A 114,988-nucleotide genomic window follows, 5' to 3' on the forward strand; every position below is an offset into this window, starting at 1 on the left:
GCGCAGGCAAGCTCCCGCCCAGGACGCCTAGAGCAGCCCTGATCCGCGGGGAGCCCGGCGGACTGAGCCGGTGGAGCGGGGCCCCGCCGTGACGCGGCAAAGCCGCGGGTCCCAGGAGGAAGGACCGAAGCAGCCCCGGGGACGTTGGCCGGTTTATGGCGGACCAAGGCGGGGAGAAGTGGTAGGGCAAGTGTGTCGTGACTCTGCCTCCGCCCCGGGATCGGCCGCGGCGCCCGCAGAGAGACCTGAGAAACGCCACGTCTGGAGGCAAGAGAACACCTGCAGGTGCAACCTCACCCCAGGAGAGTTCGGGCCTGCTGGTCAACCAGGGGGAGTAACGGTCGGGGAGCGCGTGCGTTCGGTTGTGGGACCAGACGACGAGAGGCTGAGCAAGGTGGGGATGGAGGGACGAGAGGAGGGAGGAAACGGAGGGGATGGAGGGGATGGAGGGGATGGAGGGGTGGGGGGATGGAGAGGATGGAGGGGTGGGGGGATGGAGGGGTGGGGGGTAGGGAGGAAACTGACGGGATGGAGGAGATGGAGGGAAGAGGGGTGGGGGGATGGGGGATGGGGGATGGAGGGGTGGAGAAGGAAGGAGGGCTGGGGAGTTTGGGAGTGTAAATGGGGAACACCTCGGAGCAACCCCGCTCTTGTTTCTCAGCAAATCCCATCCTTCCGCCTGGGGCCAGGGGTGCCCCTTCCCACCCCTCCCCTCCCCCCCCACCCTTCCCTTCCCCTCCCCCGCTCTCCTCTTCCCCTCCCCCGCTGGTCTTCCCCTTTAAGGCGGCGGGGGAGGGGGCAGCACCCTCCCCTTCCCTTTAAGGCCCGCGGCGGCGGCGATCGCGCAGGCGCGTGGGTGGGCGCGGGGGCTGCCGGGAGAGGCGGCGATGGAGGCTGCGCGGGCCGTGCGGGGCAGCTGAGGCCGAGGAGGCCGGGCCGGGGCCGGGCCAGAGCTGGGGTTGGGGCCGGGGTGCGCAGGTGAGCGGGGGCAGGGCGGGGCGTCGTTCCGGAGAGAGGACGGGGGACCGGGAGCTCCTCCCGCCTGTGCCTCGGGCGCCCCCTGCGGGGCGGGGGGCTCCCCGCTCTGGCCCGGGGCACCCCTCGGGGAACCGGCAGGGACCGGTCCGGGGCATCTCCGGGGGAGGCGGAGCTCCCCTCTATTACGGGGTGCCCCGGGGGAAGGTCTACACTAGGAATAACTCCACACCTGCTACAAGTTGTCTGCCGTCTAGAGGGAAGGGGTGGGAGTGGAGATCACTCACAAGAAGGGCCTTCATCCCTAGGGGATGGACCAGGCAGGTCGGTGTGGTCCCTAGGGCCCAACTGGACCGGGGATAGGCCCCCATACAGCCCCAACCATCGGGGGGCTCCTCCCCCCCATGCTCCCTCCTCAGGGTCCCGGGGTGGGGGCTAAGAGGCCGAGTCCCCACCGCATTGCGTCTGGGAGGGAGAGCGGCCGCTGGAGACGCCCCCTGGAGGCCGCTGCAGGAAGTCCGGCCGAGCCACAGGCAGGACCCCCCTCCCGGCTGGGAGCCCCCCAGGCTGTCAGAGCCCCAGAGTTCTCGTCCTCCCCCTGCAGGGGCCTCCTCCCAAACCCGAACCCTCCGACCATGTCCACCCTGGTGATGTCTCGGGAGGAGAAGCCGAGCCAGGATGAGATCGTGCTGGGCACCAAGGCGGTCATCCAGGGGCTGGAGACCCTGAGGGGCGAGCACCGCGCCCTGCTGGCCTCCCTGCTGGAGAATGTGGCCGGGCGGGAGGCCGGCGAAGCCGAGCCCGGAGCCCAGGAGCGCTCGGGACTCCTGCGCCGATCTCTGGAGGCCATCGAGCTGGGACTCGGAGAGGCTCAGGTACCCGGGGGCCTGGGTCTGGGGGAGGCGGGGCCAGGAGTCCAGTGCCCCTCCCCCGGGCCCCCCTTCAGCCTTCTCTCCTGGCCGAGGGGCCGTAGGTGATTCTGGCACTGTCGGGCCACCTTGGGGCCGTGGAGTCAGAGAAGCAGAAGCTCCGGGCTCAGGTGCGCCGCTTGGTGCAGGAGAACCAGTGGCTCCGGGAGGAGCTGGCCGGGACCCAGCAGAAGCTGCAGCGCAGCGAGCAGGCCGTGGTCCAGCTGGAGGAGGAGAAGCAGCACCTGCTGTTCATGAGCCAGATCCGGAAGCTGGACGACGACCCTTCTGCCAACGTGAGCCCGGACCCTCCTCCGGCTGAGTGGGCTCCCTTTTCCTGGCACCCCTCTCCCGCCCCACACATAACCTACTCAGGGGCTCCCGCCCACAGGGCCGACTCTGGATCCCCTCCCTTCAGACCCTCCTCCACTGCTTTTCTCCCTTGTGTGATTTTTTTCTTTCGGGTTGCTGATTCATCCCTCAGGAGGAGAAGGGGGATGCTTCCAAGGATTCTCTGGATGACCTGTTCCCTAATGAGGATGAACAGAACCCAGGTAGGGAGATGGGGAGAAGTGGATCTCTTAACTTTGGGCCCTGTGACTGGTCAGGAGGTCTCAGTCCATGAGGGTGACCACATATATGCTTCTCAGAAGCAAGGGGGAGGAGTGTGTGACTGCATTGCCTGAGGACCCAGAAGTATGCAGATAAGGGGGAACCTCCCAAGACTCCCAAGTATGTGCTGCTGACTCTGTCCCAACCCCAGAAGGCCCTGGGGCCACCTCTGAACTCCTGCCTTCCTCCAGCTCAGGGCTCTGGGGCCGGAGATGCAAGCACCCAGCACGGAGGCTATGAGATTCCAGCCCGGCTTCGGACCTTGCACAATCTGGTGATTCAGTATGCCTCCCAGGGGCGCTATGAGGTCGCTGTCCCCCTCTGTAAGCAGGCCCTGGAGGATCTGGAGAAGACCTCAGGGCATGACCACCCCGATGTGGCCACCATGCTGAACATCTTGGCTCTTGTATACCGGTAAGGGGACGTCTGGACCTTGGGGAAGGGGCAGCTAGGTGGTGAGGGGAATAGTGTACCGGACCTGGAGTCAGGAAAACTCCATGAGTTCAAATCTAGCCTCAGCCATGTGGCTCTGGGCAAGTCACTTCACCCTGTTTGCCTCAGTTTCCTCACCTGTAAAATGAGCCGGAGAAAGAAATGGCAAACCACTCCAGTGTCTCTGCCCAAAAAAAACTCAAGTAGGGGCATGAAGGGTCAGGCAAGACTGGAAAATGACTAAATGAGAGGCAGCCTTGGATTCTGTACAAAGTAGGCTCTCCATAGGATTGACCCTACCCCAGGTGAAGAAAGGAGGGGCCGGTGTAGGTGTATGAACCTAGAAAACCCACACTGGTGCCTGAAAGCCCCTCATTGGCTCATCACTCCTCTGAGGTCAGCCTTCCTCCCCTCGAAGCCCCTCACAGAAGCTGAAAATCTCCCTGTGGCCCAGCAGGCAGAGTCCTGGCTCAAACTGGCAGCAGCCTCATTTTATAGATGGGGAGCAGGAAGTTGACCAGCAGTCCTTCCCCTGCCCCTCCCCCACCTCCTTGTCTTCTCAGTGATCAAAATAAATACAAAGAAGCTGCCCACCTGCTCAATGACGCTCTAGCCATCAGAGAGAAGACCTTGGGCAAGGACCATCCAGCTGTGAGTGAGGCCCGGCTCCCTGGGCTGGGGGTGTGGGGCGAAGAGGACCCTTGGCTGGCCAGGCCTCTGCAGCCGTTTTCCTCTCTTTGCCCTGGACCCAGGTGGCAGCTACCTTGAACAACCTGGCGGTTCTGTATGGCAAAAGGGGCAAGTACAGAGAAGCAGAGCCCTTGTGCAAACGAGCCCTGGAGATTCGAGAGAAGGTAGAACCCATCTGGGGGCCCCTGTCTCCCTGGGCCTGGGGGAGGAGCTGGGGGGGGTGCGTCAGGGCACAAGTGAAAGGAGCCTCCACCTTCTCCTAGGTGCTGGGCAAGTTCCACCCGGATGTGGCCAAGCAGCTGAACAACCTGGCCCTCCTCTGTCAGAACCAGGGCAAGGCCGAGGAGGTGGAGTACTACTACCGGCGTGCTCTGGAGATCTATGAGGCTCGGCTGGGTCCTGATGACCCCAACGTGGCCAAGACCAAGAATAACTTGGTGCCTGATCCAAGGGAGGCACTGGGGAGGGACAGCCAGGGCGCACTGTGGGCCCAGCATGGTAGGGCGGCTGGGGCCTCACTGTCTCCCTGTCTCCCCCTTCCTCAGGCCTCTTGCTATCTGAAGCAGGGGAAATACCAAGATGCAGAAACCCTGTATAAAGAGATCCTGACTCGTGCCCATGAGAAGGAATTTGGCTCAGTCAATGGCAAGTGTCCCCCCAGCCCATCCTGCCCTTTGGAAGGGGATGAACCTTTTAACCTGGTCTTGGGGCTCCAGGGCCTTGTGACAGCCCCTCCTTTCTGTCTTCCCCAGGAGACAACAAACCTATCTGGATGCACGCTGAAGAGAGGGAGGAAAGCAAGGTATGGGGAAGGAGAAACTCAGAGCTCAACTCCCCTTGGGGCTTGGCCCTTTCCTTCCCCAAGGTTTCACTTTTCCTCCCCTTCAGGAGAAGCATCAAGACGCCACCCCCTATGGAGAATATGGCAGCTGGTACAAGGCATGTAAAGTGGACAGGTGAGAGGAAAAACTGAACCCTGGGGGGTCTCGGGGGCTGGGGAGCAGAAACCGTGAGAACCCCTGGCTCATGCCCATTTTCTCCAGCCCCACGGTGAACACCACACTTCGGAGCCTCGGTGCTCTCTACCGCCGGCAAGGGAAGATGGAGGCAGCTCACACCCTGGAGGACTGTGCCACTCGCAGTAGGAAGCAGGTTGGCACAGGGCCTGGGAGGTCAGGGTAGGAGGCATCAGGGGCTTCTCAGCTTCACCCCCACCTCACCACTCTCCTCCTATAACCAGGGCCTGGACGCCATGAGCCAGACCAAGGTGGTAGAGCTGCTGAAAGATGGTGGTGGGCGAGGAGACCGCCGGAGCAGCCGAGAGGTTATTGGTGGCACAGGATCTCGAGCTGAGCCGGAGCCGGAAGATTTGGGGCCCACGGTCGAGTGGTCTGGGGTGAGGGGGCCATTGGGGATCATTGGGGGAGGTTAGGGTTAGGGTTTGGGAGGGGCAGGGACAGGAGAGCAGGCAAGCACAGCGTAGTGGTTCCTCTGCCCCCAGGATGGCAATGGTTCTCTCCGGAGAAGCGGTTCTTTTGGGAAGCTCCGAGATGCCCTGCGGCGCAGCAGTGAGATGCTGGTAAAGAAGCTGCAGGGGGGCGGCCCCCAAGAGCCTCCCAACCCCCGGTGAGAGCCCTCCCCCACCTGGCCCCCCTAGGCCTAGCCTCCCCTCAGCTGCCCCCCACTCCTGGGGATGTCAGCTCCTCCTCTCCTCCCACAGGATGAAGCGAGCCAGCTCCCTCAACTTCCTCCACAGGAGTGCAGAACAGACCAGCCAGGTGAGGAGGGCCTGCCCAGTCCATGGCACTATCACCAGGGGACCGTTTGTGACATGGGGTGCCAGGAGCCACAGTCCTGGCTGTGGGACCTTGCTCAGTTGGTCTCCTTGCCCATTGCTCTGGCTGATTCTCAGAGCCTGGTGCCACTTTGCCTTGCCTGCAGGAGATCCCTCAGCCAGCACCAACCTCTGCCCGATAAATGCTTCTCCAGGCCAACAGCCAAAGGTCTGACCGCTGCCCCAGCACCTTTTCTGCGGGGCCTTGGCCAGACATCCCCACGTCCTCCAGACCTTTCACCTGACTCGGGGTGGTTCCCACATGCAAAGACTCCAAGGACTAGCGGGAATGAGGTGGGTAGATCTTCTTCTAACCTTCCCTGTGTTTGCCCACAGTCCGACGCCAACCTGTCCGACAGCCGAGTGCTCAGCTCCAGCTCGCTTGACCTCTCTCGTCGGAGCTCTCTTGTTGGCTAAGAGGGAGGACTGGGAGGGCCTGCCCCCTCCCCAGCTCCTGGACCCTCCTTGGCTGCTCGTCATATCCCACGGGGATGGGGGGGATGCAGGGGGAGACCTGACCTCAGCTTTCCTCCTGCCCTGCTTCAGCCGCCCTTCCCCAAGGCTGTTTCCCACAGGCCCTCCTCCCCCACTGATTTTTTGTTTGATCTCAGGGTAACCTCTCCCGTGTCATTTCAGGCTTAGCAGCTAAAGGCTTATTCCCCTGCTCCCTGTCCTGTCTAGCACTGTTAGTCACACTGGGGACAGTGCAGAGAGGAGCCAGGATCCCCACCTCCTGTATTTATTTCTCTTCCCTTCCTCCCCGTGGAAGCCAGGAAAGTGAAGACCGGGCCCCTGGAGCCTCCGGCCCGGCCCACCTGGCCTTGGGGAAAGACAACACTAGGAACCTCCCCCACCCCGCTTCCCCAGGCCTCTGCTTCTGTATATAGAGAAATAAGTTATTGGCCGCTCCCTTCCCCATGCCCTGTCCGTGGTACCTTCCTTCACCCTTCCCCTTTCCTGGCCTTAAGCCCTTGCAGACAAGGTGTTGGACGCGCAAGTGCAGAAACCGGCCCCCCGTCCTTCCCACAGGGTGGGAGCCTGCCTTCTCGCCCCTGAAGCCCAGCAGCGTAGGACCCAGGCGCCCTGTCTCCGTCTATAAGAGCTGACACCGTTTTCTTAACTTTTCCCCTCTTTGTTGATCCTGGGCCTTAAAAACATGTCCTTTGAGCCACATTCCAGGGCCTTCCTGGCCCTTCCCTGCCCCCTCCCCAGGTACCACCTGCTGAGCCATTCCCGGACTCCTGCTGCTCCCAGGTCCCCCCCACCCCACCCCGGGCTCTGGGGGAGGGGACTGCAGTCCCCGCTTCGTGGCCGGGGCGGGGCGGGGAGCCCACATGCTTTGTTCAGACGTTGCTGTAGAAATAAAGACGGTTTGAATCCAGACGAGCCCAGTGTCTCAGTGGAAGCGGGGCCCTCGTGTTCGGGGGTGCGGGGGGGGGTTCGGGCAGCCGGGGGCTCGGGAACTCCATTGTCTCTGCCTTCCGTGGGGGCGGTCTGAGAATCAAACGAAGAAATACGGAGGTTTGGGTTCCAGCCCCCCCCCCCCCCCCCATTTTCACCGGAGAAACCTGAGGGTCGGGGGATTGTGGTAGGTGACGTGCTGAAAGGAAGGGGTGGAGCAGGAGATACGCGTAGGCTGAGGCTGTAGGTGCGAAGATTCTGGCTCCAATTGCCCCGGGAAAAGCCCCTTCCGATTGGGGGAGGGAGCAGGAAACTACAAATCCCAGAAGGCGGTACGGTGACGGGGGCGGTCCAAGCAAGGAGGCACGCTTGCGTCGCGGCGTCCGGCCGTCTGCGCAGTCGGGAAGGGGGAATGAAGTCAGGAGAGAACTACAAGTTCCAAGAGGCCGCGCTGTGCGACAAAGAGAAGGGAGGGCCTGCGCCTGCGCCTGCGCAGGGGGCGGAGTCTCGGGGGCGGAGCCGCCGCCATCTTGGAGCGGGAGGCGGAGCGAAGCAGACAGGGAGGGAGCGACCGACCGGGGCCGCTGCCGCCGCCATGAACCCCGAGTAGTGAGTGACCCTTGTCCGAACCCCAGCCCCTCGGACCGGGGAGGCCTCGGGCCCCGCGTCCGTGACTTGTCCCCATCCCCTCATCGGGCCCCCGCCCGGGGTCCCCGCTGCCCTTCTCCCTGACATCCGGGTTCCTGCCCTCGGTGACCCCCCCCCCTCACATCCGGGTCTTGCAGGGAGGGGGTGCTTAGCCTGGACCCCCCACGTCCCCCTAGCCTGAGCTGGGACCGAGAAGGATGCAGTCCCCGCTCTCCCTCTCTCCATCCTCTTTCTGTCCCCCCAACTCCCAGGAGTTGGGAGGGCCATGGGGGCCCTGGACTTTTCTAGGTTCAGGCCGAAGCCCCCCAAACAGACCCACGTCCCTCCGGGCCCCCCCATGTGAGCATAGCGGGAGCCCCCCTCGAATCTCGTCTCCCTCCAGCAAGGGGGCGTGATGGGGGGTGGGGGGCCGGACGCCCGGAATGCCCATCAGGCCCTCCCGGTGTGGACCTGACTTACTGGTGTCTCCAGTGTAGACAGAACTTGACTCCTCTACAGCCCCAAGTGTGGACCCGGCGCTAAAAATTGTGCCGAAGTCAACCTAAACCTCAGCAAGCATTTATTAGACGCCTACTGTGTTCCAGGCACCCAGCAGACAAACGAGATGCTCCCCTCGAGGGCCACGTAATCCCCTGGGAAGAGACACATTAAGTGAATGCCAAGCAAATTCAGAGTGATTGAGAGGGCCCTGCCCTCTGAGGACAGACCCCCAAGGCCTCCCAGCCCAGGACCCCTCCCTCCCCTCCCCCACCCAGACTCGGGGCTCAGTCCCCCTCCTCTCCCCATACCCCAGGCCGGGACCATTGCAGGACCTGTTGGTGGGGTCCATCCTCCAAACGGAGGATGCCACCAAAGGGATTTTCCTAAAGCTAGGGTCTCCCTCCCCCCCTCCCAGTCAGTTACAGAGGCTCCCTGTCACCTCCAGGATCAAATAAAAGCTGTTTGGTATTCAGAGCCTTCCTAATCAGCCCCCTGGCTCCCTTTCCAGGCCCTCCTGGCCGCTCCTCCAACAAGACCCGCCATCTCTGGACTCCGAGGCTCCAATGCTTGCCCCTCATCTCTGACCACTGACCCCCATGGCTTCCTGCAGGCCTTCCCTGGGAGGCTAGCCCCAGTGCCATCCTCTCTACATTTTGTCTACTTGGTTGTGTGGCAGGCTGTCTCCTGGGCAGGATCTAGGTTATTGTGGGCCTTCGTATTCCCACAGTTCCTGGAACACAGTAGGTGCTTAATAAACACTGCCCTGGTGAGGAAAGAGTATCCTCCAGGCTTGGGGAAGGCCTTTGCAAAGGCAGGAGAGCCATGCCAGGTTGGCAGGCTGGGGCAGCCTCGTTGGCAAGATGGAGGGAAAGGAACGAGAGGGTAAAGGAGGAAGAGGAGCTTGGAAACCTGTGCCATCCTAAACATGTGGAGAGATGAGTGTGATAGAACTGCCCTTAGGGCTGGATCATCTGTATCATGGTGATGATTGAACTCATGGGAGCTAGAGAGAGAACCAACAGGCTTTTCTATTAAGTACCATGGCCAGGCCAGAAGTGGACCAGTCCCTGCCCTGTCTGGGGGGAGCATGGATAGAGGTGTGCTCAAATGTATACAAAATGGAAATAAGGTCACCTGGGGGAAGGGTCCTGTAAAGCTTTGTGCATTAGGAGGAAAGGCCTGGGCATAGCCAGTGCAAGGTAGGGGGGAGGCTCAGAGAGGTTTGTGAGCAGGAGTAATGGGCTGAGGCTGGAAAGGGACGTGAGGGCTAGACTGGGAAAGGCTTTATTTCCAAATGATAGGAGTCTACATTTGAGCTGAGAAATATTAGGGAAGCAAGAGGGACTTAGCTTTGGCAGCTGGCTGGAGGCTGGATTGTGGTGAGGAGAAGCCGTCAGGAGGATGGTGGCCACGGCAGGGAGGGGTGTATTTAGGCCAGGACAGAGCCCTGGGGCACACTCACCAAAGAGCCATGGAAGGAGGCTAAGGAAGAGGACCATGAGAGGCTCAGAGAGTCATGTCCCTTCCTGCAAAGACCTCTGTGGCATGAGAGAGCAAAGCTGTTGGCTTGAGCAGACATGAGATGATTGTCCAGGGGTGACACCTCTGGCCAGACCCCAAGGGGTTAGGAATGACTGAATGGTAGCAGAAGGAGGGGACCAGAAGTAGATACTTCACCCTTTCTTGGAGTTTGGCTGGAAAAGGGAAGACAGAGGATGAATGTTTCCATAGGGAAAGTGAAGGAGAATCTGAGATCTGCCCCCATACTCTGGCTGCCTCAGCAGCCCCTGCCTCCTGCCCCCATCTTTACTTTCACTCCCTTTTGGGTGCCTTCACCACTTCTGAGGCTCCCAGGGCCAGGAATCTTAGTGAACTTGCCAGGGAGCTGGAGCCCTGATTGCAGCCTCTGCCCGGCTTCTTCCCCTGCTTGGTGCTGTGAACCTGGGCACACAAACAACCCCATCTTTATTTTCACTAACCTTTAAGCAATATTGAGCATCTCCCTTCATTATTTACAAATGCTGTTCTGAGAAAGGGTCTGGGGGCTTCGCTGAGCTGCCAAAGGGTCCATAACACGAGGCTACAGGCCCTGGGTCAGAGCCTTTCCTGCAGACCCTACACCACATGGAGCCTCCTCCTTTAGTACACACCAGTTTCTTCTTGTCCTTTTCAGTAGTTTTTTCTCTTATTTTTAAGTCATGATATTTTTAAAAGCTGATCTGTCCCTTCCACTAGCCCTCCCCACCATGACTCCCTCCTCCCATCCCTTCATCGTCTAAGTGCACGTGTTTGGGGGATGTTCAGCCCCTCACACAACAGCCAGACCAGGCCTCAGCTGCCCCACGGGCCATTTCCCACAGGCCTTCTGTCATTTTCTCTTTCTCACTGTCTTTCTTCGTCCATCCTTCTGAAGTGGCCTCAAGCCTGTGAGGCTTGGCTTCTTAAATGCTAGAAAATGGGGAGGTGGCAGCCCCCCTGCCTGGCCAGCGCTGCCCCATGGAGGTGGCCTGGCTCTGCCCTGACTGACACTTCAGCAACTGCTCTGCAGCTCCTCACTCACTTTTCCTGAGCCTCAGTTTTCTTCCCTGTACATGGGAATGGCACCAGTGGTATTAGTTCCCTCCTAGTCCCTATGATGGCTGCTCACCTTGTCCTGGCTGGCTCCTGCCCTTTGCCCTCTGCCAAATACTTGGGAGGTGCCCCCTCTGGCCATTAGTGCACAGCCTTCCCCTTCCTGCCTCGCACCAGACCTTTGTGGTGAGCTTTGCCCATCAGGTCCCACTGGGGCTCCTCTGAGTTCTGATTTTGTTAGCAATTCTGCATCCCCTGCTCTGTTAAATTTGGAAAATAAGGCAGGTTTGGTGGTATAGTGAGTAGAGTGTGTCACTTGGAGTCAGAAAGACCTGAGTTCAAATCCTGACTCACATTTACTTGTACAGTCAACGCTCCAGGCCTCAGTGCCCTCAATATCTGATGACACCTCATGGACCGGTGGCATGAGGCCTGTGTATGGCCATGTGCCTCTGAGCCTCTGCCTTAATTCCCAGCAGCCTCCTCTCCCAGCCTAGTTATGGGGACCCGTGGGAGGGGAGAGAGCCCCAATCCCTCTTTCTTAGCGGTTCTTGGATTCTCTTTCCCCCTTTACCAGGAAGTACACTGCGCCCCTCCCTGCTTCTGTCTCCACAGTTTTCCATGTGAGCATTCTTGCTCTGTCTCCTGTTTTCTCTGGGAGATAGAGCAGGCTCTGGGCCCTGATGAGAGCACAGCCTTTCCTGGGCTCTCACGCTTTCCCCTTCCTCTCCCTCCAGCGATTACCTGTTTAAGCTGCTCTTGATCGGCGACTCAGGCGTAGGGAAGTCCTGCCTGCTCCTCCGCTTTGCTGTGAGTCTCCTGTCCATCTTGGTACCTTGGTTTCCCATCTTGAGTTCTGGGTCTGGTCTACATTAAGGCAACTGAGGGAATGCCGCTGCCCTCTGGCTGCTCAGAGGTGCAGGGTGGGCTGCGCCAAAAGGACCAGAGTGAACTGGAGGGGTGGAGGCAGAGCCATGTTGGTTCTTGCAGGGAGGTGTTCAGGAGGCTGGAATGTTCCAGCTGGGGCAGGACTCCTGGGTTCTCAAAGGCTGTGCACTCTGGCATTCCCAGGATGATACATATACCGAAAGCTACATCAGCACCATTGGGGTGGACTTCAAGATCCGAACCATTGAACTGGATGGCAAAACCATCAAACTTCAGATTGTGAGTGCTGCTTTCCCCTGGAGGGGCAGGGGTCAGGGAGTACCCAGCCTAGGGCCCCTGACCACGTTCCTCTCCGGCCCTATCTTTTGTCTCTTGCCTTAGTGGGACACAGCAGGTCAGGAGCGATTCCGGACCATCACGTCCAGCTATTACCGAGGGGCCCACGGCATCATCGTGGTGTATGATGTCACTGACCAGGTAACTCAGCCTTGCCAGAACCCCAAGGTCTTAGTCTTTCCTGGCAGCCCCAGGCCGGACCCTGCAGTGTTCCAGGAGGAAGAAAGCAGATGGGCCTTGGGTCATCTCCCAAGGTTGGCATGGGCCAGAGACTGTGGAGCAGGCCCTAGGCCAGGGTCTCCCAAAGCTGTGACAGACAGACAGAACATCCCCCGCTCCCCTCCAATTCTCCTGTGGTAGGAGAGGCCAGGATTATCCTCTGGGCAAATAATTTTCTTGTGATGAGACTTTCATTTACTCCTATGTAGAAAAATGTCCTTGCTTTCTTCTGCCCACATACTTCCATTCTACAGATAGAGAATCTTGGGCCCAGCTTAGGGTCACATGGCCTGGGGCTGGGGGTGCTTGGTTAGACAGTGATGGAAGAAAATCTTCCCAGCTTTTATGCCCCTATAGACTCTTGGTTCCTACTCAAAACAAAGTCAAGTGCAAGTCATATCATTATTTCTCTGATGGCGTGGTCTTCTTCGGCAATGAAGGACGAACACACATCAGGACATTGTAAAATGGGCTGCTGAGGTCTGAGAGTCAGTGACCTCTGCCCTTCTGCTTCAGATTCTCAACCTCTCTCTCCATGTCGGGGGTCTAAGAATCCTACTAAGCATCCTTCGATCTGACCTCTCCTCCCTCTGGGCAGGGAAGGTTGGCGCCATCTGCCCCCCCCCCACTTTCTGTTCCAGGCGGGGGCTGGAGGGAGGGGGCCTTCTCACTCTCAGCTTGAAGGGTGAATGAGCCTCTGATGGCACCATCTCCTCTAGGAATCCTATGCCAACGTCAAACAGTGGCTGGAGGAGATTAACAGATATGCCAGTGAGAATGTCAACAAGTTGTTGGTGGGTAATAAAAGTGACCTCACCACCAAGAAGGTAGTGGACAACCCAACGGCCAAGGTGAGGTGTCAGTCTGGGGACAAGGGGGTGTGTGTGTGTGTCTGTGTGTGTCTGTGTGTGTCTGTGTGTGTCTGTGTCTGTGTGTGTCTGTGTGTGTGTGTGTGTGTGTGTGTGTGTGTGGCGCTGCTCAGAGGGGTCTCTCTGAAGCCTCTGACCTGCCTCCCCTTCTCTGGCTTTCCCTTAGGAGTTTGCTGACTCTCTGGGCATCCCCTTTCTGGAGACCAGCGCCAAGAATGCCACCAATGTGGAACAGGCATTCATGACCATGGCAGCTGAGATCAAGAAGCGAATGGGTCCTGGGGCTGCCTCGGGGGGCGAGCGACCCAACCTCAAGATTGACAGCACCCCAGTGAAGCCAGCCAGTGGAGGCTGCTGCTAGGGGGCCAAGCTGTGGGGCTGGGGGAGGTTGAGAGGGCACTTCTCAGATGATGCCCCTGAGGTAGGAGGCGGAGCCCCAAGCCTGCCTCCCCTCTCCCCCCACCTCCACCAAGGGGCATTTGATTCTGTGGCTTGTGGGCAGTGAGTCCTCTCACCCACTCCCACCCCGACCTCCCTCCCAAAGCTCTTGGTCAGATCTGTGCAGCCAGTAGGGGCTGGGCAACCTGCACAGAGCCTCCCAAGGCCTTGAAGGGCCCCTTCCTGCCTCCCCAGCCCCTGTCCTCTCCCCAGCCTTCTTGGGAGGAGTCTGCCTTGCTCCCTGCTTCCTCCCCCTGCTTTCCCTCAGAGCTGCAGTGAGTCCTGGGGAGCCCCTGTGCCCCAGGAGCAGGGAGCCTTTTCTGCCGGACCCCAGGCCCAGACTGTGGGGAAGGAGGGTCCTGGGGAGGATGGGCCAGACCTCAGGAGGGAGCGGCCCTGGGGAGCTCTTCCTGCATCCCCTTAGCTGCCCTCTTGCTGCTGCCAACCAGTCCTGGCCTCGATAACCCCTCCTGGCCTCGAGCTTTCTGCTCAATCCGTCCACAATGGCTGGGGAGGTGGGGGAGAGGGAGTGAGGCTTTGCACAGAGGCCCAAGTGGGTGGGCAGCAGCATTTTTGGATTTGCGTTTGGGCTTGGAGGGGGGCTGTTGTCAGTTCATTCTACCCCTGGTGTACCTCCCACCTCTCCCCTTCTTGGCCCCAGGAGGCCGTGGAGGTGGAAGGCCTCTGCCTGGCTCAAGCTGGGAGCAGAGCTCTAACCTGCTGGAGGGCAGGCAGGCAGCCAGGCTGGGGGGCTCTGCTGCCCCCGACCACCTGAGGATTGTCCCCCTTTCCCCCATACAGGTGGCTTACTCACTCCTGGTTTTTTTCCTTCCACCCCAGGATAGAGTAAATGGTGTTTCTTGCCTTGGTTCCATTATTTGTGTGCTCTACCCCCCCCCCCCCCCCCATATTTCTTCCTTTGTCACAGTCCCCTTTTCTCAATCAGCTTGAGTGCTTCAGTCCCAGTCAGTGTTGGCTAGGGATGCATAGTCTCGAGCCCCTGGGACTCTTTCAGTGGAGGAGTCCATTCACGGTTTTCCTTTCTTGTCCCGTGGCCCCACGGTCAGTGTGACATACACGAACATGCACATATACACAAATGTGTTTTTGCTTGTATTGACGCTGCAGGGTGGGGACCCTTACAGGGCAGCCCTCCCTTGGGGATGCCACCCACCCCCATCCTTGTCACATTTTGTCCAGTGTTTTGCAAGGAAAAGCCACTTGGGGAAAAGAAACAAGGACAAAAATAAATCCTCAATAAATCTCTAGTGGCCTCGGGAAAGCCCCTTCTCAGGGGGGTTTGCAAGGAAGTTGGCTGCCAGCCAGTGTGGTTTGTGGGCTGTGCCCAGTGGGGCTCCCTGCAGTTGGGCGAAGGTGTATATGGGGTGGCTGCGGGAAGGCATCTCGAGCCAGAGCTAAGGTCCATGGCACATTGACCTGACGAGAGGTGGGTTCTTGACCCGCTTCCTGCCTCTGGGGAGGGGGTCCTAAGGAGCTCCAGCTCCTGACACAAGGGTCGGAAATGGAACCGAGTGGTAGGGAGCTGGGGCTGTTTGGTAATGCATGAAGACAGATGGGGAGGTCACGGGAATGCCCCAGCCAGTTCTTTTCCTACCTGTCACCGCCCCCGCCCTTCTTCATGCCCATCAGGTGGCGAAGACGTGCACACACCCCTAGAGCCAACTGCGTGGGGACTCGGTAAGCGGTAGCCATTCAGCCCAGCTCTAGAGCATTGTCCCTTACTCCCACCTAGGGCCCGCGAGCGAGGCCCCCCCCGCCCTCGGTGGCAACGTGCGTGGGTGCGTGTGATTGCATTGTCGGCCTAGGGTGTATGTGTGTGGAAGGGGGGAAGGCGGGGAATCGGAGAACTGCAAGAGTTCGGGGTGTCTTTTGTGCTCAATCTTGGCAGCACGATGGATGTGGGGGGTGGGAAGGGGAACTGTCATTTGTGAGTGCGCGCGGGTGTCTACGGGGGCCGGTGCCAGGCCCGGTGTGCTGGGCAGGATCGCCCCAACTAACGTGGGCGCTGCCCCCCGTGCCGCGGGACCTTCGCACGTCCCGTCCAGTTCCGTCCTTCGCCCAGCGGACCCAGTCGATGGTCCCTTCCCCAGCAGCCTGCTAGCTTCTGGGCTGTGGGCCCGCCCGCCTGGAGGCCGGGCCTGCCCCTTTGTGGGGGAGCCCCGCCCCGGCTCCGCCCCCCCCAGCTTCCCGGGCTGGAGAGGGAGCCGCGGGGCGAGCGCAGGATGAGCGAGAGGGGCAGGAGCAGCCGCCAGCGCCAGCGGACGCGCCCCCCGAGCCGCCTGCTCGCCCCGCGCTCCCCGAGCCCCCCGCGGTCGGGCCGGCCGGCTGGGTGGGCGCGTCTCTTTTCGGGGTTCGCCTGGGCGACCCCCTCGGCCATGCCAGGCCAGCGCTGAGCCCTGTGGGGCGGGGTGGCTGCCGGAGCGGGAGCCGGGCCGGGCCGGGGCCCCCCGGCGACGGGGCCACCCGACGGCGTAGGCTGGCGCCCCCCGGCCTGGCGCTGGGCCCCGGGGCCATGGCGTTCACCTTCGCCGCGTTCTGCTACATGCTGACGCTGGTGCTGTGCGCATCCCTCATCTTCTTTGTCATCTGGCACGTAAGGCCGGGGGCCGGGGGACGGAACCAGACCGGGGCAGAGGGGTCTCCGGCTCCGGGCGCCCGCGGGGGCGAGGGCACTGCACGCTACGGAGGGGGAGGGGCTTGTCAGGGCAACGAGGGGAAACTTGCCCACTCTTATTCCCTCCCCCCACCCTTGGCCTCTTCCTCTGTCCCCAAATACCTGTCTCCTCTCCCCATTCTCCTCTTTTTCCCATCCCCCAGTTTTTGTCTGTCCCCCATGCAGCTGGGTGGGAAGCGGGGGGTGGGGAGGTTTCGGGGGCTAAATTTCTTCCAGTATAGCTCGCTTCCTGGTAGGGCATCTCTCCAATTCTCCCTCTGTCTGTACCCAGGTCTGTCTGTCCCCCCTCCTCCCTTCCTCTCCATTGTGGGTTTTTCCAGCCGAGTGATGGAGCCAGTTGCCATAGCAACTGCATCTGTTTACAAGTCCCACATCTACCGGAACCTATTAACCCCTTCCTTTTCATACCCCGCCCCACCACCACACACACAAATGTGGGTGAAGGAAGGGTCTTAGTGGGACCGACCTCCCCATCTTCACCTACCCCCTTGATCCTGTTGCCTCCCCACCCCCTGCCCACCCATTGATCATTCCTCTCTGAGACTCCATCCTTCCTCTGGCCTGATTTTTCTCAGAACTGTTCAACTCTGCTGCTTACTGTCCAGGGTCCTTATTAGCTCAAGGACCACGTAGCGCTGGGATCGTGGGGAAGAGTAGAGGGAGTCTCTTTTTTTTACCTTCCACTTTCTGACAAGTCTTTGCTATCCTCCCCTCCCCACAAACCTCCTCCACGTCCCTTTCTGCTCCCCACCCCCAGTGTCTCTTCACTCCTAACCTCCTTTCTGTGGCTTTGTTTTATTCTCTCCATTTCTTTCTCATTCTTCAGTTTTCTAGCACCCTCCTCCCATTCACTCACTCATTCATTCCATTCATTCACTGAACAAATGTTTCCTGGGCACCTGGACTGGGCATTGGGGGGGAGGGGGGTCTGGCACTCGATAGAACGTGGCTCCTACCCTCAGGGAATGCACATGTACCCCACGTCCCCAAATCCACACCCCCTCTTCTGTTCCTCTGCCATCACTTGCAGGCACATCTGTGTTCTTTCATGTGCTTTCAAGCTCTACTTCCCACATCTCTGTCCTCATCTCTCGCCTTTCTCTAGCTCCACTTTACATCTTTTGCTATTTCTCTCATCTTCCCTTCCCTCTGTACTTCCTGTCTCACTCATCTCTCTCCCATATGTCTATGTCTCCATCTTTGTCATCCTCTCCATCTGTTTCCCCCTCCTCATTTCCTCTTCTCCCCATGTCAGTCTCTTATTTCTCTCCCCCTTCTTCCCCTCTCTCTCTCTCTCTTCCCTCCTCTCTCTCCTCTCCCTCCCTCCTCTTTGTTCATTGTCTCCCTTCTCGTTCTGTTCCTCTCTTGCTCCCGTCTGCTTCTCTCCTTTTCTCCACTCCAGTGTTCTCCTCTTCCCCCCCACCCCCGCCCCAGCTTGTCTCTGTCCCTCATTCTGCATCTTCCTCGGTATCTCTCTTCTGCCTTTCCCTCTGATACTTCGGCCTCTCTCATCATCTGTTTTAACTGGATCTTTTCCCCCATTCCTGATGTACTTCCTTTTCCCCACCTCCGTCCTCTCTAAACCTTTCCCCGTCCTTCCCTCCATTCCTGTCGATCCTTTTCAACCAAATGTCTTTCTTCTCCTCGTATGTCCCAGCTGGTTTCTTATCTTTCCTAATCCCTTCTCCCCCTCCTGGCTCTTCTCTCAGGTCTTTGCTCACATTCCCATCCATTTCTCCTCATTCCTGTATCTTGGGCTCTTTGTTTATTCAACAAGTATTTAATGCTCCCCAATTATGTGTCACACCCTGGATTGGGTATTATAGCTTTTTTGGTGCCTGTTTCCTCTTCCATTCTCTTTTTCTATCTCTGTATTTCTCTTTCCCTTCTCCCCACCCCTGTGATCATCCCTACTTCTCCTATCTGCATGTATGTATCCCCTGCCTCAATCTCCTGTCTTCCCCACTCCCTTACATGAGGTCAGGTGAGGGAGGGAATAAACATTCATATAGCACTTACTATGTGGGTGATATGCTAAGTAAGGGGCTTTTACAAACATCTCATTTGATCCTCACAACAATCCTGTGAGGTTGATGTTAACATCCCCATTTTTACAGTTGAAGAAACTGAGGCAAATAGAGGCTTTAGTGACCTGTCCAGGGTCACACTGTCTGAGACTGGATTTGAACTCAGGGCTTCTTGACTTCAGACCCAGCAACACTCTAGCTACCATCCCAGTGGGCAGTAAAATTTGGGGAGGAGCAAGAAGAGACAGGCCCTGGAGTGGAATGAGAGAAGGCCCAAGGGAGCTAAGGCAGACAGATTTTAGAAGACACAATGTCTTTAGGGAGCAGAGCCTGTGTCCAGGAAAGGGGGTGGGGTAAGAAAAAATTGTGGTTGAGGGGGCAGAGATCTTGGAACTGAAACTGGGAGTTTGAAGATTGGGAAGGTGGGGCTGTGGATTAGGGCAGCTGGGCTAAAAGAAGGGCTTCCCAGGAACCTTCCCCCATTTTCTGGCCACCTAGGCTGCCAGGGTTTCTGCCCCACCCCTGCCAGTTCTCATTGAGGGCCTCCCAAACTCCAGGGGTCCCATCTTCCAGAACTGAGCAGCACCAGGCTCCCTGCCTGGCTAGGAATTTCCCACAAGATATAGACTTGCTTCTCACCAAGAAAGGATGACCAGGTGGGGTGTGTAGGGTAAGAGGAGAAGCAAATCACCTTCCCTCTCTCAAGGGAAGGGCATTAGTGCCAGAGCAGAGGAAGGCTGGCATCCAGGGAGGCAGAAGCCTCCTGATCTTGAGTTTACAGGGACAGGTCTGAGGGGAACAGGGAAAAAGAAGTTGAATGGAATTCCAGGTTGGTGCTGCCAGGGGAGAAACATCTCCCCCATGGAATCCCTTCTCTCATTTTACAACAGAAGAAAGGGAGGCCAAGGGTGGGAAAGCCAGGAGCCCAAGGTCATACATATGGAGAACAGTGGCAGAGCTGGGCCTGCTGGAACCAATTCCGATTCCTCACATCCCAGCCCTAGGCTCCTCTGCTGCCTCTCCCTCCATCTGGACCCCCTTCTGCCTCCCAGTCCCACACCATGTGTGCCGAGAGGGTGAGGAGGTGGTATTTGCAGTTGCTAGGCAAACCTAGGGCACCCCAGTCTCTTGACAGGTTCATTGAGTGAATGACAGATGTCAGTCATTGGGGAAAGGGGATTTGTTTATTCCTGTGGGACTGATGTGGGGAAGGGGGCACTCTGGGCCTGGCCTTGGGATAAGACACAGGAGGTTATCTCTGCCATCTCCCCTGCCTGGACCCGATGGCACCCTGGGCTCCAGATGGCACCCTGGGAAACAGGAAAGGCAAAATGTTCCCTAGCTCAGAACTATCCACCCTCCCCCCACTCCAGGCTGCGGAAGGAACACACAGAGGGGTCTCTCCTACCCCCATTCCAGTGTAGCCCCACTGGGCTAGCACCCCTGGCTCCAGCTTTAGTCCTACCCTGGCAACAGCCCCCTAGGATGACCAGCTCAAATGGTGCAGAAGAAGGCCACCTGGCGGGAAGGCCCTGGGGGCAGAGGTCACAGATCCCCCGACTCTGGGCTTCCTCTTAGCTGTTTGATCCTGGATCAGTCAATTTCTCTTGCCCAGTTTGTCTCCTCACTTATAAAATGGTTTCTTCCTGGATTGTGGGGACAAAAACCAGCTCCCCACGTGAGAATTAGTGCTGAGCCTAGGAAGGTGATGCATAAAGCGGGGCTAGGAACAATCCGAGGGGTTGCCTCCCCAGGGGTCCAGGGTGGGGCATTCTCCTCAGGCACCCCCAGCCTGACAGGCCACCCCCTCACCAGATCATCGCCTTTGACGAACTGAGGACCGACTTCAAGAACCCCATAGATCAGGGCAACCCGGCGAGGGCAGTAAGTGAATACATGTGATGTGCCGAGGTGTGTCCGTCAGTCTGTCCGTCTCTGTGTTGGGGCTGGGCAGAGGGCAGATCTGCTCAGCAAGGTGTGGGTCTCGTAGGGGAGGGATCTTGGGAGGGCTGGTTGGACTGGTGACCGTCCAAGGGGGTGGGAGAGGAGGCCCTGCCTACTGTCTTTGACTCCGGTGTCAGACCCTTTCCGGGTCTTCCCACATCCCTCCGGGGGTGGCAAAGCCAAGCCCCCCGGGTGTCCCGGCCGCCGAGGTCTCTGGTTGATCAAGCCCAGGTCGTTGCCGGGGAGATCCGGCTGAAGTGCCTGTCCTCCATGGCGACAGTTGCCATGGGAACGGCGGCGCCTGCCTCTCCGTGGTGACATCGCCATGGAAACAAGACTTAAGTCCCCGTGGCTGCGGGGAGCTGGGCTCCCTGGCATAATGGGGGAGGTCTTGTCCGCCCCCCGGGGAAGCTGGCCCTGGTGCGCCTCACCCCTCGACTCCCTCCTACATCCATCCCTCCTCTGGCTGGCTCAGCCTGACCCTCCTCTCCTCCCCACAGCGAGAGCGTTTGAAAAACATTGAGCGGATCTGCTGCCTCCTAAGGAAGGTCAGTGGGAGGTCTTGGGGGTCACAGGACCCCACCCTTGTCTGTCTGGTCATCTGCCCACAGCCCTGAACGGGGATCTACCCCGATCTACCACTTCCATTCCGTGTCTGTGCGTGACTTCTTTCTGATCTCTCGGTCTTGGGCCGGTTGGGCCTGGCCTGGTATTCCGGCCCAAATTCTGCCTCTAGGAGGATCCCCAGTCTTTGGCGCCTCACTCCTCCCTCAACTCCCTTTGCCCCAGGAAAGGGGGTGGCGGGTCGAGATGCAGTACAATGAGATGCAAATTAGGCACCCCTATGCAGCCCTTCTCTTCCCAGCAGGCTCAGGGACGCCCCAACCCCGGACCCCTACTCCCTCTCCCAGCCCCAGGACCACAGACCAGGTGGGTTAACAGAGCCCAAAGACCTGCCCTCGGGGCGGCACCCCCTCCTCCCGGGCCTGGCAGGGAAGGGTGGGCCCCGCCCCCTCCACGGGACCAGAGGGCAGACCCTGACCCGTCCGTGCTTCCCCCTGGCCCTCCTCTAGCTCGTGGTCCCCGAGTATTCTATCCACGGCCTCTTCTGCCTGATGTTCCTGTGCGCCGCGGAGTGGGTGACCTTGGGGCTCAACATCCCCCTTCTCTTCTACCACCTATGGAGGTGATCAGGCTGCGGACCCGGGGTGCTAGGGCTGTGCTTGGGGGGTTACTGCCGGGAGGGTTTCTGGTGTCGGTTCAGCGGGGCCCTCAGGCCTGGGAGAGCAGGAGAGCCCCCAAAATCAGCCTTCTGGAAGGTAGATTTCAGTCTACTGGAAGTCACAACTGTCCCAAAGGAAAACGGGCCGTTTTAGAGGTAGCGACCTGCACGTACCATAAAGTCTCCGAAGCCTCGATGATGACTTAGTTGTCCCCGGGAGGGTTGCCCTCTCACCTGCCATTCCAGGAAGCTGCGGCGGCTCTCCCGGCCCTACTCCCGGCTCCTTTTGCCCCCTCCCCTTCCCCCAGGTATTTCCACCGCCCTGCAGACGGCTCCGAGGTCATGTACGACGCCGTCTCCATCATGAACGCAGACATCCTCAACTACTGTCAGAAGGAGTCCTGGTGCAAACTGGCCTTCTACCTGCTCTCCTTCTTCTATTATCTGTACAGGTGAGCTCCGTCCCGCCTGGGGGTAGGTGGGGCGTGAGGGGAAGGGCTCTGACCTGCTGCCCGCGACCCCAAACCGTTCCTTTCTCCCACAGTATGGTTTATACGTTGGTGAGTTTCTAAAGGGGGAAGCCGGCCAGGGAGTGAAGCCCGAGAACGGACCGGACTCCTGTGTACCCCATCCCCGCGGCCCTTTGGGACAGCAAAGAACCTCCTCAGCCCCTGCCCCCCCCAACTGCTGCTATGGGATGGCCCGCCCCTCCCCGCCTCCCCATCTCGGCCCCTGTCAGAGCGGCGCCTCCCAGAGGCCGCCAGCTGCAGCCCCGACTTGGAAAGCCTACTACTACGGGAGGGATCTTGAGTCCTCACCCGCTTTGGGGCTGACTGGGCGGCAGGAGAGGGACAGAGCTCGGGAGAGGGGAACTGGGCCCCTCCCACTTCCAGAACAAGCGACTAATCATCCCTTTGGCCCTTTCCCAGCGACCCCAGGGCGTCCCCCAGGGTTCGGTAAACTGGCCCGGGAGGCAGAGCCCCGGGGAGGGGAGGGGCGTGAGCAGGCTCAGCCGGGGGCTCCTCCTCAGCCCCACCTCCCGCTCCCTGCTCTCCCTCTGCCCTTCCCCCCCAGCCTTTTCTCGGCTCTTTCTTCTGTGTTCCCCCTTTGCCACGCCCCCCGCCCCCGTCCTTGTCTCTCCCTGTACCCCGGTTTTCTAAGGCGTTGGGGGTCTGGCCCTTTCCAGCGCCTGGGGGAGTTTGTGTGTAAAACCCAAGTCTCTCTAGGCCAGTCCTGGCCGTTTGTGACTGAATAAACAATTGCAAAGATTCGAGGGCCGGGGTGTGGCGATGGAGAGGCCCTGAATGGCAAAGCTAGCTAGCAGTTAAGTACCCATCACACTCGCCCTCTTCCCCTGCTCTCCCCCAAGCTCAAAGGGCAGTCCCGAGTCCCTTCCCCGGTTCTGGTCACTATCCTCTGGTGGATGGTCAGAGAACACCTAATGCAACCACTTTGTGTAGAGATGGCAGAAAGGCCCTTTCCCAAATTCACCATGCAAAAGGCAGGGAATGAGACCACCATGTCTCAGGCCTCCCCAGCTGGGGCTCTGACATTGAAGCTGGTGACCTCTTCTCCCATCAGTTGTCAACGTTCTCAGGGTACAGAACTGAGTCTTTTGGAGTAGTCTTGTTCAATATCCTCACGTCATAAATGAGGGAACAGGCCTGAAGAAAGGCAATGAGTGTCCCAAGGTCACACAACTGAGGGGCAGAGCCAGAGATCAGGGCCAGGTTCTTTGATCCCAGGGCCACTATTGGCCCCTCTGCCTGCAACATTTAGCAGAGTATCCACTCTGGGTCTAAGGCCCAAGAGAGTCCAGGATCCTTCCTCAAAGAGCTGAGAAGCTAGTGTGAGATTCAGAAGGAATAAATGAATGCCAGAAAAGAATGAAGACTGTTCCAAAGGGGAATGGGCAGCTTCCTAGGGAGATGGTGAGCTCCCCATCAATAGAGCTCTTCCAGTAGGATGGCCTTTTGTCAGACAACAGGTCAGACCAGATCCTCAGAAGTCCCTCCCAACCCTGAGATGCTACAGGGTTCCCAGTGGAGTTGATGGATCACCAGATTCAGAGTTAGGGGACCTGGGTACAAATTCTAGCTCTCCTGCTTCCTACTTGTGTGGCCTTGGCTTCCTTCCTATGTGCCTGTTTTCTCCTCAATAGAACAAGGGCACTGGGCCAGATGTTTCAGCTCTGAACCCCTTGATGCTTCTTTGGGGGTAGGACGAGGCCCAGAGGACTGAACAAAACAAGCCCCAAGCTGATTGGAAGCCCATCTGCCAGCCCTGCTTACCTTTGGGGCCTTCTTGCCCTACTTGGGATTAGGAGCAAGAATCTAGCCTCTTCCCTCAGAGGGGCTTGGATGGCCTCACCTCCCAGGGCTGCCTCTGGCCCTGCCGGAGCTCACAGGAGGGAAAAGAGTGGAGTAGCAGGGCCAGAAAAGGACAGGGGAGTCAAATTAATCAGAGACCCCATCTCTGGGATAGCACTGGGCTTGGGGACCCTGGCTGAGTGTGCCTGGTGAGCTGCTGGTCTCCCTCCCTCCTGTCTGGGCAAGATTGAGCACCAAGTAAGACAACATATGTAAAACGCATAGCAAGCTTTAACTGAGGCCTGAAAAAAATGTTAGCTCCTCTTAGCTAACTTAACTGGAGCCGCCCCTGGAGCAGCTGCTCCAGAGACAGGAGGCATCTAATGGGGTCCCTCCCAGGTTGCAGGCCCCAAGGGCTCCTCTGCCTTCCCACCTCCTCAGACCATTTTAAGGTCCTGTCCAGAGCCTTATTCCCAGGAATGAGGGGACAGATGTGGCTGAAGCAATTAAAATCTTCAATATACAGGCCAAAAACCATCATCATCATCTTCATCAGTCTTCTTTGGGGAGGAGGGGAGACCCCAATCACAGGGTCACCGGACCAGGTGAAAGGTCAGCCAGTAGATAATCATTGGCTGGAAGGCAGCCTCAGCCAGAGTCAGGTAGAGCTGGAGGCGCTGCCGGGGGGCAGGACCCCCTACCCCATCAGTGCCCATAGAGGTCATTCGCAGTGAGCGCACCTGTGGAAGACAGACCTTCAGGAGGGGTCGGGGAAAGGGAAGAGGGCAGGGACCAGACCCAAGCTGAGTGAGGGCCCTTCCCCCAGGACATGCCTTGTCACATGCCCATCTTCCTCATAATCTGATGCTCCCTGTGAGGGGGGAGCAGGGAGGAGGGCAGAGGTGGGGGTGAAGGCTGAGCAGGCCAATATGCCCCAGGTCTCAGGACTCACAATGAAATACATGAGGGCAACCGAGGTCCAGGCCAGGGCCACGTAGTAGCCATCACTGCCGAAAAGCAATCCAGTGAGTACGCTCAGGATCATGCTAGGGAGCAGAAGAGGACAATCAGGACCCTTGGGTGGCCCAGGCCTGACGGTGGGCCAGGGGGTCGGGTCCACAACCGGACTTGTTGTAAGGGCAACACTACCCAGCAAGCCAGTTTTTCCTCCCTGGGTCTTGGATTCCCCATTAGTCAAATGAGAGAGTTAAACAGATATTCTCTGGTTTCCTGAACTCTGACATTCCCTGTTCTAAAGCCCTCCAAGCTCCGCCCTGTCCAGTCTGGCCCAGGCCTAGCCCTGTGTTGTTCCACTGCCCACCCTCTTCCTCATCCCCAGGCATGAAACTCACCCCACATATTTATAGCCACTGTAGGCAAGCAGGTGGAAGGTACCCAGATCACTGCGGACTGTGGCCAGGTAGAGGCCAAGAAGCAGGGCCAGCACCTCGATGACGACCCACACCAAGGCTGTGCTCGCACACAGGCCAAGCACCTCGGGGGAAAACCTGGTGTAGAGTGGGGTGGGGTTTGGGGAGGCCCTGCTCCTCAGACTGCCCAGGGGAAGCACGGCATGAGCTATCAGACTCAGAGACCTCAGCCCTCTGACAGAGGTGGTGGATGACAGGTATGGAATGAGGCATACTTCTCAGACATGGACAAGGGGTTAGTTTGTTGCTTAACTGCAAGTCTTTGTTCCTAGGGACAGTTCTCTCTGGGGTGGGGGAGGGGGCAGTGAGTGGAAGATCAATGACCCTTTTTTCCTGATCATGCCTGTCCTCTCCCAATTCCAAGGGTCAGAGAGTGTCCCCAGCCAGGGTCCCAGGAGGGGGGTGGTGAGGGGTGAGGACCAACCTTTTCTGAATCCCCAGCGCCATCCCAGCCAGGAGGATGTATGTGATAAAGGCCATTGCTGCAGAGAGACATGCAGAGCCTCAGTGCAGGCCCCCTCCCCAGCCCTGGCAAGGCATCAGGCTCCCCTCTACCCATCCCCACCAGCCCACCTTATCATCAGACCCTTTCCCTCTCCCAGGACTGATACTCACTGGGGATGTAGAGGTCGGGGGCATTGAGGTCCTGCCGAGGAGGGAGAGGCACGTCCCGGCTGTACTGAACCTCCCAGTTCTCAGGGGCAGAGATAACAGAGAGACAATGTCAGGGCCCAGGAAACGGCTGAGCTAAAGGCACATTCTCCCGGCCCAAGGGGAACTAAGAGCCCCAGAGAGGCCAGGGGCCAGGTCAGGGGCCGACGTCACCTCACCTGGTGTGTGTATGGGAAGACGAGCAGGCTCAGCTTCCTGGCCACATAGGAGGTGTCCACCGCAAAGAAGTGTTTGAGCTTGTTCATGGACACAAACCGGTGAAGCTGGAAAAGAGAGGTTACTGAGGGGAGAAGTGAGGCATCTGGGGCCAAGATGGTTCCAACACGGAACCAGGAAGGCCAGGACTGGGAAGGGCCAGGAAAGCCAGAGTGGGAGGACACCTTGGAGACCATCAAGTCAGACTCTTTTATTTTATAAAGGAGAAAACTAAAACTGCAAGAAATAAGCTGCTCAAGGCAGGGAGCCACAGAAGCAGAATTGAATTCAGTTCCTTTCTCTCTAATCAGGCCGTATTTCCACAGGCTTCTTGCAGTGCCTCTGCCTTAGCCCTATCCTAGGCCTGTGACCACGAGTCAGTCCCCTGAAGAGCCCTAGGAAGTCAGGGCAGATCAGCGGAGGGAGCTTGCAAACCCTTGGACAAGGGACCTGATGTGCCCAGGCCTCAGTTTCCTTATCTGTCAAAAGGGCTGAAGCAGATCCAACATCCCCTAAAGAGCCCATTCCAGCTGTAAAGCTGCAGGCTCCAGGGCCTCAGAGATCACTTACCTCTTTGTGCATCATGTCCTTGCCCTGGGAGGCAATGGAGCTGCCATAGGCCATGGCGACATTGGCCACGGGATCCCCAAGCAGGTGGTTGACATTGAAGGCCACATCTGAGCCCTGTGATGGGTAAGCACCAGGTTGAGCTGGGTAGCCACTACTGGTGTCATCAAAGAGTGGAGGTGGCTCTGGGGCTGCCCTGACTCGGTGCTTGGAGCCTGAAGGGGAGAAAAGAGAAAGGGTAGATGGCAGAGTGAAAGGCCCTGAAGCAGTAACTTAACAGATCTGGGCTGGAAGGAACCACAGACACCAGCAAGGCCAAGCTGACCTGAAATCCTCTCCACCACATGTCCAAGGGGTCATCCAAGCAAGGAGAGCCTGTCTGACCCAGATGGAACAGGCTCCAAAGCCAAGGGCTCCATACCTGCCAAGAACTGACAGCAACTCTTTCCCCAGTGGCCAAGACTTGGGATATGGTTAACAAAGGACAACACGGGAACTGAATGAATGGAATTGTGTCATGGTGTGTGGAAAGACTTATAGAAATGGATGCAGAGGGAAAGGAAAGCCAGAACGACTGTGTGAACAATGACGGGATAATGAGGGAAAGCCCAGCCCCCAAAGGACACAAGAAGACAACTCCCCACATCCTTGTGGCCTCCTGGACACCCTGACCCCAGGAAGCATGGAAGGGATGGAGGACTACCAGGGCTTAGTCTCTGCCCTGCCCAGGAAGTGCCCATGCCCCTAAGGCTTCCCTTTAGATGTCCAGGCCTTGCCATCCACTCTGCATTTGAGCTCTAGAATCTCCTCAAAGAGACAGAGAAGATATTTATTTAACCTTTGCTATGTGCCAGGGGCTGGACCAAGCACAGGGGCTTCTTCAGTTTTTCTGTCTGGATCCCCCTCTTGGCTCTTTCATGTGTTCACCCATGAACAACATGGCCATGAGATGGGTCCATGGCTTAGACAACTCTGCCTTCCAGCAGCCCCAGGTTGCAGGGTACATGGCCCAGGACGAGGGTGGGTATGTTGGATCCAGCCCTTGGCTGATCCACTTTGGACATCTGCAAAACGAGGGGTGGACTAGACAGTCCAATTTGAATTGCTTGGCCCAAATTGAAGAAGGGTGTTCCTGGGCTAAAGGCATCCAGACAACAGAGTAGAGAGGAAAATGATCAAAAAGCCGGCCTCCTGTGAATGAACTGGGGATATTTAGCCTGAAGGAGAGAGTTTATTTAGAAAGGAATCATTATAGTGGCCCTGGAAGGAGCACTGGGAGAAAGGGGATATAAATTTAGGGGTGACATGTGTACTTGTGGGGCAACTGTGGGAAAGTAAAGTTTGAGGACTAGAGTTATGTCTACAGAGGAGAGACATCTTTGAGGGCCCTTAGAACTGGGGATATCATAGCTGAAAGGGGCCTTAGAGAAGGGGGTGGAAGGGCTAGGAAGGGCTTTAGAACAGGGGATGTCAGGGCTGGGAGGGCCCTTGAACAGGGAATGGCAGGGCTGGGAGGGCCTTAGAACAGGGGATGTCAGGGCTGGGAGGGCACAGATCAGGGGATGTCAGGGCTGGGAAGGGCTTTAGAACAGGGGATGTCAGGGCTGGGAAGGCCTTAGAACAGGGGATGTCAGGGCTGGGGGGGGCCTTAGAACAGGGGATGTCAGGGCTGGGAAGGGCTTTAGAACAAGGGATGTCAGGGCTGGGAAGGCCTTAGAACAGGGGATGTCAGGGCTGCGGGGGCACAGAAGATCAAAGGGCATCAGGAGAAGTAAGTGGCCAGGCTCTGCCGGCTTCGCCCCCGGCAGCTTTACGTGCCACCCAAACAAGGGCCTCCAGTTCATCAGAACTGTTCTGCCTGGGGATGGGCCACTTCTTTGTCAGCTAGTGAGCTCCCCGTGCCCCGTGCCCGTGGCTACGCAAGCCTAGTCCGGTCGGGAACACTCAGGATCCTCGGGGGTTCCTGAGGCCTGGCAGGGGGATGGGGATGGGGGCAAAGGTAAGAACCCTCGCGTTGACGTCACGGCCCGGCCCCGCAGGCCCCGTCCCTTCGGCGGACGTAGGGCGCCGGCTTCCTGGCCGGCCCCGGCCCCTGCCCGTGCCGCCCCGCGCTCACCTTGGGCCCCGTACCCCGAGTGATACGCCATGAGCGAGACGCCTACCGCCGCGAGGCCTGGGCAGGAAAGCTAATGGTGTCGCGGCCGCGGGCTCAGGAAGCCAACTGCCACTACCGGCCGCCGGACACGTCTTCCCGCGGACTAGCCGCAGCCGCCATGGCCATAACGTCACTCTCTCCGCCTCTCATTGGCCACCGCTCCACGTGATAGGTGCACCGCCCCCTTTCTCCATTGGCTATTGGCTTCTCATCAAGCCTTGGATTCGATGAAACCTGACTTCCGGAAGCTGCGGAGGGGCGGAGCCAACAGCTCGGCTGCCTGATTGGACAATAGGACGGTCCCAACGTGACAAAACAATCCAATGAGCTTGTCTGGATTGAGTGGCTTAGAGGAGTCGTAAGGAGTCTGCGCAATGGAGCGGATGAAGGTCTCTGTGCCACGACTGCATAGGCGGTAGGAGGGGGGAGGGGGCGGGGCCAGACACCTGGGAGCTTCTACTGCCTTGGCCTTGCTCTCGCTCCGGCGTCCTCTCCTTTCTTCCTCTTCCTCTTCTCTCCTTGCTCTTCACCCCTCCCTTTTTCCTTTGCTTCTCCCTTTCCCCTCCTTCTCCCCTTGACCTTCACCTCTCTCTCTCTTTTCCTTCCCTCTTTTCCCGCTGCTCCTTCCCTCCCTCTTCTCTCTAACTTTTCTCCTCCTTCCCCTTCCGCGCTCTACTTTTCCCTTCTTTCCCACCTCCTCCCCTTCCCCCTTCTCCCCACCCCCTCCCCCGCCCCTGCTTCCTTTGTCGAGTTTTCTCTCTACCCTTCCTACCACTCCTGATTTCCCTGCTCCCTGCCACTCACCCCTTCTCCCCTTTTCCCTCCCAGCTCCGGCCTTAAGGTTCACAAAGCTCTCTCTTTGCACACTCTCTTTGCCGCTTTGTGAGAGGTAGTGCGGGTAAGGCTCAGGAGAGAGGACACATGGCCTGCTCCCCACATACCCCGCTCCTCCGCAGGGCCACTCCCCTCCCAGGACCTGGAGCTTTACCATGAATAAGGAGCTCTCCCCAGAAGTGGGAACTAGGGGAGATGTCACAGCCAAGCCCATGAGCTGGGCGGAGCGAGTGCCCTGGGGCTCAGATACAGCTGGTGTAAATGGAAGTCTTTCAGTTCGGACTGGCATCTGCCTTTGGCCAGCCCTCAGACCTTCCCTGGTCCCCTGCAGTGCTTCTAGCGTCCAGCCTGGCTCACAGTAAACACTGAGAAAATGGTTGTTGACTTGACTTCTCAGGGCATCCTATGGGGTCACCTCCTGTCCTGAAGACCTGGGAGCTGTCCTAGTGCTGAAATGAGTGTTCCCGAAGAATCTGAGTCGGAAGGGGCCTCAGAATGCATCTAGTTCTAAACCAGCAACCTCTTGGCAATATTCCCAGCCAGTGGTCACCCAGGCCTTGTTTACAGACTTCAAGTATTGGAGAACTCATACCTTCCCCCTCAGCAGCCTAGCCTGCTTTGAACAACTGCTTAGGGAGGTTTTCCACATATTAAACGAAACCAGCCCCATTAATTACTCCCAGTTCTGACCTTTGGAGCCAAGCAGAACAAAGCCGAGCTGTCGTTTGTAAGGCTGACCTTCAAATACCTGGAGAGAGCAGTTCATTCTCCTCTTCGAAGTCTGCAGGCTCCTTCCCACAGAGTCAGCTCTGAGCTGTTCCCACATAGTTGTTCGCATATTGAATCCCCCCTTCCCCTCCGCTTTAGATTGTGAAATTCTTGAAGGCAGGGTCTGTTTTGGTGTATTCCCAGCACCCAACACAGAGCTAGTAGTAGGTGCTTAATAAATGTGAGTGGAATAAATAAAAAGGATCAAGAAAAAAACCTGTCTGAGCTGAGTCCAGTGATCAATCAGTAAACATTAAGTGCCTGCTGTGTGCGGGGCACTTTGCTGCGAATATAAAGACAGAACTGAAATCTGGACTCCAAAATCCCCAGGACTGAGCTGTGAGCCCAGAACCCCGGCAGGATCCTATCATAGAAAATCATCTTGGCCTGACTGGATCCAAAGTCCGGGAGCCTGGAGGTGGTGGGGGGTGGGGGAAGAAATGGAGAACTCAGTCCTGTCATCAGAGACGCCAAGCTCCTTAAGGGTTGGGTCTAATGCCCTTAGCATCACAGCCCCGCAGTGTGTCTCTGCCCCATCGCGGCCTAAAGCACCTAGTGTTTGCCACTGGCCTTTCCCTGACTGTCCCTCTGGGGCCCGCAGAGTGGGAGACCGTAGGACAAGATGTGCAGGGGGGAGGGGGGGGGGGAGTGCTGCAGCGAGTTCCCAGGGTTTTAATTTGTTTTCTGAGAGCCTCCAACCAGCTGATACCCAAACCTCCCAGTCCTGACACCCCCACCCCAGCCAAAACCTCAGGGAGGGGAGTGCTAGAGACAAGGGACCGCAGGAGGAGGGAGGAGAAAGAAGAGGAGGAGGAGGGGAGAGGAAGGAGCCTGGCGTGAAGGAAGTGTTTTGCTCTCTGTGCTCCCCCCATACACACATACTGAGGAGACTTGCTAGAGAGGCGGGCTCTGATACTCTCGGGGAGGGTGGGGCAGGCGGGGAGGGGCGAAGGTTGGGCTTTGGTGCCAGGCGCTCCCGGCGGCGCCCGCCGGTGCAGCGGGGGCGGAGTCAGCGGGCGGGCGGGGCTGGGCTCTGGCTCAGCACTCCCTCCGCGGCCGCCGAGGCGAGCGGATGCCCCTCGCCTGGGGCCCATCTCCCTTATCATGACCGGGCCCCTGGAGGTGACGGCACGGACACGATGCCCCAAGGAGAGGCAGAAGGCGGCGTAGACGGCGGCGGCGAAGGCGGGGAGGTGCCCACGCTCATACCAGACGGGGAGCCGCTGAGGGAAGAGGTAAATAACGGGGGGCAACGTACAGGGCCCGCACATAGAACCGCGATGCCATTGGTCAACCCCTCCCCCCGAGACGCCCTGCGAAGATCCCTGAGGGCTGGAGGTGTGGCTTTCTTGGCCATTCCCCTGCTGCAGAAAATTGGGGGGAATGGGGGTCCTCAGCCCCAAGTACACCCCCAGGTTCGACCCCGCCCCCATCCCATGACGTCAGGGCAAGAGGAAGCCACCACTCACCCTCCTTAATTGGCCAGAGGGGGCGGCTTGGGTGGAAGGGGCTCAGGGAGTGGGGCTTAGGTCCCCCCAGGACAGGGTCACCCCTTTTCCTCTCATTGTTGGCTCAGGAGCCCCAGCCTGCAATGCAGCACGAAGTCTGGGGCTGAGGCTGAGGCAGGAGTCAGGGAGGAGGAGGCGGGGAGAGGGAGGACAAGGGAGAAACCTCTGGATTTTACCTGCTGCTCTAACCCCTCCTCCCCCAAGGGGAGGAGGAAGGGGGGAGGTAAGGAGAGGAATGAGGCTCTGAGGGTTGTGGGCAGCAGGAGGAAATGGCATTGACCCCCAGGGTTTCCCCCTGGGACCTACCCAGAATCAGGGAGACTGAGACAGGCAGCTTTTGCAGTGTACCAAGGTTGGAAGATTGGGGGGGTTATGTGTATGGAGGTTTGTGTGTCTAAGTTGTGTGTATGCATGTTATGTGCGTGTTATCTACAGGCAGTGTGTGAGACCTGAGGGATGCAGTGTCCATGATGGGAGAGGTTTTCTCTCCTTGGGCCTCTCTTGGCCTTCTCTCACCCCATTGTGTGAATGTGTATGGAAGGGGGTTGCTGGGGTTGTTTCCCCTGCAAATGCTTGGGGAGTCATCATCATGTTCTCATCCCTAGTCCCTGCTTCTTCTGTCTTCTTTTTGCCTTCTGTTCTCTCATCTTCCTTTCCCTTAGCCACCTCCACACACTCAGCCCCTATCTCCCTTCTCCTTAGGCATATCTGCCTTTATTTCCAGTCCTTTTCCCCTCAATATGTGGTGTGGTGTAGTGTGGTGTGATGTGGTGTGTGTTTGATGGGGAGGGGATCTGGAACTTGAGGAGGACAAGGCTCTCCAGGAGTTCAGCTAGGCAGAGGGTTTGCCAGGTGTTCTCTTGGGTGGACCAGCCTTTCCCAGGAGAATTGGAAGCGGGGGAGGAAGGAGTGGGATGAACTGACCAACAAACCCAGCTTGTCTGTTGAATCCCTCCTCCCCATTGCACTGATAGATCCATCGGCTGCTCTCCCAACCCCCAGGCCTATTTGTCTGGTCCCCAGACTTGCCACCTCCTTTCCTGTTCTGTCCTTCCCCTGCTCCCATCTCTGTCCCCTTTCTGGAATTCTCTCTCAGCCCTAGGGTGGCAGAAAAGGGTCCCTTTCCCCCAGCCTCCTTTGGTTTCTGTGCCAGCCTGACTGCCACCTCCTTCTCTCTCTCTCTCTCTCTCTCTCTCTTTCTTCCTGTTCTCTTTCCCACGCCTCCTCCTCCCCCACTCCCCCCCCCACAGCAGCGGCCCCTGAAGCAGTCTTTGGGAGTTTCCCTTTGTCGGGAGTCCCATTGGAAGTGCCTGCTGTTAACCCTCCTCATCCATTCGTGTGGGGCCGTGGTGGCCTGGTGCTGGCTGGCCACTGTACCCCGGCTGGCCATCGGTACTGGCCTTTCCCATGGGACCCCTGCCACCTACCAGGCCAGCCCCTGCTCGGATGGCTACCTATACATCCCACTGGCGTTTGTCTCTCTCCTCTACCTCCTCTACCTGGCTGAGTGCTGGCACTGTCACATGAGGGCCTCCAGGGCACCACGCACAGATGTGGTCACAGTGCTGGCCTTGATTCGTCGCCTCCAGCAGGCCCCGCCCTGTGTCTGGTGGAAGGCCACCAGCTACCATTATGTTCGAAGAACCAGACAGATAACCCGCTACCGCAATGGTGATGCATACACCACCACCCAGGTCTACCACGAGCGGGCCGATAGTCGGACAGCACGGGGCGAGTTCGACTATTCTGCCCATGGTGTCCGAGATGTGTCCAAAGAGCTGGTGGGGCTGTCAGACCATCCGGCTACCCGCCTGCGCTTTACCAAATGTTTCAGCTTTGGGAGTGCAGAAGCTGAGGCAGCGTACCTTACTCAGAGGGCCCGCTTCTTCGGTGCCAATGAGGGCCTTGATGACTACCTGGAGGCCCGGGAAGGGATGCATCTGAAGGATGTGGACTTCCGAGAGTCACTGATGGTGTTTGCAGATCCCCGCAGCCCCCCCTGGTATGCCCGGGCCTGGGTCTTCTGGCTGGTATCTGTGGCCACGCTATCATGGCCTCTCCGTGTGGTGGCTGCCTATGGCACGGCCCATGTCCACTACCAGGTGGAGAAGCTGTTTGGGGCCACTTCACCCCCACCTGGCCATGCCCCTGGAGGCCCATCACTTTCCCGAGTAGCCACTGTGGACTTCACAGAACTGGAGTGGCACATTTGCTCCAATCGGCAGCTAGTGCCCAGCTACTCAGAGGCCATGTTGATGGGCCCTGGCCCCACGGCCTACCTCAGAGGCTGCCAACGCTGTCGCCGCTCCGTCAGCAGCAACTCGCTGCCCCCGTCCCGGGCCAGTGGACCTCGCCTGCCCTTCAGCCGAAGCCGTCTCTCTCTGGGAGGTGGGAGCCGGGCCACGACAGGGGTTTTCCGAAGTCTGAGTGGGGGGCCACTGGGTCGTCGGGGGGAGGACACAGAGCCCTTGGAGAGCCCCCCCTGCTACCAGGATGCTCTTTACTTCCCTGTTCTCATCGTTCATGGAGATGGAGGTTGCCGGGGGGGTGGGCAAGATGCAATCTGAGCTTCTTAAGCAAAAGACAGGTGTTGTGGCTATAGGGCACAGGAGTCACACACCCAGAACCAAGATGAGGGATTGATTCTGTATAAACCAAAAGGGCAAAAGCACCAGGCATCTAGAGGAGCAATAGTCCAGTGTCTGTAGAAACCCATGCCCAGGTGCCAGTGCTTCTGTTCATCTAGGGGAAGGGACTGGGAATGAGCAAGGTGGCAGCGAAGCAGACCTTCCCTCAGTCACCACTTGTTCCCTCTCTCCTGAGGGCATTCTTTCCCTTAAAGCTAAGGGACCATCTGAGTCCTCGCTATTGGTGACCAGAACAAGTACTGAGGCTGTCTTGGGGTGGGGTGTGGGGGTTTCTAGGGAAATGTTTGCTCCTCTTGGGGCCGAGGGCTCATTTACCCCCAGGAAAATATCCCCTTTGTAGTTGGGACTAGAAGTGGCTGCCAAGAAATTCAAGCCAGGGCAAAGGGAAGCCCCCCCTGAACTGGGAGCTGAGAGCTCTGTTCCCCCCCAAACTTCTGCTTCCTTGGTTCTTTGGGGACAGCGCCCCACCCCTCTCCCTTACAGTTCTATCCTCAGAGAAGCACAAAAGGAGAGGAATGGGGGAAGGGGGGTGAAGAGAGGCTTGACCCAGCTGGCCCAGAAGACCTCGCCCAATGGCCTATGACTATGACCCTAGGGGTCAGTACTGGTGACAACCAGTACCAGAATCAGAGGCCTTCTGCAGACCCCACCTCTGCCAGAACCACATCAGCTCCTATGATCTCAGAGCTGGCTAGCCTTCCAGCACAGGCTAGGGGGATTAGAGCCAACCCAGGAGGCACTTACCTAGGTGCCCTGATAGGGAGGGGCGGTGGAATAAGGTGGCAGGAGGTGGGCCGCAATCCTACCTCTCTCCAGTTCATACTGTCTCCCTTCCACTTGGCATCCAAACACTCAGTCTCCCCAGGAGGCCCCTTCTCAGCCTCTTCCTGAAGCTCTCAGCCCCTAGCACCCCATTCCCTCACCAGGAGGCCCTCAAAGGTCAGCATTGCTTGTCTTTTTCCTCCTGCCCCTTTCCACCTGCCTCCTTCCTGTTCTCTCCGATGGGACACATTTTCCCCTCTCCTCTCCTTTGTCATGATGCTCTTTCTCAACTGTCTTCTCTACCCCACCTATGGGGTGGGGGGGGAACTGGGGCAGCATGTGGGCCACTGAAGGCTCTGAAAGCCCCCTCCCTTCTTTAATGTCCCCGTCCCCCGGGTGGACCCTGGCATAGCTGGAGATGTCTCTCTCTCCTTGGACGATTCCTTTTCCTGTCCAAGGGTTGTCTGGATGTCACACGTTCCTGGGAGAACCCTCTAGCAGTACTCTACCACCCCTTCTGGGGAAACCTGGGCATCAGCCCAGGATGAGGGTTACAGACTACAAGGGACAAATAAAAGGTATGAAACAGCTGTGCTTCAGCTCCTGGTTTCTGAGGGCTGGGCCAAAAAGAGGAGCCAGGGGAGGTTCACAATAAGTTGAGGAAAAGGGAAAACTGAGGCCAGGACTAGAGGCAGCTCTCCTCTGACTCTGGTGCCTGGCCACCCCTCCTCTCTCAGTCTCTGTGGAGGGCTTCATGTGGTCCTCTCCAGGGATGCAAGCCAGTGACCTGGAAGGGAAGGGGAAGGCCCACCGAGAGATATTTGCCTTGCTTCTCATCTAGACTAGGCAGGCAAGGGAAAAGGTGAGGCAGCCCCTAGCGAGGAATGTTGTCTATAGGGAGGCTGTTTCTAGTCACAGCAGAGCAAGCCAGAACTCTGGGCTTCCCTTCACATAGGATATAGAACTTTATACTTAGGACATCTAGTGTCAGAGAACTGGGGAGGAATCTTAGAACAGGGAATGTCAGAGTTAGGAGGGGTCTTAGAACTGAGAGCACAGTAGGTCAGAGTTGAATGCAGAGCCATAACCAGGAACCTGAGGAACTAGGGCAGACTCCGTTTAGGTATATCAGAGAAGACATAAGGGATAGGTGCTCTTGTGCATGTTTGAGGAAGACATAGGCAGTGATCTTGGAGCCAGGGATCACAAGAGGGAGCAGGGCCTTGAGGTCATGCAGATGCGGACCCAGCCTGGAGGAAACATTAAAAAGGAGGGAGGCTTGCTGAACGACTCTGGAGGTGGCTGAGGGTGGCAGGGCATGTGCTGAGCTGGCCCTCTTGACTCATGTCACAGGTGGGAGAGAAAGGCTAGTCAGCTGTGGGGCCAACATCCGACATCTTCAGGAGACAGTTAGGTTTCCTCCAATTCCAGAAGATGAAAAGAATGAGGAAGAGCTCCAGGACAGAGGACAGAGCTATAAAGGATAGATACAGGGGAGGGGAAAGTGGTCATCCTGGGAGCCCATTCCTCAGACCAGGCAGCCCACCTCAGAGGGAAGGCAGCCCAGGGCTAGGCTGGAGACCTGGCCAGTCCAGTAAAAAGATTAAAGGCCCAGCTGTCCCATGCCAATCCCTGCTCTGGCTAGAAGGGACCTTTGAACAGGGACTACTAGAGTGTAGAGGGGCCTGGCAGACTCCCTGTTTCATCCCAATTTATTTTACAGATGGGGAAGCTGAGGTCAATAGCGCAGAGACTCCAAGGGCTCTCTCCAGGTCTTTGGCAGACACATGGATGGTTGTACACATGTCTGGCCCCTCCAAGAGGCAGGGCAATGGAGATACAGACCATCCACTTCATGCTGTGAGAGAGTTAGGAGCCAGAGGTCCCCCGGTCAGGACACCGAGAACAAGCATTGTTAGATGAGATGCTGCTGGGCTTGGGTCCTCTACTGTGTGACCTTGGTCAACTCACTTTTCCTCTGGTAGCCTCAGTTTCCCCATCAATAGAATGAAACTGGATTAGATCTCCCAGGATTTTTCCAGCTCGTATCAGCGGGTGAGTGGCAGGAAGAGGAGGCTGGAACAGAGGTGAAACACCCTGCTCCACTCTGGGTGCAAATTCTACCAATTGTGACCTGTGGGACTTTGGACTGGTCAGTTCTCTCTGGGTCTCAGTTGCTTTCTCTAGGACAAGAAGTGGTCTCTAAATTCTCTTCTAGCTCTAAAGGTAGTGGTGACCATGAAGCTTCCCAGTGATTTTTGATGCCCTGGTACTTGGGTCAACCAACATGCCATCTACGGGGAAGCCCCAAGTCTCCCAGGCCTCCCCTAGCTAGGTTAGAGAGTCCTGTCCTTTAAACACTAGCCAGTGGCTAGTTGCCCCCCATAATCAAAGCATTTATTGAGTACCTACTGTGTGCTGCCCCTGTGCCAGGCACTGGAAAAACCAAGTCAAAGCATACAGCAGTATGCTGCACTGCAGGATTTGGAATCTGGCAGTCCTAAGCTGGAATTCTAGTTTGGCCACTTGTGTGACCTGGAACAAATCAGTCAGTCAGTCAAACTTTATGAAACACCTACTAAGTGCTGGCCAGAACCGGTATTAAGCCCTGGGAATACAAAAGACAGCTGCTGCTCTCCAGGAGTTTTCAATCCAATGTGGGAGGCTATAAAGAAACAAACCTATAGTACAAACAAGCTGTGTGCGAGAGAAATGGAAGTGAAAGAAAAAGGCACTAGAATGAAGGGGGATTGGGAGGGCTTCCTGTAAGGAAGGGGTCTTAGCTGGGACGTCAAGGAATGGGGGGGAAAATCCCCCAGACAGGGGGAATGGCTGGAGACAATGCCTGCAGTCAGAAGAGACCAGAGACCACACAGTCAGGAGGCCAAGACCCTGGATAGAAGAGGATGTAGAGGGAGCAGGGGGCTTTGAAGCCCAGATGTAGCTTTGGAACCATTGGCGTTCATTAAGGAGTGGCGCGGTGGTCAAACACAGGCTTTACGGATCCCATTAACGGCTGAATGGAGGACGGAGTGGAGTGGGGAGAAACCTGAGGCACACAGGACTGCCCCCCGCGCCCAGCAGCCATGGGATGGGGAGGGTCCACACTAGAGGGTAGCGGTGTCAGAGGACAGAGGGGGCGTGTCTGAGAGATGTTACCTAGGTGAAAGTGACAGGCCCGACCGCAGCTCGGCTGAAGCTCCAGGGCATCCGCTGACATCAGCCCCTGCGTGGCAGGCATCCGTGTGCAGTGAGCTGGGGCTGAGCGCGGCCGGATACCTGGCTGATGGAGGCAGTGTGAGCAGGCGGTGGCGACAAAGGCTCACTGTCGGGGGCACCGGAGCCCCGCCCCGCCCCCAGCTGTCTGGCCTAGTTTACCCCACTCCCGTAGGCGCACAATAAATGTTTGTTGAACTGCGTGAAATTTTCGTTCGCCCAAATCTGGACTGTTTGACCTGCTCCCCAGGAGCTGAGCGGGATGGGGGGGGGGGTCCCTAGAAAAGAGAAAAGTTCAGACGGGTTCTGCTTGGCTCGTTGGAGCAAAACACCGTGCCCGGGACTAGAAAATTCCCCAACAATCAGGGAAATAGCCCTGTAGGGAGTGAGCTCCCCGTAACGGGGTGACTGCAAGGAGAATGGCGCCCAATTGAGAATCCCTGCTCCGACTGGGCTAGGTAGCTTCCGAAACCCTTCGGCTCTGGAGTCCCCCGAGCCCGGGTCGGGGATCCGAGACCATTCCCCCACAACCTAAGAGAGGGGGCGGGGCCTGAGGGCTGCGGAGGCTCGGTTTTCTGGGGGTGGAGCCTGTGGGTTCCAATGGAAGAAAATCAGGGTTTCGGGGCGGGACCCGATGTTGGGGAGGAGACGAGTGCTCGGGGCCGCACGCCACCCCGCATCTGGTGCTCATTAGGGGATGACAAAGAGCTCTCCGAGGCTCCCTCCCGGCCCCCTCCCGGGCCCCTCCCCCTCCAGCTCGGGCCTGGGCCGAGTTAACTCCTTGGTGCCCTCGGGGCGTCCCCAGGCGTCTTTGGAGCCCAAAGGGGAAGGACCCCACGCACGCCCCTCGGACGCTGGCCCCGCGTCCCGGCCTGGTCCAAGACCTAGGCCCGTTGCCTCCCCTCCCTCTTCCCCTCCTCCCGGCCCACTCCTGTTTCTGCCTCATCCCCTCCTTCGACCCTCGGCCCTGTCGCTGTTTTCCCATCCCTGCCTGTCTCTTATCCTGTCACTGTCCCTGTCCCTACCCACGACCCGAATCCTGATTCCTTCCTCTGGACTGGTCTTAGTCCTGGCCTGTCCCGGATTCTGCCCCTGGCCAGCCCAGCTCTGCTCCCGCGGTCCCTGGAGCTGTCCCCTGTCCCTGCCCTTACCCCGACCTCTGCTCCTTTCCCTACCTCGGCTGCTGTCCTCTCCTCTGTCCTGGCCCTGGGTCCTCCTCCTAGCCCACCACTCAACCCTAACCTCCTTCATCCCTGTCCCGGGCTCCCGGGCTAGCCTTGAGCACGACCTCTCCTGCCATCCCGACCCCCAACGCCCGGTGTCCCAGACCCTCCTCCTCAGGCTTCCTGCCTCCCGGACTCCAGAGCTTGTCCTGGGACCAGTGAAGAACGTGAGGGGGGGGGGCGGGGCATCTTCTCCGCTCCACTTCTCTGTCTCTCCTCTTCTCTCTCCCCTTCCTCCTTCTTTCTGTCTGTTTTTCCTTTTCTCTCTTCCTTCCTCTCCCTCCTTTCTGTTTCTGTCTCTGTCTCTCTCCTCTCTCTCCCTCCTCCTCCTCCCCTCCTTCCTCCATCAGGCTCCAGGCTGGAATCCCACGTTAGAAACTTAGGCCGGATCTGGGGTCTGGAGGCATGTCTGGTTTCAGTTAGGGGAACGTGAGAGCAGAGGCAGCCTGGGTCCAGGCCCCTCCTTCTCTCTGCTGGGGGCCTCAGCAGCCCCCCTCCCATCCTGGCCCCTGCTCAGACTCCCCTGCTGTGCCCTGTCCCCTCCCCCTCCCAGACGCCCTCAGGGAGGCCTCCCTGGGGACCTTCTGGTCTGCCTTGTGAAGGCCAAGCAAATCCCAGGCTAGGGCGGGGGGGGGGGGGGGGGGGGGGGGGAGTGCTCCAGGTCCCCTCTCTTCCCTCTGCTACAGACCTGGGTCTCTCAGGCTCCCATCCCCACTCTCATGGGAAGGGGATGGAGGGGGAGGAGGCGGGGCTGTGGCTGAGATTCTCAGCCCTGCTTGTAATTAGAGACCCCTAGATGTTAGGATTGGGAAATTACAGGGACTGTGGGGGACCCAGGCGCCGCAGCCTCCTCCCCTCTTGGCCTACACTCCCCCCCGCCCAAACAAATCAGCCCTCCAGGCTGGGTCCTGAACTTGTACCAAGGCTCTCCTTGCTTTGTGCCTCAGTTTCCCCCTCTAAAACAAGGTCCAGAAATGGCAGGAGTCTCTGATTCTCCCTCCTCAGACCCCTGAATTCCTAAAGCTCCATTTCCCTAGGCCCACTCCTTCTTCTCAGCTGAGGGTGAGTTAAGGAGGTCCAAGACCTTAGTCTTGGGAAGGCTTAGGCTCTGGGAAGGCGTTTGTTGAGGACTGGTCAGCCAAATCAGGGCTGGAAACAAACTCCAATGTGTCTTTCTGCCATCTTCCACTCTTTTCTACTAAGCTTGGCCTTCACTGCAATGTCCCTGGTCCAGGGTGCCTGACCTAGAAGGGGAAACAGGGCAGGCTCCCGGGGTTAAGTGGGAACTAGCCAGAGAGCGTTGGGCTATAAAACTCAGCAAATCTGCAAAGAATGGGCAGAGTATGTCATCTGGGGCACCCAGGTCCCCTTTTTTTCACATCTGTCCAGATGTAGGAGAGAGGAGTGGGAACTCCCCAGCAGCATGGAGATAAGGGAGCCCCAAGTCCAAAGCCCCAGTTCCCGACTTCCCTCCAAATCTCTGTCGCAGCCTCCCTGTTTATCTTTCCCAGACCAGAGTCCTGTGGTGGTCAGAATGAGAACAGAGTGCTAAACTTCTGAGTTCAAATCCCAGATCTGCCCACACCATGTGACCTTGGGGAGGTCCCCACCTCTCTTGGGGACTCAGTTTCCTCATTTGTAAGGTTTTTCATTCTAGTCAGGGGTGGGGAACTTTCAGTCTTGAGGCCACATGTGGCCTTCTAGGTCCTTGGGGTGCAGCCTTTTGACTGTCGAAGTGCTTTGTCCCTCCAAATCCTGATCCTGGAACACTCCTTCCCAACCTCTCTATGCCAGACACTCTTTGAGTCTTGGAGGGAAGGAAACAAGAAACTCTGTTTCTCCCTACTTTGTCCTCCTCTGTTCTCCCACCATGCCCTGTCTCTGGGCATGGGCCTTTTCTTGCCTGCCTCTCTTCTAGGCCCTCCTCCTGGGGGCCTCAGTCCTGGCCCCAGCCCCCATATGAAAAGCAGAGCTAAGGGTCACCACCCCATTTATTGGAAAATATTCCAGGACCTGGCCAGTCCAGGTGAGGTTCCCTCCCACCAAGCCTCCCCGAGCCCTGACAGGGTCCTAGGGCCAAGCAATTTCCACTGGGTAGGGAGACTTGCAGGTGGGCCTAGGGATTGGAAAGGTGTGAGCAGAGAAGGCAGGGCAGAGCAAGAGGCCTGGTGCCCCACAATGAGTGCAGTGGGCTGATGCCTGGGTCCTGGCAGGAGAACTGGGCCAGGTGTGTCTTGTCAAAGGCAGCAGTGTCCACAGAGGCGAGCTAGGGGTGGGGGGGGTAGCATACCTGGGTTCCCCCAACCCTACGGGGAGTAGTAGTGAGCTTTGAGCCGAAGGGGACAGCTGGTTTCCCCACCAGTCCCGGGGTGCAGTTTCCTGGGCTTCAGTCTAATAGGGGTCTCCCTACCCCCAGTTCCATGGGAGAGGGGCTAGCTCCTTGTAGGTCCAAGGAAGGAGGGGTTCCTGTCCTCCTCCTTCCCACCAATCACACACTGGTTCTGCAGGTCATGACCCCTGATAGGCTGCCCCCCTTGGGCTCAGTCTCCCCTTTGGCCCCCGAGTTTGTGATCCAGTGGTAACAGTCTGTAATGCTTTTGTTGGGGGCTCGGGGCCCAGAGCGGGTGCAGTACACAATCCCTACAGCTAAAAGAATCACCAAAAACACACAAGTGGGCACCAGGAGGGCCACCAGCAGCCAACGGTCATCCCTGCGACTCCTGCTCCGGGCTGTGGGAGATGGCCAAGAGGGTCCCAGAATGTCCAGAGCTGGGCCAGGGTCTGGGGGACTGCTGGGGGGATGGGAAGGGGTCCCTGGGGGCTGAGGAGAAGGGGCAGGAGAGGCTAGAAGCTTGCTGAGAACTTTAGGAGTAGAAGGGGCTGGGGTTGGGGGGGATGAAGTTTGGGGCCTGAGTGATTGGGAAGTGGGGGGCTGTGGGGCCTGGTCCGTGGGAAGGGGAAGAGGGGGAGAGGGCCGGAGAGAGGACTGTGTGGCAGCAAGCCCAGGAGATGAGTGAGCTGGGTGCAGAGGCCTGTGGGGGGCCGTGATCAAGGCAAGTTGAGAGGTAGAAGCTAGAGGAGGTTTGGTTGAAGAAACCAGAAGGGGCTGCTGGGCAGAGGGTACAGGCCGATGGGTACCACTGGCTGAAGGGGGTCTGTGAGGAGGAGGCAAAGGGGGAGGGTTGGTAGGAAGGCTAGGGAAATGCTGGGTAGGCAGCAAAGGAGTTTTGGTGGCAGAGTGGGCAGGGAGCTGGTGTGCAGGGGGCATGGGAAAGTGGGTGGTGGAACCCACTGGAGGTTTGTGGACTGGAGGCAAAGGGGGTCGGGAAACAAGGATGGCAGGAAGCTTATGAGCAGGAGGGTGGGTAGCAGAGAAGACAGGGAGCTGGTAGTCTGGGGGCAGAGGGGGACGGGTCGCAGGGATCATGGGGAGCCAGTGGGCTGGAGGCAGTGGGTAGTGTGTGGAGGGAAGCCTGGGGGGCCGGGTGACAGAGAGTAGTGGGGGTCGGTAGGGATGTCTAGGGGGGCTGATATGGGGAAGCAGGGGTCTGTAGGGCGGGTCAAAGGCAAGTGGTGGTCTTGTGGGGTCCAACCACAGGGGCCCCACTGACTCAGTCCAGCCCCCATCGAAGCTGTCCCAGGCCTCGTCGTCCTCGTCCTCGTCCTCGTCCTCGTCCTCCTCCTCCTCCTCCTCCTCCTGCGTCTCCCCGCCCAGGGCCCCCTGCCCTGCTCCCAAGGGGCTGCAGCTGATGCCATCGGGCTCCAGCTCATGCCCTTCACTGCAATAGCATTCAAACCCTCCAACGTAGTTGACACACATCTGCTGGCACACGCCTGGGATTTGGCATTCATCTGTGTCCAGGCAGCGGTGGGGCTCGTCGTCAGCCGGACGGAAGCCGAGGCGACAGTGGCAGCTGTACCCTCCAGGCCCACCGGGCTCACACTGCTGCTCACACGGGGCGTCGACGCAGGGGTCCACGCAGCTGTGCCCATCGCTGTCCAGCCGGAACCCCTCAGCGCAGCGACAGGACACTCTCCCCCCGGCCTCATCCACACACTCATACTCACAGCCTCCGTTATCCAGAGCGCAGCCAGCTAACCCGGGCCTTGGACCTGGGCACACTGGCCCCCCACGGGACCAGCCTACGCCACCCTCGGGCCTCTGCATACAGAGCAGGGAGGTGCTGCCCCCTTCCAGGCAGGGCACGTCAGCCACAGAACCAAAGGGTAGCCAGTCCAGGGCATCTGTGACCAGCTGGAAGGGCGTGGTGTACAGCGTGGGGCCTTCCTGCCCCTCTTCGATGGCCAGTGCTGGGCAGGCTGCTTCGAAACCAAACTGGCACAGGTAGCCGTCCACAGGCAGGGTGCAGGAGCCCTCACGCCACAACTGGCTGCTCCCAGCCTCCATGGCCACACAGCGCAAGGCTGGGCAGGCCCCGGGACCAGCAGGCGAAGCCCAATTGGTGAAAGCTGTGTCTTGGTCCCCGGTGGTCCAGGTGAAGCCCCGCAGAGGGCGTTGCGGGTGACACTGGCGGGGTTGCCGCTGGAGTCCAATCCACAGCAGCTGGCTGGGGACCTCCTCGGCTTTCCGGCCTGCCAGCAGACCCACTCGCTGGGCCTCCTCTGGGGTCTTTGGGGTGGCCAGGTTGCCCCCTAACTCGCGGCAGGCCCTCCAGGCCTCCAGGAAGGTCCTGCGTCTGTAGAAGACCACGTAGCAGCTGGTTGGGCCACAGGAGGCTGCAGCCTCCTCTGTGGGCCCCGGACCCTGAGCCAGGGTGGGCCCCAGGGCCACCCAGGCCAGGAGTAACCTCAGCATCGCTGTCCCCCCGACAGACTAGCCTGGCCAGGCCCCACCAGCCACTCTTGACAGGGGGAGGAGATTGGGGCCTCCAGGCAGGGGGTGTGTAGGGGGGAGAGGGGCGGGACTTGGGGCCCGGTTCCCTGCCCTTGTAAGGGAAAGTCTGGGGAGGCTGCCAGCTTCCCCCTGCTCCCCCCAGGGACCCAGAGCAGGAAACAGCCTGGGCGGGAGAGAGAGGGGAGAAGGGAGGAGAGGAGAGGTGTGAGAGAGGAGGAGACTGGAGGTGAGAGAGAGAAAGGAGAGAAAAGGAGGGGACAGGCAGGGACCCGACAGGACAAGAGGAGACAGGGGGAGAGAAGTGCAGTGAGATATCAGGGAGAGGGGAAGCCATCCGGTTGAGGGAATCCAGGGACTGAGGGGGAGCAAGGGGTAAAGGAGTGTGGACAGGCAGCCCCCACCAGGGCAGAGCAGGGGAACTGGCTAGAGAGGGAGGTCAGGATGGAGGAGGGGGATAAGGCTGGACAATGTCTTAGAAACGATCCCCGCAGGTCTAGGAGGGGTTGAACTGCCTGAAACTCCCTAGATGAGCTGTGGTGTTTACTACAGGGCCAAACATTCCTTAGCAATGTATGCTGTGACATGCTAACCCTGGACACACACATTCTCTGACACGCTAACCCTACATACACACATTCTCTGACATGTTAACCCCGGTCACATGCAAGCTCTGACATGCTAACCTTCTCCTTGCCCAGATATTTGCTGCTTATGGGACCCTGGGCAGACTGCTCACTGCCAATCCTCAGTTTCTACTTGTGGTGAAAGGGCCAGGTCGATGACTCCTGAAGACCCTTCCTGCTCTGCTTCCCTGGTCTCTGCTTTCTCTCCACTCTGACATGGTAAGTCTCTCAGCCACACATGTGTTCTGAGATATTAACCCTTTTCTGCTTCTGGCATACCTGGTACCCTGACAGACTGGCCCTCTTCACTACGTGCTCTAATATGCTAAGCACATCCCATACTGTGACATATGACTAACTGCCTCTGATACTAATGTTCTGACACACTTGCATCTTGCAGTCACAGATGCTCCATTTTAACATGTGCTAACATGCTAACCATTTCCATCACATATACATGTTTTGACCCGGTAATCTGCTTAGTCAAATGTTCTCTCTAACCTATCGCATGTGCTCTGACATGCTAAGCCTTCTAGTCACATGCTCTGACATTCCAAGCCACAGTCTCAGCACATGGCCTCTCTGGCTTCAGGTCCTCCTTGGTCCTCCAGACCACCCCCCCACTCTGCCCCAGCAGAAGATGGATACTTTGCACTGGCTCTGGGGAGGAGGAGGGAAAGGGGGAAGGAGGCCCCCAAACAGGAAATGCCTCTCAGGGCTCTCTCTCCCATCCTGACCCCTCAATTGCTAGGGTCAGGGGCCACAGATTGGGAGATGCGAAGGCCGGATATGCAGGGTCAAGGAGAAGAGGAACAGGGTCTAAAAGGAGGTCATCCATGAAACATTCACACACAGACACGTGATAGGCATATAATGCATTCCAAATGAAGCAAGAAAAGCAGAGCCCTTCCCCCAGCTCTGGTGGGACATGCACACAGACATATACAGGTATGATCCCTCTTTGTCATGCACATTTAAGTATGTGCCCTGAGTGTCTACTATGTGCCAGGCAGGAGGCAGCTAGGTGGATTGGTGGGTAAGAGTAATAGGCTTGGAGTCAGGAATACCCTGAGTTTAAATCCAGCCACAGACACTTACTAGCTGTGTGACTCTGTTGGCCTGGATGCTCTGGAGAAGGAAATGGCAAACCCTGCCAGTATCTCTGCCAAGGACACCCCAATGGGGTCAAAAAGAATGGGGCCCAATGTGCCAGGTACTGAGCTAAGCCATGGGCATACAAAGAAAGATGGGCATGGATCTGTCCTCCAGGAGCTCACAGGCCTTACACATAAGACACACACACAGTAAACTGGACACTGATGGGGAAAGTGGGGGACACAGCAGGGAGGCCTTGAGCATGAGGTGGGGGCTGAGCTGAATCTTGAAGAAATCCAGGGCAGCCAGAAGGAAGAGGAGGGAATAAGGAAGGGCATTCTAGCCTCAGATGGAGGAGGAAGCAGCCCGGAATCATCCACAGAAAGTTGCTGTCGAACCCCAGGGCTGATGAGACACCAAGCAAGGCGGCACATGGAGATGAGGGGAGAGGGCATGGCCTGGTGCACAGAGGAGAAGCAGAAGTCAGAAAGATTGGAGAGAGTGGGGAGTCAGACAGGAGGTGATCAGCAGCGCCAGAGGACATTGGATTTCCATTCAGTAAGCATTTATTAGGTATCGACTTGTGCCAGGTACTACACTAAGCATGGAGGGTACAAAGAGAGGGTTGTCCAAACAACCAGGCTTGCCCTCAAGGAGTTTATACTCTAATGTCAAGATATGGAGAAAATGAACTGCTAAGCAGGCCATCATTACCAGAGCTGAGGTGCTGGTCAAGGTGGGATGGGAAGACTTCCTATAGAAAGGGGAATTTTAGCTGGGCCTTGAAGGAAACTGGAGGTCAGGGGTCAGAGATGAGTGTTCCAGGCTTTGGGGCAGCCAGAGAGGCCTGGAGTTGAGACAGGTGAAGTCTAAGGAAGCTGTGTGACCTTGGGGCAAGTCCAGCAGCGTCTCTGGGCCTCAGCTTTCTCCTCTGCCAGTCCCAAGGTGAATCTCCTCTGGGTTGAGAGGAGACCTTGGTGAGAAGACAAGTATCCTGGACGCCGTCAGAGTGAGTCTGCCCAAATAAGGGGGTTTGATGCTGTGAAACGCTTTTCTCCCTCTACCTGCAAGTCCAGGATTTGGCGCTGGAAGACATCAAGGGACTATCCAGTCATCCCACTCTTTTCCAGATGGAGGAAGTGAGGGCCAGAAAGGTCAGAAGTGGCTCATCCCAGATCATACCCCAGCCTAGGTCTCTTCCTCTGTTGTCTCCCTGGGAGCTCCCCCTTCATCTCCCATCCCCTCTATCCCCTGTCTCCCTCCATTCCCACCTCCCTCCATTCCCCCATTCCTCCCAATCCCCTCCATCTTGTTCCCGGCAGGAGCAGAGGCTGGCCTGGGTACTGGGCCTACCCTCCCATGGCACCGGGGGATTTCACTCCTTGGCCACGAACATGTCAGGGGACCTGGGTTAGCCTGGGAGATAAGAATGAGGCCAGGCCTGGTTCCCAGCTGTAGCCAAGGACAAAGATCTTATGCAAACAAAGGATTCGCTTTGAGAGCAGCTTTGTAAACAGAAGCCCAGTTCTTGAGTCTGTTTCTCATCCTTCCACTTGGGCCCAGAGCAGGACCCCAGGAGGAGGCTGTTGGTTTTTTGGGGGGTGGGGGCGCACGTCCAGCTTAGGGCCAGGTTGGGTGGACTGGGAAGCCACTGGACATGCTGGGGGGAGGGGCTGTGTGTGGTAGGGCTGGTGGCTCCTGGCCTGGGTTCAGTGGGGGGGCAGGGCCAGGGGTTCCAGGCTTCCTAATGCTCCTTTCCAAATCTGTCCTGAAGACAGGGCCTGCTGAGCCGGCACATTTCTTTGTGTAGAAATCAGCCCCTCTCTCCATCCTTTTCTGGCCCCCCCTTCCATCCACCCCCAGTTCCATCTTCTCCTTCTTCCCAGACCACCTCAGTCTCTGCCCCACTGAGGAGAGGCTCCAGCCCAGTCTGGGCTCCCTGGGGGTATGGGGCCTATAGAAGTGTGGCAGGCGTTGGGGGGCTGGGCAGGGGCAAGAGAGAAGAGGAGGGGGTGGGTGGGGAGCCCTGCATCCTGGGAAGAGCAGGGTGAGGGGGGCAGGGAAGGGAGGGAGGTTGCTGTGGGGGAGTCCTGGAAGTCTGGGAGGGACCCAGGCCTCCCTCCTCTTCTCCCCAGATATAAGCAGCTCCACCCCACCCGGCTTCTGGCAGACACTGGGGGCAAAGGAGGCTAGCAAGGGGAGGAGGGGAACAGGGAGGGGAACAGCATTGAAGAAAGCTAAGGGGGAAGGGATAAAGATGCTTGGCCCGGGCCCCTTTGGAGTCCAGACCTCGGTGAGCAATATCATCCTGCCAACCCTCCCCAGAGTGCAACCTGGAGAAAAGCTGGGTGCTCCAGGGTCCATGCCTTCCTCTGTCTCCCTGATGCAGGGAGTCCTCACCATGGTCTCCCTGGGGAGCTAAGGGCACCTGGGGCCAGCTGCTGCCTTCATCCTCTAGTCACATCTGTTTCCACCCCCAGCAGAGGAGGGAGACTGAGGCAGGGCCAGCGGAGAGGGGAGGAAACCCTGATTTGGTACTCTGCCCTTTCAGCTGAATGGATGTATCCTCCCCTGTCACATGAGGGACAGCCCATGGATGCCATCCATGGTGACTGAATCAAAGGCACAGACTGCTGCTGGCCTCAGCACATTTTCCCTTGAGCCCCCGGGGCAGACACTGTGCAGATTCAGACCCAGAAGAGGACAATTGTGGGGAGAGGGCAGGCCTGGAAGAGGCTGGACTATCTCCTTCTCAGCCTCCTTCTGACCTCCCTTGACCTCACTCCTCTGCCCTGGGGCCTGCCCTGCTCACAACCCTTCCCTCATCTCCCACTCCAGCACTTTCTCTTGCACCCCTCCCCACCCCTCAATCACTGCTCTTCTGGTCTTGGGGTGAGGGGGGGTCTCTGTCTCTTCTCCTCCATCTCTTACGATATCTCTCCCTGTCTCTGAGCATCATTGGAAGAGACTTCAGAGGCCACCGCCTCATTTTACAGCAGAAGAAACTGAGGCCCAGAGAGGTGATAGCACATCCAGGGTCACACATCTAGCAAGCATGCAAGGCCGGTCTCTCCCCCGTCTCCACTTCTTGCTTTTCGGGGCTTGGGTCTCCTGGCTCTGCCCTCTTCCTCCTCCATCCCTGGCAGCTGTCACTGTGTGTCTCCCTGTCTCTTCTCTTTCCTGGATGAAGTCCCAAAAGAAGACACCTCTCTCTCTCCCACTGGCCCTGTGCCCCAGCCCGGATGGGGTAGGAACCAGGGCCAAGGCCGGGGTGATCAGACTGCCCTAGAGCTGGAGGCTGGGACGGCCAGTCTGGGGAAGGGGGAGCCAGACCAGACAGGATATTTACTTTGTGGCTTCAAAGCCTAGCATGGGGAGGGGGAGGAAAGAGGGTTTGGTAGGGAGCTAGGGGGTGGGCTTTGGGAAAGGGAAAGGGGAGGACAGTCAGCAGAGGAGGATGAGCAGAGAAAGGGGGAGGAGAGGAGGGGAGGAGGGACATGGGGACCGAATCCCTCTGCGCCACCTCCAGCTCAGCCGAGTCAGCTCCTCTGGAGAGCCCAGATCAGGGAGGGGAATCTGGCCCGAGTCAGGACACCCCGCTTTGGGACTGGGGAAATGACAGTGCTGACTTCCCTTCCTGGCCCAGACTATCCCCAATTGTCTTTCCTCATCGCATTTGCTCCTCATCCTAGAGAAGACTGAGCATCTGAGGGGGAAGGGGAGGCCCTTCATGCATAGAATCTGCTATAGCAGAGGTGGGAGGGTCTTTAGAATGGCAGGAAGAACTCGGACAGATAAGGGACCAAGGTCATGAGGTGGGTGGAGGACGGGAGTCGGAAAAACCTGAGTTTCAATCTGGCCTCAGATATGTATTAGCTATGTGACCCTAGGCCAGTCACTTCAGCTTTGTCTGCCTCAATTTCCTACTCTGTAAAACGGGGCTCATAATAGGGACAATAATATTGCCCAGGTATGTTCTGTGGACCAAATGAGAAAAATGTGCCTAAGCTGCTCTGGAAACCCTAAAGCTTCATGTAAACACACATTATTATTATCACAGGACATAGAATGGGGGATTTCAAATCTGGGAAGGCTCTTAGAACATAGAACATTAGAGCTGGGAGGGCCCTCAGAACATGGAGAATGTCAGAGCTGGGAGGTGCCTCTGAGATCATTTGTACAGATGAAGAAACTGAGTCCCAAAGAAGCGGAAAGGACTTGTCCAAGATCGCACAGCTAAGGCCCGAAGCTGGGAACTGTAGCCAGATGTCCTGACTACTGGTTTAGAGCTCTGTCCCCTGGCCCTCAGCTCATAGAGACACGAAACCCAAACTCCAATTCCTGATAATGTGAACCAAAAGGGGGGGCTCAGGGAGACCAGGCCACTGATGTCATGCCCCTCCTCCCCAGAGTCTGCTTCCACTGTGGTCCCCCACCCCTTAAAGAGAAGCAGCTGTGGGGGATGGGGCCAGAAAAGGGGGAAGTGTGGGCCTACTGGGGCCCTTGGAATGGGGTGGGGAGGGCCACTTGAGCTATTTCCTCATCCTAGTATAGAGCTGCAAAGATCGGCAGAGGAGTGGACCCGATTTTCACAGCTCCTCCCAGAAGCTGGGAATTTTGCTTCTGTGGAAGCACCCCCAACCCTCCAACCCTCTCAGCTCCCCCAGGCCAGTTATTCTACTTCCAGAAACACCATGAATCAAGTCCTGGAATATCTAATTAGTCAGCTGGTGGTACAAAGGACAGAGCACCAGATAGATCAGAGTTCAAATCCAGCTTCAGACTCTCACGAGCTGTGGGACTGTGGACAAATCACTTAGTCTCTCTGTTTGCCACAGCTTTCTCAACTGTAAAATGGGGATAATAACCCCACCTGCCGGTTTAGTACATAGTAGGTGCTGGATAAATTATTCTCTTTCTTCTTCCTCTAGTTCCCTTAGAACCCAGGGGTCCTCCTGCCTGGATAATGCCCACCTCTGACCCAGGTCCCTCGGAATCCTGGGCTTAGCCTGGGCTCAGTCAGGCTCTCAGGAGTCCTTCTCCCACCCAACCTTGTTCCTCTCTCCATCTCCCGGCCCAGGCAGCCTGCCTAACCCCCAGACCCCTGAACTGCTTGCTTCCGCTGCTGGCCCTCCCCACAGCCCCTGAAGCCCAGAATTCAGGCTCTAGCTCCTGGCTCTACCCCTAGGCCAAATCTTCCCTCCCAGAACCTATCATCCTGCAATCCCCCTCCCCCAGGCGTTACCCCCATGAGTCACTGCGGCTGGAATCTGATGAGCTCAGGCCACCGCGCCCTCCTGCCCCTGCCAGTGGGGTCACCACCCCCTCTGCCTCATCTGGATCTGCTCAACAGCTGGAGGGAGCCCCTCCCTCCTCCGCCCCCCCAACCCCTGTAGGCATGGTTGGGGCTGGGAGCCCAGTGGGGAGGGGATGGAGGGAGGGTTTAGGGGTGGTTCACTCCTGGGTTTGTTGGGTCTCTGGCTAGGATGCCAAGTAAAGCCAGGCTTCATCATAGTTTGGGGAATTAAACTACATCGAATGAAATGCTGCTCTGCATTTTAATATCTTTCTGGAATAGTGTCTGTCTGTCTAAGGGTCATTGACTGAGTAGGTGGATCTGGGTGTCTGTGTCAGAGAGGTCAGCATCTGTGTCTGTCTGTGTTACCATGGTACCACTGAGTCACATTGTGGGTCAATGTCAGAACAACTGAGAATTCCCTTGGTCCAGTCTCTTGTTCTGCCCTTTTAAAGATGAAACAATTGAAGTTTAGTGAGACCCCTCCAAGGAGCTGAGACCATGGCGGGGGCAGGGGGAATGGGGGGCATGGAGTAGCTCAGCTTGGAGGAAAGGATGTTAGAATACACAATGTCAGAGATGCAAGAAACCTTAAAATATTGGGAGAGACTTTAGAAATCCTCTAGCTTAATCTTCTTATCATATTATAGGTGGGGAAACTGAGGCCAAGAGAAAGGAACATGTGATAGCAAGTGGCAGATTCAAGAGCAGAATCCAGGTCTTCTGGCTTCTAAATCAGGTCTCCTCACACTGCGCCACGCCCCTTTGGGGTGAGGGATTCTTCTGTTGAAGAAAGGGCTGATGCTTCTGGACAACTGAGCCTCGTATGCTCTCACTCAGCCTCCCCTTCACTTACCTGCTCTTTCCTATCTATCTATCTATCTATCTATCTATCTATCTATCTATCTATCTATCTATCTATCTATCTAATCTACTTAGGTCCAATCCATTTTTTCCACTGGAAGCCAGGAACCCCTGCTTGACAGCTGTCTCTAAGACATAGAGAACAGAGCCTGAGTCTTGGATGGGATCTGGTCACTGGCTGAGATCTAAACAAACCTGATTCTGCTATCATCCTCCTCCCCCAAACATCTGTACCCTTCCTTCTTCTTTCCTGGTCTCCATCAACCCCTTACAATCTGGCATCCATTTCCACTGTTCTTCACTACTCTGACTCCCTCACAGGTCACCACTGACCCACTAAGGACCATAGTTTCCTCCTCATTCATCCATCAAACCAACACCAATACCTTGACTGCCATTTCCCTCAGCCTTTGAAGGAGACACCCAGGATGCTGAGCCCAAGAGCTTAGGGAATGACAGTGACCCTTAAACCACCAGACTTGCTTTCAGCTTGGACCCCACAGTTGTCACTGAGAAGAGAGATCATTATGGAGCAGGGGTTCCCCTTTTTTCACAACCACTGACAACAGCTGCTGAGCAAGGACCACCAAGAGATGAGCACAGGAGCCTTAAGAGTATCCATACCTCCTGCTGCATTGTTCCTGCTTTTAGCCCAGCCCTCATACCATCTTTTGGGGAAGCAACTCCTGTAGAGAGAGGATCAATTATTTCTAGGGGTGGCAGTTGAGGCAGCTCAGCTGAGGCATTGAGAAATCCCTAGAGATAGGCCAGTTGAACCACCACCCTCACCATCTTGACCATCATCTTCTCTCAGACCTTGGGAGACCAGCCTAGAACTCTCAAGAGCCTTGGCAGCAGACACTAGGGAGCTGCAGGCTGGGGATCAGCAAGGGCTACAGCCATAGCTCCTGGCGATCCAGGAAAGACAGGTCTTGTCACCACAGTCCTTGGCACTGCCAAATGATTCAATAGCAGGAACAGACAGGATTTTATCAGTGGAAATGTCATCAAAGAAGGGATATGACCATCTGATTTGATGTTTCATTCTAAGCACCAGGGGGCCTTTCATCCAACTTGCAGCTGAAATCTTACCTTGGGGAGGGGGCGGGTCTTGGTTTTCTATTTGTATGCCCAGTACTTAGCACAGTACTTTGCACAGAGTTGGCACTACACTCTTTCCCCATCCATCCATCCATCCACCCATCCTCTCTGACCTCTCTGTAGCTTTTGACTCTACCGACCACTCCCCTTCTCCTGGATACTCTCTCTTCCCTTGGCAGGAGAAATGCCCCAGGTTATTGATTTTCCTCTTACCTCCCTAACTACTCTTCTCTACCTGCTTTGAAGATTTTCCATCCCTTCCCAAACCATTCATGTGCAGGACCCTCAAGAGCATGCCCTTGGTTTTCTTCTCTTCTCTCTCTCTCTCTCCTCTCCCTTGAAGATCTCATTCATTCCCTAACATACCCTCCATGCAGATGGCTGCCAGCTCCATGTCTCCAGTCCAGAGCTATGTTCTGAGCTGTAAACCCAAATCTCCACCTGCAAATACCATTAGCACATGAAATTCAATGGTTCTGAAGCTAAGCTCATGGACCTTCTTTCTGGCTCTCTGTCCTTGGCATACCCCCTTCACTCAGGAGCCTCTGCTAGATTGTCTTTTAATTCAGTAACCAGCATTAAGTGCATACAGTACTATGTGCTGGACACTATACAGACACTGAAATAATCCCTACTGCCCTCAAAGAGCTTGGAGTCCATCAGGAGAGGCAAAGTGCACATAGAGGAGAGGCCATGAAATATATACAAGATAATTAGGAGGTGATAGGAGCCAGTGGCATCTGGGGCAGGCCGGGAGGGGATCCATCTGGAAAGGATTCCTCTAGGAGGGGCCATGTAAGCAGAGGTTTGAAGAACACCAAGGATTCTCTGAGCCAGAAGGGAGATGGGAGTGAATTCTAGCCACGGGAAGATAGAGATGGAATGATGAGTATGTGGACAGCAGGGAGGGCAGTTTCAATGGACCCTGTAGGGTGGCAAGTAGAGGAATGCATAAAAAAGGTTAGAAAGGTAGATTGCAGCTGAACTATGAAGAGCTTTACAAGCTAAACAGAAGAACTTAGGAAGGCATCAGGATCAGGGAAATCACTTTGGCAGCTGTCTGGTGAAGGGATGGGAGATAGGAGACAAATTAGGAGACTGGGGCAATTGTCAAGGTGAGAAGTGGTGATGTGGCCATGTGAGTATGGAGGAGGGGCATGAGTATGGAAAATGCCAAAGAGATGGAAGGGGTAACTTTTGGCAACTGACTGAACATGTGGGGTGAGAGAGAGAGAGCTGAGCTGAGCATAACATCAAAGTTGTCGACCTGGGAGACTCAAAGGATAGTGTTGCCCTCTCTAGAAATAGGGCGACTCCACAATGAATCCTGTTTTGGATGTGTTGAGTTGGAGATCCCTCCAGGATATCTACTTCTAGAGGCTACTAGGTAGTTGGTGATGTATATGGGGAATGGATAGATTTAGGAATCATCAGCATAGAGATGATTGTTAAATTGATGGCATTGATGAGACAAAGGAAACAAAATTATTTGGAGGGAGTCAACTCACAACTCACAACTAGGGGAGTCATAGATGGACTTTGTGTAGAAGGTTGCATCTGAGGTAAGCTTTGAAGGAAGCCAGGGATTCTTCTAAGAGGCATGGGAGACCCCTATGCCATCTCTTCCTCCTCCACTCTTTCTGTCTGGTCAGCTCTCATACCCCTCCCCTCCTCTCCTCTCTGTGCCCATTGAAACAACCCACCATCTTGAACTGTTGCAATAATCTACCATATGTCTCCCTCCAATCGATCTATAGCATATTCTCAGGTTTCCCTTGAGAGGACTTTGGGAGATTGGACAAAGTCAGTCAATTGACATTTATTAAGTTCCAGGCACTGTGCAAAGAAATCTAAAAATGCAGAATTATAGGATTTCAGAATTGGAAGGACTTTCAGCGGTCATCTGATCCAACCCATATTAGAAAACAAAAATTCTTTATGACATCCCAAAGGCAGCCCCATTCCTCTTTTTGGATGCTTCTGTGGTTAGGAAATGCTCAGGAGTGGTGTGGATAGAGGTCTCTGAAATCTGACCCATTCCTTTCTCCAAGGGACACAGATTTTCTACCTTGAGGGGAACAGAAGAAGGGCAGGGGCTGGACGTTGCTCCTTCCCTCGTCCATGTTCAAAAAGAATATTGGGCTTGACTTGAATCTCTGCTCCTTCAGACATTGTTGATAAGAGATCAGATCAAAAGCGCCTGCCTTGGTCACTCTTGAGGAGAAAGGTAGCTCTTATGTTATACACCCCTTCTCACCACATATCTGCTACAAAGAAAGGCTAGAGTGGATGCCATGTAAACCCCTGAATCTAAGCAAAGGACCAACAGAAATCAGAGATGTTTTCCAGATTAGTATATACCAAAGAATGTACCGGCGTGAAGGAGCCCTTTATAAGGGAGCTAAACAAGCTTTCAGCTCAAACCAAAGCCCGAGGACGGCCCAAACTCACTCATGTCCTCTCTCTGAAATCTCCAAGAGGCTGGCTCCTTCAGATGTGTGTCCTTCCCAAAGTCCCTCTCTTTCCCCATGCATCTCTGGAACCCCCAAGAAGCTCTGTGCCCACACAGTCGCTTACACAGTATCTAATGTTGATTCAGCTTTTCTCCCCCAATCCAGCGTCATGTCTCCTTCTGCGTACACAGAAGTGTACATGATGCCCCCAGCTTCTTTGGAAGCCTGGATATATTTGTATGTCTCCTCCCACGCCCAAGTCGTTTTTTTCAGACTAAAAATCTCTGGTTCTTTCATCCAATCCAGCCAACCCAGAGCAGCAAGGCATCCTAAAGATGAGGCAGGAGGCAGATATGCCAGGCAGGTCAAACCAACATTGTCTCCTCTCAGGCCCCAATAAAGACAGACCAGGCGTGAACCCAAGAGCCTTGGAAGTCTCAATGTCCCCAGACCACCAAACCTGCTTCTAGCCTACCGGTCCCCCCACTCCCTTTCCCACTCATCATTGGCCAATGGGGAGAAATCGTTGTGTAGGAGGGTCGTCCTTTCTTATCACCACCAGCAACAACTACTGCTCAATTGCTACCAATGATCAGATCAGCATGGAGTCCTGCGACTGGCAGACACCACCCCCCCACACACACTGGTCATTGGTCAGCCCAGCCTTTAGAATTGGGGAAGCAGCTTTTGCAGGGAGGGGGCTGGCCAGCCCTACTGATTGCCTATCCCAGGGCAGGTGAGCCAGCATAGTCAAACCACCACCACCTTGATCTTCATCTTCTCTCAGACCCTGATAGGGACAGAGAAGGTCCCTGAACCCGGAAGCCTTGGGAAAAATAATGCTTCCAGCCCAGTATCAACATCAGAAGTGGCCAGAATCATTACCAGTGGCTGAGAAGGTCTCTAGGTTGGCTCTCTGCCTGAATCCCCCAAAGCTCCACTTCTTACCCTCTGCTGGGGCACACACTCTAAGGATTCTAAGTCACAGGGAATGTGGAGACCCCTGAGGAAGGGAGAGCTCCCAAGGGGACTGAGTTTTCCTGACTGCTCATAGACTTTGGGTTGAGTTCTTTCATGTGCTGTTAATTTAAATAACTCTCGTCCCATACTTGATGTCGTTAACCCGAGTTGTTTTAGAGACAAGCTAAATTCTGATATTCCCGGGGGTGGAGAGAAAACATGAGCCAGTTCTTCTGTTTCCAGGATGGGGGCAGGAGGCAGAGTGGGATCACTGAGAAGCCTTCAAGCTGAATTTGGACAGCACCAACGTGGAGCCTGTGTTCTGAGCCCTGGGGCTCCCATTGGTCTCCCCTGGCCAGAATGACCTGTCCGGGCTTGAGCTCTGCTGCTCACACCTTTCCTCTCATCAAATATCTTCTGTTATGTTCTGCTTCCTACCCACATTCAAATTCTCTCACCTGGCATTGAAGGCCCCCCCCCCACCCCCGCCCCGACTTTGACATCCTTGATTGGGTGCTAGTTACTGCCCTCCACACCTTCCTTTCCCTCTCTGGGCTTTTCCTGGAATGTTGCCCTTTCCTTTCTCTACCGGCTCGGAATCTACCTGTGTGGCAAAGTCCAGCTCCAAGGCCTCTTCCTCCAGGAAGCCTCCCCTGCTCAATTCCAAGCTTTTCCTCCCACTTTGCCCCCAATCTCACACTTCACACCTCTCTGGCCCCTCCATTGTCTCCCCCTTCCATCATCTCCTCCATCATCCCCCACCTCCAGGCGTTCACCCCATGAGTCACTAGGGCTGGAATCTGATGAGTTCAGGCCACCCCACCCAGGCCTGCCTACCCTCCTTCCTGCCCCTGCCAAGGGGTCCCTACTCCACACTCCTGCCCCCCTTTGGAAATCCCCCAGAGCTGCATGAAGTTCTACCCCTGCCCACTCCCAGTTCCCCAGACCCCAGCACTTCACAGAAGGGACAGGAGAATTCCCTGCCCTCAGGCCCTCCCCCTCCCCCCTTTCTTCTGGCCATTTAGGTCTATCTGGTGCATCTGGATTTGCTCAACAGCTGGATGAGGCACCGCCTCCTTCCCCAGCCTCTGTAGGCAGGGGCAGGGGCTGAGAGCTCAGGTTCAGGGGAGGAGCCTGGACTGGGAGGGTGTCCCTTCTGGGGGCCTTGCCCTCATCTGCCTCCACTGTCTTACCCAATGTTCCTGGGACCACCCCAGCCCTCCGGGGTATCTGTGGGTGCCTTGTGGGCAGTGATGCTTCCCAGCACTGGGACAGTGTGAGGCTGGGAATCAGGGCAGGAGGGAATTGAGGCTCAGAGAGAAACTGCATCTTCGGTGTCATTGAGAGGGGGAGGAGCGCTTACTCTGTTCCAGGCACTGGGCACACTTGATCCTCACAACAATGCTGGGAAGTAGTTGTTCTTAATGTCCCCATTTTACAGATGAGAGAGGATAAGTGACTTGCCCAGGGTCACACAACCAGTAAATATCTGAGGCAGGATTTGAACTCCAGGCCCAGCACTCTGGGCACTGTTGCGCCCCCTAGTGCCTGTCATCCAGTTAGTCACTTCTAGGCCAGGGCTTCCCTATATGACTGACTTTATTTCATTCACCAGAAGTGGATCCTGAGCGTTCATTCATTCACACATACACTAATGACCTGCTGTGTGCAAAGGCCCTGTGTTTCAGGGCAAGCTAGTCCCTCTGTCTCTGTAGGGATACAAGATAGATATGACATAGGCCCTGCCCTCAAGGAGTTCACAGTCTGATGTGAGGGAACAGGATCTGGGTTCAAGTCTCTCACTCGTATGACCTTAGACAAGTCACTGAAGCTTTAAAGGTCTCAGTTTCCTCCTCTGTAAAATAAGAGGGATGACCTCTGAAGTCCCTTCTGGCCTTGATTGATCTCCCTGGGCCTCAGTTTCCCCCTCTGGCTTGAGCTCTAAATCACTGATCTACAAGTGGATCCCAATACAAGGGAGGTGAGATCAGCTTGGAGAAGGTTCGAGCACTTCTACCTGGCCCAGGAGGTTGGGAGGGAGCAGATGAGGCTCCTTCCCTGAGGAGGCGGCATCTAAGTTGGTCCTGGAAGGGAGGGATGCAGGCCCAGAGCCCTGGACCCAGGAATAGCCCGAAACCCATTTGGCTGGGGAAGGTGGAAGCCGCCCCAGCAGTTCCCAGGCCCAGATTACAGGAGGGAGGAAGTATCCACACAGGGGAGGGGAAAGGGCAGCAGCAGAAGTGGCTGGTCCCAGAGTCTGGTTGGGGCCTGGGGAGCTCCCCAGGGTCCTACTCCCTCCACCTCTCCTGATAGAGACATTCCTAGCCCCCTGGGGCCCAGGGGCCTACAAGCAGCTGTGTTAACAGCCGGGAGCCCCTCCCTGTCCCAGCTCCTCCTAGGGAACAGAGATGAACCCCCCATCTCGAGGGAGCTCAGAGAGAGGGAACGCAGTGTCTCTGACAGAGCCCCAGGTCTGGAGGAAGACTTGGGTTCCAATCCTGGCTCTTCCAATACTGGCTGAGAGACCTTTGCTAAGACCCTTGAGATACAGTGGGGGGTGGAGGCAGTGCCAAGGGATTCTGCTACTTCCCAAGCCTGGACCAGGACCCTGAAACCTCTCGGTTTTCTTTGCTGCCCAAGGACAGGCCTGGACAAGATGAGCCCCAGATCTCAGATGCATCCTCCTCCCTCCTGCTCCCAGCCCAGCATCCCCCAGGTCTCAGTTTCCCCATCTGTAAAGTGAAGAGCTTTGCCAGGAAGGTCTCTAAGCACTATTTCAGATTTAAAAGTGACGATCCTTTACACAGACCCCACCCTGGTCTGAGAGAATCTGAGAGACTTCTTGAGGCCTCCCTGGTAACAAACCCAGACAATCTCCCTGAGCAGAAGCTGCTGAAATGTAATAGCCCCCTCCCCATCCCCCCTTCTTTTCCAAGGCCTGGAGTATGGGGCAGGATTGCCCTCTGGTGGCGCTAAGCGAGAACGAGGGCTTGGCGCCCTGAATTGAGAGAGGGGAGAGGGTCACTGCTTGGGGGGGAGGGGGGACAGGGAAGATGGCCACTGCCTAGGGGAGGGGCTCTGGTTGAGTCATGGGGCTTCTAAGGGTTCCATGGAGCTAAGATCCAGGTGGCCAACAAGGAGTCCAGAGAGGCTAGCTCTTGAAGCTGCCCCACCCCAGGATGCCGAGGCCCAGCCTGAGTGACCTCCCCAAAGGCTCAGAGCCAAAGTAGGCAGCAGTAGGGAGAGAGCAGGGGCTCAGGGGAGCGTCCAAGCTTGAACCCCAACAGCGTCACTGTGGACAATGGGGACAAGCTGCTGAGAGCAGTGTCTGTGCCTCAGTTAAGGAGTGACTTCCTCACATTTGGAGATGTCCAAATCTCAGAGAACTTGTGTTGGATAGGTAGTGAGCTCCCTGGCCCCAGTCTGGCTCTGATTGCTTGGACTGGGATGGGGCAGCTCCTCTCTGAGCCTCAGTTTCTGCATCTGTTAAATGGGAGAGTAATATTTCTACAGCCCCTTAAGGCTCACAGAGCTTTCTCTCCATCATACCTTTACATTCTCATAGAGCCCTGTGATGTAGGTAACTGTCATCATCAGCCTTGTTTTACAAAGGAGGAAACTGAGGCTCAGAAAACCTCATTTGTCCAGTCACCCAACTGAATTTGAACCCAGAACTTGCTGTCTGTAAGTCTTCTTGTCTGGTATATCACACAGTTCCCACCATGGCAGGGAGGGGCTGAGGAAATTGGACTTTTGTTGCTTCTAGAATTTCTGCAGTCTGGCCTCCTTCCAGTGGTTGTCGCGTGTGACTGTCTGATGGACCAGAGGCCTGGGTCCTCCTCCCAGCCCCTTCTGACTCTGGTCCTCCCTTTCCTCACCTCTGGCTCTAAGGGGCCTGCAGGTGAGGACACCCTTGGCTTGTCACTGTCCTCCAGATACAACAAACCTGGACATGCATTTATCAAGGATACCGATGTTGTGCCAGCACCATCCTGGGCACTGGAAAGGGATGGAAAAGAGAGAGAAACCTCCCTCTAGAGTGGGGAAGGAGGGAGAATGAAATCAGATGCTTCGAGCCTGGTCCAGGAGAAGGCAAACCCTTGGCTCACTCCAGCTCCATTCTCGACTCCTGAGGTCGGGGCTTCCGGACCACACAAGGACGTGGTGGACGTCCCTTTCCTCCCAACGGAGCAGAGGCTGAGCAATGAATTAACCCTCTCCAGGTCGTGGAGTTCCAGGGAGGCGGGGGTCAGAGGCAGATGCTTGGTGGCCCCAAGGGAGCTCACGCCTGTGATTCTCTTGGTAGGGATGGCTAGAGCTGGGAGCCCCTCCACTTTCTATGCCTGCCCAGGCCTGTCCAGGCAGTCACAAGACATCAGAGAGGGCTCAGGTTTGGATCAGAAACAGCACTGGGTCCTGCGTCACCTGCGCGCTCTGGACCCAGAAGTTGGGCGTCGATGGGGTGGGTGGGAAGGAGCGGTGCTTGGAAGTTACAGTATCCGGCTCATTCTGAGCCAGTCTAACAGCCCAATCTTGACCGTCTCCCTTCGCGCCCGGTTGGGAGCTGCCAAGAGCCTCCCGACCAGCAGCGACCCCCACACTAGCCCATCCTCCGAACCATCATCTGGGGTGGGGGTCCTGTGGAGGAGGACTCAGTCAGCCCCACCAGCTGCCTCGGACCCTTCCATGTTCCGGGAAGCAAAAACCTTCCCTAAATCGAGAACTCCCTGAGGGCAGGCGCTAGCTGATTTTTCTCTTAGTAATGTCGGAGTTGTGCACACAGTTAAGTGCTCAGTAAAAGCTTTATTCATTCAGCAGCAGTCTCAGCTCTCCAGGCTTCTGGGGGTCTCTAGGCCTGGTTCCCCCCTCCCAGGCAACTTCTTTGCCCCAAATTGGGTGTAAAAAGTGGTTGTGAGTGCAGAGGAGGGATCACGGAGGGTTAACCAGCAGGGGCGTGGGGCCTTAGGTCACTTCTCATGGACTCCCCCGGCTTCGGACTCAGCTCCTCCTGCCTCCACCCCCTCCCCTTCCCCTCCCTCGGTCTCTCCCCCCTTCTCTCCACCTCCCTCTGGGCTCTGATTCTCCAGTTTTGACCCTGCTGCTGCCCCAGGAACCTCCTCCGTAGCTCTGGGTCCCTGGTTCTCAGCCTTCGGGGCTCCCTCCACCTGCCGGTAGATGAGGTAGCCGGGCCCCGAGAGGTCATGGGGCAGGGTGTCCGGAGCCAAGCGGCGGGAGCCCTTCTCATCATGCAGAAAGAGGGCAAAGGTTTCAGGTTTTGGCACCCGGAACTTGGTGGCACAGAGCAGGCACAGCGTGGCGGCCGAGGAGCCCGGGGGTAGGGCCAAGGTTTTGGAGGTGCAGCCATTGATGGGGTCCTGGTAAGCCACCCGAAGGAGATGCTGGGAAAGGGGAAGGACCCAGGGTCAGTGAGACCCTGACACCTGACCAATGGCCAAGGGCTGGGTCCTAGGATATTGTGGGGGAGGGGTGGCAAAGAAGGCTTTCTTCTTTGGGAGGAGGACCCGAGGAGGGGACACAGGACAACGCTGAGCTGTGTGAATTTGGCTTCCTGAGCTTCAGTTTGTTAATCTAGAAAATGGGGATAGTAACCCTGAGCCCACCTTCCTTCTTCGAGTACTTAGAAGCCAGAAAGCGCTATCGAAACACGATTTGCTCTAATGGTTTAACAATAACTGCCCTACTGATGTGAATACAAAGGTGAGCTTCCCTTTTGCTAGTTAATCCTCTAAAGGTGCCCTAAGGGTTGAGGGGCTCTTTCCCTGGCACCTTCAAGTCTCCCCCTCTCTTGGAATACCACAAAATGCCCCCCTTACCCTGAGCCAGGAAATTCCTTGTCTCCCCTCCACCCCTCCTTCCAGGGCTAGCCTAATAATAAGCAGCATCAGTAGAGCTCCCCTTGGGTAGGAGAGAATTGACTAAATGAATTCTTTCACATCTGAAGCAGCACTAACAATTCTAAACCTGGTCCCTGTTAAACAGCTGCCCTTGATGTCAGAAAGATCTGATGTCTGATGTCTGAACTTTGGCACCATCTCCTACCTGGAGACTTTGCACCTGGCTGTCCCCCCTGCCTGTCAAGCCATCCCTCCTCTTATTGATTCAGGCCTTGAGCCACCCCCAACAGGAAGGCCTTGGCATTGACCCTGCTTGGTCACTGATCAGGTGGGAGATGGTGTCAAGTTCAGACTGCCAGACTGGCTGTTTTTCCTGTGTCCTTTTTGTGTGTCCTTTCCTCTCTGAGTCTTCCTGGAAGCTTGGGAGCATGTTTTGGAGAAAAGGGAGACACATGACTGAGTAGTCAGGTGGGGGGGGGGGGGTGGGAGAGGGTGAGGAAGCAGCTAGGGGGCTTGAGACAGGCTGGACAGGAGAGAGAGAGGTGGGTTGAACTGAGAGCTCCATTTCTAGGACTCTGTCAGATTTCCTCATAACTCTATGAAGCAGATATTATCCTCCCCATTTGACAGAGGGTAAAACTGAGACCCATCAGGAAAAGAATTCATGAAGGGTCACTAAGCTAGTGTCAAAGGTGGTCTGCAGAATCCAAGTCTAGACTCATCTTACAAAGTCTGTTCTTTCCAGCTGTGACATTCCACGTTCTAAAGCCTCTCCCAGCCCTGACATCTCTAAGGGCCCTCCCAGATCTCACATTCTGTGCTCTGATTCCTTCCCAATTCTCTGACATTATCTATTTCAAGGTCCTTCTCAGCTGACATTCCATGTTCCAAGGTCCCTCTCAGCATTAACATCTGTTTTAAACTCCTTCCCAGGTCTGACATTCCCTGTTCTAAGGCCCCTCCCAGCTCTGATCCACTGCCCTTCTTTGGCAGGATCCTCAGGTTACCTTGAAGTTCCTGGTGGGAGGGAGTCTGCGTTGCTCCCAGAGGCTGAGGGAGCGTTGGAGCTCTTGGGATGGACTGATGGGCTGTGAGCCAGCCTGGCTCAAACTCCCCAGCAGGGTCAGGCTGGCTGCCAGGCTGGTGAGGCAATAGCCCCCTGAGGACAGGAAGGTCTCAGGTGAGGGTATGGGACAGAAGCTAGTCGAGGCAGGTGGCCGCATTGGGGGAGTAGGACAGGGAGGAGGGAGAGGAGGAATGAGGAGGGGGGTGCTTACCCTCCCCTGTGAGCAGACTGGGCTCAAGCAGTTCTGTTATGTACTCAGTCTCGGGCAGCAGGTCTGGGAGGTCACACTGGGCCAGGACAGCACTGAGCAGAGGCAGGAATTCATCGGCCCCGGCATTCTCCCCTGCCGAGGGAGAAACCCTTAGCCTCCCCTTCTGTCTTTTCCACAGACTACAGCTGGGGAACAAACCCTGCAGGGGCCGGGTGGTTCCTGGGTCAGCCTCACCCCAGCTTCTGGCTCAGGCATACCTGGGGATGTGTTTCTTTTGTGTCCCCTAGTCCCCAGTGGCTATTGGTCTTTCTCTGTTCATCTCCCTGTTCCACAAGGAAGGGGGGTTCCAGCCCAGCCCGGACCCCTCCACTGTTTGGATTTTAAGGTCTTGGGAGGATGAGAGGGATGGGATCTCTGGACAACTGAGCCTTCAGCCCAAAGCTGCACTGGGGGCCTCCTTGGAAGCCAGAAATGCTAGGGGCAGGTAGGGGAGGAGAGGCCATTGACTTCAGGCCAGGAAACCAAAGGAAGACAGCTCTCCTTCCCCCCAGGGCCACTGTGGTCCCTTTTAGGATGGTTTGGGGGAAACTGAGACCCAGAGACTTTGAAGTGGGCAAGCGGATGCTCCAGTTCTCAGTTTGAAGGTCCCTCCTGGCTCTGACATGGTCTGTCATGCATTCTAAGCTCCCTCCCATATAAGATGCCACATGCCCTGTCCTCCATACTGCCCCTTCAGGCAGGTACCTGCCCAGCTGCTCAGGGCCTTGTAGAGTAGCTTGCAGGCCTGCAGGAGACGAGTGACCTTGGCCGTGGGAGAGTAGCCCTGGAGGAGTTTCAGCAGCTTCTGCCGGATACGCTCCATCTCAGATGGGGAGGGGAGACTGAGGCAGCTTCCCAAGGCTCTGGGCCCCTGAGCCCTGGCCAGCTGGAGGCCCTCTACCAGCCGGCCCAAGGATCCATCTTGAGCCAAGCGGAGCCTCAGGCGGGCCAGAAGGAGAGGCCGGAGGGGCTTCAGCACTGAGCGCTGCAGAGATTTCTCTATCACCAGCTCTGGAAAGGGGCAAGAGGAAAGATCCCGGAGGGTAAGGCAGGGAGGGGGCAAGGAGGGAGGGGATGGGCCAGGGAGGGAAGGGGGATTGTAGAGTCACAGAGCTAGCACTCCTAGAGCCTGGAGAGGCTCCTGATCCAACGCTTTAGGGGGAAACTGAGGCTCAGCTAGGATTTAAATCCAGAGCTTCCTACAGCCAAGGTCCTACGCACTGTCCCATGTTGCCCCTCTATGTGCTGGAGGCAGGGGAGTGTGATAAGAGCATTTAGGATGAAATGAGTAGGAAAGTGGGGAGCTAGCATGGGGGAGGGGCAGAACTGAGGAAATAGGGGAGAAATATGGGGATGAGGATGAGCCTGAGGTCTCAGAGCTGGAGGGGGTGCCACTCACCCAGTCTCTCCTCAGCTAATAGCTTTTCTTGGGCCAGTTCAGCCACCATCAGGGTCTGTGCTTGGCTCAGCACCTCCCGCACCTTCTGTAGCTCCTGGGGTTCAGGCCCTGCCCGCACCTTGGTCAGCAGGTCCTGTACGAGTTGCCCAGTGACTGTCTGTCTGTCCCGGGCCAGCTCCACCACAGCTCGGGCCACTTGTCTCTCGGGGGCCAGGAGGGAACAGAAAGCATCACTCATGGACCGAAGCAGCCGGCGCCTCCGCCCTGGGAGAGGGGATGAGCCCGGCCTCCCAGGAGGGCCACCTTCGTCCTCCGAGCTGCTGGGGGAGCCACTGTCCACCTCCTGGAGGGAGGGTAGAGGAGCTGGGCTTGGGCCAGTACTCCCTGGGACCCGGTAGCCCCCTGAGCTTTCCCTTCTCAGCAGCCTGCGAGGGGGTTCAGTTTGAGTCTGGGCAGGAGGACCCCCCGAGGGCAGCGGCACGGGGGGCGGTGGGACAGCAGGGGGGGACAGTGGGCTGGAGGTTTCAGTGGACACCCGAATCTTGAAGCTCCTTTTGAATTTCTCCCGTTTGGCTGGGCCCAAATCCCCAGGAAACAAGGGATTGAAGAAGCAGAGGGCTCCTCCGGTCCCCTGGTCCAGCTCCTCTGGGGACCGAGGTTTCAGGCGGGGAATCGGTGGGGCCTTGGTGGGAGGGACTGCTAGGCCTCCCTGGGCCTTGCTGTTCAGAGAAGAGTTCCAGAACTCTGGGGAAAAGAGAATTCAGAGACCCTGAGCCTCAGTTTCCCCATTTGTAACACAAGGGGCTGGGACTGGCCAGCCCACAGATGGGCTCGGTGATCCCAGTGGCCCCATGGCTCTCCATCTCCCTCCCATCTTTTACATGAGGGGCTTGGACCATCTCAGAGATGGCCCTTTAGGTCTCTTCCAAGGGTAACTGCCCCCAGAAGGGAGCTGGGGGAGATTGAGTCCACTGGGACCCTCCTCTCTGGCTCTGTGGCTCAGAAGGGCAGAAGAGTACAGACCCATTCCCAGATGAGATATAGCTTCTAGCTCCTTGTGGGTGGTAGCCCTGCGGATGGCTCTGGGCAGCTGGAGTTGGAGAAACAGGATGTCTCTGGATGGCAGAGAGGAGACTGAGTCAGGATCTAGGGGAACCCAGGCTCTATTGCAAACAGAGTCCGAGTCGGGATTGGGGGGCTTCCTGGATGGGGAGAAGGGGAGGCGGATGCGGGGGAGTCGGGTCCAGGTTTGCATGTTGTGAGCTCCCCACTGAGTAGGGGGTAGGGGGCACCAGTCTGCTCACCGACTGTGACAGTAGGCGGAGATGAGCTGGATCAGGTCTGGGAACGAGAGTTCAGAGCCCTCCAGGGAGACGCCTGCAAGGAAGGGAAGGTGTCAGTTCTGGGAAGAGGCAGCCCTCTCCTCAGGCTGCCAGCCCCCCCATCCCCTCCCCCACCCCGGGCCTCACCCTCAGGGGTTTCCTGGATGTCGTGGCTGGAGACAAAGGATGGTCCAGAGGCCTTGGGGAGCCTGACACACAGGGCCTTACACTGTCTGGTGTTGGACTTCCGAACCAGGAACGTCTGGTGAGGGAGGGGGGAGGTTCAGAGGGCCAGGGGGCCTGGGCCTCTCCCTCACATACCCCCAGCCTCCTCTTGTCTCCCTCCTCCTCCATCCTTCCTAGCCTCCTGGAGGAAGGCCCATGGCCACCCACCGTCCCTCACCCCAGGGGGTTCCCTCTGTAGCACGTGGAGGGCAGCTGCAGCATTTGCACTAAGCTGTAACCACACGGGCTGGGTGAGAAGCAGCCGCTCTCGCAGGCTCACTGTGCGCCCGGGGCACTGGAGCTGGCCAGTCTGCTCTCCCCTGGCCTCTGGGACATCATAGATGGGGTCTCCAGCCAGGCTGCAAGAAAGAGACAGAGACATGGGTCTGAGAAACAGCTGCCTCTTTTTTGCTGCCAGACCTTCCCTGAGCCTTTGGAGCTGATTCTTCTGGGGTTGGGGAGGGGGGGCGCTCTCCTTCCCACTTGTGTTCCTTGCCTCAGTTTCCTTCCCTGTCCAGTCTCCTCTCCCCACCTCCTGTGTATTCTCCTCTTCCTTGTCCCCTGCATGTTAACCTTCCCCTCACCCCAGTCTCATGAGCGCACGCCCACACACACAAGCACACAGGAACACACACACAGTGGGGAGGGAGACACACACAGGGACACACGCACACACACAGGGACACACACGAGCTCCCAGCCTCCAACTTCCCCAACTTTTCTCCGGGGAGTTACCTGGAAGCAGAGCTGGCTTCCCCAGACAGCTCCATGGTTGGCACAGGGCTCTCCAGAGCCCCTTTTCCCTCCTCTCAAGACTAAGAATCCAGGGCCCGGAGCGAAGGCGCAGTCACATTTCCAGTGAGTAACACTTCCTGAGAGGAGCTCAGCCCTGGCACACCCCAACATGTTAACTCTTCTCTGCCCACAGCACCCCTTCTGGGCCCACGCAGTGCCAGCTGCCTCTGCTCCAGTTAGCACCAGCTGCTCACCATCCCAAGGCGCTCCAGGACCACAATGCCCGGAGCAGCTCGGTTCAACTCTCTCATCCCAGGCTCTCCCCGCCCCCAAACCTGCAGACAGGAGCGGGTTAAGTTGGGCATCTGCCTTGGGCCCACGCAGGGCTTGGTGACTCACCCATGGGGCATCCTTGGGTTCAGTCCCCTCCCTCCGAGAGTGCCCCCTCATGGTTGCATGCTGCCTCCCCCCAGCATCTCTCTTGTAGCTCTTAGGTTGCCATGGTGAGGAGGCTGCATTTCCCCCACATCGTTGCCATGGTAACCACCCCCTTTTTCTGGGGGTGGCACTGACAGCATTAAAGGGGGATGGGAAAAGCCCAGCTCTGAGGTCACCAGTGCACAGCCCAGCTAAGGCCTCTCTGCCTTCTCCCCTCCCACCCAGCTCCTTTTGGGTCCCATCCAGCTGGGCTGGGCCAGGTAGGTCTGGGACACTGGAAGCCACTCCTCCCAGGATGTACATTCCTGAGCTGCCCTGCCCTGCCTCCAGCTGGGGCCTCTCACAGGTCACTGGAGTTAGAGACGCCAGGGGCAAGTGGGCAAGAGCAGGCGCTTGCAGTGAGAGGAACTGGGTTTGGATTCCACCCTTTTTTGGGGTGGGGGGATTAGAACAAGTATTAAACACCTACCATGTGCCAGGTACTGTTCTGAGCATATTACAAATATCCCTTCCTATTTTACAATTGAAGAAACTGAGGCAGACCCAAGTTAGATGACTGACACCATCAGTGACCATTTGCGGGCATATCTGAGCACAGATCCTGACTGCCTGGAGGCTCAGAACTCTACCCACTGTGCGCCTTTCTGTGGCACTTGGTGTGAGCGTGGGCAATTGACTTCTTTCATCATCTGGAACAAGATGCCCTGGTAGGCTCCTAGGACCCGGTGCTTCCTAAAGTCCCTTCCCCTCTGATTTGTGAGGAATACTGAGGGGGAAGGAACAGGAGAGAGCAAGAACGAGCCCTCCTGTCAGGATTCCTGAGCCTGTCTGACCTCTGAGGTCAATCCGAGATCTGCTCCCAATCCAGTTTACAGATTTCTAATCCCTGGTTTGCCTGGGCTCCCGGCTTGTCAGGGTGCCTGCTGGCAGAGAGCTCAGACCATGCTAGCACTACCTTTCTCTGGCCCACAGGCACTGGGGTCTTGAAGGGCCTCTGTCCCCTGCTCCCAGCGGGGGGGGGGGGGGAATGCCCTTCCAGGAGAAGGTGGGTTTTCCCTACCCTGCCAAAGCGGGAGGCCTCATTAAGGTCTCCTGGCAGGAGGGGAGGAAATGCGGGACAGGTACACGAGAGGCAGGGCAGAGCTGTTTTAATTATTAAATTTTAATTATGATTCCATGATTCTAATTCCCAGGACCCTAGAAAACCTGGGCTCCTTCGTTCTCAATCCAAAAATATGTCATTTCAAGGAGCTTCTGAGGAACAGCAGAGATGCCAGCTGGCCCTGGGCCCCTACCCCTGGCAGCCTTGGGTCAACAGCATGGCTTCCAGAGCCCTAGGGGCTGGGCTAGCAAAGGCTGGCTGACACTGGGCCATTCTAAGAGTCTACTGGCTCTGAGTGAAAGTGACAGGAGACCCAAGAGGCCCCCATGTCTGAGGATGGGCATCCAGGACATTTGAGTCAGCCCCACATCTACAGCCCGGTGGCATCCCAGCTGTCAAGAGACCAGACGGTGGAGAAAAGGGTGGTAGAGTTCAGACCATGGAGTCATCTGGTGGCTGGAGGGCCTAGGAGCCGGTCCAGGAGCCCCAGGTGTCCGGTCAGGCCTTGGGTGCAGCTTGTCTGCCCTTCAGGGGCTAGAAGACATGAGATCACCTATGGGCAGTCCCACCTAGGTGGCAGGGCAGTAGCCCCAGGCCAAGAAGGTGGACCTTCTGAAGGAGAGGGAAGCATGTCTAGGTGGGACTGGAGAATGGGACTGGCAGGGCTGTGTGGATGCCCCAGGAAGGAGGGCCAGCAGCCTCAAACAGAGTCTTTTGGGCATCCTCGTTTGAGGATCAGAGCTGTTCAAGGTGGCACTGGAAAGGTTGGATTGCTTGGTGGTTAGCCAGGGTCACAGCCAGAGAGCCAACAAACCCCTCCCCCTCTTCCCCTGAGCAGTGGGAGCTAACATTCCCCACAGGACCACCCCCTTCCTCGACCCTGTGAAGAGGGTGATGGGCAGGCCTGAAGGGGTCACTTCTGCCCTTACCCTCAGGTTTCCTCTTCTGTGGGGACACAGCGACTTTAGCCTGGGGGAGAGAAGAAAAAGTACCCTACTGCCATGCTGCCTCCAAGTCCTTCCTGGCTCAGGGATTAGGGGATGTACCAAGAAGCAAACTTGAGAGATGAGATTTGAACCAGGGCCTTGGATTCCTACCCCAATGGCCTTCCAAGGGGCTTCTAGGCAGGACAGCAGATGGACAGCTGACCCCTCCCCTGCCCTCCCGTCAGGAGCTCCACATGGGGCACAGAGGTCACACCCTCAGCCTTGGGTTAGGGGGCCTCTGCCCCCCTGTACCCTCTTTCCTTCCCTATCTTGAGCTCTGCCCCCCTATACCCTCTTTCCTTCCCTATCTTGACCCTTTGATCACTTCCACTCCACACCCACTGCCTATGGCTGATCACACCTTTCCAAGCCCCAGCTCCCCTACTATCTGCAGCCTTCCCACCTATGGCACCAGTGAACATCACAAAATGGAGCTGACTGGGCCTGCTACAAGGGATGTCATCTCCAGTAGGCACCTCCCCCTAACCCTCCACTGGCTCTTCCCCACATCAGGGCAGCTTCCTCAGACCTGCCCATTCCTCTTCAAGACTTTGATGGCTCCTGCCCCAAGCTTAGACACTTCTGGAAAAATGGAGGCCGTTCAGGGAGAGCCCCACCTGCCCTGAAGACCCATCCTCAGTTCCCATGGATCCAAAGGTCATTTCCATTCAGCTGATTCTGGATTCACCCAGCCCTAAGCCAGCTGAGCTCCAACCTCATGTAGAGAGTACCACCATCCTCTCTCTCAGCCTAGACTCCCCCTGCATGCCACACACTCAACAGACCTCCATAGCCAGGGCCTGTGCCTTCTCAGCCTCCCAGAATACACACCCTTCTCTCCCCTGACACAGTCTGGACTACTGCAATGCCTGCTGGGAGGTCTGCCTGCCTCAGGTCTCTGCCCACTACAGTGATCTCCCTAAAGCATAAGTCTGACCGTATCACCCCCCCCTCCCATTAACTCCAGACTCCCTCCAAACACTAGCACGAGCAAATATAGAACATTCCAAGTCCCCACTCACCTTTCCTGCTTTCACTCTAGCCTCCTGGCTGTTCCCTCCAGCCCCACAGGGGTGCTCCCTCTCCATCTCTGCACAAGCCCACCTTCCTATGGGAAGTCTCTCTGGTCACCCTGAGCTCCAGGGTCTTCCTTCTCCAACCACCCTGTTTAGCCTTCACTAGACCAGGAGCTACTGGAGGGCAGGGATTCCAGGGCTTTGCATAGTGCCTGGCACTCATGTTGCACCAAATGCGTATTTGTGGATGATGACAGCTACCTAGTTAGCGGTGGCAAAGTCCTGACTCTGAGGCAGGCCCTCTTTCCTTGGTCGAACTCCAGCCACTCCATCCAGGCCTGCTTTCCAAAGGACACTTGGACTCTGCCCCTGGGAGTGGAGCAGGGTGCCTTACCTTCTGATCTAAGCCTCCCTTCTGCCTGCTGCCACTCCCTGCACCCTCCCCAGGGCAGTGATTGTGTCTGCCCTTAGCAGACTGTCCCAGGCGGCCTCTCCTAAAGGCCCCTGCTGGGAGGGCACCAGATAAGAGAAGTCAAAGCAGCCATCGCCTGCCCCTGGCTGCTCTCCTCATCTGCCTACCTTCTTAATGGCTGTCCAGTCCTCCAGAATGTCCACATCCTCCAGCATGTAGACGATATAAGGACCTGGAGAGGGCGTGGGTCAAGGAAACTAGAAGCTAGGCCTGGCCACCCACATTGGCATTGCCCCCACCTCTGCCATCCTCCAGGTCACTTGAATAATCATCATTGTATAGAGAGACCCACCCCCAAGCCAATCAGGGCCAGGCCTCAGGGACCTCAGAAGTCATCCTTCTCAGGCTACATTCCTTATTCAATCACCTCTGGACTCTAAGCTGGACTCCTGAAGCCTCCCCCTGGGTCTCAGGCCTCCACAGGACTCCAGGGTGGGTCCTCCCATGGCCCAGGCCATTCCCAGCTTAGGTGGTTCCCAACTGCCTTGGACTGAGTACAACTTCCCTATCTGCTTGGCATTTAAAGGGACCCTTCCAGTGGGACAGCCTCCACTTTGGGAGCCTGTGTCTCCAGCCTCCATGCCCAGCCTCCTCTCACCCCACTACAGAAATCCTGGCTCCTTCCCGGGCCCAGGGGTCCCATCCCTATCTGACTCCAACATTCTTGTGGGGCTTTTCTCTGGACCTAAAGCTCCCAGGGGCAAGGACAGTTTGGGCCTGCAGTCCCGGGCACACAGCAGGTACCTAATGTGTGCCAGGTGAATCCCCTCTCCTTTCCAGTGCTCTGATGTCACCTGGCATAACCCCCACAACTGCCAGGGCTGTGATTCCAGTTCCCTCCCCTGATGTTGACACAGCCCAGAAGGACCACCTAAGGCCTGAAGCAGTGACTGACTTGCCCAGGGAAGGACAGCCAGGATGTGTCAGAGCCAGGACCTGAAAAGGGCCTCAGAATGGAAGCTCTAAGGGGCCCCACCTCATCTTCACAGGAAGGATGTGCAGGTGCCCCAGGTTGGAGCTGGGCTTCTGTCCTTTGGGCCCAGCCCTTCATAACCTGTGCAGAGCAGGAGGCCCAGAATGTTGAGCCTCTAAGATTCCTTCCAGGTGTGAGCCCTGCCCTCCCTGCAGAGTATGGCACAATCCCTTCCTTGCCTCTTGGGCTCTGGGCCCCTTGTATACTGGCTTGCCTCGAGGGGCCTCCACCAGGGCCCCTGTGATATAAGGATACCAGAGACGAGCGGGGCCTTCTTCCTCTTGCCTGACTGCAGGGTCTCCCAGGATCTTGAGCTGCCCTTCGGGTGCACCTTGTCATCCCACCATTCTGTGCCAGAGAGGGAGAGTCAGCAGGCTGCCCTCACCCCATACCCTACCAGGTTCCCCCTCCCCCACCTCACCAGAGCTGATGTCTAGGCTCTGGCGGTCCTCCTCGAGGCGCTGAATCCGCTCCTGGAGCTCCCCCTGGAGGGCATCATACAGCAGCAGCCGCTCACTCTGAAAAGGAAGCCAGCGGTCAGGCATGGGGGCACCTGTGCCCTTGCCTCTGGCTCTGCTGTACCCCCTTCCCACTCACCTCCAGGTGCTGCCGGGCTCCCTGAAGCTCACATTCATACTTGGTCCTGATCACATCCAGACAGAAGCCCTTGTAGATGCCTGGGGGGAAGAGAGAAAGAGCAGATCTTGACCGGTGGGTGGCACCTCCCAGGCAGATGGTACCTCAAGAAAGGTGGTGGTGGGGACAGGGCCTGAGAGAGAAGGAACAGCTCCCCTGGGAAGGGGAGAGACAGCTTCCAGGGGCCCAGGGTCAGGGCACTCACCTGCCACCTGAATTCGAATCTTGAGACTTCGCTGCAGTCCTCCAAGGGGCTGGGTGTACTCAGGTGCCCGTTCGGCCCCAACCTCTTCTAGCCGAAAACGTACCTGGCTCAGTCGCTCCTTGAACAGCCTGAGAAACAAGAGTCAAAGAATGCCACCCACCTCTACCATCTCATTGGACAGAGAGAGAAACTGAGGCCCAAGGTCACCTAGAAAGTTAGTGGCAGAGTCAGGATTCAGCCCCATGTCTTCCAAGCCCTCTTATCATGCCATGGCAAGGTTGCACCAGCATGGTCCCCTGCCTCTGGGGGGGCGGGGTGTCAACTCAGCTTCAGGGGATCCAGGAATGCCAGGCTTTGAAAGGGGAGCAGGGAGGCAGCTCCCTGAACTCACTTCTCCTTGAGTTCTGAGAACTGCTTCTCCAGGTCCGACATCTCATCGAGGCACTCGACGCGGCGACGTTCACAGTCCTCATCATCCATTTCTGCAGGACACAGGGCCGGTCAGTCTGTCCCAGCAGGAGCAGTGCGGGGTGGGGTGGAGGTGAGGACAGGGGTCCCAAAGGCTCACCTGAGCTCTCGCCATCCGACTCTGTCTGGCTGGCACTCTGCTCGTCCTCACTGCCTTCCTCCTCCTCTTCCAGCCCGTTCATCTCTGGGGCAGAGTCCCCATCCCTGTCCCCATCCCCCTCCAAGGTTTTGGCTTCTTTGCTCAGGGGCTGGCTCGGCATTGTCACTCTGAGAAGAGAGGGCATCTTTTGGGACCATACTTTGCCTGCCGTAAAACCCTACAGAACCGTGGGCTAAGACTAATTTAGCTCTGTAAAATAACAAGACTGGACGAGGTCACTCAGGTCTCTTCTAGTCCCAAGTTTCCACTCCTCCCAACTCTGAAGCCAGGAATGAACCTGCGGTGGGCACAACATGATGCTGGCACCTCAGAGAGTGCCAGGGCCTTGCTCAGGGTCACATGGCAGGTAAGGGCCAAAGGGCAGAAGGAAACCTTCATGATTGTGGGTATCATTGCTAAGGCAAAGTAGCCAGGGAGTCACTTGCCCTGGGGGTTGGGTGGTGGGTGGTGGGTGGGTAGGGCTCTCAGTTTCCTCAATCTTCATAAGAGGACACAGGACTAGGTTCTCTGGGGGCCGTGTCCAGCACTTTCCAGGGTGCCCCAATTAGACATGGGGTCTGAAGGCTTGGCTTCAAAGCCTGGCTTTGCCATTTCACAGGGATTGCAGGGAGTACTGGACAGAAGGCTGGACTTGGGATCTGGAAAAACTGGGCTCAAATCCTGTCTCAGACACTCAGACAAGTCACTGCCCCTCTTTGTCTGTTTCCTTTTCTGTAAAATGAGGATTGGACTAAACTCCCTTCTGAGTTGAAATCTATGTCCTTTTTACCTTGGGCTAATCAAGTCACCTCTGGTGGGTCTCAGTTTCCCCATCTAGGGTTACCCTCAGGGAGCTCCCATTCAAGTGTACATAATGTGTACTCATGTACAGGTGAGGGGGAGGGGTGTCTGAGACACCAGAGAACCAGGGAAGGTAAGAGATGTGGGGGTGGGGGGCAAGCCATCAATGGCAAAGGCAGAGAGGAGAGAGGGAGTTCAAGGGGTAAAGATGAGTCGGGAGGCATGAAGGTCAAACAAAGAAATCTCTATCCCACCCTCCAGGTGGTGCACCAGGTGGTGACAGGGCAGGGAGGAAAAAACCAGCCTGGAGCTGAGGCTCCTGCCAGGGGATCCAGGCTGGGGGACGATGACCCTGGCTCTCAGCCTCCAGTCTGTCCTGGGAGAAGGTGAGCCCAGCCCAAAACAATCAAATCTTTACCTTCCCAGCCTCTGGCTGAGCCACACCACAGACCAAGGAAGGCAAAATCAAGCTGGACTCTAAAGTGAGACCCCATTTAAAGAGTCCCAGGCCCTCACCAGAAATGTCTAAGTCCAAAGGGGTCCAGCTGTCCTTCTCTGAAAGGGAAATCTACGAACTGCCCACCTCTCCCCCCAGGCTCCCCCATCTAAGCAGTTAGAGCCCAGATTCCCAGGGGCCCACACGACCCAAGGAAATTCCATGCAGATGAGTTACAGGAAGCTGCTTTCCACAGAAGACCTTTTTAGACCCTAAATTAGCTCTTCCGGTGCCCTTAAAGGTTAATAACAAATAACATTGCCAGAGCGCTGGAAAAAAAGAACCACCGACTGGGTGCTGGGGACAGCGCAAATCCTTTACAGTGTTCACAACAACCTTGGGATGTAGGAGCGATTATTTCCATTTCCAGCTCAGGAAACTGAGGCAGACAAAAATTAAGTGAGTTCCCCAGGGTCACATCACACACAGCAAGTAAGTGTCTGAGGCTGGATCAGGTCTTCCTGACTCCAGGCCTAGTCCCTGACCCACGGGGGCCACCTCTAATTAGATTAGTTCATTTGGTCCACACCACACCTGTGGGGGGTGGGTGCTATTATTATCTGTACCCTACAGAGAAGAATGGGAACGAGAACTAGGCTAACCCTGCCCAAACCCGGGTCCTGCTCCTTCCACAGTCTCATTCCTGCTGCAAGACAGAATCTGCCTGGTCCTCACAGTGCCTCAGGCCCCTGTGCCCAGACTGGGCCTTGGACTGGAGGGGGCAGGGGAAGGCTTTTCTCCCTATTTTCCACCAGCTACATTTTGGACCCAGGGACCTTGACCATCCTGGCTGCCCACCTCAGGACACTCCGCAGCTTCTTTATCCTTCATAAATAGTAAGCAGACCCCCAGAACTGAGTACCATACTGCTGAGGAGGAGGTGGAGGAGGAGGGGGAGGAGGAGGAGGAGGAGGTGTGCCTGAGGTCTGGTGACTGGGAGAGAACACAGAGGGGTGGGTCCCCTCCACCTGGGGGGCTGCTGACTCATCCTGGGTCCTTCGATCTCCTCCAGACCCCCGGATCTTTCTCACAACCGCTGCCCATCGTCCCTACCTAGGTATCTTACTAAATTAGCCCAGGCTGGATCCTGGCTCTGGCAGCCTCTACGGTGGCATCCCTGCGGCCAAACATCCTGCACACACGGCACCATTCGGCCAGTCATTGATCCGAGGGAAGGGGCCTGGGGCCACGCGCAGGTCCCCGGTGCCCCCTGGGCACCCCTGCCCAGTGCACGGAGCCGCTCCTGGTCATGGGCAGCTTCGGACCGAATGGTCCTCTCTCTCCAAGCATCCACGCGCGACGCACTTGGCTGAAACCTGCCCCAATTCTCCAGGCACTCCGGCCTGTGGGCAGCCCGGCCTCCGCTCGGACGTGGCCACGGCGGGGGGCACCCCACCCCCACAGACACCTCTCTGATTTCGGGGTGTATCGCAAGTCTCCATTCCCGGAGGGGCCCCCTCCGCTTTTAGCCTCCGGGGGTCAGCAGACGGTGAGCCCCAGGGCAGGGCCGGCCGGGGTGTCCCCAGCATGAAGCCTACGTTGGGCGGCAGCCCCAGGGGCAGCCGGGGAGGGCCATTTTACAGAGAAGGCAACTGAGGCTCAGAGAGGCCCAGGGGCTCCCCTGGCGCCGGGTGCCGCGGGGCTCCTGACCACCCTCCCCCCGCCCGGAGCAATGGTCCGGTCCGGGCCTATGGAACCCTCCCCGGCGGACGCTACCACCGCTCGCGCCGCGGGGAGGGAGGGGGGCGCGGCCGGGACGAACCTTTCGCGGGGGGTCCAAGATCCAGGCGGCCGCTCCGGGAGGTCCTGGGTCGGGGGGAGGGGAGGGGACGAGACAGACGCGGCCGGCTGCGGGCAGTGTCCCGGAAGTCTCGCCCAGGGCCCCACCCACCGGGGAGGGGCCGAACACGCCGGGACCCGCCCTCCGAGGAGCGAGCGGGAACCGCTGTTCTACGTCATCAAGGAGCGCCGAGCCGCGAGGGACTCTGGGACGCCGTCGGCGCCCCGCGTTTCCATAACAACCGGGAACGCTCCTGCGGCCTGTTAACTTGCGGCGGTGCAGGACCGTGGGAATTTTCCTCTTCCGGCGTGCGCTCCGGGAATGCAGCCCCAGGGCCCGTCCAGGCCTGACCGCCCCGCCCCCCGCGCTCGGGGCAAATGGCTAGAGCAGCAGCCACTCCCATCGCCCCCTAAGGCTACTACTGGCTTTGTACAGAGGGGGAAACTGAGGTTCCCGGGAAAGGGACGTAATAAAGAAACATACCTACAGTTACATAGGACTTTAGAGCTTGTACTGCAGCTTGTAAAGCCAGTCTTTCCTTTGGGTCTTACAACCACCCGGGGAGAGAAAATACTACACACACAATTGTTACTGCCGTTTAACAGATGAGGAAACTGAGGCTCCAGAGTGGTTTGCTCAGACCTTGGGTCTGTCATGACTTCCAACGTTCACGATGACGCTGGAAGGGAACAACACCGAGACACTGGTGCACTTGAACACTGCTTTATTGGCATATTGTCATCCAAGTCAAAATTCCTGGCTCTGTACCTATTTGGGATGGGGGTTTCCTCTCACCAAGGGGGTTCTTTCCCCACCCAGCCTGATTCCCAGGGCCGTGCCAGTCACAGATGCCAAATCTTAGAGCTGGAACAAGTCTCCTATTCCAGCTCTCTCTTTTTACAGACATGTAAACAGACTCGGAGAGGAAGGGATTTGCTGAAGGGTCACACAACAAGTCCGAGGCAATGTTGGGGCTGGCGTCCAGGACTCTCAACCTCCTTCTTCCCCTTAAATCATCAGATTCAGAGGTGAAAGGGACCTTGGTCATCTGGTCCAACTCTCTCATTCTACTGATGGGGAAACTGAGGCCCAGAGAGGGGAGGAGAGTGGCCCAAGATAAGTGGTGAGATAAAGGGCAGGGACCTAGGGATATGTAAAATGAGAAGAATGAAGACTTTTGGCAGCTATCTCTGAACCACAATTCAAGCTTCCTGAATTGAATGAAGCTTATTTCTTCTCCCAAAGTCCCCACTCCCTTTCCAAATCCCTTCTTGTCCCCCACTCCCCAAAAAATCTTACCTCTTGGCTTTGTCACATCAGTGCTCATCACCCACCTAAAAAAGGCCCACCCCCAGGGTGAAGGACTGGGTTAGCCCCTCTTGCCTCCCACAGGCTTGAGGGGGAAACCTGAAGAGCCAAAGGCCCCAGCCCTGCCTTTGGAGGCTGCTCTCTAGGTGGGTCGGCAGATCAGCATCTCCTGGGAGAGTCTGGGTACTTCATCTTCAACTCCTGTTTGAACTGGCGGAAGAGGATTTTATTCCGTTGATTCTCTGCCTCCTTCTGGGGGTGGAAGTCCCCTGGCATCTTGAAGCCCTTGTGGACCAGGAAAGCATCATTCAGCACCTCAAACTCATACCCTGCTACGTGGAGCTCACAGGCCTGGGAGGGAAGAGGGGGAGAGGAAACGGTCAAACTGGCCCTGGTTATCCTCCTGCCACCCCCATCAGCTCTTACCAGACACCTTTTGTCAGCCCCTTCCCTCCCACCCCAGGGAGAGAGCGACCGGCACCTGGCTGATGCGGTTGAAGCCATACTGCCGAAACCTCTCATCGTAGGAGGGCACTGCGCCTCCGGCCACATAGAAGGGCTCCCAGGGGTCCTGCCAGGTCACGCGGTAGGCAGGTCGCAGGGGTCCCCCTGGGGGCAAGGTGAGCCATCGAGAGTAGTTGGTGGGGGCGTGGCATCGAGGGCACAGTTCAGCATAGAATGGGCGAACGTGCCCCATCTTAAGGAAGCGCATCAGCTCGATTTTGGTGCGGGGGACCCGAACCCCCTGGCGGATCTCGAAGGCCGGAACCACCAGTGCCCGGCCTGCCCTGCCCTCGCCCAGGGCCAGCAGCTCCAGCAGGCCGGTCCAAAGCCCATCGCTGGGCACCATGTCCACGTCCACGACGAGGGCATGGCCGGCGCCCTCCCGGGCCACGTTTCGAAGGAGGTTGTTGGGGTAGGAGACGTTGGTGGCCAGCGCGTAGTTGCGACCTGAGCGGCTCCGGGCGCCCATGCTGGTGAACACATCTGTGCAGCTGCTGAGGCGTGCGAATTCGCCCGGCTCCCGCGGGTCAGGCACTGCGGCCTCGGTGCGCGCAGGGCACACCAGGTGCATGGTGAGGCGGTCGCGCACGGCCTGCGTGCAGAGAGCGCCCAGCGCGTAGGTCAGCACCGTGGCCAGCTGCGCCTCGTCTGGCCTCGCAGCGAACACGGCCACTGCCAAGGGCCCGGCCCAGCGCTCCAGCAGCGTGCCCACGTGGCCCAGGTTGCTGAGGCTGGCGTGGGTGGCGAGCAGCAGGGCGTCGCGCGGGCGGCGCGAGGGGTCCCCTAGAACGTGCCGGTACACGCGGTAGTCCCCGCTGGCGTCCAGGGCGCCGCCGGCGGCCAGCACGGCCCGCAGCTGCTCCTTGGCGCTCTCGGCCGCGCGGCGCTGCAGACTGGCACCCAGGGCCGCCCCGCCGGGGAACAGCTGCCCGTAGCGGCGCCGCTGCTCGCGCCCGTGCAGCCCGGCCAGCAGCGACAGGTAGACGAATTGCAGCAGCGCCACTGCCAGCAGCGCCGCCAGTGCCAGCTTGTAGGCCGAGCAGCGGCCCGCCGCGTGCCCGCCGCCCGCCGCCGCCGCCGCCACTGCCAGCGGGTTGGGCATCGCGTGCCGCCCAGGCCTCCCGGGGCAGGAGGCTGGGGAGGAGGCGAGGAGCGGAGGAGGGAGGCCAAGCCGGGCGAGCGAGCGCACCGCGGATGCAGCTGCCGCCGCCGCCGCCGCTATCCCTGCTACTGAGACTGTGGCCAGCCGGGCACTGGGGGGCCGCCGCGGAGCGCACTCTCGCCCTCTGCCCAGCGGGAGGACGCACTGCAGCCGCGCGCCCCACGGCGAGCCCCGCAGCTGTGTGTGGCCCACGCAGATGTGCGGTGTGTGTGTGTGTGTTGGGGGGTAGAGATGCCCAGGTTCTAACAGGAACGAGAGAGAGGGGCCCGTGGCCTGGCTGGCAAACCCAACCTTTCTGGAGGGGAACAAGGCGCCTAGGGGTGGGCTGGCAAACTGCCCTGTGCCTTCCTCCCTTGCAGAAAAGAAAGGGGGGAAGGAAGCGCTCGAGGCTTCGCTTGCAACTTCCAGGCAGTGCCTCAGGCAGCGTGTCCTCCCTGGCACAAAGGCTCGTGGCTCCCTAGGAATTGCCAGGAAGGGGACGCGACACCGGCAAGCCCCCTTTTCGGCCGCACAGGGCGCGCCAAGCTGGAGTCGCAAACACATGTGACCGTGGAAGGACACCCTGACACCTGCGCCCGGGTTTGCAGGTTCCCACTCTAGTTTGCACTCCCGCAATCTTTTCGGGGGGTGGGGGGAGGGACGTGCCCACAGCTATCCACAGAGGCCTGCGGAGGGAGGGATGTTTCCTGGTCACTCGGCAGTCGCGGCCACCCTTTGAAAGGAAAACGCGAGCATGGAGCAGGAAACGAGCCCCTCCCAGGGGTCCCTGTGCCGCGCCTCTCCTGGCATCAGAGATCCCCCGCCCGGCCCGCAGAGGAGGGGAAAGGCTGGCGCGGTGCTCTCCGCAGCCGGACGCAGGAACAAGGGGCTGCGCGGAGAAATCAGCCTGCGGCGGGACGAGGTGGCCGAGTGGTTAAGGCGATGGACTGCTAATCCATTGTGCTCTGCACGCGTGGGTTCGAATCCCATCCTCGTCGTTCCAATTTTCCGCTGGCCCCGCAGTCATTTTCCTCCTCAGCTCCCTCGGAAGGCTCTCGCGTGTTAGGAGCTTTGGGGAAAACAGCCAGAGAAAGGCACGGATGCCCGTCATCCCTCCCCTTCGCAGGAGAGACTCAGACCACCCACATTTTGGCTCCAGTTTGACCAGATCCCAGAGAAAGGAGGGACCTTCCGAGGGAAGTCGTGGTGGTTGTTGGGCTCTGTCCAACTCGTGGTCTTCCTGTCCTAAGCTCCGTAGCCCCAAGTGCCCAAGATTAGCAGGGAGATCTCGATCTGGGTTTGGGATTGGCTTTCGACTTAGCAAACACTGCTGGACACCGAGAGGGCAGAGCCCTGAGATGGACATGGGGCTTCCTGTTGAGGTCGGGTATAAACACACACGTGCACACGTTGTCCCTCCCTTAGGAAGAAGATAATATTTGGGAGCAGCTTTCAATTTCTGCAGCCTCGGTCCCTGGCGCACAGTAGGTGCTTAGTAAAAGCATGCCCACCGATTAAGCTTCGAGGGAACTTTGTGCCTTGTGTTTGTTCTGTGGAAAGAGCTGAAGCTGGGCCCCAGAGGAGTGACCCTCTCCCCAGAGGAAGATCTGACCCAGTGATAATCTTTGGGATGGGACTCAGCCTCAAGAAGGCAGGGCCAAACCAGGGCTCTCCCTACCCATGGCCAAGGAACTGAGGAAGAAAAGGGAAGCTCATGAATTCATTGGACCTCACAGCCAGCCAGAGTCAATGCCCAGTCCTGATTGCTCCCGGCCACCACCACCAGAACAGAAACAGCCAGAATTTATTAGCATCTTAAGGAGGACATTTTCATGTTGGATTCTCATAACCCTGCCAATTAGGTGCTGTTATTATCCCTGTTTTTACAGATGAAGAAACTGAGGCAAATGGGTTGTTCAGTCACGCAGCTAGACTGTGTCGGAGGTTGTATTTGAACTCAGGTCTTCCTGATTCCAGGCTCTGAAGGGTTTGAGATGATCACTTAGTCTAACCGCCTCAGAATTCAGAGGGCGCCCTATTCCAAATCCAGAATGCTTCCTACTGCTAAAAACCCCCTCTAAAGCTAATTACATTAAGGCTGCTATGTACCACCCCCTCCCATACTGAAGTAAGCACGCTGGCATTGGAGTCAGAACTGAATTGTCAGAATTGTCACAATCTCAGAATTGGAAGGCAGCCCAGAGACCAGTTAACCCAATCCATACACTCCCTACTGGGACAGCTAGGTCTGGGTTCAAGAAGACTCATCTTTGTGAGTTCAAATCCTGCCTTAGATACTTATTAGCTGAGTGACCCTGGGCAAGTCACTTAACCCTGTTTGCCTCAGTTTCCCCATCTGTAAAATGAGCTGGTGAAGGAAGTGGCAAACCACTCCAATATCTCTGCCAAGAAAATCCCAAATGGGGTCATGGGGAATGCTCACCCAGGCCTGGCTTGAAGCCCTCCAGTGTTGGGGAGCTCATTGCCTTTCACGACAGCCTATTCCGTTTTGAGATGGCTCCTCTCCTGGTTGGGAAATTTTTCCAGACATCCAGCTTTAGTCGGCTCCTTTAATCTTCCACCCAATGCTGGTTCTCTTCTGGGGCCTGGAAGAGCAAGTCTGTCCTTAGCCTCTGGCCCATAACAGCCTTCAGGATCTTGGGAGACAGCTCAGTTTGTCATCTGCCCAGGCCAAACGAACCCAGTTCCTTCAATTGACCCTCATGGACTCAAAACCCTTCACCACCCACTTGTGCCTTTCAGATGGATGCCCACTTAGCAACATCCTTCCTAAAAGGTGAGGTGTCGACCACAACACTCCTGGTTGGGAGTCTGAGCAGCAGGGGAGGGATGTTGAGAATGAGGCCACAGGGGACCTGGGAAGGCAGATGGGGCCGGGGCGGGGGGAGGGGGGAAGATAGTGGGGTTCTTGTTTTTAAAATTTTACCTATGAATGTTTATTTTTTACACTACATTTATTTCCAAATTATTCCCCCGTTTTATCTATATAGATAAGGTATGTGTGTGTGTGTGTGTGTGTGTGTGTGTGTGTGTGTGTGTGTAGGTGTAGGCAAAAGGCTATGATACCAAAACCACAGCTGTAACACCCCCTCCCTCCACACACACACCTGTGGCCCACCACCTCTCTACCAACAAGAAGGTCACATGTTTCAAGGTCATTCATCTGGAATCAGTATTAAACATTGAATTTTTTTTTTCTGAGTTCTGTTATCATTCAATGTTGTCTCCCTTTATGTTAATTTAACTTGCATATTGTTACACTATCATCTTAGTTCACATATCATTCTCTTGGTTATGCTTCGCTCCCTACTGGTTCATACAGACTTTCTCATGTTTCTCTGGGTTGCTCCGATTTCTTCCTTGTGGTACAATAATATTTCTCTCCTCTGATAAGGAAAGGGGGAAAAAGGACAGCATGGGGGGGGGGAGGCAGGAGGACCTGACTTCAAGGCCTGCCCAGGGCCCATGCCAGCTTTATTCTGACAGTACATCTTTTCTGTTTATTTTCATTAGTATGGGTTTACAATATTTCTCTTTTTTTTTTTGCCCTGAATAGTATTTTTATTTTTCCAATTACATGTAAAGATAGTTTTCAACATTCATTTTTGTCCTTTCCCTTTTTTATGATCTCTTTGGGATACAGACTTAGAAGTGGTATTGCTGGGTCAAAGGGTATGTACAATTGTATAGCCCTTTGAGGCTGGATAGCTCTGTTTCTCAATACCTGGGCAGCTCTCTCTAGAGAAAGTGCCACCCTTCCTCAAATGATCTCAGAATATGGACAGGCAGTTTTCAGATGAAGAACTTAAAGAGCTACTTATAGTTATATGAAACAATGCTCTAAATCATTATTGATTAGAGAAATAAAAATTAAAACAACTCTGAGGCACCACCTCATACCTAGTAGATTGGCTAATATGACAGAAAAGAAAAATGATAAAAGTTGGAGAAGGCGTGGGAAAATTGGAATACTAATGTATTGTTGGTGGAGTTGTGAACTGATTCAACCATTCTGGAGAGCAATTTGGAACTATGCCCAAAGGGCTATAAAATTGTACATACCCTTTGACCCAGCAGTACCACTTCTAAGTCTGTATCCCAAAGAGATCATAAAAAAGCGGGAAGGACAAAAATGAATGTTGAAAATTATCTTTACATGTAATTGGAAAAATAAAAATACTATTCAGGGCAAAAAAAAAAAAGAGAAATATTGTAAACCCATACTAATGAAAATAAACAGAAAAGATGTACTGTCAGAAGAAAATGTACCATCCTCCTCGGCTATGGTACCAGATCCAAGCCTAGTTCCTACATCCACATATCAGTCAATCCAGCTCTTCAAAGTCATAGGTCACCTCATTTGTCTCCTTTCTCTATTTTGCAGAAAGTGCTGAAAGCAACTTTCTTTTTTAACATTCAGCATGGAAACGTTTTTCCTGTCCATAATGTTGAGATATAAGGTCAATAATGAAATTATTGGGTCAAAATTATTTTCTTCCCAAATTCCAAGTTGCTTTCCAGAATGATGGGCCAACTGGAAGCCCTACCAATGCTTCATTACTATTTCTCATATCTCACTGTCCCCTTCCCCAACTCAGTCTTTTTTTCATCCTTGAAAACAACGGGTTTGTGGAGAATCCTTGGGTTGCTAGCACTTGCGTTTCTCTAATTATTTGTGATTTGGAGCTGATGGATTTCATTCTGTCTTTTGAAACCTGTTTCTATTGGGGAGAGGCTCTTAGTCTGATATCTTTGTGTCACTTCCCTATGCATTTTTGGATGTCAGTCTTTTGTCAAATGTTTGATGCAATGCTTTTTTTCTCCCAGCCTATAACGTCTTTTGTTTAGTCTAGTCTGGCTTGTGCAAAAGCACAACTTTACATTTCTGGGCATTGAAATTAGCTATTTGAGACATGGGATTTCCTATTATGGTTGAAACTGTTTATATCGTATACAATTTGATGTGTGTTGGTTTCTGGTTGTGGATGGAGTCAAATCAAATAAAGAAGCATTTAATACCCTTACCATGTTCCAAGCATTGTGCTAAGTGCTGGGATATAAAGAAAGGGAAAAAAATACCCCCTGCCTGGAAGGAGCTTACCATCTGATGGGGGAGACTACTTGTCAACAACTTTGTACAAACAAGCTATGTTCAGGGTACATTAGAAATCACCCTAAAGAAGTGTTTGAATTAAGGGGATCCACCAGGGCTGCTCAAGGTGGAATCTGAGCTCTATCCTCTGCCAAGAAGTCAAGGTCTCTTCCATGTCACATTGAAGCCTCATGGGGTGACTGCTCTGGAGGGAACTAGAGAGGTTGCATAAACCATGACAGAAGACCACAAACTCTGGGCAACTGAGCTCAGCTCACAGAGGTTCCTCAAGATGAAAGTTTTGGCCACAGCAAGGTTTAAAAAAGTAAAAATTTTATTGTTTTTCAGTTGTACTACTCTTTGTGACTGCATTTGGGGTTTTCTTGGCAAAGACACTGGAGTATTTGCTATTTCCTCCTGCAACATTTTACAGATAGGAAATGGAGGCAAACAGGGTGAAGGGACTCGCCCAGGGTCACACAGCTAGTGTCTGAGACCAGATTTGTCATCATCAGGTCCGGAGCTCTGTGCACTGTGGCACCACCTAGCGGCCTCAAAACTCTATTGCTGCCTTTTTATTCGCTGCCTTTACCTAACAGTCTAAATGACTGTTATGCCTCTGCCCAACGAAATGTCGCAAAGACGATGAACAAGGTCTTATTGATCCTAGATACCCAGGAGTGGGAAACCTGCAGTGTCAAGGCCATAAGCGGTCCTCTAGGTCCTCAAGTACGGCCCTTTGACTAAATCCAAACTTCACAGAACAAATCCCCTTAATAGGATTTGTTTTGCAAAACTTGGACCCCACACCCAAGGACCTAGAAGGCCCCAACATGACCCTGAGGCTGCAGGTTCCCCACCCCGTTAGACCCACAGCTAGAAGGGGCCCAGAGAGGCCATCTAGTCTAACTCTCACATTTTATAGATGAGGAACTGGGGCTCAGATTTTAAGTGACTTGCCCAGGATCACACAGTCAGTATGGGAAGCAACTAAACCCTCTGAAGCAGAGATAGGAAGTGTGGTGTATCAGTCAGCCCCTCCATCCACCAACATGGTGGCGCCCCCCCCCCCTTCCTCTCAGACAGCCCAAGAGCCTGGGCAATAGTGATGCTTCCAGCCCAATGTCAAATTGTTCAACCTCTGAAATGATGGGATTTTATCAGTGGAAATGACACGAGAGGAGAGACCTGGTCATCTGCTTTGCTGCTGCCCCTAAGGACCATGGGACCTTCCCACCCAACTGTCCACATGCATTGACTCTGTTGTCTTTCCCACTGGAATGGGAGCTCTGGGAGGGCAGGCACATTCTGACTTCTTAGTTGGGGCTTGGTTCGTTCTAAGTGCTTAATAAAGGCTGTGTCATTCGTTCAAGTGTCTAACGTCAGATATGAACCTGGCTCTTTCTTACTCCAATGCAGCATTTTGTCCACTGCACCAACACCACCTTCAGGCCTGATTTTTGTGTTTTATTTGCCATATTGTTTGAATTTTCCAAATCCTGTCCTCCAGGTCCAAAGGGCTGGTGTCTGCATTGGCCCCACACCAATGGGCCAGATCCTCCCTCCCACACAATGAGTATTATCCAAGCCCCACCCCTCCCCCACCAGGCCCTTGGCTTACAATGGACTCAGAAGTCCCATCTTCCTTAAGCTTGGTAAGGAAGAGGCCTCACCATTTGCTTCCTCACTATCTCTTTCCAGACTTTCTTTGCCCACAGAGGGGACTCCACAAGGGATGCCAGCTGAGAATCAGTTTAGCTGCTGTTAAGGGTACTGAATGTCCAATGCAGGGCCCGACTGGACAGAACCAGGCTTGAGCCCGGGGCCAGAGGCTGTACCAATGGATGCGGCAACCACGTTCAAGAAGAGGAAGGAATAGCCAGACTTGTTGTAAAAAGCCAACCATTTATTCCCCATACCAAACATCAGTTCTCTCCAGAAGTGCTGGGATAGCTGACCTGGGGCTCCCTATTGGAAGCCTAGCTTGGGGCACAGACTCCTCAATTACACAGGGTCATGGAAATCAGAGTCTGCTTTTTCTCATTTATCGGTAAACTGAGGACCAGAGAGAGATGAAACTTGTTCAAGGATAAAAGCTAAAAGCCCCCAAATGCCTCTCTCCTGGTGTGTTCCATTCCCCTGGCCTCTTGAGCAAGCCTCCCTCAACTCCTAAGCTTCCACTCCAGCTGTCGCCTTTCCTGCCTGATGACCAAGCCCACCATTCCCAGAGTGACCTCTAGATGGAGCCGCTCACCCTTATCCTTCATGTCTGTTACTGCTCTGCTTGCCTGTGGCTGCAGTGCCCAGTGTGGAGCACCAGGTACCAGGTGCTTCCTGATAGCTGCCATGTTGGAGATGTTGGCTTGTGGTGTTGGGGGGGGGGTGTCCCACTTTCCTTGTGGGCTCCTTGAGGGCAGCAGCGCTTAGCTCCTACTGTGTGATGGGCTTCCTAGCCTGCTTTTCCCTATGCCTGGATCCTGCTCATGAGGCTTCCTTGGATCCCTATTCCATGCCAATGCCGCTGTCCAGGGTCCTTCCTGATCCCCAGTTTCCCAGTTCAGTTAGCACTTTGGCCCCCTCTGACATACTAGCCCTAGCTTCATCTTGCATTTGTCCTATGTTATCTGTGAACATTCAGCCTCTCCCAGTACACAGGGAAAGCCTGTCTCATTTTTCTTTGTGTATTCTCAGCCCCTCATACAGTGCCCAGCACATAGTAGGCACTTTAAAAATGTATCTTGGTTATTTGTGCTTGTGTCTTAAATCCCCCAAGGGAACTATAAAACCCCCAAGTGCAGGGCACCATTTTCTTTAAACTTTGTTTCCCCTTCATGCATATCCTAGGTGCTTGATAAATGCTAATTGAATGGAATGCTGATCTCTGAGGAGCTGGACTCTCTGTTTTTCTCTGATACCCACTCTGAACTACAGTTTTATCATCTGTCAAATGGGGACAATGCCAGAAGTGTTCATTATTGTGTGTGTGGAGACTGTTCTGAGATGCTAGCAGAAGTTCCTTGAAAATAGAAGGTACAAACCTTCTGTATAAGTGGAAAAGAGCATGATATGGGATCCTGCTCAGGTGCTAAGTACTCCAGCCACAGCCTGGCAGAGGTAAGGCACCTTCTGCAGAAAAAGGGGAATGGTCTTGGCAGATGTGACAGCACAGATGACAAGACCTGACTCTGACTTTCAGATGATTCCCCAGGTTCCACGGTGAGGGAGGCAGCCTTGTGTACTGGACAGCAGGAGCAAGGTAGCAGGGTGCCAACGGCTGATACAGGTGGGTGATAGGGCTTCTAGACATTCAAGACTGCTTTTTTCCCTGAGTCACTGACAAGGTTCTATCCCTACCAGTCTCTGGCACTCTGTCTTCAATATGTGCTTATCTTTCCCTGCAGAATAGAGGCTCTTTCAGGACAGGGTCTTGTCCTGACACAGGGCCTGGCACAGGGGAGGCCCTTAAGGCTCAGTGATTGAGTTCCCCCTCCCCTTTCCTGCTTTTCTCAAACCCAGGAGCAACCAGAGCAATGAGGACTTCCTGGAGTAGGCCCTGGAACCCTGAAGTGAGGCCTCAAATCTCACCCAGAGGTGGTGGCCACACCAGTCATTAACTCAGCTCACCAGAGCTGCAAACTGGGCTCACCTTTGGCATAGACCTCACTAGTAATACATCTGTGGGACAACAAGGAATTCAGGGTAAAACTTGGCATCACTTCCTCCCCTTTCTACCCACAGGCTCCCTTTAAAGTTTTATCCCAAAGAAAAGATCCCCAGTGAAATTCCCAACTTCACACAGGGCTTGAGCCTAGGAGCAGTCTAGAATGGGATGTCTAACAATGTCCAAGATAAGGGGTTCCTCAACAGAAACCTAGAGCTTCCAGAGGTCACCTGGTCCATGCCCCTGCCTCCAGGGCAGGTCAGCACCTAAATCACCAGCCAGGTGGCCAAACGGACCCTTTTAAGAACTCCTGGAGGGTTGCCCAGAACCAGGAAAAGCTAGGGGGCTTTCATTCACCTTAACAACCTATTAGAAATCTGCCAAGTCATAGCCCTTCCTTAGCAGGCGGGAACTGGTAGCCATTCCCTCCCAAGAATCCATCAGGGGTGGAGGACAGGTGTTGAGATCTTGCCTCCACTGCATCTGCCTGTTCTCACAGCCTGGTTTCTTGTTCCTCAGTCACCCTTCTCTGACCTCCTCCATGTTCTCAGCTCTCTCCTCTCCCAAGCCCCTGGAAAGCTCCTAGCCCCATCCAAGCAGGGCAAGGAAGGAAATGGGGCTGTCTCACAGCAGAGATTTGAAGAGGAAGGAAAGAGAGGCCCCACAGGAGAGGCCTAGGGCCAGGAAGAAAGTCATTAGGGCTCCAGCCACCTCACTCTCATGGGGCAGGACCTGCCTGCAAAGGAGGGGGAGACCAGCTGTTAGAACAGGGGTTCAGCATTCTTCATTCCCCACACTTGGGAACTCTTTGGTTCTGAGTCCTCAGGCTCCCAAGTCTCCCAAGGTCCCTAGGCTTCCAGCGTCTCCCCAAACCAGGCACTATCCTTCCCTCCAGGGGAGAACCCAAGTTCTCTTCTGATACCTGATGCTATGTAGGGACACACTAACTTCTCAGGTCCCTCCTAGCTCTGGCATTCTGGGGCCTATGATGTCTTCAGGCCTATGAGGAAATCATCTTAGCTGTTCACTCACCCCAGGGTTATTCATCCCTCTGCTCCCCAGACAGAGTGGGACAATCCCTTGTATCTCCTCCCTCCAAGGTCTTAGACCTCTTATGGAAAGGTAGGCCCTGGACCTAGACCAGACTGATAGCCTTTTAACCAGCAGGCTTCTAAGGCAAACTCCCCAAAGGTAAGTGTGGCTAGCAGGGTTTGGCAAGGTGCACCTTGACCTCAGGGAAGCTGGCACTGCCCCCTCCAGAAAGGTGGACTTGTCAGCAAGAATTTCCTCATGCTACAGCTGGTAGGGTGGGATCACTTAGTCCAAGCCCCCCTCCCCCCCCACTTTACAGATGAGAAAACAGAGGCCCAGGGAAGCTAGGGAACTCTCCAACAAGAGTTCTAAGTCCAGTGATCTTTCCCCTGAACCATCTGGCCTCTCCATTAGAGGAATGCCCAGTAAGGAGCTCTTCTCTGTCCTGCCACCTCCCCCATTCCCCGCTCACCTGGGCGCTAGGCACATGGTGAGAGATACCAGGTAGCCATTGGAGAGCGCAAAGAGAAGCATGAAAGTGATGAAGCACGCGTCTTGTGGAAAGAGGACTGGCAGATGGGAACGCTTGGGCGTGTGGCACAGCATGAAGAGGGGAACGAACAGGAACCGCAGACAGGCCAGCAGTGGCAGCAGGCGGCCGTCCCCCTCTGGCTGGGGGCCAAGAGCAGCAGAGCGCACCCTTCACCACCTCTGCCAACCCAGACCAGACACCCCCCACCAGGCCCTCCCTGGGATCCCAGAGGAGAAAGCCCAAAGTCGTTGGACCTTATGGGGCAGTGGTGGCCGCGTCCCTTGCTTTACAGGTGGGGATACAGAGAGTGAAGATCCCACTTGGTTCCCAGCCAGCCCAAGGCCCTTTGAGCCTCCCATGGGCCTGGGACACTCACCCACAAGAAGTAGGAGGTCATGCTTCTTCCTAGCCAGTCCATGGTGTTGAAGAGCAGAAAGCAGCAGATGGGGTTAAAGAACTGGCCTGGGGAGGGGAGGGCAGAGGGCCTAGAGGTTCAGGGGAGAAGCAGGGCCTCATCTGCCCTCTCTTAAGTCTCATGGATCATCCATGGATGGAAGGGACCTTCTATTTGACAGATGAGCAATCTGAGGCCCAGGTAGGGGAATGACTTGGACAGGGTCACCCAGCTGGTAAGTGTCTGAGATTGGAACCCAGGCCTTTCAGTCTCTGAGCCAACCTTTTGCCTGCTAGGCAGCTCTGTGGACCCAACTTTGTTTCCAGACCCTAGTCCCAGGTTTTGAGACTGGCTTTCCCTCCCTTCCCTGGTGTCCTCTTCACCCCAAGTTCCCCTTCTTGGCCTCAGCTGCCACTCTAACACTCACTCCACTTTCCGGGGCCCCTGGAGCTGGTCACCATGGCAGTAATGGCCGGAAAGACAGACAGGGTGACTGTGAACACCAGCACAATACATAGAGCCATCAGCCAGATCTGCAAAGCAGAAAGGTGGGCCTGTTGTCTGGAGAAGTGGGAGGGGAGGCAGCAAGGGCCCCACCTACTCCACTCATTCAGGGAGGGAGTTTAGGCAGGGAGAGACCACAGCTACCTGGGAGCCTTAGGTCAAGCCAGACCTGGCTAAAGAAAGGGGGAGGGGGAGAGGGCAGGAGTCTCAGAGGCTTATGGGAGTTACAGTCTCCTCCTGTCCCACTGGGATGTGGAGCAAACCTTTCGGAGGACTGCCAAGACTGAAGGATTTCCAGGCTTGGGCTCCTTCTCTGGCTCTGGCTCCTGGGCCAGCACCACCTTCTGGGGACTCCCAGGAAAGTCATTCTTCTCATCTGGGGGTAGAGGAAGGAAAGGGGTCTTCCAGACCACTCCCACATCATGCATTGGATGTCCCAGAGACCTCTTATTCAACTTATTCCAAACTGAACTGATTGCTTCCCTCCCCAATCCCCTTTTCTCAAACTCTCCTGCTTCTGTCCAAGGTACCACCAGCCTATCAGCAGAACTGGGGCACTGTCCGGCCTTCCCCTCCCCCCACCTTGCTCACCAGCTGCCAAGTCTTGCTGTGGGTACTTTTGTACCATCTCTTGTATCTTGTTTCCCTTTCCCTACTGTAGCTGAGGCCTGAGTGACCTCCAGCACAGGCTGCACCAGCAGTCCCCACTGTGATTCCCTTGCCTTGAGGCCTCCCCCTCTCCAGCCTGTGTTCTTTACTTGGGGATATAGTCCAACTCAGAAAAGCTGGATTCAAGTGCCATCCATGCCTCTACCTTGATGTTTGACCTTGGGTGAGTCATTTAATCTCTCTAGGCCCCAATTTCCTTATCTTTTCAATTAGAGGGTTAGACTCAATAGTGTGGGAGGTCCCCTTGTACTTTGACAGTCCCTGAGCCTGCACTGGCCTGCGTTTCTATCCTGTGGGTCACTGGAGAATTAATAATAATGAAAGCCAACACTGACATAAAGTCCTTTACACATGTACCATTTGGGCCTCTTAACAGCCCTGTGAGGCAGGTGCTATTATACTCTCCATTTTACCAATGAGGAAACTGAGCCTGAGAGATGCTAAATGACTTGCCCAAGGTCATACAGCTAGTAAGCCTCAGGACAGGATTCCAACATTTCTGCAACAGTTGGGTAATTCCTAGCCACTTTAGGGAAAGTGCTTTCTAAGTGCCTAGGGCTGTCCAGACAGGAACACCAAACAGCATTGTCTGCTTCTTGGGGACACAAGGTGGGGCCCCTTCCCCTCACAATATAGTTGAGAAAAGAGGATTTATATATTAAAGGATAAGCCAGGACAGCAGGCAGGGGGTGATGATGGCTAAAGGAGTATGAATAATAATAAATTATAACACTGATTGTATAATATATTATTCATATTAAAATGTAATTATTAGATAATTGTGTGTAACTAATATAATTTCTAATATTGTATTATTTATAATAATATAATGTTAATAACAATAAACCTCCTAGAGATCCTCTGTGGGAGGCAGTGATGATTATCACTGCTAACACCATTTGGCAGAGGCAGTCAGTAACTGCATCTCCAGCTCTCCTGCTTCCAGGGTCAGAGCTCTTTCCTCTAAGCATCCCAGGTTGTATTCACAGGTGGTGTGGGAAGGTGGCCTTGTGGGCTGAGGGGGCCCTCTCGTCCCCCACTCCCACCTCCCCATGCTGCCCTCCAGACCTGATTGACTCACCAGCTTGGAGCAGCTCAGCCCTGGTCTCCAGCTCGTAGGCCTGTGGATGGGGCGTCTTCTTGTCCAGGTAGTAGCGGGCAAACTCCTGTAGTAACACAGACCCAACCAGGCCTTTGTGAAGGATGTGAGGCAATAGGACTCTGCTCCACACTGGGACTTCCTGTCCTCAGGGAACTCACAATCTAGTAATCTAGGGACTGAGGCCCCAGGAGACAGTTCTGAAAACCAATCTGGTCATTGGGGTCAGCTATGAGACCATGAGAAGCCAAAAAAGAAACCAAGGCTCAGAGTGGAAGAATGACTGAGGAAGTCAGTGGCTTTCAACAACGGGATCATAGAGCTAGACCCAGAGAGGACCTTAGAGGTCATGGATTCTAGCCACCTCCGACTAAGAGGGAAAGGACTTATCCCTCCAAGGTCACACAATAAAAAGTTCCAGAGGTAAGATTCAAACATAGGGCCCCTGACTCTAAAACCAGGCCTCTTCCCATTGTACTAAGTGTAATAGAGAAGACTGGAGGAGAAGGAGAGGAGGAGGCAAGGAAAAGTCCCAGAGTGGGCCGCCTCCCTCTTTGCTTTGGACTAAACAGCTGTGTGTCTAACTGGGGCTCCCTAAGCTCACTCATCTTCAGGAGAAGGCAGGCTGCTGGGGGAGAGGACCTCCCCCTTCCTGACTCCACTTGCTCTGGACCCCCCAAACCATTGCCCCTGCAGCCTCTCTCCAGAACAAGAGAGGCCAGGATTAATTTCTCTGCCCTGCCCCCCAAGGTCAGAAGTAGCTAAGCTGCTTCAGGGTGGGGGTGGGAGTGGGGTTAGAGGCTTCCAGGAGAGGTCCTGGACATATATGTTGGCTCACCAAGTGGGAGAGGGACAGGTAGCAGACAATGGAGACAAGGATGCCCACACACGGGGTGATAAAGTACCCGAGGGCAGAGGTCTGGGCATCTACTCCACCTACAATGGGAACAGAAGTTGAGTGCCCAGCCCAGCCAGCCTGGCTCCCAGCTCCTGGATCCCTTCCTAGAACCTCACAGAGCCATGATCCCACCCCTGGGATCCCAAGACTCCCAGCCCCTAGCCAATCCAACTCTCAGCTTGTTGCATTTTCTCCACCCACTACCCTGAACCCAGGAGTTCTAGCCCTGTCTTCAGCTCTTCCTGCCCAATATCCAGCATCTTCCCCAACCAGAGCCCAACATTGTGCCCACACTCACTAGCCATGGACATCAGCATAGCAAGAGCAGCAAAGGTCCCTGCTAAGCCTTGGCCGCTGAGGAAAAGGGTGCTGTAGGTAGGAGGCATGGCCCCCAGCTGCCCAAAGAGACTGCCCTGGAGGATGGCGCAGAAAGCTGAGGGGAAAACCAAACCATGGTCCTCACTGGGCATTGCCCCGAGGGAGCAGAGCAGTGAATGTCCTGGCAGGGGGAGAGGCTGGGGTGGCCCGGAGCACAGGGTCAGCTCCTGTTCTCCTGGGGGGGGCATTCTGTGGCCAGGGTTCAAAGTCTTTTGCAAACTAGGGAATGCTCTCTGCACAAGACAAGAGAAGTAGCTGCCCAGATACTCTCTTCAAGGAGCCCCAGCAATGCCTGCCCAAGCCTTAGAACTCTCAGGAATATACTTTCTTTCTCTAGGAAATGGGGATGACAAATGAAAGATCCCAGTCCAGCTCTGAAATTCTAGGTTCTAAGGACCATTCCAGATCTGGCATTCCATGTTCTATGTTCCCCCCACCTGTCACATTTGGGGTTCTCCCAGTCCTGACATCCTAGATTTGGTTTTGTGTTCTAAGTATTGCCATTCCAGGTTTGGTTCTAGGTTCTAAGGTCTATCTCAGCTCTGAAATTCTAGGTTATTTGCTCTAAGGACTATCTAAGCTCTGGCATTCAATGTTCTATGTTCAAACTTCTCTTCCAAAGCCTGGTATTCTCTGCACTATGTCCCCTCCCAACCCTGACATTCTGGGTTTGGTTCTAGGTCCTAAGGATACTCCCAGCTCTGATGTTCCACATTCAAATGTCCCGTCCAGTTCGGACATTATCTCTGTTCTGTACTCTCTCCTGGCCCTGATGTTCCACGATTGTATCTCCAGACTTGGACTGGGGAATCCCCAGGGCCAGCATGGGGAGGCAGGACTTCAGAGGTGAGGACACATGTCACTCACAGTTGATAAACCAGATGGAGGCCATGGTGATAGAGAAGAAGAGCTCAGGGCTCATGTCCACTTTGACCAGCGCGGCAGTCAGGATGAAGAGTGTCAGGATGCCCAGGAGGCTGCCGAGGATGCGCACCATCTCTGGGATGCTGTGTGTGACCAGAAATAGTTGTGGCTGCGGTCTGCGTGACACTAAGAAAGAGCCAGCTTTGGAGAGGATAAGGAAGTGGCTGAGATGCAGTGTACATGGCTGGGTGGGGTTGACTATGACAGAGAAGCAGTGTGCATGACCGGGTGGAGCTGATGGAGGAGACCATATGTTTCTGTCTTAAGGATCATGGCTGAGGGGACAATGGCTAATAGGATGAAAATATAGTAGGGGCCAAAGTGAGAAATAACTGTACATTTGGTGGGGTTGAGGCTCCCCAGGGAAGTAGAGCTCACCACTGGTAAAGAAAAGAGTTGAGGAGAGTGAACAGTAGTAGAGGCAGCTGAGAAAGGAGAGTCATCCAGTTGTTAAAGTTGAATGCATCCCCAGGGCTTGTGATGTTGCCCTCGGAGGGCTCCCCAGTGACATTGACAATGGCCAGCCGAGCCTGAAAGTACTGAGGGGGGGGATAGAGAAGGAAGCCAGAGTCACCTCCAGCATAAAGTCTCTGGAATGGCCAGATGGTGACCTTGGCCAGCGTGCAGCCGAGAGCTAAACTTTGGTCACAACATGAGCAGAACCTAAAAATCTCCCCAGGGCCATAGTGTGGTATAGTGGGAACAAAAGACTCTAACTTCTCTGGGCCTTAGTTTTCCTTGCTGTAAAATGGGACAGTTTGTATAGAATGCCTCTAAATCTATGATTTCATGAATATGAATACAGAAATATTACCCACATCCCACCTCAGCCAGGTCCCTGAGTTCCAGACCACCACCCTCTCCCCTGACCTTGTCCGCCTGTCTGTCTACTAGGCGGTTAATCTTACCGGAATGGCAGTGATAAAGAAGTTCCAGGGCAGCAGGGTCCCCAGACCAAGGATGAAGAAGCTGGTCCCGACCAGGTGGTAGCTGTGGGGACCCAGGTGGGTGGGGGAGGGGGCAAGTCAGAAACCCAGAACGTCCCCACCCCCTCGGTGAGTGTGAACTACAACTCCCAGCATTCCCTCACCGCTGGCCTGGGCAACCCAGGGCGCGGGGCTGATGGGGATCGTAGTCCTCTTCCCGCCTCACCGCTCTGGGTTGGGAAATTTCGGTCTTTCCCCAGGGTGTAGGTGCCCTACACCCAGCGCCCGGGCTCACCCGTCCTCTGGAACGTCTCCTCTGGCCATGACGGGATTCGGGTTCAAGGGGCCAGGGCAGAGGGAGGGCGTGGATTCTGGAGCTGGGATGGAGAGGACCTGGGCGGGAGGCGCACCTGGAAAGGAGCCCACGTCGCAGCAGAGGCGGGGTTTGGAGCCGGACACCGCGGGGGATGAGGGAAGTAGGCCAGGGCCGCCCCCCACCCCCCGCTCCCCTCGCTGCTCAGCCCAGGCTGCGCTCCGCCCTCCCCCCGGGGGAGGGGAGCTGTAGCGGGGTGCTGGGGGTGAGGAGCAGCTCTCTCTGGCCGGGTGCCTGCAGCCCACCCCCACCCCCGCCCCGCGTGATCCCGCAGCCTCAGCCTCCGGGACCCCAGCGTCGGAACCCCAAGTTTTGTCCTCCGGCCGCCCCCCGCGCACTCACCTGGCTGCCCCACCCCCCGGGAACCGGGCACCTCCTCCTAGGAGCCCGCTGCAGCAGCTGCTGCTCACCTGTGCCCCTCGCCAGGACAGGAGGGCGCCGTGCCCCTGGGCGGGCGGGCCAAGGACAGCGGGGACAAGGTGGCGGCGGCCGAGCTGCAGAGACTGCGGCCTCCCTCGGCCCGAGCCGCGGGGGGGCGGGGGGCACGTGACGTCGGCCCCCTCTGCTCCCGGGCCCACCAAGCCCGCCTCCGGCGGCAGCCCGTCTGCAGAGCTGAAAGATGCTCGGCTGGACAGCTCCCGGCCCCGCGGCGCTGAGAGGCCGCTGGCAGCATGCGGCTTCGGGTGGGGTCCTGGTGCCCTGCCGTCCCCTCACCCCGGGGGACCGGGAGGGGCCGGGCCAGCTCCCCTAGCGGAAAAGTTCAAACCCTCTTTGTTTCCCGCTTGGAAGTTATCCACCCGCTGCTTTGAAGTGACCCGGGCTCCTGGGGATTTGCCATCCGGTTCACTCCTGCCCCCGGAGGCTGGTTACACAGTAGCCTGCCCTGCCCAACACCCGCGCTAAGCCCAGTCACGGCCGGCCCTCTGACTGCTCGCGACGCCGCGTTCCATGTCTGCCCAGGTTGTCCCCGCTGCCTGGAAGGCTCTCTCCCACCTCTGCCAGCCTCCAACTCCCTTCAGTCTTCAAATCAAGGGCCAGCTCCTAGGAGAGCCCTTTTCTGCCCCCTCTCCCGCCAGGGGTTAGCGCCCCCATCCCCGGCACCGCGAGCTCTTTTCAATAAATTCCGTACTTATTTATATGTAAATAAGTCTATAGGTACCCCTTCCCTCCCCCTTACCGACCTGTTTGCCGCCCAGGCCCTGCAGCTTTCTGTGAGGGAAGAAATTGTGGAGGAAGACCCTAACCTTCCTCCTCCTCAGCAGCAACGGCGGCCCAACTGCCACCGACAAACAGAAAGAAGGGGAAGGAAAGGGAACAAGTAGTGATTGTGTTTACTATGGGCCAGGCACTGTGCAAATCGATTTACCAATCTCATTTGAGTCCTGGGAGTGGCAGCCCTCCCTCCACTCCCACTGGCGCTGCTTCTAGCTCAGCCCTGGTAAGTGTGCAGCACATGGAGAAGGGGGCAGCCAGCCTCACCAACAGCCAATCAGCTACCACCCATAGGGCAGGCAAGCGACTTAACGGAAGCAACAAGGTTTTCTGAGGGAGAGTCAAGTAGCAACACATGCCACATCAGTCAAACCACCCTCTCCACTTTGACCCCCATCTGGCCTCAGACCCTGATGGGGACAGCCAAGGCCCCTGAGCCCAAGAGCCTTGGGAAGAGCATCCTAACTGGGTTCCCCATCATCCCCCTGGGCAAAGCCTGCAAGGTCTTGCTTCGAGCAGGGGCTGCAGCCATACCTACTGAAAACCCAGAAAGTGATCTAGTTTGATCAATGAAAAATGACATTAAGAAAATGGCATTAAATTGATTCATTTGAGCATGGAGTGCTGGGCCTGAAGTCAGGAAGACTCCTATTCCTGAGTTCAAATCTGACCTCAGACACTTCCTAGCAGTGTAATCCTGGGCAAGTCACTACACCCTATTTGCCTCAGTTTCCTTATCTGTAAAATGAGCTGGAAAAGGAAATGTCAAACTACTCCAGTATCTCTGCCAAGAAAATCCCAAATGGGGTTAGGAAGAGTCAGAATGTGATTGGATCACAGTATGACCATCTGCTTTGCTATTGCCCCCTAAGGACTATGGGTTGTTTCCATCTGACTTGCAGATGAAACCTTCCTTACGTGAAGTCTCCCCCTTAGGATGAGTCCCTTCAGGGCAAGAACTCTCATCATCTATTTGTAAACATAAAACTTGGCTCAGTACTTTGCTCGAGGTTAGGGCTAAATAAATGCTTTATTCATTCATCAATGTGACTGTATCATACCTACCAGTGGAATGTAAGTTTCCTGAGGTCAGGGTTGGTTTCATTTTTGTCTTTGGATTTTCAGCTACTCTTAGCTTAACAAACATTTGCTCAATTATCTTTCAGTTGTATGGTGACCTCATTTGGGGTTTCCTTGGAAGGGATACTATTTCCTTCTCCAGCTCATTTTAGATAAGGAAACTGAGGCAAACAGGCTAAGTAACTTGTCCAGGTTCTCAGAGATAGTCAGTCAGTGTGTAAGACCAGATTTGAACTCAGGAAGATGATTCTTCCTGACTTTAGACTCAAAACTCTATCCACTGGGTCACCTAGCTACTCTGATTGAATTGTTCAAAGTCCAAGCTGCTCCCATGCACAACTCAATCATTCTCAAGGGAATGGCCTCAGTGGGTCACCCTGGACTCAGGACACTGGGTGGTCTTCACATCTCATCGAGAAGCTGGGGTCTAAATCCAAAATGTGTCTGTGGGGATGTTCAGAGCGGCTACAGAAGAGGCATCTAAATCCAGAACAATGGGACCATAGGTTTGGAGGGCACAGAGAAGTAAACTAATTTGCCCAAGATCACACAGCTAGAAAGTAGCAGGGATGTAATTTGAATTCAAGATCTCTAATTCTACCACAGTGCCTCTTGACCTGTCCCCTCTTGATTACCCTCTCCACAGATGTTATCTCCATTTTGCTGAAGAGGAAACCAAGGCTCTAAAAGGGGAAATAACTTTTCCAAGAACTCGTGATAAATTGGTCATAGATCTGTGTCTTGGAGTCCCCACACTCCGACTCCAGACCACTTTCCTAGAGTGATGATGATAATAATAATAAAATCTAGAGGGATAGAAATCGGGCTCCCTTTGGAATGGGGAGGGCAGACAGAGAGGGATTTATGACTATGGGCCACACAAGAAGACCCACGAAGTCCCTTCCCATCAGTCAAATTGAAGTATAGCAAGTAAGCCTATATGGCTGGATCATACTGTGTGTGGAGGGGAACAAAGTGAACAGCTTTAAATGTTTAACAGAGGAGTTTATTTTGATCCTACAGGTTATAAGAGTAACTGGAATTTAATGAACAGGGATGGGGGTAACATGGTCAGATCAGCTTTTCAGGGAAACCACCTTGGCAGCTGTTTAGAGAATGGACAAGAATGGGGAGAGACTGGAGGCAGGGAGACTGATTGCAAGGCTACTGTAATAGCCCAGCAAGAAGTAATGAGAGCTCCAACTATAGTGCTGACTGGGTGGAGAAAAGAAAATGGCAGCAAGAGACATTGGGGAGGCAGAATCAACAAGTCTGAAACTGATCTGAGACATGGCAGGAGAGTGAGGAGCAGGGAGAGTGCCCAGATTGTGAACCTGAAAGAATGGCAGGGACCTTGGGATTCTGGGGGGATCCTTTCGCTTGATTTGTGCCTTTGATCCCATCTCCTTCCAATTTCCCCAGTCGATTTCCTCTACTATCAGCTCTACTGTCTCACTAATGTTCAGTCTCTTAATATCTTGGGTTTCTTCCTGGCTGCCTGCAGACACACCCACAGCTTATCCTTAAAAAAAGAAAAGCCTCACTTGATCCAAACAGTGTCACTAACGATCAGTCTCTAACTTCCCCTTTGCGGATAAACTTGCACAAGTCATCCGCCTCTACTTCCTCTCTTTTCTAAATTCTCATCCTTCCACTGGAACCAATTTTCCCCAAGTTATCAAGGACCTCCGTTGCCAAACCCAGTGGCCTTTTCTTAATCCCAACCTTGATCTCTGCAGTGCTGGCCGTTGGTCCCATTCTCTTCTTTGGATTTTCATGACTTTCTCTCTCCTGACTCCTCTTGTCTGTCTGAACACTCCCTCTGCCCTCTTCACTGGTTTTCTCTACATGTCACATGCACAACCTTGGCTCTCTCTCATCAATTCCCATGTGTTTATGAGTATCTGCATGTGTATGATTCTCTAAGAATCAGCCCTGACCTCTCCTGATCTCGTCTCATATCACTCACTGCTTTGTGAACATCTCCAACCAGTGGTGCCACAGCCATCTTTTGCTCCACACGGCCCAAAAGGATCTCTTTCTCTTCCCCGCCCACAGTTCCCCAGACTGGCCCAGACTTCTTTATGACTGTGGAGGGCACCACTGTCCTCTTGGGTCCCCCAGGCCCTGAACTTGCGTTGTCTTTGAATCCTCCTTCTTACTAACTGGACTTGCAGATACCAATCATTGCCAAATTCTGCTGATTTTTCCTTCCTGACACCTCTTGTATCCCTCCCCTTCAGTCCCCCATGCAGCCACAACCCCAGCCTAGGGCCTCATCACCTCCTGCCAGAATTATGCAATGGTCTTCCACTCACTCTTCTGTCCTGGTTCCAAGCCATCCTCCACTCAGCTGCCAAAGAGATTGGTTAAAAGTCTCCTCCTCAGTGTGCCCTGGTGGTTCCCTGTTACCCACAGGATCAAATACCAAATCTTGTGTTTGGCATTCAAAGCCCTCTCTAATCTGGCCCCTTTCTCCCTTTCCAGTCTTCTTACTCATTCTCACCTGCTATCTATGTGCTGTCCAATCTGGCCATACTGGCCCATTTGTTGTTCCCCACAGGTGATGTTCCCTCTCCTCTCTCTCTGTCTTTGTACTTCTTGTACCCCAGGTGTAGAAGGCTGTCCCAAGCCTCCCCTCCTAGAATCCCTATCTTCCTGTGATACTCTCATCCAGGGCCACCTTCTGCATAGAAGCTGCCTAGCTGCTAGGGCTTTCCCTTTCAAGACTACCTTCTATCTGGGCAGCTGGGTGGTACAGTGGATAGAGCACCAGTGCAGGAGTCAGGAGGACCTGAGTTCAAATCTCACCTCAGACACTTGACACTCACTAGCTGTGTGACCTTGGGCAAGTCACAACCCCAATTGCCTCATCCTGGGTCATCTCCAGTCATCCTGATGAATATCTGGTCACTGGAGTTAGATGAGTCTGGAGGAGAAGTGAGCCTGGTGACCTGCACAGCCCTCCCTCACTCAAAACAAAGTCAAGTGCAAGTCATGTCATCATTTCTTTGATGGCATGGTCTTCTTTGTCAACGAAGGATGAACACATGACATGAAGTGTGAAGAGTCCTGACTTCCTCTGAGCAGACCTTTATATGCCCATAGGTGCCCAGGAGGTCTTGCCATTTGGCCAATTGGCCATATTAAGGTAGGAAGCTGCCTCAATATCTAGATGACTTGACCTACAGTCACTTTGGGCCAACCAAAGTTTTCGAGATGGCTTTCTCATCTTTCAGGAAAAGAACTAGTCTAACTGGTATGAAGGAAAGGGGCATCTGAGAACTCCGGTAGATAGCAATCCTATTACACAAGGCATACTGCTCAGTCTAGCAGGATGCATAGGAACAGTTGCAGGCCCTACAAAAGAGCAAAGGTGAATGGCATCATGGATAAAGAGGTGTCCTCAGGGTCAGGAAAATCAGGTGAAAAGAGGTGCCAGTGTTCACCGGTAGAGGGGGCTCCCACAATGAGACCTCTACTTTGATGAAAAGACATCTCTAGTCCCCTTGCAACCACCACTCAGATCAAAGCCCAAAGGAAATTTGCAGATTCTTAGGGTTAGAGGATCTTGCAGTAAGAAGGGTCCTTCTGGCCAGGGGAATCTTTCTCCACAGTCTCTACCTTTCCAGTCTCATCCTGAATGAGATCATGTATTTTGTAACATCAGCCTGGCTTTGAACCTGTGGGCACAGAAATACCTTCATACCCATTTCTAATTTAACTAATGGGCTTGTTAAGTCAGTGCATCCGGGATCTCTGATTTCATCAGTGTGGGAATTTTCTCCACCAATACAGTCTAGGATGCAGTCTTAGAAAGCTGCTCAAGACTCACATAGGTTAAATGTGAATTTCCCAGGGTCACATAGCAACTAAGTGAAAAAGGTGGAATTGGTCCCCAGATCTTCCTGACTAGGGAACTAGTGTTGTCTCCCGTGTTTGGACACTAGCATAATCGCTAGTAGAAAAATCACTCCCATGAATCAGAAAAAAGAAGACCTTGATTCTATGTTCTACCATTTTGAGTGGTCCCAGTCTTGTCTGCTTCTAGGAAGTGACAGAGTCTGCCTAACCCAAACCCAAATTGTTGGATTTTTTTGACTTGGCCTAGTGGGAGCATGTGCTGAGGCTGGGGAAGAGAGTTGGATCTGCAGGCTTACTTACCATGATGAGCAAAGCCTGTCTGGAGCATTTTACAAGCCAGCCAGTCCCAGGAGGATAGAGGGGCTAAGAGTATATCAGTTGAGAGAGTGGTTCCACTGAGTCTTCCCCTTCCCCTTCCCCTTGGGGGGATATTTCTCCAAGGAACAGCAAAGGAGCCAGTTCAGAGAGAGCAAGGCATGCCTCAGGAGGAGGAGGAGTAAAACATAATTAGACTGGAAAGGTTGGCTGGAGGAAGATGGTAAATAGTTTTAAAGAACCAATAGAAAAATCTATATTTTATCCTAAGGGTAAAGCCCCACCTCACCTCCCAGTGAATCTTCTACAGTGAGTGTCTATGTGGGGTTGGGAGGGTGGGGATGACAGATCCACTTCGGAATCATGATGTCCAGGACAGCAGGACCAGGGAAGACCAAGGTACCAACAGCAGGGACCTTGCCCTGGCTCTGTGGGACTTCAGCACCCCCAAGCCAAGATCCAGTCACTGGATTCTCAGCCCACCATTTAGTGAGGATTAGATGAGATATTAATATATAAGGCATACTACAGATCCTAAAGGCTAGATAAATACTGGTGATAATAAGGTGAAGATGGCAGCCCAGAGGAGGGAGATCCCCAGAGCCAGGGCCACCAGCAGAATTCACACCGAAGGAAGTCAGGCAGGCAGGGTGTTCAGAAGGGCTAGGGAACTGAACATCTCAAAGTGACGATAACAAATAGATTCTGTTTTCTTCTGAACCTCTTGGGAGATTTCTGTGCAGATGTCTTAGAAGTAAGACTAGCACACACCAGATACGCCCACGCCTCCCACCCCCTTTCCAGCTTCTTTTTGTGTCATCTTCCTTCATTATTTGGCGTGCTTCTTGAGGGCAGGGACTGGCTTAGCATGGTGCCCAGCACATAGTAGGTGCTTTAAAAATGTTTATTGAATTGGTAACTCAAGATTCTCAAAAGCACTAGATCATGCTGGGTAACAGCAGAGTGGTGATGGCTATCCTCATCCCACTTCTTCCTGGGAATCAAATGTCCCAGCCAGGGCTAATTAACTCTTATTTCAGGACATTTACTAAAGTGGTATAGTAGGCAGAGTTGGTAGGAAGCATCCCCCCCACCAAGTGTGGGACACTGTCTCACATAAGTATGTATCAGGGACATGAGTTCAAGTGAGAGAGTGCAAGTGACAAGGATTCCTCTCACAGCTTCATGATGCCCGGAAATCCTTTTCTCCTTTTGTTCTCCTAAGGAACAGCTTTCTTCTTTGTCCTTACTTTTCTTGGACTAGGAGCTGAAGAGAGGTTCAAAGCTTCTGATGTCTTTGGATCCTCCCCTCTCCCTGAAAAGATTCTTTCTCAGGGGTTTGGCCGGAGCTGCTGCACCTGAGGTTGGAATCATAGTTTTGGAAGCTGCTTTCTGTTGGAGCCAAACCCCATGGAATGTGTGACTGGTTCCCTTGTGAATACACTGTTCTGAATACACTTCTGCATAGGCTCCTCTTATTTCATCCAGAGGCATGAAGCATTTCCCTCCTTCCCAGATGGAACATAGTAGGACCTCTATAAATACTTATGCCCTCCTCTCTTCTTTCTCCCTTATCCCACACATCTAATCAGTTGCCAAGTCTTGTCTACTCTAATCCCACACCATCTCTTCCATCTGTCCACTTTCTTCCACCCACAGTGTGGCCACCACTCTGGTTCAGAATCTCATTACCTCTCACATGGACTATTGAATGGGCATCTGATTGATCCGCCCTCTCTCTGATCATCCAACATTTGGCTTTTAATGAGTTGTTCTTAAATCAGGACCCCTTACTGTCCCAGTTGGGACAAGGGCTGCATGCGATGAAGGAGTTTGGAAAAGGGGAGATTGGGTAAGTGTCTCTAACCCATTTCAGTTCCTTCATGTGGGAGCAGACATCTGTCCAAATGAAGGATGATTTGTGTAGTAGCCCGAGGAGGGGAAAAGGAAGCTCTCACTCAACATCTCATTGTCCAAGGGAGATTTGATTTTTAAAAGTCTTTCTAGCCATCTGTTTAGTTTAGGTTCTAGATTAGAAGACAAAGGGGCATGGGAATAAGCCTTTCTATACTTCCTGCTATGTGCCAGGAACAGTGCTAAGCACTTCTTACAAATATTATTGGAAGTAGTTGCCAGAGGCAGTTGTGTGACTCTAGGCAAATCACTAACCCCAATGGTCCTCCCTAACCCTCCAAAAAAACCTAAACAAAAAATGAAGTAGGTACCATTATTATCCTCGTTTTATCATTGAGGAAGATGAAAATTAAGTGACTTGCCCAGGGTCTTACAGCTAGTAAATGTCTAAGGTCAAATTTGAACTCAGGTCTTCCTGACTCCATGCCCAGGCTCTATCCACTGCCTCACCTAGATGTTCCTCTTAGGTATGATGTTTCAGCTAGAAGGACACAAACCTGCCTCAGGCCCCTGTTAAGCAGTATGACAGGACACTCTGGTGGTCTCCGGGGCTAGCTCTTCCATGGGCCATTTTCTTCATAGCTAGAGCAACCCGTTGGCCATTCCTTCCCTTTGACTCCCTTGGGGTTTGCTTGTCATTCTCAGACTGGAAGGACAGCTTTTTGGAGGATTCTGCCTTCCTCCAACCTCCTTCACTTGGTCAGCCTTAGCATCATGTTGCCTTAGGATGATTAATTTTAGTTCAGTTATTTTTTCATTCCCATCTTCCTTTGAGAATTGTATGTAGATGAACCCCTAGAAACAAAGGTAGGCATATTCTCAGGCAACAGCTTGGAGTCACATCTGGATTCCTCATATGCTTCTCAGGTAGGTCCAACCTCCCTCATTTTTTAGGGTAGAGAATGACTGTTTTCCTCATGAAGTCTTCCCCCCTTTGCTTTTCAAAGTCTATCTTTTGGCCTCTGAAGATTTTCAACTTTTGCTACTCTCTCCTTACATAAATGAATTTCCAATACCCACAAATCCTAATGTAACCAGAGGGAGAAATATATGAAGGTAGTTGCATTTCTGAGGGTTGAATTGAAACCTCCCAGATCACAATATAGAACATTGGAACTGGGGGAAGGTAATGAGCAGAGCCACTGGGAACACTTAGTTTCATCTTCAAGATGAGAAAGTGGGACTCCTTGGTGATGATGGTGGGCAATGACGCCAGGCTGGTTAAGGAGATGCTCTAGCTGGGAGGTGTTTGGAATGAAGGCCAAAGAGGTGGCTAGAGATCTCCATTTGTTGCTTCCCACTCAGTCCAGTTGCTGAGAAGAGGTGTATGACTGAAACAGAGCAGAGCTGATATTACCAAGGGGACATATCATATGTATAATTGCTTCTCTACTTCTGTCTGCAGATGGCAGATTCACTTACAAAGTATTCTGTTCCTTAAGTTATTAATTCCTGACTTTTTAATATAAAGTTATGACTAGTCATAACTGCTGTGTTATCCACACTATTCTTAATTATGTACAGAGAAGGTTACAATGGAGGAGGTCAAGGAGTAGCTTGTAATTCACAGAACAAAACAGGACAGAAGTCTGAATCCCAGTCTAAATGGTTAGAGTTCTTTGCATGAGTTATAATATGAGTGAATCTTATGGTTTTGATTTTTTTTTATTAACTCTTATGAACACTTTAATAGCCTAGGAGGCTAAGTTAAGTGACTCAGGACCAACCATCCCCCAAGGCTATAGAGTCACAAACAAATTTGAGGTAAAGAGGCAGGCTTTGGCAGCAAAGTTCACTCTCTCTTTTCTTTCTTTCTTTCTAGGCAATTCAAACACTTCCTGCTTTTCCTGAGGGAGGGTAGGAGTATTGGACTCTGGACCCAGGGAAAGTCACATCTGGGAAGTTGACTGAAGGGAGAAGTGAAGAAAGAATTTTGTGGCAAAGATGGGGAACCAGAGGAACTCTGGTTTTTGGTTTCCTTTACAAAGATGACCTTTTCAGAGAACATCACCTGCCAGCCCTTACTTAGTAACATAGCTATGTGTGATTTATACAACATTATAAAAACAAAACAAAACAAAAACCTTTGAAAGTCTTAAGAAATCTGATGAACTCAATGAGCAGCCATAATTCCAAAGGACCAATGATAAAGAATTCTACCCATCTCCTAGCAGACAGAGGATGGACTAAATATCCACAGAGGGACACACATTTTAGGAAATGGTCAATGTAAAACTAATTTTTCTTGACTATACATATTTATCGCAAGAGTGTCATTTTCCTTTTTTTCCTTTTCATTGGTCATTGTTGTTCAGTTGTTTCAGTTGTGTTGGACTCCTCACAACTCCTTTTGGTGTTTTTCTGCCCAGGATGCTGGAGTGGTTTGCCATTTCCTTCCAGATGAGGAAACTGAGGCAAACAGGGTTAAAGGATTTGCCCAGGGTCACACAGCTAGTAAGTTTCTGAGGCCAGATTTGAACTCAGGAAGATGAGTCTTCCTCACTCCAGTCCCTGCACTCTACTGCACCACCTAACTGTCTTAAGTTTAGACAGTCAACCAAAAGCAATAGACCAAGCACTGATTTGTAGCTATTTCTGATATCTTCATTATAAATGCTCTGCTTGAACATTTAACAATGGACTCTCTTGGAGAGAGTTGGAGTGGTCTCAGTCAACAACTTCAGAAGTCAGATCAAGGGGAAAGCATATAGCACTTAACCTTTTGTTGGAGTGGCCATAAAAGTTCAGGGACCTCCTCCAGCCTCCTGCCTTTGCCTTCAATGTTTGGCATTGGTTTGAAAGCTCTTCACTATGTGTCTCTACAATCTAGTTCTCTGGACACTATCCTCCCATCTCCATCATAGTGACTTCACTTGGGCTGCTCCTCATCCTCTCCCCTAGCCCCATGCCTGGAATGCTCTCCCTTTTCATCTCCCTTCCTTAGAGTCCCTAGCTTCCTTCAAGTCCCCATTCAAACATCTACTTGTATAGGAAGCCTTTCCTAATTCTAATTGCTAGTGCACTTCCCTTGGAAATTAATTTGTATATGTAGCTGGAGTTACACGTCTCTGTTGTATTTCATTTTCTTTCTTTTCCCTGGATTATGTACAGTTTTTTAAAAATAGATAATAAATTCAACATGTTAGTTCCCAAACTTTTTGCTTGTCTCTGCCTTCCTTCTGTGTCTGAACCTTCTGTTCCTTCTGTGCATTTGAAAAATGTTTCATTGACAGGCTGTCCTTTCCTTTGTCCCCCAACCCCCATCCCCTCTCACTCCCACTCCTTCATCCCTCTCTGGGCTCCATTCCTGACTCTGAACTTCTTTCTCCACCAAGTCCCAGCATCCTCACCCTGGAAGATCCTTCACCCCGATGGTCCCTTCTTCTGAGAGGTCAGTCCCTCCCAGAACCTTCTCCCCTTCACTTTCAGCTTCCCCTTGAGCATTCTCTTCCCCCATTAGAATGTAAAATTCTTGAAGGTTCCTGGTCCAGAGGAAACACTTCATAAAGGCTTATTGACTTGACTTGACTATTCTCCTCACCCCTTGACAAAACAAAGTCCAAAATGATAAATAAATAAATAAACCTAGTTAAGCAAAATAAATCCATGTATTGACCTGTTTGGAAAAAGGATATCTGTCCTTTGCTGAGTCTCTGCCAGGAGGTAGGAAGCAGGCATCACCATCTGTCCTTTGGATTCATGGTTTAGTCATTGCCTTCCTTGATTGTTGTATCTAAGTCTTTCAAAGTTGTTTTTCTTTACAACGTTGTAGCCATCCATCTTATTCATTGTTCTCCTCACTTTATTTTGCATCAGTTCATACAAATCATCCTTGGTTTCTCTGAACCCATATCTTCTTCCTTTCTTATGGTGCAATAATATTCCATTCTGTTCATGTATTCATTCAGTCATTCCTCAGTTTACAGACATCTCATTTGTTTCAGATTCTTTGCTACAACAAAAAGAGCTGCTATGAATATTTTTGTACGCTTGGGTCCCTTGCCCCTAGCTTTGATCTCTTTGGTGTATAGACCTAGTAGAACTATTTCTGGGTCAATGAGTATGAACATTTAAGTGACTTTTGGGGTAGAGTTCCAGATTCCTTCTCAGAATCGTGTGATTCATTCACAACCCTTCCAGGGATGCGTTAGAGTACATCTCATCTCCACTGATGGTGGTTTTTTCCCCATTTTTCCTTTTTCTTTGTATCTGCACCCTTTAATACAGACACCAGATGCACTCTTCTTCACCAAGCATACAGCCAGCATTTCATAAATGCTTGTGGATTGTCATCTTTTTCCATCTGACAAGTACAAGGTAGACCCTCAGAGTTGCTTGTACTTTTCATTTCCTTTGTGATTAATGATTTGGAACATTTTTTATATTGTCATTGATAGATTTTCTTCAAAAACTGCTCATTTTCATCATTTGACACTTTATTTATGGGGAATGATTCATCCTTATATATTTTCATTAGTTCTTTATATATTTGGGATATTAGACCTGTATCAGAAGTTTGCTGTGCACATCTTTTTCCAACTGTTTCCTTTCTAATTTTCTCTCAATTCTTTTTGTTTATGAAGAAAATCCAATCTGGCTCTTGGGTCATAGTTTGCCAACCACTGCTCTAGGGTGTTTATAATGACTCATAGCTAAGTCCTGAATCCATTTGGAATTTATTGTTGTAGATGCTTAGAGATGCTGGTCTAAACCTAATTTCTGCCAGATAGCATTCTGGTTTTCCCATCTGTTTTTGTCTTATTTCAGAAGTTGGAGTCTTTGGGTTTATTGAACACAACGCTACTAGTATTGATTGTGTCTGGTTCTTGTGCACCTAATCTGTTTGATCAATTTTTTAATTTTTAACTGTATCAGAGAGTTTTGAAAATTACTGATTTTTGGTAAAGTTTGAGTTCTTGTAATATTAAACTTTTTCTCCCACTTTTTTGTTATAATTCTGAATGAATAATAACTGGCATTTATATAGCACTTTAAGATTTACAAACTGGAGAAGAAAATGGCAAACCACTGCAGTATCTTTACCAAGAAAATCCTATGGACAGTATGGTTTACCAGATCATAAAGAACTGGACATGATGACATGACTGAACAATAAAAATGGCTTAAAAATATTTCACTTGGTACTCCCAACTACTCTGGGATGTAGATGTGATTATTATGTCCATATTACAGATGAAGAAGCAGGCAAATAGACATTAGGTGACTCGCCTGAGAGTCACACAACCAGTAAGTGTCTGAGGCCAGATTTGAACTCAGGTGTTCTGACTTCAGGTAATATTAGCAATAATAACTAACATTTATGTATCACCTACTATGTGCCTGGACACTGTTCTAAGCACTTTGAACTTATAATCTCACTCGATCCTCACAACAACTCTTCAAGGTAGGTGCTATTATTTACTCCCATTTTTCAGATGAGGAAACTGAGGCAGAGGTTAAGTAAATTGGTCAGGGTCACACAGTTAATAAGTATCTGAGGCTGGATTTGAACTTGAGTCTTTCTGACTCCAAGTCCAGCGCTGCATCTACCATGCCATGTATTAGCTGCCTCTGACATTTTGTTTCCCCAGAAAAATTTTGTTATTTTCTTCTAGTTCTACAAAGTAACCAAGATCAATGTTATGGAGACCCAAAAAGAATCCAGAACGAGAGAGTGGTTGACAATACCAATGCCTCAGAGAGGTCAAGAAAAAGGCTCGTTGCTGAGTTATTTCAGTTGTGTCCAAGTCTTCATGACTATTGGGGGTTTTCTTGGCAGAGATACTGGAGTGATTTACCATTTCCTTCTCCAGCTCCTGAGGCAAACCAGGTGAAGTGACTCAAGCAGGATCACACAGCTAGTGAGCGTCTGAGACTGGATTTGATCCCGAGTTTGCCTGGACTTCTATCCACTGAACCACCTAGCTGGTGGTGCCCCAAGAAGGATAAGAATTGATTAAAGTCCATTAGATTTAGCAATTAAGAGATCATTGGTGAATTTGGAGAGAGAAGTTTCAGCTGAGCTGTGGGACTGGAAGTCCAAAGGGAGTAGAACCTGCATTTCTATTTATCTCCATCCCTACTGACTGAGCTCATCCTCTGTCCCTCTAAACCTACCCTTCTTCCTAATTCCCCAATTTCCGAGGATAGCACCTAATCATTCAGGCTTGGAAAACATCTTTGGCTCTCCCTTCTCCCTTAACTCCAGGAGGCACACTGGTTGGAGGCAAGAAGTCCTGGGTTCAGATCTTGCCTCTGACACTTCCAGTGTGTGTGTGTGTGTGGCATGTGGCGTGTGGCATGTGGTGTGTGGCATGTGGCATGTGTGTGTGTGTTTTTTAGCTGCGGTACCTGGGCAAGTCTCTAAATATATTTGAATCTCAGTTCCCTCATCTGGAGAATTATAGCACTGAACTGTTGCTGTAAGGCTCAAGCAAGCAAGGTCCAGCGCCTGTTAGGTGCTGTACAAACTTTAAAGCTCCATGTCAATGATAGTTATCAGTGTTATCTCGTGTGAGGTCCTGTTTCATCTCATCACACATGGCTGCTGTGCTTTAGGCTAGCATTATACCTAGGCCTGGGCAAACGGTCCTTTGCCTCAGACTTCTGACCTTGGGAAGGGATATGCTGCCCCCAAGAGGCAACCCCCATTCCCAGATCCCCAGATTCTCCACCAACACGCCTGGCTGGAGCTGGGGGCTACAACCTTCCTCTCAATGTCCTTTGTGTCCTAGCTGTTAATTCACCCATGGGTGAACCTGACCCAAGTCCAGACTTCTCTGTTGTAGCCTAGCTATAAGACCTCTGGTCTTTCCACATGTTCTATTATCATAGCCTCCTACCAGGCCTTTCTGTCTCCAGGCTCTCCCCTCTCTGATTTCCTTCTTGCCACTGCTAGAATCATCCTCCTAGGAGCAGATCACTCCTCTACCTTTATAGGTAGCCACTGAACTAAAAACAGTCAGTGGCTCCCCATTGCCTTCCTTACCTTGGCATTCAGGGCTCTCTGCAGTGGAGCTTCAAGCTATCTTGTATCCTACTATTCCCAGAACCTCAGAATTTCACTCCGTAGCATTTATGAAGCCAGGTACTGTGCTAGGGGCAGATGATACAAAGACAAGAACAGAACAATTTCTGCTCTCCAAGAAACAGCCTGCACACATGTAAATGCACAGAAAATCTATAGAGAGTAACGCCAACTAGTTTCATTCAGGGCTGGGAGACACCGGCTGCTCATCTGACATTGGATCCCAACCACTCCTGATAGGCATCGATAACAAAAAATCCCTGGCAAGCAAACGTCCTGTGTCTGTTTGAAGAGCTCCAGGAAGGAGGAGCCCACTAGCTCAAGGGAAATGCCATCCCACTGCTGGAGAGCTCTCATTAAGAAGTTTTCCCCCTTCAGGACACTATGGTCCAACTCAAAGAAATGACTCATCCAGTCCTCTCCCACCTCCATGCCTTTGCTCGGGCCATTCTCTGTGTCTGTCATGGACTACCACCTCCAGCTGGCATAGTCTCTCCTTTCAGGAAGCCTTCTCTTGAAAGAGAGTGGATAAAGAGTGAATAAAGCACAGGAAGTGGAATGAGGAAGAACTGAATTCAAATCTGGCTTTTGACACTTATTGTGAGTCTGGTCCAGTCATTTAACTTGTCTCAGTTTCCTTTTCTGTAACATGTGGATAAGAATAGTACCTACCTCACTGAGCTGTACTGACGATCAAGTGAGGTAAAAAAAAACACTTTGCAAATCTCAAAATGATATATAAATACTAGCAATTATTAGTAACGTCTTTAGCTATTATTCTGACTTCCCAGCTGTAAATGATGTCTCCCTCCTCAAATTCCTCTGCCTGGATGCCTCTTTTATGTTGACATCACTATTTCTTGGATCATGGTTACTTGTGTATTTGTCCTTTTTCCTGACAGCCCCCACCCACACTCAAATTAGACTATAAACTCCTGAGAAGCAGGAATTTTTGTCATATCTAATTAAAGGAGAGCGTGCTGAATTTGTAGTCAAGGATACCTGGCTTCAGATCCCACCCAGACTCTGACTAGCTGTGTGACCCTGCACAAATCACTTAACCTCTGTGTGCCTCAGTTTCCTTATCTGAAAAAAATGAAGGATTGGACCCCATGGCCTCAGAGGTCCTTTCCAACTCTAAGTCTGATCCTAACAGTTTTCTTTTCTTTTTTTTGACAGCTGTGTAAATTAGATTTAAATGAGGCAGCACTGCACAAAGTTTTCAGCCTCATTCTCTCTTCCAGACTCGTTGGAGTTGAGTGGCAGGACAAAAGCCAGTATGACTGAAGATGACCCAGGATACAGTGGATGACCTTGGCATCTTTGATGTCTGACCAAGCTCTCAGCCCTCCAAAGTGCCTGCTGACCATTGGAACAAACTGTTCTCATCTGCCCATTCCAAAGGGAAGTCTTCACACACCCCTAACTCACTGACGGGTTTGAGGCCCCTGTTACCCTCAACCTGGTTTAGCCCTTCTGCCAAGATGGTCTGATTGGGGTGTGGTCACTGCCTATATTACAGCTTCTTGGAACCTCAGGTGAGAGGTGGATGAGCAGCTCTCCCACCAGAGGGACTCATCCTCCCTGAACACTCCATACACCCCATTATGATATCACTAACCTTCCAATGGATGAGTTTAGGATCTTGTACATAGTAGGTGACAGGGATGAAGATAAGAAAGTTCTCAAGGAAAGAATCAATAGAACTTGATCATTGATTGTTTATGAGGGTCCATGGGAGAGAGGAGAGGCAAAGTTGTCATTAAGGTGCTTAGCCAAAGGTAACTGGGAGGATGGTGAAGCCATCACTCTTGACCATGAAACTGTTTTTCTCCAACATTTACACCCCCTATGGTACTTCCCAAACTTGCCCTCACATTCATACATTGGGGTCCCCAGTTAATTACACACCATATGGTTCTAGGGCTAAATCTGAGAGGCTGTGACTTCTGTACTATTACTCATAAGCCCCCACCAGTGTGCTCTCCATTATCAATTAACCAGTTGAACTCCAATAAGTTTTAGAAAAGGAGTTTACTGAGAAAACAAAGCAATAACAGTTGGTACAAAATATCTCTCCTCCCCATTTCCCTGACAATCAGGGTATACAGAATACAAAACCCTGGGTGGAAAAATAGACTTTGAATGAAAGAGAGGACTTCTAAGCATTCTTGATGAAAACGCCAGAGCTTCAGAGAAACTTTGAAGTACAAAAACAAGAATTAAGAAAAATATGAAAAGACAAACATGATCAAGCAATCCTAAGAGACTAAACAAGGATATACTGTTTATATTCTAATATGAGGAGAGGATACACATGTTCCTTTAGAACTCTATCATCATTAGAGGTTATAGAGGAAATCTAATTAACAGAGGGCCTGGGCATGATCCTGTTATGTTTCAATTATATTAAAAGATAAATGGAAAGGGAGGGGAAGAAGAAGCACTATAGGAAAGGGGAAAGAGAGGAAGAATGGGGAAAATTATCTCACATAATTTGTGCAAGGAGAGGTCTACAACCAGGAGGAAGGGGTGGCAGATGTGACTGACACTTGAACTTCACTGGTCAAAAGAGGGAAAAACACACAGAGGTGGGTACAGAAATATATTTCACTCAACAGGGAGACAGAGGGAAAGGCAAGGGGAGCAACATGAGGCAAGGTCGATTAAGGCAGGGCAACTAGGTGGCATCATAATGCATAGAGAGCAGGGCCTGAAGTCAGGAAGACTTCTCTTCCTGAATTCAAATCTTGCCTATACTTACTAGCTGTGTGACCCTGGATAAGTCACTTAACCCTGTTTGTCTCAGTTTAATTACCTGTAAAATGAGCTGGAAAAGGAAATAGTGAACTAGTCTAGTATCTTTGCCAAGAAAACTTCAAACTGGGTCACAAAGAGTTGGACAACACTGAAATGACTAAACAAAGATTAAGGGTAGGAATTATCCTAAGGAAAACAAACTAATGTGCAAAAATATTTATGGCAGCTTCCTTTGCAGTAGAAAAGAATTGGAAACTGAGGGGGTGTCTAACA

General features: G+C 54.5%; 10 protein-coding genes, 1 long non-coding RNA gene and 1 other non-coding gene across 30 annotated transcripts; 6 read left to right on the forward strand and 6 right to left on the reverse strand.

Annotated features, from left to right (window-relative positions):
* Positions 1-274: 274 nt before the first annotated feature.
* Positions 275-6,832, forward strand: KLC2 (kinesin light chain 2). 7 transcript variants are annotated; one of them, XM_072639170.1, is made up of 16 exons: positions 275-394; positions 1,580-1,850; positions 1,949-2,179; positions 2,368-2,437; positions 2,687-2,909; positions 3,491-3,578; positions 3,680-3,781; positions 3,881-4,054; positions 4,163-4,262; positions 4,370-4,419; positions 4,506-4,573; positions 4,661-4,769; positions 4,858-5,013; positions 5,119-5,243; positions 5,338-5,395; positions 5,788-6,832. In XM_072639170.1, exons 2-16 carry the CDS (start codon positions 1,611-1,613, stop codon positions 5,866-5,868), a joined length of 1,875 nt encoding a protein of 624 aa, XP_072495271.1. In that variant the 5' UTR covers positions 275-394; positions 1,580-1,610; the 3' UTR covers positions 5,869-6,832. The 7 variants fall into 7 exon arrangements, with proteins under 7 accessions (XP_072495271.1, XP_072495272.1, XP_072495270.1 ...); XM_072639171.1 differs by lacking the exon at positions 275-394 and adding an exon at positions 1,217-1,299; XM_072639169.1 differs by lacking the exon at positions 275-394 and having other exon boundaries at positions 1,251-1,850.
* A 517-nt stretch (positions 6,833-7,349) lies between these two features.
* On the forward strand, positions 7,350-14,569 carry RAB1B (RAB1B, member RAS oncogene family). Its single transcript, XM_072639176.1, has 6 exons — positions 7,350-7,461; positions 11,289-11,361; positions 11,623-11,718; positions 11,821-11,916; positions 12,714-12,845; positions 13,030-14,569. The coding sequence occupies exons 1-6, from the start codon at positions 7,448-7,450 to the stop codon at positions 13,222-13,224; spliced, it is 606 nt and encodes a 201-aa protein (XP_072495277.1). The 5' UTR covers positions 7,350-7,447; the 3' UTR covers positions 13,225-14,569.
* A 691-nt stretch (positions 14,570-15,260) lies between these two features.
* CNIH2 (cornichon family AMPA receptor auxiliary protein 2) lies at positions 15,261-22,457 on the forward strand. Of its 3 annotated transcripts, XM_072639174.1 has the most exons (6): positions 15,265-15,915; positions 19,839-19,907; positions 20,468-20,515; positions 21,041-21,153; positions 21,498-21,641; positions 21,734-22,457. In XM_072639174.1, the coding sequence occupies exons 1-6, from the start codon at positions 15,835-15,837 to the stop codon at positions 21,759-21,761; spliced, it is 483 nt and encodes a 160-aa protein (XP_072495275.1). In that variant the 5' UTR covers positions 15,265-15,834; the 3' UTR covers positions 21,762-22,457. The 3 variants fall into 3 exon arrangements, with proteins under 3 accessions (XP_072495273.1, XP_072495275.1, XP_072495274.1); XM_072639172.1 differs by lacking the exon at positions 21,041-21,153 and having other exon boundaries at positions 15,261-15,915; XM_072639173.1 differs by lacking the exons at positions 15,265-15,915; positions 19,839-19,907 and having other exon boundaries at positions 19,934-20,515.
* Positions 22,458-23,771: 1,314 nt separating this feature from the next.
* Positions 23,772-28,725, reverse strand: YIF1A (Yip1 interacting factor homolog A, membrane trafficking protein). Its single transcript, XM_072639175.1, has 8 exons — positions 28,479-28,725; positions 26,366-26,577; positions 25,759-25,863; positions 25,544-25,622; positions 25,353-25,410; positions 24,851-25,006; positions 24,451-24,544; positions 23,772-24,238 (listed from the first exon to the last, which is right to left on the reverse strand). The coding sequence occupies exons 1-8, from the start codon at positions 28,507-28,509 to the stop codon at positions 24,092-24,094; spliced, it is 882 nt and encodes a 293-aa protein (XP_072495276.1). The 5' UTR covers positions 28,510-28,725; the 3' UTR covers positions 23,772-24,091.
* Positions 28,726-31,166: 2,441 nt separating this feature from the next.
* On the forward strand, positions 31,167-35,625 carry TMEM151A (transmembrane protein 151A). The gene is made up of 2 exons (XM_072639177.1): positions 31,167-31,354; positions 32,878-35,625. The coding sequence occupies exons 1-2, from the start codon at positions 31,259-31,261 to the stop codon at positions 34,192-34,194; spliced, it is 1,413 nt and encodes a 470-aa protein (XP_072495278.1). The 5' UTR covers positions 31,167-31,258; the 3' UTR covers positions 34,195-35,625.
* Positions 35,626-41,449: 5,824 nt separating this feature from the next.
* Positions 41,450-44,344, reverse strand: CD248 (CD248 molecule). The gene has a single exon (XM_072639178.1). The coding sequence runs from the start codon at positions 44,290-44,292 to the stop codon at positions 41,965-41,967; it is 2,328 nt and encodes a 775-aa protein (XP_072495279.1). The 5' UTR covers positions 44,293-44,344; the 3' UTR covers positions 41,450-41,964.
* Positions 44,345-61,506: 17,162 nt separating this feature from the next.
* Positions 61,507-68,441, reverse strand: RIN1 (Ras and Rab interactor 1). Of its 3 annotated transcripts, XM_072639181.1 has the most exons (10): positions 67,576-68,053; positions 67,019-67,199; positions 66,763-66,877; positions 66,598-66,670; positions 66,317-66,408; positions 65,294-66,037; positions 64,600-64,905; positions 63,856-63,987; positions 63,586-63,737; positions 61,507-62,122 (listed from the first exon to the last, which is right to left on the reverse strand). In XM_072639181.1, the coding sequence occupies exons 1-10, from the start codon at positions 67,608-67,610 to the stop codon at positions 61,691-61,693; spliced, it is 2,262 nt and encodes a 753-aa protein (XP_072495282.1). In that variant the 5' UTR covers positions 67,611-68,053; the 3' UTR covers positions 61,507-61,690. The 3 variants fall into 3 exon arrangements, with proteins under 3 accessions (XP_072495282.1, XP_072495280.1, XP_072495281.1); XM_072639179.1 differs by lacking the exon at positions 67,019-67,199 and having other exon boundaries at positions 67,576-68,441; XM_072639180.1 differs by lacking the exons at positions 63,586-63,737; positions 67,019-67,199 and having other exon boundaries at positions 61,854-62,122; positions 67,576-68,441.
* A 716-nt stretch (positions 68,442-69,157) lies between these two features.
* On the reverse strand, positions 69,158-77,517 carry BRMS1 (BRMS1 transcriptional repressor and anoikis regulator). 3 transcript variants are annotated; one of them, XM_072639185.1, is made up of 11 exons: positions 77,070-77,517; positions 73,972-74,138; positions 73,795-73,885; positions 73,404-73,531; positions 73,160-73,239; positions 72,984-73,080; positions 72,818-72,910; positions 71,697-71,761; positions 71,379-71,486; positions 70,045-70,084; positions 69,158-69,649 (listed from the first exon to the last, which is right to left on the reverse strand). In XM_072639185.1, the coding sequence occupies exons 2-9, from the start codon at positions 74,129-74,131 to the stop codon at positions 71,379-71,381; spliced, it is 822 nt and encodes a 273-aa protein (XP_072495286.1). In that variant the 5' UTR covers positions 74,132-74,138; positions 77,070-77,517; the 3' UTR covers positions 69,158-69,649; positions 70,045-70,084. The 3 variants fall into 3 exon arrangements, with proteins under 3 accessions (XP_072495286.1, XP_072495284.1, XP_072495285.1); XM_072639183.1 differs by lacking the exon at positions 71,379-71,486 and having other exon boundaries at positions 77,070-77,503; XM_072639184.1 differs by lacking the exons at positions 71,379-71,486; positions 77,070-77,517 and adding an exon at positions 76,361-77,045.
* On the forward strand, positions 74,138-78,178 carry LOC140524584 (uncharacterized). Of its 3 annotated transcripts, none has more exons than XR_011973768.1 (4): positions 74,138-74,377; positions 75,073-75,706; positions 75,943-76,143; positions 76,320-78,178. It is a non-coding gene; the product is annotated as an uncharacterized lncRNA (long non-coding RNA). The 3 variants fall into 3 exon arrangements; XR_011973769.1 differs by having other exon boundaries at positions 75,073-75,197; positions 75,549-76,143; XR_011973767.1 differs by having other exon boundaries at positions 75,073-76,143.
* On the reverse strand, positions 77,795-80,619 carry B4GAT1 (beta-1,4-glucuronyltransferase 1). 2 transcript variants are annotated; one of them, XR_011973766.1, is made up of 3 exons: positions 78,877-80,619; positions 78,387-78,746; positions 77,795-78,230 (listed from the first exon to the last, which is right to left on the reverse strand). XR_011973766.1 is itself a non-coding variant. In XM_072639182.1 (2 exons), exons 1-2 carry the CDS (start codon positions 80,602-80,604, stop codon positions 78,555-78,557), a joined length of 1,920 nt encoding a protein of 639 aa, XP_072495283.1. In that variant the 5' UTR covers positions 80,605-80,619; the 3' UTR covers positions 77,795-78,554. The 2 variants fall into 2 exon arrangements, 1 of the variants encoding a protein (XP_072495283.1); XM_072639182.1 differs by having other exon boundaries at positions 77,795-78,746.
* A 337-nt stretch (positions 80,620-80,956) lies between these two features.
* Positions 80,957-81,038, forward strand: TRNAS-GCU (transfer RNA serine (anticodon GCU)). Its single transcript has one exon. It is a non-coding gene; the product is annotated as a tRNA-Ser (tRNA).
* A 6,000-nt stretch (positions 81,039-87,038) lies between these two features.
* On the reverse strand, positions 87,039-97,819 carry SLC29A2 (solute carrier family 29 member 2). Of its 4 annotated transcripts, XM_072639189.1 has the most exons (14): positions 96,886-97,001; positions 96,466-96,580; positions 96,153-96,234; positions 95,623-95,783; positions 95,188-95,327; positions 94,241-94,375; positions 93,883-93,980; positions 93,027-93,111; positions 91,540-91,652; positions 91,200-91,305; positions 90,755-90,840; positions 90,319-90,518; positions 89,737-89,814; positions 89,472-89,550 (listed from the first exon to the last, which is right to left on the reverse strand). In XM_072639189.1, the coding sequence occupies exons 2-13, from the start codon at positions 96,492-96,494 to the stop codon at positions 89,766-89,768; spliced, it is 1,284 nt and encodes a 427-aa protein (XP_072495290.1). In that variant the 5' UTR covers positions 96,495-96,580; positions 96,886-97,001; the 3' UTR covers positions 89,472-89,550; positions 89,737-89,765. The 4 variants fall into 4 exon arrangements, with proteins under 4 accessions (XP_072495289.1, XP_072495288.1, XP_072495287.1 ...); XM_072639188.1 differs by lacking the exons at positions 89,737-89,814; positions 96,886-97,001 and adding an exon at positions 97,725-97,819 and having other exon boundaries at positions 87,039-89,550; XM_072639187.1 differs by lacking the exon at positions 89,737-89,814 and having other exon boundaries at positions 87,039-89,550; positions 96,954-97,071.
* Positions 97,820-114,988: the final 17,169 nt, after the last annotated feature.

This window comes from Notamacropus eugenii, chromosome 2 (assembly GCF_028372415.1).
Source record: "Notamacropus eugenii isolate mMacEug1 chromosome 2, mMacEug1.pri_v2, whole genome shotgun sequence".
Classification (NCBI taxonomy): Eukaryota; Metazoa; Chordata; class Mammalia; order Diprotodontia; family Macropodidae; genus Notamacropus; species Notamacropus eugenii.

What these genes read in the sequence shown, in the direction of transcription:
- RAB1B (XM_072639176.1), top strand. An exon ending in GCCTGCTCCTCCGCTTTGCT is followed by an intron (nt 11,362 to 11,622) that starts GTGAGTCTCCTG and finishes TGGCATTCCCAG; the next exon opens with GATGATACATATACCGAAAG. An exon ending in TGTATGATGTCACTGACCAG is followed by an intron (nt 11,917 to 12,713) that starts GTAACTCAGCCT and finishes CATCTCCTCTAG; the next exon opens with GAATCCTATGCCAACGTCAA.
- CD248 (XM_072639178.1), bottom strand. Translation starts at nt 44,292, where the DNA reads ATGCTGAGGTTACTCCTGGCCTGGGTGGCCCTGGGGCCCACCCTGGCT.
- YIF1A (XM_072639175.1), bottom strand. Translation starts at nt 28,509, where the DNA reads ATGGCGTATCACTCGGGGTACGGGGCCCAAG. An exon ending in GCGCTGGGGATTCAGAAAAG is followed by an intron (nt 25,007 to 25,352) that starts GTTGGTCCTCAC and finishes ACTCTACACCAG; the next exon opens with GTTTTCCCCCGAGGTGCTTG. An exon ending in AGTGGCTATAAATATGTGGG is followed by an intron (nt 24,545 to 24,850) that starts GTGAGTTTCATG and finishes TCTGCTCCCTAG; the next exon opens with CATGATCCTGAGCGTACTCA.
- BRMS1 (XM_072639183.1), bottom strand. Translation starts at nt 74,131, where the DNA reads ATGCCGAGCCAGCCCCTGAGCAAAGAAGCCAAAACCTTGGAGGGGGAT. An exon ending in GAAGGCCCCGCTCGTCTCTG is followed by an intron (nt 71,762 to 72,817) that starts GTATCCTTATAT and finishes CGCCCTCTCCAG; the next exon opens with GTCCTTATATCGTCTACATG. An exon ending in ACAGAAGAGGAAACCTGAGG is followed by an intron (nt 69,650 to 70,044) that starts GTAAGGGCAGAA and finishes CATGTCTTCTAG; the next exon opens with CCCCTGAAGGGCAGACAAGC.
- TMEM151A (XM_072639177.1), top strand. Translation starts at nt 31,259, where the DNA reads ATGCCCCAAGGAGAGGCAGAAGGCGGCGTAGACGGCGGCGGCGAAGGC. An exon ending in GGGAGCCGCTGAGGGAAGAG is followed by an intron (nt 31,355 to 32,877) that starts GTAAATAACGGG and finishes CCCCCCCCACAG; the next exon opens with CAGCGGCCCCTGAAGCAGTC.
- SLC29A2 (XM_072639188.1), bottom strand. Translation starts at nt 96,494, where the DNA reads ATGGCCAGAGGAGACGTTCCAGAGGACGG. An exon ending in GGAGACGTTCCAGAGGACGG is followed by an intron (nt 96,235 to 96,465) that starts GTGAGCCCGGGC and finishes GGGTCCCCACAG; the next exon opens with CTACCACCTGGTCGGGACCA. An exon ending in GGCTGAGCTGCTCCAAGCTG is followed by an intron (nt 91,653 to 93,026) that starts GTGAGTCAATCA and finishes CTCTACCCCCAG; the next exon opens with ATGAGAAGAATGACTTTCCT.
- RIN1 (XM_072639179.1), bottom strand. Translation starts at nt 68,316, where the DNA reads ATGTACATCCTGGGAGGAGTGGCTTCCAGTGTCCCAGACCTACCTGGC. An exon ending in TATATCTCATCTGGGAATGG is followed by an intron (nt 66,038 to 66,316) that starts GTCTGTACTCTT and finishes TCTTTTCCCCAG; the next exon opens with AGTTCTGGAACTCTTCTCTG. An exon ending in ATTAGCTGAGGAGAGACTGG is followed by an intron (nt 64,906 to 65,293) that starts GTGAGTGGCACC and finishes GCCCCTTTCCAG; the next exon opens with AGCTGGTGATAGAGAAATCT.
- CNIH2 (XM_072639172.1), top strand. Translation starts at nt 15,835, where the DNA reads ATGGCGTTCACCTTCGCCGCGTTCTGCTACATGCTGACGCTGGTGCTG. An exon ending in TCTGCTGCCTCCTAAGGAAG is followed by an intron (nt 20,516 to 21,497) that starts GTCAGTGGGAGG and finishes CCCTTCCCCCAG; the next exon opens with GTATTTCCACCGCCCTGCAG. An exon ending in TTCTTCTATTATCTGTACAG is followed by an intron (nt 21,642 to 21,733) that starts GTGAGCTCCGTC and finishes TTTCTCCCACAG; the next exon opens with TATGGTTTATACGTTGGTGA.
- KLC2 (XM_072639169.1), top strand. Translation starts at nt 1,380, where the DNA reads ATGCTCCCTCCTCAGGGTCCCGGGGTGGGGGCTAAGAGGCCGAGTCCC. An exon ending in AAGGCATGTAAAGTGGACAG is followed by an intron (nt 4,574 to 4,660) that starts GTGAGAGGAAAA and finishes CATTTTCTCCAG; the next exon opens with CCCCACGGTGAACACCACAC. An exon ending in CCACTCGCAGTAGGAAGCAG is followed by an intron (nt 4,770 to 4,857) that starts GTTGGCACAGGG and finishes TCCTATAACCAG; the next exon opens with GGCCTGGACGCCATGAGCCA.
- B4GAT1 (XM_072639182.1), bottom strand. Translation starts at nt 80,604, where the DNA reads ATGTGTTTGCGACTCCAGCTTGGCGCGCCCTGTGCGGCCGAAAAGGGG. An exon ending in GCTTCAACCGCATCAGCCAG is followed by an intron (nt 78,747 to 78,876) that starts GTGCCGGTCGCT and finishes CTTCCCTCCCAG; the next exon opens with GCCTGTGAGCTCCACGTAGC.